At 40.2% G+C, this 144,179-nt stretch overlaps 1 pseudogene; it reads right to left on the bottom strand.

The window, feature by feature from the left end:
• Window positions 1-62,527: 62,527 nt before the first annotated feature.
• Window positions 62,528-117,247, bottom strand: LOC101423864 (importin subunit alpha-4 pseudogene; annotated as a pseudogene).
• Between the last annotated feature and the right edge of the window lie 26,932 nt (window positions 117,248-144,179).

Here is a 144,179-nt window from a genome sequence, read left to right as displayed (position 1 = left end):
ACTCCACTATGGTCAGAACTACTATTTTGTATGATTTCGATCTTTCTGAATTCATAAAGCTTTTCTTTTTGGCCTAGCATATGATCTATCTTGGAGAATGATCCATGAGAGCTTGAGTAAAATGTATATGCTGCTGTGTTTATGATAATGATTTATATATGTCTATTATATCCAGCTCCTCTAATATACTGTACAAATGTTTTTTTCTTTAGTGATTCTCTTTTGAGATGTTCTGTCCAGAGTTCATAGTGGTGTATTAAAATCTCCCACTATAATTGTACATGCATCTGTTCTTTCACTTAGTTTTTCCAGGGTTTACCTCACGTATTTAGAGGCACCCTTGTTAGGGGCATAAATATTTATGATTGTTCCATCTTCTTGACAGATTGTCCCTTTCACTAAAATGTAGTATCCTTCTTTGTCTCTCACAATTGTTTCACATTTAAAGTCTATTTTGTTTGATATTAATATAGCTACTCCTGCCTTTTTTTGGTTATTGTTTGCTTGTAAGATTGTTTTCCAAGCATTCACTTTCAACCTCCATGAGTCTCTGAATCTAAGGTTTGTCTCTTGTAGACAGCATATAGATGGGTCATATTTCCTTATCCAATGTCCCAGTCTGAATCTTTTGATAGGTGAGTTTAATCCGTTGGCATTCAGTGTTATTACACTCAAGGAATTATTTGTGTTAGCCATATTTTGATTGGACTTGTGTTTGTTATATTTTGTTTGCTTTTTTTCCCTTCTCTATTTGTCATTTTTGTTGCTCTTACACTCTCCTTCAACTCTGCCTGTCCTGTTTTTTCCTTTCTTCCTGCAGAACTCACTTTACAATTTCTTGAAGGAGAGGTTTCTTGTTGGTATACTCTTTCAGTTTCTGTTTATCTGTGAATATTTTGAACTCTCCAACATTTTTGAATGTAGTTTACCTGAACAGAGTATTCTTGGTTGGAAATTTTTTTCCTTTAGTACCTTGACTATATCATATCACTGCCTTCTTGTCTCCATGGTTTCAGATGAGAAATCAGCACTTAATCTTATGGAGCTTCCCTTGTATGTGATGTTTTTCTTTTCTCTTGCTGATTTTAGAATTTTCTCTTTATCTTGAGCATTGGATAATTTGACAAATATATGTCTTAGGGTCGGCCTGTTGGGGTTTCTGATGATTGATGTGTGCTGTGTTTCCTGGATATGTACTTCTGTCTCTTTCAGTAGATTTGGGAAGTTTTCAGCCATTACTTCCTGCAACACTCCTTCTGAACCCTTTCCCTTCTCTTCTCCTTCTGGATTGCCTATAATATGTATGTTTGAGCATTTTGCATTATCATGCAGGTCCCTAAGTCCTAGCTGGATTTTTTCTATCTTTTTATTGACCAATTCTACTCTCTGTTTAATTTCCGATGTACTGTCTTCCACATCACTAATTCTCTGCTCTGCCTCTTCTAGTCTGCTGATTTTTGCTGCAAGTGTGTTTTTGATTTCTTGAACTGTGCTGTTCATTTCCATCATATCTGTTATCTTTTTGTGTATGTCTGCAATTTCCCCTCCAAGTGTTGTCTTCATGTTGTTAACCTGTTCCTTTACTTCATTAAATTTGTCGGTGATAAATGTTCTGAGATCTTTCATTACTTGTGCGAAGTTCTGCTCCCCTTCCTGATTTTTAGTTTGTTCATTGGATTCAGCCATGTTTTCCTGATTACTGCTTTGGTTTGTAGATTTTTGTTGCGGTCTGGTCATCATTTTATCTTGACGGGTTTAATCAGTTCCTTAGCTTCTTTGTCTAGTCTTGGGGATTAATTTGCTGTTGTGTTTGCATAAGTGTTATATGTTCTCTTTGTCACTTTGTTCTTCTTATTCTAATTTCTTATTGCTGGTTGAGTTCACTTTAAAGGAAAGTAGGGCCAGGGAAAGGCAATTGTGTAAACAAGGAAAAAGTGTAGAGTAGTATTGGTGATAAATGTTAACAGAGCAACAATATGAGATCTGGAAGGATGGATATTAGATTCATGTAAGTTGTGTAGAGTTATAGCAGTAGGCATAGTACCATAATGAGGTAGTCGACTGAATATGGGAGGAATATGGTATGAATTAAAAAGCTAGTATTTTCGTGAAAGAGGGAAAGAGAAAAGAAAGGTAATAGTTTCAAGAGTGGATAATAGACAGAAAACAAAACAAAGGTATTAGAAATTAAGAGTTAGACACTTTGTGAATCAAAGAAAGGGAGGTCACATATAGGGGCCAAAGTAGATGATGGAGGATATCAAGATGTAGGGGAAAGGCAATAGTGTAGGTAGCCAAAATCAATTCACACAGAGATGAGGCAGTGGAGGATGAGGAAACCCAGCAAATGTGAGGTGTTCCCTGCAGCACCTATTGTATAATTAAGATAAAATAAAATTAGAAGGAAATGAGGGACAAGAAAGAGAGAAAAAACAGAAAAAAAAGAGAAGAAAGGAAGAAAGAAAAAGTGGGTGTGTAAAGGGCGGGGAAAAGGTAGGGAAAAGAAAAAAACATATACACCAACTGCAACAGTAACAACAACAAAATAACCCTAAATAACTGAAAAAAAAAGGACTTTGGGGCATACGCTGGGAGAAAAGACTAGGGATAATGCTATATTAGCAATGAGGACATTAAAAAAATAAAAAATAAAAAATAAGATAAAATGAAAATCAAAACAAAACAAAAAAGAAAAAATGCAAACGTTGAGGGCTAGGACATTCAAGGACCTCAGATGGACCTCAGGGCATGATGGATTCAGGGATGGAATGTCTGAGATATTGAAGACTCAAGAGGTGTGAGTCTCTGGGGTGTAGGCCACCAGGGTTTAGGGGGCTCAGATCTGGCAACCTCAAATCTGGTCAACAGGGAGCCTGGGAGCACTGCAGTGTAACACAGTCTTCAGGGATCCCCACAACTGGGTGCCATCCCTATGGGGGAAGTCAGATCCACAAACTCTATCGTATGTGTCTGAAGCCCACAATTCACTGAGTCCCTGGGGTCTATTCTGTGGATGTATCATCAATTTGACTTCAGGACACCTCCCACCCTGTAAGCATCTGGAACGGCCAGTTGGGGGCACCTCTACACTGCAGCCAATTTAATGACAGATCAGAAGCCAGGCCCGGGGGTGGGGCTCCAGCCGGAAATGCCAACAACAGAGTCCAAAACCAAAATTCCCAAGCTTCACAAAATATTCCCCCAATCGACTTCCAGACGTGTTCCCCCCCGCCACACCCTGTGACAGCCTCCCCATTACATCTCTTTATTGCCAGCAATCTAAGTCTGCTTCAGATCGGCAGCCGGGCTTGGAGGGGCGGGGCTCCAGGCAGAAGCGCTATTGCTTGTGTCTGCAATCAAAAATTCCCCACTTCGCAATAAAACCCCCATTTATCTCTCCAAATTGGTCTACAAAGGCGTCTGGTCCTGTCAACCCCCTAACAGCCTGCCCAGGGCTTACAAATCCCCCAGTACCACAGAGCCTCCAAAAAGCACAGCCGCAGCACAATTTCTGCAGCTCCACCCACCCCAGGAGGGAGTGTCCTGCATGCAGCTCTCACCTCCATGCAATAGATTTTCAATTATATCTTAATGACTAATCCTCTCCATTACCTTCCCACCAAATCGATGTCCAGACACTTCCTGCCCTGCAAAAATCCCAAAACAGCCTGGTCCCAGAGAACCTCCAATGCTGCCAGCTGCTTCTTTGCAGGAGAGACCCTCAGGTAAGCTCACTCAGCCACCATCTTGCCCCGCCCCCCTACATACAATTTTTAGCACAATTTCTCAGCCTTTTCCATACACCATTCTCTGGATGCTCTATAATGCTCCTTTGGCCTCCTGAGCTCCAAAACAGCTATTACAGACAGTTTCTGACTCTTCAATCTATAACAATCTACTGCTAGTAACAGACATACTATGTTGTGGTTTAAAATTGCCCCTCAGCTCTATTCTAAATTCATAGTTCTGTTTATTTTATTGCCCTCAACCTGTCATAACCAGAAGCAAAACACTGGAACTTTAAATTAAAACTCAACTCCACTTGCCTAAAGGTTTGTTTATTCATACTATTTTGCTGAAGGACTCATATGTATATATAAATCAATAAGTTAATCTGTGCAGTTTGATGTATATTTTCTGAATAATTTAGAGAAATGTTGACCCTTTCATCTATTTTATAAAAAATGAACAGTTCTTCCTTTTAACTAATTTATGAATTAATCTTTTGTGGAAAAGCAGGAGCCTGTGGCCACCCCCACCCGAGAGGAAAATTCCACAGCCCCCTAACCACCTATATCTAGCTTCTGTAACAAGCTTGCTTGACTGTAAAACCTTATCTGAAGGCCTCCTCCTGTAGAAAGTGTCATCAGCCCCTGCCAAAAGGCCAATCTGACCCAGACCCTTGTAAATAACAAGAACTCCCCAACCGCTTGTCTCCCCTGATAGAATTTCCAGCGCTTGATTAACTGCAAACACCTGCTTCTGTACATGCTTGCTTGCTGAGCTACTGCCCCCTGACCTGAAACTAAAGGCCTATATAATCAAACTCCCCCCATGACTCGGGGCTGCTCTCCCCTCTGCTTAGGATGAGGCAGTCACCACGCAGCTAATAAAGCTCTCAATTGGAACTTTAGAGTCTGAGTCTGGTCGATATCGTTAGTCTATAACACTTTCTGAATTCACTGGTTTCTGAAACTGGTCTTAAGCAAAGGTCTGATAGCTAAGGTAATTAATAGAGACTGTGTAACCCTGTCTAAGAAGACTCTTCAAAGTGAATTAAACTGTTTTTCACTTCAGAGAAACAAACAATTCCCACCAAACCCTGAAAATGTATGTCACATTGGACCTCCCAGGACAACTCCACATTTTACTAGAGCTTTAAAAAAGTTGTATTGGCCCTTCTCAAAGACTCTCAATAGAAAACATCATCACCACCTATACCTGGAGAACAAGTGGTACATTTTTTACTTCAGTAGCAGAGAATATAACTACCAATTTTATTTATCTGTAAAGAATATTTTTTAAAGATTTTTTTCTCTCTCCTTCCTGCCCCCTGTCCTCCCACCCCCCACCCCAGTCATTTGTTCTCTGTGTCCATTTGCTGCGTGTTCTTGTTTTTGTCGGCTTCTTCTGTCAGTGGCATGGGAATCTGTGTCTCTTTTTGTTGCATCATCTTGCTGTGTCAGCTCTCCATGTGTGTGGTGCCATCCCTGGGCAGGCTGCACTTTCTTTCATGCTGGGTGGCTCTCCTTATGGGGCACACTCCTTGCACATGGGGCTCCCCTACATGGGGGACACCCCTGCGTGGCAGGTCACTCCTTGCACACATCAGCACTGTGCGTGGGCCAGCTCCACACGGGTCAAGGAGGACCGGGGTTTGAACTGTGGACCTCCCATGTGGTAGATGGACACCCTAACCACTGGGCCAAGTCTGCTTCCCTGTAAAGAATATTTTAAGAGACTCTGAAAGAGCAAAGTAACTAAGGATGAGAATATTTAAGAGTATCTAAAATTTAAATAATAAATCTTTCCCACAAAATTTATCTCCTTAAAAGAAAGGTACTAAATAACTTATGTGAATACCCTACTTATATTTTGAAAAATCAGATATTTTTATTTAAGTGAAGGTGGAAATCAATTAAAATATGAAGGATAGAATTAAATAACCAGCTATATAGCCAATTCAAATTACATTAAAACCTAAATATGAACTATGAACAGAAGTGGAATTTTCCTAAAATGAAGTGAATATTCACTAAACTCCATCCCCTCCCCAAATAGGTAAATTACATTAAGGAGAAGAATTCTACATGGACTGAGATACTTTTACACTTCAATATGTATGAAAGCATAAAAATAAAATTAATGTCGCCAAAATAACCAGCTATATAGCCCATTCAAATGACATTAAAACCCAAATATGAAGTATAAAGAGAAGTGACATTTTCCTAAAATGAAATGAATATTCACTAAACCACATCCCCTCCCCAAGTAGGTAAATTACATAAAGGAGAAGAATTCTACATGGACTGAGATACTTTTACACTTCAAAATGTATAAAAACATAAAAATACATTTAATGTTCCCAAAATACTGTCTGAGTTTTTAGGGTTACATAGTTAGAAATATATAATTCTACTCTTACAAACAAGTCAACTAGGAGAAATAAGTTAGCATAATCATTTGAACTGGGTGCCTACATATTGGGCAGGCCTTATTTTTTTTTTTAGCTTTTTTGAATATGTAAAACAAGCCATAAGATGTCCTTTTTTGTCATGGATGATACAGTCAATTTTAGGTCACAAGGTTCAATGGCACAAAGATGGAAACTAGATTCCATGCATTTTTCTTGATCTTGTGTTTCATTCCTCTCAAACTCTGACAGCTTTAATTTTTTAATTTTTAAGAAACTTTAGATTATATAAATGTTTAATAAAAATTGTAGGGGATTCCCATATCTCCCAACTCCTCACCCTAACCCTCCTACACTTTCCCACGTTAACAACATCTTTCATTAGTGTGATAAGTTTGCTACAATTGATGAACACATATTGAAGCATTGTTATTAACAATGTACTGTAGTTTCTATTATAGCTTACACTCTGCCTTGCCCAATTTTATAGGTTATGACCAAATGTAATGGCCTGTACCTGTCATTGTGATGTCATGCAAGACAATTCTAATGCCCCAAATGTCCCCATATTATACCTATTCTTCCCTCTCGCTCACCTCAGAACCTCTAGTGGCCACTCACTACCTTTACATCAATGATAAAAGTTCTTCCATTGCTAGAATAATATTAAGTCTATAATAGAATAATACTAAATCTACTTTAGTCCATTGTTCACTCCCCAGTCTTGAGGATTTCGGGACGGTGATCCCACTCTGCTTCTACTTGAGAGGGGGCTTAAATCCCAATGGGCAGAGGGCTGACATCTTCTTGACTGGTATAAATGTTGCTACTAGAAGTTGATGGCTGAGAATAGCCCTCATTTTCTTGGGATTGGGAGGCTTGTGTGATTTTATTATTTTCCTCTATGTCATTTTTCTGAAACCAGGAACATTAAAGCCCTCTTCTACATGTGTTGAGTTTTCTAGTATGGCTTTCCCACATATTTTCCCTTTATCATTTCCTTTATCTTCAGGAAGCCAATTCTCACATCTGTTGTAATGCATTTCCACAAGGGAGGATACATTTCATTGCATGAAGTACATTTCCCACAGAGAGCTAAGGAAATTTCAGGATCTTCTTCAGATGAGTCTGTATCACTCTCCTCTGCTTGATATACAGTAATTTGATAAACCTGATCATCTTCATATGAGAGTTCTTGTCCTTCTTCTCTAATCTTCTGAATCAAGAGATTCAACTTCAAATTATACACTGAATTGATCTGAAGCTGAATCCTGATTCAACCAACCACCAGAATGTTCACTTATACCAGCATCAAGATCCACATCCGATAGTCTCCATTGATTCACTCCTACAGAATCTTTTACACCATATCTTCCTTATTATATATAGAGCAATATTTTCATCAGAGGAAAGGTAAATGCTAACATATTTGTGGTGCTTTCTCTGTTGTCCACCAGCTAAGTTTTCTGAATTTTCTCTCACTAATTACTCTCATTTTAGATGAAGGTCTAAAAATCAAATTTGAGGATGAAGATTTCTCCTACACCTCTTGCACAGGGTCCCTTTGATGGCTGCCATCTTTTTTTAAAGATTTATTTTATCTCCCCTTCCTCTCCCCCTCCCCAGTTGTTTGTTCTCTGTGGCCATTTGCTGTGTGTTCTTTGTCCACTTCTGTTGTTGTCAGCAGCACGAGAATCTGTGTCTCTTTTTTGTTGCATCGTCTTGTTGTGTCAGCTCTACATGCATGTGGCGCCATTACTGGGCAGGCTGAACTTTCTTTCATGCTGGGTGGCTCTCCTTATGGGGTGCACTCCTTGTGCATGGGGCTCCCCTACACAGGGGGCACCCCTGCATGGGGCAGCACTCCTTGTATGCATCAGCGATGCACATGGGCCAGTTCCACATGGGTCAAGGAGGCCTGGGGTTTAAACCGCAGACCTCCCATGTGGTAGACGGACACCCTATCCACTGGACCAAGTCCGCTTCCTGATGGCTGCCATCTTGAAGGTGACACATGTTTTCACTTAGAGATGCACCTGAATCTGATGGTTCCTGCTGGTTGACTACTACCAAGTTTCTGCAGACATTTTCCTATGTTCTTTCACAGAGGAGCTTGGCACTACAAACAACTCCCCTAGAAGATAATTTGAACAATATACAATATATTGTTGTTTCTCATCACTTGGTCATAATATAGTGACCAAGATAAAATATAATGTCTTTCATTGTGTGTCTTTTTGTGCACCAACAGACTCTAGCAACTTCAGTAATGATTGTTTTGTTCTAACCAGGGTCTCTGGTTCTGAAACAGGAATCTGTGAGGTGCTCATAGCATATCAGTAGATAGATCGTTGTTGGTATTGCACATTTGCCATGCAGGGTTTTTCATGCCTGCAGTGGGATCTTTTGAGGCTCCCCAGTTCTGTTCATGGGGCACATGGAAGCCTTCATGTTAATTTCACACCACTGTTGTATTCCAACACATTAGGTTGGGAGTAGGAGATTCCTTGAGGTAAAAGCATCAGAACCTGAGTCAGAGTTTCTGACCAGAAAATGGCTCAGCTTCTTGCTCCATCCCCCTTCCAGTCACACAGGGCAACACAAGCCCCAAACAAAAGGAACAAATGTTGCTAATAGCCATGCTCCCCCCTTTTCCCATCTGTCCTCTTGAGAGTGAGAGGCCACTGGGGCTGGGAAGCTAAATGTGGAGGCCCCTCCCATCCTCCTCAGACCCCAAATGGATCAGAGCATTCTGCTTTGATGCCTTGAGAGACATCTTGTTGTCTCTGCTAACTAAAAGGGAAGAAGATTAGAGCTCTTCTGTTTTACTTAAGCTCTTAGATGCTCTTATCTTTTTAAACAAAAGAAGCAGCATTTGGAAATGTACACACACATCTTGTCTTATTCTCCTATATGTAGCCAGAAATGAAGCAGTTAGTTAGAGATAATAAAATGCTTCTCAGTTTTACTGCTGTGTGGTTAGACTGGTAAGAGGATGTGCCTATCCCCTTGAAGCTGGCACATGGTCTGTATGAATGACCAGAGCCTGGAGAAGCCCTGGGCTCACACCCAGCTCTTCAGGGTGGCAGTGGCCCTCCACCCTGCCATCCTCCCCAGCCCAAGGCTGTGCTACTTATATTTCACCAGGTCCTTGTCTGGTCAGCACCAATGTGAAACACTCTTCTCCATTCTAAAAGACTCTAAAAAGGAATCTTATGGCTCTTTTAATACTATCACTATGTAGCAAAAGTTTTCTCTTCCTTTCTAGCATGGTATTTTTTGTTTGGGTTTTGTTTTTGTGCTGAAATGACAATTCTCTTTCTTTCTTTCTCAGTCAGCCTTGCATCTGTTCTGTATAATATACCATGGCCAGACTCAGTGCAGGCTCAGCACATCAGTATATTCCCAGCTCATGTCCATAATAAAACAGCTCACTTCCCTAATTGGCTGACCAATATTGTGGGTTTAAATTATGTGACACTGACAATTTTCCCAAATTGAGTACATTCAGTTGTTCATATGACCCTTATGGTATTCACAATATATGTACGTTCACAACATAAGATGATACATTATCAATATGATACCTAAATAATAGACTGCATATGTCATCATTTATAACAATGTCACTTCATCAAGAACTTCCCTCTGAAAGATTTAGCCTAACTACACTATCCCCTTTCCCCTACAACTTGATATCCTCACCATCTGCTATCTCTCCTATATTCCATCTCCCTTTCTTTGATCCGCAAAGTATCTAACTCTTAATTTCTAATACCTTTGTTTAGTTTTCCATCTGGTATTCATCCCTGAAACTATTACCTTTCTTTTCTCTTTCCCTCTCTCACGGAAACAATAGCCTCTTAGTACGTACCACATTCCTCCCATATTCAGTCGTCTACCTCATTATAGGTACTTTCCTACAACTATAACTCTACACAATTTACATGATCTAACCTCCATCCTCCCAGAACTCATATTGTTGCTTTGTTGACATATATCACCAATACTACTTCACACTTTTTCCTCCCTTACACAATTGCCTTTCCCCAGCACTAATACTTTCCTTTAAATGAGCTTAAATAGCAATAAGAAATTGGAATAAGAAGAACAAAGTGACAAAGAGAAGATATAACACTTACGCAAAAACAACAGCTAATTAATCTCCAAGACTAGACAAAGAAGCTAAGGAACTGATTAAACCCGTCAAGAAAAAATGTTGACAAGACAGCAACAAAAATCTACAAACCAAACCAGTAATCAGGAAAACATGGCTGAATCCAATCAGGAAGGGGGGCAAGACTTCGCACAAGCAATGAAAGATCTCAGATCATTTATCACTGACAAATTTGATGAAGTAATGAAAGAGGTTAACAGCATGAAGACAACACTTGAAGGGAAAATTGCAGACATGTGCAAAAAAATAACAGATATGATGGAAATGAACACCACAATTCAAGAAATCAAAAATACACTTGCAGCAAATATCAGCAGACTAGAAGAGGCAGAGCAGAGAATTAGTGATGTGGAAGACAGTGCATTGGAAATCAAACAGATAGTAGAAGTGGTCAATAAAAAGGTAGAAAAAATCCAGATAGGACTTAGGGACCTGAATGATAATGCAAAACGCTCAAACATACATATTATAGGCATTCCAGAAGGAGAAGAGAAGGGAAAGGGGTCAGAAGGACTGTTGAAGGAAATAATGAATGAAAACTTCCCAAATCTACTGAAAGAGACAGATGTACACATCCAAGAAGCACAGCACACTCCACTGGTCATAAACCCCAACAGGCCCACCCCAAGACATATACTTGTCAAATTATCCAATGCTCAAGACAAAGAAAAAATTCTAAAAGCAGCAAGAGAAAAGAAAACCATCACATACAAGGGAAACTCCATAAGATTAAGTGCTGATTTCTCATCTGAAACGATGGAGGCAAGAAGGCAGTGGTATGATATAGTCAAGGTACTAAAGGAAAAAAATTTCCAACCAAGAATACTCTATCCAGCTCAACTAGCATTCAAAAATGATGGAGAGTTCAAAATATTCACAGATAAACAGAAACTGAAAGAGTATATCAACAAGAAACCTCCCCTTCAAGAAATTCTTAAAGGAGTTCTGCAGGAAGAAAGGAAAAAACAGGACCGTCAGAGATGGAGGAGAGTGTAAAAGCAGCAAGAAAGACAAAAATAGAAGGGGAAAATAAAATAATACAAACAAAATATAACAAACACAAATCCAACCAAAATATGGCTAACATAAATAACTCTCTAAACGTAATAACACTGAATGTCAACGGACTAAACTCACCTATCAAAAGATTCAGACTGGGACACTGGATAAGGAAATACGACCCATCTATATGCTGTCTACAAGAGACACATCTTAGACCCAGAGACTCATGGAGGTTGAAAGTGAATGGCTGGAAAACAATCATACAAGCAAACAACAACCAAAAAAAGGCAGGAGTAGCTATATTAATATCAGACAAAATAGACTTTAAATGCGAAACAATTGTGAGAGACAAAGAAGGATACTATATTTTAGTGAAAGGGACAATCTGTCAAGAAGATCGAACAATCATAAATATTTATGCTCCTAACAAGGGCGCCTCTAAATATGTGAGGCAAACGCTGGAAAAACTAAGTGAAAGAATAGATGCATCTACAATTATAGTGGGGGATTTTAATACACCACTATCAACTCTGGACAGAACATCTCAAAAGTGAATCACTAAAGAAACAAAACATTTGAACAGTATATTAGAAGAGCTGGATCTAATAGACATATATAGATCATTACACCCAAACACAGCTGGATATACATTTTTCTCAAGCGCACATGGAACATTCTCCAAGATTGACCATATGCTAGGCCACAAAGAAAGGCTTAATGAATTCAGAAAGATCGAAATCATACAAAACAATATCTCTGACCACAGTGGAGTCAAGCTGGAAATTTGCAAGGGACAGAGACCCAGACTCCACACGACAATTTGGAAATTAAACAGCACACTCTTAGAAAAACAGTGGGTCAAAGAGGAAATCTCAAAAGAAATCAACGACTACCTTGAAACAAATGATAATGATAACACAACATACCAAAATTTATGGGATGCAGCAAAAGCGGTACTGAGAGGGAAATTTATAGCCATAAATTCATATATCAAAAAAGAAGAAAGAGCAAAAATTGGAGAACTAACTGCACTTTTGACGGAATTAGAAAAACAACAACAAAGTAACCCAACAGGAAGAAGAAGGAAGGAAATAACAAAGATAAGAGCAGAACTAAATGAAATAGAAAATAAGAAAGCACTTGAAAAAATAAACAAGACCAAGAGCTGGGTTTTGAGAAGATCAACAAAATTGACAAACCTTTAGCGAGACTAACAAAGAAAAAAAGAGAAAAGATGCAAATACACAAAATAAGAAATGAGAAAGGTGATATCACCACTGACCCCACAGAAATAAAGACTATCATAAGAGGATACTTTGAAAAACTATATTCCAACAAAAATGACAATTTAGAGGAAATGGACAAATTCCTAGAAACACATAAGCAGCCCATACTGAACAAAGAAGAAATTGATGATCTTAACAAACCAATCACAAGCAAAGAGATAGAATCAGTCATTAAAAATCTCCCAACTAAGAAGAGCCCAGGGCCAGATGGCTTCACAGGTGAATTCTACAAAACATTCCGGAAAGAACTAAAACCAATCCTGTTGAAACTATTCCAAAAAATTGAAACAGAAGGAACACTGCCTAATTCCTTCTATGATGCCAACATTACCCTAGTACCAAAGCCAAACAAAGACACCACAAGAAAGGAAAATTACAGACAAATATCTCTAATGAACCTAGACGCAAAAATACTTAACAAAATACTTGCTAATCGTATTCAACAACACATTAAACAAATTATACACCACAACCAAGTGGAATTCATTCCAGGTATGCAAGGATGGTTCAACATAAGAAAATCAATCAATGTAATACACCATATAAACAGATTGAGAGAAAAAAACCACATGATTATATCTATAGATGCAGAAAAGGCATTTGACAAAATACAGCACCCCTTCCTGATAAAAACACTCCAAAAGATCGGAATACAAGGAAACTTTTTGAACATGATAAAGAGTATATATGAAAAACCGAAAGCCAACATTGTTTATAATGGCGAAATCCTGAAATCCTTCCCTCTAAACTCAGGAACAAGACAAGGATGCCCATTGTCTCTGCTCATATTTAACATTGTCTTGGAAGTACTTGCTCGAGCACTGAGACAAGAACCAGATATAAAAGGCATTCAAATTGGAAGGGAAGAAGTAAAAATTTCATTATTTGCAGATGACATGATCCTATATATAGAAAACCCTGAGAGATCTACAACAAAGCTCCTAGAACTCATAAATGAGTTTAGTAAAGTCGCAGGTTATAAGATCAATGCGCAAAAATCAGTAGCATTTCTATACACCAATAATGAGCAAGATCAGGAGGAAATCAAGAAACAAATACCATTCACAATAGTAAATTAAAAAATCAAATACTTAGGAATAAATTTAACTAAAGAGGTAAAAAACTTATACATCGAGAACTATACAAGATTGTTCAAGGAAATCAAAGAAGACCTAAATAAATGGAAGAATATTCCCTGTTCATGGATAGGAAGACTGAATATTATTAAGATGTCTATCCTACCAAAACTGATCTAACACATTCAATGCAATCCCAATAAAAATCAACACAGCCTTCTTTAAGGAACTAGAAAAACTAACTATGAAATTTATTTGGAATAGAAAGAGGCCCCGAATAGCCAAAGACATATTGAAAAAGAAAAATGAAATAGGAGGAATCACACTTCCTGACTTCAAAACATACTACAAAGCTACAGTAGTGAAAACAGCATGGTACTGGCATAAGGAGAGACACACAGACCAATGGAATCGAATTGAAAGTTCAGATATAGAACCTCATGTATATAGCCATATAATATTCGATAAAGCCACCAAACCCTCTCAACTGGGAGAGAATGGCCTATTCAACAAATGGTGCCTGGAGAACTGGATAGCCATATGTAGAAGAATGAAAGAGGATTACCATCTCACACCTTATACAAAGATCAACTCAAGATGGATCAAAGACCTAAATATAAGAGCCAAGACCATAAAGACCTTAGAAAGCAGTGTAGGGAAACATCTACAGGACCTTGTAATAGGAAATGGCTTCATGAATATCACACCAAAAGCACGAGCAGCAAAAGAACAAATAGATAAATGGGACTACCGCAAAATTAAAGCCTTCTGCACCTCAAAGGAGTTTGTCAAGAAAGTAAAAAGGGAACCCACACAATGGGAGAAAATATTTGGCAACCATATATCTGATAAGAGACTTATAACTTGCATATATAAAGAACTCATATATCTTGAAAACAAAAAGATAAACAACCCATTTAAAAAATGGGAAAAAGACTTAAACAGACACTTTTCCAAAGAAGAAATACAAATGGCTAGAAAGCACATGAAAAAATGCTCCAAATCTCTAGCAATCAGGGAAATGCAAATCAAAACTACAATGAGATACCATCTTACTCCCGTAAGATTGGCAGCCATGAAAAAAACAGTAGAATACAAATGCTGGAAAGGATGTGAAGAAAGGGGAACACTCATCCATTGTTGGTAGGAATGCAGAAGGATCCAACCATTCTGGAGGACAGTTTGGCAGTTTCTCAAAAAATTATCCATAGATTTGCCATATGACCCAGCAATACCACTGCTGGGTATATACCCATCAGATCTGAAAACAAGGACACAAACAGATATATGTACACCAATGTTCATAGCAGCATTGTTCACCATCGCCAAAAGTTGGAATCAATCCAAATCTCCATCAACAGATGAGTGGATTAATAAAATGTGGTATATACACACAATGGAATACTACTCAGCTGTACGAACCAATACACTACAATCGCACGTGATAACATGGATGAACCTTGAGAATCTTATGTTGAGTGAAGCAACTCAGGCATTGAAGGACAAATACTATATGACCTCAATGATATGAAATAAGTTAACTGCCTCAGAGAGCTAGAGTCTGGAAAAGTGGCTTACAGGAAATCGGGCGGTGGAGGACGGATGTGAGTTAATGTCTGCAGGGGTGGAATCTGTGATGAGCTGGCGGTAAGTATGAGCACAAAGAAGGGACAAAATGGGGGCAAGGGGTTACCTTCGGGTGGGGTTTTCTGGGTTTGAGCGGGGCTGGGGATGGGAAGAGGGGTAATATTGTCCAAGAAATAGGTGGGAGGGAGGGGCAACATACGAATATGGGAGAGTGTCAGAAGTTCGTTGAGAACTAAATGTTGAGTAAAACGTATCAAAGTATAAGTAGGAGGGTTACCTGGTTTGGATGCTCAGGGGGTATGGTCTGATGCGTGACGGACTCCGGAGGGAATAGCTGAAGGCTCATTTTGCCAAGGTGGGTTCTACCATTGGGTGGGGTGGACCCATATCCTGGGGAAGACTAATGCCGTTGAATAGAGAGAACTGTATCTCTCATGAGAAAGGACGGCTCCCAGGGTATTAGATTGGCAGGATTGTGGGCCCTAAGGGGAGGGGAAAATGGATGTGGAATGGATGGAACAAAGGTAAATAAGGGGGAAAAAGAGGAGTTATGTGAGAGTACACGAGGATGAATATAAAACAGCTAATATTACACCAAAAACATACAGGGAACGACAGACTAATAATGAAAACCATAAGACAAAACATAGGATAACTAAAAATTTAGAAAACTGTACAGCCTAAAATATGGACCACATAGTAAGCACAAATGTCACCTTGTTTGAAAACTATAGTGTTGGAATCTGTACATCAGTTTCAGGAAATATGATATGAATAAGTTAAAAGATTATTGCTGTGCAAGGGAAAAGGTTTTATGGTGGATCTGGGGAAATACTGTATATTGTATATATGAATCTCGGTGATCTAAGACTCTTCTGAAGCTGACATTATGTTGGGATTCACTTTACCGGAAGTTTTGGATCACAGAGTGGTTCAACAATGGCAGCGGAGGAATACTGATATGGGATGTTATTGACAGGATATATATGGTTGACAGGGAGTTATACAAGGCATATGCCCAGGGTATATGGTAATGTCTATATATACTCATAGTGGAAACAAAAACAACAGCTGGGGGGGTACTGGGCTCCTGGCTGGGGGGGTCACTGTTGTGGGCCCTGGGAGAGCAGCGGCAATCCTCCAGGTGCAACGGCAAGAACCAGGAAGGAAGGAGGGCCCAACAGTGGGCTCATGATACTAATGGTTACACTTTTGAGCCTATACACCTGCAATAAGAACAAGGCCTAGAGTAGCATTGTGCCTGGGGGTTTCCTCCTGACAGCCTGCATGTTACTCAAATGTGGCCACTCTCACAGCCAAACTCAGCGTGTAGATGCGATGCATTCCCCCCAGCGTGGGACATGACACCCAGGGATGAGCCTCCCTGGCACCGAGGGATCACTACCACATACCAGCTGAAGAAGCAACTAGAAAATGACCTTGAATTAAAGATTCAATGCGGAACAGCAGAATATACCTGTCTACATATAATGACATGACTTCGGGAAGCTGTTTGACCTAATGTAAGGGGGAAATGGAAAGGAGAAATGAGATTTTAAGGCTGTGAGTCTCTAAAAAAGAGTCTGGAGGTTGTCAGAAGGAATACCCCTATGTACAACTGAACAGAGTCTAAGAGACAGATAAGGTAGATACAACCCCAGGTATTGGATCTTTTGAGGGCTAAAGAGACCCACGGGTTCTATGGTCATGGCAGAAGGGGTTCACTGCCATGACAGATAGCCCTTCTTTGGAGCTGGTGTTTCTGCGTGATGGAATTGGACTCAGAGGGGATCTCTTTTCAAAAGACTTGCGTGCTACTTTACTGGAATTGTAGTCGGTGCTGGGTTTAAGATATATGTAGGGGATTTGAATCTCTGGACTGATAATATGACACCCAGGCCCAGAGCCTCAACAGACTTCAGCTCCTACACTTTGATTTATTGGACTTACTCCACTCAGCTAACATGGAGTTGAAGAAGGTCAACCACCACAACATGGAGCCTAGGGTGTCTACAACTGGAAGCGGGAGGAGTGCATCCAGTACCCATATGGAATCTAAGCCCTCACTTGACATAGATGTGCAATGGACACAGCCAATCCAATGTCCACAGAGAAAATGTGGAATGGGTGTGGGAAAGGTAGCCATGGTGGCTGCTGGGTGTGGGGAACGGGAGGAAGAGATGAGATGTGGAGGCATTTTCGGGACGTGGAGTTGTCCTGGATAGTGCTTCATGGACAATTACGGGACATTATAGATCCCCCCAGGGCCCACTGGATGGAACGTGAGAGAGTCTGGGCTATGATGTGGACCATTGACTATGGGGTGCAGTGATGCTCAGAGATGAACTTATCAGGTGCAATGGATGTGTCATGATGATGGGAGAGAGTGTTGCTGTGGGGGGAGTGGGGGGCGGGGGCGGTGGGGTTGAATGGGACCTCATATTTTTCATAATGTAATTAAAATAAATAAATAAATAAATAAATAAAGAACTTCCCTCTGAAAGTTCTTTTTTTCAGATTTGTGCTAACATGGGGGTCAGAGACTGATTCCACAGGCATCATGTAGACATCAGACAAGGTTGTTTTCAAACACCATTTTTTAAAAGAAAATATTTATTTTGCCCCATAATGATAGCAATGTATGTAATCTCTGTCACAAATCTCAGCCCAAGTCTAAATATTTTTAAGGTACTATGAACTTAAGGCAGCACTGGGCAGTTTAGCACTTGCTGAAATGTGTTCAGTGTTCAATTATATTTGTGCATATTTCTTTACTGTACAATAAGGAAAGCAACATTTAATTTTCTAATTATCCTGAGAAAGTAATGTAAAACAATGTTTTACTGAGAAATAAGTTGTTCTTGTTGTTTTTCAGGGCGTTAGGATTATTTTCTTTGCTCTATTTATTTTTAAAGTTCTTTTGCATCTCCTTTTCATATATTTCCTTCATTTTACCAAAAGCTGTCCTTTATTCTTCAGCCTTGATCTTTTTGTCTTCTAAAAATGCTATATTTGTTTAATGAAACCTCAGGGAAATGATAATGCCTCATACACACTGTATGTATCACTTGTCTTTATTTTATTTGATCATTAAATTTTTGTTTGGGGGAAGAGATATGCATGGCAACTGCATGGCATATTCCATTTAATAGCTCCCCTTTCCACAAGTATGTCTGAAACATTTCTATAATTGTACAGAAGATGCAAGGATTACATAGCTTTGTTTATGTCACAAAATCAAAGATTGGGTTATTTTTCTTTTAATGTTTACAACCTATTTTCTCCATTTAAGGAGTGCTGCTTCAAGAACTATGTAGTATTACAGAGAAAGTTGGAGATTAGTTTGAGGACTGTTTATTGTTATACTCCTTGTCAATCCCACACTGATTGAAAGAAAAATTGTTCCAGATAGCTTATCTTTTCTTAGGATGAGGTCTTAGTTGGTATTTAAGAAAACCAGTCCATTCTTAGCTTTAAGCTTTCAATTTTAAGAATAAATGCATACAGCAGGAATTTAGAAACTTAAATGTGAGCTTAACTTATTGCAGTCATAGTTTCCTCATAAATTCTTTATCAGCTATTTCATGTGCATTGGAAATAACAAGCTAGGCTCCAGTCTTGTGAAGCTGCTGCTGGTTAAAGAAGGATGTGCAGATGCTACCAAGTGTGGCATCTGGATCCTACACTGTCATGAAGCCCGAGTCAGGTGAAAGGAACTGAAATAAAATCATTACCTTTGTAAACATAGGAACCTTTACTTGGCCTTATAATGTGGGAAGGGAAAGCTAATATTAAAAATCAGCCTTGAAGGGTGGGTGCAACACCATTTGCTTTGTTAGGTGGTTTGGTGAACGTTTTTGCATGTGGGTCTTACTCTGTTTACAGAGTAGATGAAGGTCCAGCCAAATTGACTATAAAGGAAGTCAGATATCCCATTAAATTTCTATGAATTAGGAAGGTCCCATTGGAGATTGCATCCACCCTATATTATTCAGAGCAGCAGCAGCTGTTTGCTGAGGGAGAAGGTTCTGTGGTGTCCTCATCACCTGCCACCTTGAGAGGTTGCTGCCTGCTCCTCTTTGGACAAAACCGCCACATCCAGCCCTTCCATTCCTCCCCAGTGTGCTTTGCTTTTAGAGTGGAAATTCACAGAATGAATTCCAGCCCTTCATTTGCATGGTTGTGGCATTGACCGAGCCTCAACTTCAGGGTCACAGTGGTCGGGAGGCACTGTTGGCTGTCCTGAGTGCAGTGGCTGTCACTGAGCACCTGCCATCCAGTCTTCAGTCCATGGTAAGTGTTGCTGCTGGGGAACCAGAGCTGAGTCTAAGCACTTCACCCATCACACTGCATAGGACAGACACAGGATTCGAGTCCACATCTGGGAGCCCAGTGTCTGGAATTTCCCTTCCTGGGTGTTTCTCTGTCAGCTAATTAAAGTATTTAGAGCAAGCATGCCTATTTTAAATAAGCAGCATTTCTAATATTCATTGTGCTGTGCTAGTATACATAGTCTTAACTATAGTCTTTTGAGAAACATGTATCTGCTGTTCACATCTTATTACAGCTACTAAAAAAATAATCAGCTGTGCCAAAAATAGGGTGTTTTTGCTTTTACTTATTTTCTTAGAAGTTTAGGTATTGTTTGTTTAATTTTTTAGTCAACAGTGTATTCAAATCAAGTCTGGAAATATAAAATTACTGCCTTATATTACCTAATATAAAGGCATTCCATGAAGTTTGAAACAAGCTAAAAGGACACTGAAGTTCTTCTTCCTTATAAAGCTTCAATAATTTCCCTGATGAAATTAAAGAGTGTCATTGAAGACAGTTGTTCATCCAACTTTTTCTTTCTGGGGAAATGTGGTCTCTTCCCTTTACACTTTTAGAAAAAGGGTCATAGTTAAGTAGGTTGGTAAAGTTGTGGCTGTGGTTAGGAGACACCAGTGCATGAGCCTGCCTGTCAGCCTGCAATAAACATAGCCTTGTTCCTTCTTGAGTGATTTAAACTACACAGAAGTCCATTAGAAGGCTCTCTGGAGCCACAGGCCTTCTGTCTTCTCTTCTAAAACTGCTGAGCTCATGACCCTGTATAAATAGCACTTGTTTTATTTGTCACTGACATAAGGGAGGTTGAATGGGAGGCTGGGTCATGACAAGACTGGGAATCTTAGGCACAGAATACGCAGAGAGCTTTGTGGTGATCATGGTGTTTGTATGTCAGGGGCAATGTGGACCTCTGTTTAGGCAAGAGGTTCCTGGGAACCTGAGACCTGCACCCTCTCCCGCATCACTTCCACCTGCACACACATCTGTGGCTCAGTGACACCCTGCAAGTGGAGTCTGGGGTTGGTGTGCTTCTCTGCTAGCTACTTCAGGGGTAACTCCTCTCCTGTCCACCTCTCCTCCACACAGAGAACCTGCAGTTTTGGAGGATTTGACCTGACAACCATTCTCTGCACATGCGCAGTACTAACACCTCCCCAGTGGTGAGTGAAGTCAGAAGGAGACCAGTGGTTTATACTGGAGGGATGTGGTTGGCAAGGGCTCGAGTTCAGTGCTTAGAGAATAGAGGTCCTGTGATCAGGTGGTCCTCTATGGCCCTCAGGCTCTTCCTGCTCCATCGGGGTGAGAGCTCCCCCAGCCTGGTTTCCTCCCTGGAGGCAGCCACTTCCCCAGGTGCTTTTATCACTCTCCTCACACAGTGGATCCAGGTGCCTTTGGTCTGTGCAGAGAACTCCAAATGGAGCATGGCTGAATGGAGACTGAGATTTCCCACCAAGCCTCTGGGCTCCCGTGGCATCTCTGCTGCCTTCATGGTCCAGTCCCCACTCACAGGGGATTCTGCTTCTGGACCTCAGCCCCAGAGGCTGCTGGGGTGCCCAGCTTGCTCCCTAAAGGCCACTCTCTCAGGACCCAAGGGTTTAGGTGAGCTTTCTGTGCAACTTTGGAAAAACATGCATTTTGTCATGAAACAAATTTAGATTACCTACTTTATATTTGTTAGCATCATATATGGCAAAAAAAGAGTTTGAGAAATTCCTGGGAGAAAAACTATTTTATTTGGATGTCAAATGTTATTATTTTGTAAACCCATAATTTTATGTAGTGATACTTTTAAAAAATGAAAGCATGATTTTTTTTTCCTTTCTCAGGAGAAAGTTTTTTTTTTTAAAGCAAAACAAAATGAGTGTGGACTACAGTCTGCCTTTTCGGACTAGGAAATTCAAACCTAGAGGAGCCATAACCCTTGGTCACCTGATGCTGGCTTTGCTGACTTGCCTTTTGTTCTCCTGGGAAGGGTTACCTGGATATTAGTCCATGTAAACCACTGTTGGACTGATGAAGTGCAGTCCTCTTGGGATTTTTGTTGTTGTTTTTGTTGTCTGTTTGAGGTACCAAGGTCAGGGTTTGAACCAGAGACCTCATATGTGGGAAGCCGGAGCTCAAACATTGAGCCACATAGGCTTCCCTGAATTGATTTTTTCTTTTGTTTTTGTTGTTGTTTGTTTTTCTTAATTTTTTAGGAGGCATGAGGCAACTGAATCCAGGATCTCCAATGTGAGAAGTGGACACTCAACCACTTGAGCCACATCTGCTCCTAATAATGTTATTTTAACTAAGGGTTTTAGCTTGATGCCTAGAGAAAGTATAGAAAATTGGCTTTTGAGGAAGATAACAAAAGCATAAAAACAAAATTGTAAATATAGATAAAAGCACAAGGATGTCAATTAAACAAGGCAATTTTGGTGTAATGAAATTAAAAAAATTATATTCACACATCTTCACCTTGTCCTGACTTAGTCATTTTGAGCAACTACCTGAGTTAACCCTTCCAGGGGTATAACCACAACTAGCAACACCTGCACCTTCACAGGTATGGATCATAAGAACTAACCTCAGCTTCTATGATCAGATTCTGCCACTTCTTTTCAATTGTCCCCTTGTCACTGCAGCTTTTTCCTGCTGCATAATTTATTTGCAAGGAATCAATTTCCATATGGCTTGGATGATAAGCTGCTCTCAGCTTTTCCACATTGCCTTAGTCACATCTGCTTTTTGTACCATATATTGTGAAACTGCCAGGCCCAGGATCCATTGGATGTTTCCCATCTGGGTCACAGTAAAGACAAGAGCCTGGAATAAACATGTGTTCCAACCTGCCCCTCCATGAATCCTCCCAGGAACCTAGGTCAGGTAAGCTGGGACCTGCCATGCCAAGATTCTCCATTCCCCCTCCAGATTCTTTGATGTTATGAACCTCTCATTTCATGCAATCTTGCTGGGTATCTGTGTTTGTACCTCATCACTGAAAAAACTTCCCCATAACCTACAAAACACTTGGTTGAATGGGTTCTTGTTCCATGATCTTGGCAGTACCTGTCCATATCAGATACACACACAGTGTCAACTGCTTCTGGGTTATTTTGGTTAATTTTAATTTTGGATCACATACCATTTCATATACCCATCTTGGAAGTGACATCAGTTTTATCTGCATGTGTTGTACCCAAGTCTCATTTCCTTCTAATTTGACAGCTATATGTGAAGTTATTAAAACCTGATAAGTTTATTTCAAGTAGGTCAGAGATTGGTTTTTCATTGTTTTCTTTTCCAGAATATAATGTCATCAGTTTGCAGGTGGTGGGATGTTGTCTTTAGGTGGTAGAGGGTCAGTAAATCGTCAGTAACTTAAAAAAAAATATCCCTGAGGATGTTCCACTGATTTCCTACAATACTGAAAAAACCTCAATTCACTATATTGGATCCTGTTTTAGTTAACCAAGGCTGATGAAAACAATATTTCCCCAAATGAGTTGGCTTTTCCAAAGGGGGTTTATTGACTTGCAAGCTTACAGTTGTGAAGCTGAGAAAAGAGTCCAAATCAAGACATCTTCTGGAAATGCTCCCTCCTCAAAGATCAGCTGTGAGTGATCCTTGACTCTTCTGTCATATGGGAAGGTACATGGTGTCATCTGTCAGTCTCTGCTTTCTCCTCTGAACTCTGTTGCTTTCAGTTTCTGGTTTCTCTCTCAGCTTCTGAGCATTTCTCTCTGAGCACCTGTGTCTGTCTCTTTCCATATGGACTCTAGTAAGAGGATTAAGTCCCACCCTGGAGCATGCCTTACAGAAGTAATCTAACCAAACAGTCCCATTTACAATAGGTCCACTCCCACAGGAATGGACTGGCTCTAAGGACATAATTCTCTGGGATCCATCCAGCATCAAACTGTTATAGATCCTCTCTAGTGAACTGTTCCCCATACATGGGCTGCCTATAATTACCTCTTGTGGGATCAGTGGTGTTTGCCTGATAGCATAGACCTCAGGGCCATGAGGACCAAAGGGAATGTTTTGGCCAAGACAGCACCAGTGGATCAATATTTAAACTTTAATTTAAATATCTCATGGATTTATTCTACCTTACCATAGGTGTTGGATGGTATGGGCAATGGGTGATTTGCTGGAGGGGAACCACTTGACACAAACTTTAAATATATATATTTACATTTTTAAAAAGATACTTAGATTACACAAGTGTTTATTGACATGCTTTTTTATAACCTTTTCAGTGAAGTGAGTTTGAAGCTTGCTTGAGAGTTCAAAGGGTATTCCCTGCTTTGGAAAACCATTTTCTTTCCCCCCCCCTACAGTTAAAGCATTCTTATTTTGACAAGAGAATGCCTCAACCCATTCTTAATACCTGTAAGTCATAAGCTATATATAATTATAATCCATTGAAAGAATTGGCTGGTAAAGCCCTTCAGCTGATGTTCAAATAGTCCAGTTGTGGAGGTTAAGTTTATGGAGATATATACATTAATAAATTTTACCTAGATTACAAGCCTGTCGTGTATGAATCTGATTACAGATTTTTTAAAGTACCTTATCAAAGACTGTCCACCAATATATTTCTTTGTCCTTTTTCATTTTTTGCATTCTGTAATGGGTAATTTCATGGAGTGCTCCATGTAGTTCCTTCTAGGGACTCTAGGGCAAACAGGGCACTATCCAGCACTTCCTAGATTCCATTCCCAGAATTTAATTAGTAACCCTACTGACTCTATTTTTCTTTTTCAAATACAGAAACACTTTCCTAACTGTAAGCTAGCTCATTTGGAGAGGGCTTATGAGGGACATTATACAAGGAAAATGTTTTGTTGTCTCCACATATTGTTGAGCTGCTAGGTTGGCATTTTTCTTCTAAGTTTTGTGAGAGTGAGCTTCCATTTTTATCACAGCATTTTTTCTTTGTTTTAGCTTTTCCTTAGGTGATAGAAATACATCTATTATTTCAGATATTTCCCATTTTTTATTTGGTTCCTAATGACTTCAGGAAGTCTATTTGTTTTCTTTTCTTTTCTTTTTTTTTTTAAAGATTTATTTATTTATTTAATTTCCCCCCCTCCCCTGGTTGTCTGTTCTTGGTGTCTATTTGCTGCATCTTGTTTCTTTGTCCACTTCTGTTGTCGTCAGCAGCATGGGAAGTGTGGGCGACGCCATTCCTGGGCAGGCTGCTCTTTCTTTTCACGCTGGGTGGCTTTCCTCATGGGCACACTCCTTGCGCGTGGGGCTCCCCCACGTGGGGGACACCCTTGCGTGGCACAGCACTCCCTGCGTGCATCAGCGCTGTGCATGTCCAGCTCCACATGGGTCAGGGAGGCCCGGGGTTTGAACCGCGGACCTCCCATATGGTAGACGGATGCCCTAACCACTGGGCCAAAGTCCGTTTCCCTATTTGTTTTCTTAAACTTCCAAAATCATGAATTACTCCAAACACATATCTACGGTCAGTATAAATATTGTGATTTTCTTTTAGCTCAATGACTGCCTCTATTTAAAATTTTCACCACAGCTCACTAGGGCATGGTGAGGCCAGGGGCTTGTAGACCAGTAATTGCTTCTACTGTAGTGGTTACTTCATAGACTGTCTCATAATTATCTGTTTCTGTTTTATGGTAAGACACATCTAAAAATATGATCTAAGTCAGGTTTATCAAGGATTTGTATGTTGTTGTTTGTTTTGTTTTTGTGTGTGTGTGTTTTGTTTTGTTTTGCTTTATTTTTGGTAAATCTGGTCCTGGGGATAATAATTGAGAAACAGGAACCTCACAATCTTGAGAATCATCTTTTTCAGGCATGGACAACAGAGTACTGGATTTAAAATATCACAGTAGAGGATTTGGATATTTTAATGAGAGAGCAGTATGATTTCAAAAAAGGTCACTCTGTGAGTTGACATATGCTGGGTTTTTCTTGAGATTAGCAACCAGCAAATCATGGGCTCTATTAACTAAAATGTATGCCCCCTGCCCATGTCAGCCAACACCTCATGTAATGTTGCAACCGCAGCTATTATCCTTTCATGGCTGAGTATGGTATAACTTCTGCATCCAATTACAAACTGGAATATTCTATATCTTTTTCCCTGTTGGAAACTGAGGCACAGTGGTCTCACGAGGAGAGACATGCTGTTTCCATGGCTATGCTTGCAACGTAAGGAATGTGGTAATAAAGAGTTCCCAGTAAACAGGAGGAAGCTGTTAAAGGCTGAAAGAAAAGACGAGCACATACCTTTTGTAGTAAATTGAACACTTAAACTTTGTACCTTGAGATAAGATTTTTTAAATTCCTTAGACTATGAGTAATGCTGTTAGTTAACTGCACGTTGCTGCTTGTTCTCATGTAGACTGGGGTATATATAGAGCACCTTGTAAACAATAAAGTTGTCTGATGAGTCTCTACTCACAGACCCCCTGATCCCAGCTCACTCTCTTTCTTCCTCTTTCTTTCATTCTTCTTTTTCTCTTTCTTTCATTCCCAATACCCTTCAGGCCCAAATCTCCAACAAATGGTGCCCAATGCAGGGCCCAAACAAGTGAGTCTTCCAAAACAATATTGGGACCCACGGAAAGGACTCCTATTAGGGTCATGAATGACGTCCAAAGCAGTGTGACTCAAGTCTTCTTTTAAGTAAGTAACATTTCCACGAAGTCCTCAGGGTAATGGGTATTCAAACAGAAAGTGTGGAAGAATATTTACAAGTGTTAAAAACTTTGTTGAAAGCTAGTGGGGCGCCTGTAAAAAGTTGTGAGTTAATTGAATTGTTTGCTTTAATACAAAAGCATTGTGGTTGGTTTCAGCCTCAGGGACATAATGTTTTAAATTTGAAACAGTGGAGATGTGTAATGAAAGCTTTACAGAGAGCATATCAAAAAAAGGAATCCATTCCTTTTATCTGTGTGAGCTTTGTGCCAGCAAATTACTGCCACCTTGGATCCTTTACAATCAGAGGAAGATGACAAAGAAGAAATTACTATATTTTCAAAACCCATAGACAAACAGAAAGTGAAGGGCCATTTGAAAGAAATAAATTCTGAGCCAAAAAGCAGAGGAGAGTCTCCTGGCTTTATGCCTAATCCTAGTACTAACCCGTTTATAGTTAAGAAAATAACTGTCTACTCTAATGAAATATCCAGTCTCCATATATCATGCAGGTGCTTATCCTAGGTTGTATCCAGTTCAACTTAATGTACCTGTTGAGCCACCAATTATGGCTGCCCCAACATCAGCACCTGGAATCTTTTCAGATATGGCAGACGCTTTATCCTATATTAAAAAGATAGTTGTGGGTAGGAGGCAAGATGGTGTCTGAGTGAGTGCACCTTATAATCTCTCCTGCAAAGAAGCGGCTGAGTAGGGTTGGAGTCCTGCTGGACTGGGCTGTTTTGGGTGTTTGCAGGGCAGGATGTGTCTGTACATTGATTTGGTGGGACAGTGACAGAGAAGATTCTTGTAAGAGGTAGAATTTTAGGTCTCTGTCATGGAGGTCAGGGTCGTGCATGGAACCCTTCCCTCTGGGGCTGGTGGCCCAGCAGCAGCGATTCCCAGAGGCTTTGCTGTGCTGGGAAGTTCCCAAGCCCTGAGTGGGCTGTTTTGGGGGATTGCAGGGTGGGAGGTGTCTGGAAGTTGATTTGGTGATACAGTGACAGAGGAGATTCTTGTGAGAGGTGGAATTTTGGGTTTCTGACTTGAGGGTCAGAGGTTGTGACTGGAGCACCTCCCCCTAGGGCTGGTGGCTGGGCCATGGTGATCCCTGGGATTTTTGTTGTGTGGGGTGTTCCCTAACCCTGAGTGGGCTGTTTCAGGGGCTTGCAGGGCAGGTGTCTGGATGTCGATTTGGTGAGACAATGACAGAAGAGAGTATTGTGAGAGGTGGAATTTTGGGTTTCTGACAGAGGTCAGAGTTTGTGGGTGGGATCCCTCCCCCTAGGGCTAGTGCCCAGCTGCAGGGATCCCTGAAGGCTCTGTTGCACTGCAGTGCTCCCAGGCCCTCTGTTAACTCGATGCATATTTCCCAGGTCTGTGTCCCAGAAACCCTGGTGGTCCATGCTCCAGACACTCACACACCTTGAGTCTGCAATATCACAGACTTCCCATCCCTGAATCCACCCCACCCTGAGGTCCATCTGTGGTCCTTGATTATCCTAGCCCTCAGAATTTACGTTTTTTTTCTTTTTTCTTTTTTTTTGTCTTAGTTGCTAATATTGCATTATCTCGTGGTCTTTTCTCCCATTTTATCCCCCAAGGTCCTTTTTCATTTATTTAGTATTTTTTTCCACCTTTCATTGTTATTGCTTGTTTCCCTCCCACTTCTTTGCCACCTTCTTTTATTCTTCTCTTTTCTTTCTTTTCTCTCTTTTTCTTCTTATTTTATTTTATTTTATTTATCTAATAGGTGCTGCAGGGAGCATATCACACTTGCTGTGTTTCCTCATCCTCCATTTCCTCTTTTCTGTGTGTATTGATTTTGGCCACCTACACTATCCCCTTTCCCCCATATCTTGCTATCATCCATCATCTACTGTCTCTCTTACATTCCACCTCCCTTTCGTTGGCCCCCAAATTGTCTGACTTTTAATTTCTAATACATTTCTTCTATTTTCTGTCTTTTATCCACTCTTGATATTATTGCCTTTCTTTCTCTTTCCCTCTCTCATGAAAACACTGGCTTTTTAATTCATACTATATTCCTCCCCATATTCAGTAGACTGTCTCATTATAGGTACTCTACTTACTGCTATAACTCTACACAACTTACATCAGACTAATATCCATTCTCCCAGATCTCACATTGTTGCTTGTTAACTTTATTACCAATACTACTTTACACATTTTCTTTTCTTACTCAGTTTGCTTTCCATGGCCCTAATATTTTTCTTCAAAGTGAACTTAGCCAGCAAAAAGACAATAGAGTAAGAAGAACAAAGTGACAAAGAGAAGACATAACACACAAGAACAACTAATTAATCCCCAAGACTAGACAAAGAAGCTAAGGAACTGATTAAACCCATCAAGATAAAATGATGACCAGACAGCAACAAAACTCTACAAACCAAACCAGTAATCAGGAAAACATGGCTCAATGAAATGAACAAACTAAAAACCAGGAAGGGGAGCAGAACTTCGCACAAGTAATTAAAGATCTCAGAACATATATTAGAGTCCAACTTAATGAAGTAAAGGAAGAGATTAACAATATGAAGAAAACACTTGGAGAGGAAATTGCAGACATACGCAAAAAGATAACAGATATGATGGGGATAAACACCACAGTTCAAGAAATCAAATATACACTCGCAGCCAATAGCAGCAGATTAGAAGAGGCAGAGGAGAAATTAGCGACCTGGAAGACAATACATCTGAAATCCAACAGATAGTAGAACTGATTGATAAAAAGATAGAAAACATCCAGCTAGGACTTAGGGACCTGAATGACAATGCAAAACACACAAACATATGTATTTAGGCAACCCAGAAGGAGAAGAGAAGGCAAAGGGGACATAATGAGTGTTGGAGGAAATAATGGCTGAAAACTTCCCAAATCTACTGAGAGAGATGGATGTACATGTCCAGGAAGCACAACACACCCCAAACAACATAAATCTCAAAAGACCCACCCCAAGATATATACTTGTCAAATTATCCAATGCTCAAGACAAAGAGAAAATTCTAAAAGCAGCAAGAGAAAAGAAAACCATCACCTACAAGGGAGGTTCCATAAGATTAAGTGCAGATTTCTCATCTGAAACCATGGAGGCAAGAAGGCAGTGGTATGATATAGAAAAGGTACTAAAAGAAAAAAATTTCCAACCAAGAATACTCTATCCAGCTAAACTAGCATTCAAAAATGATGGAGAGTTCAAAATATTCACAAATAAAGAGAAATTGAAAGAGTATGCCAAGAAGAACCCTGCCCTTCAAGAAATACTAAATGGAGTTCAGCAGGAAGAAAGGAAAAAAACAGGAGAAGCAGAGTTGGAGGAGAGTGTAAGGGCAACAAAAAAGACAAAAAGAGAAGGAAAAAACAAACAAAATATGACAAACAGAAGTCCAATCAAAATAGGGCTAACATAAATAATTCTTTGAAGGTAATAACACTGAATGTCAATGGATTAAACTCACCTATCAAAAGATTCAGACTGGGACATTGGATAAGGAAATATGACCCATCTATATGCTGTCTACAAGAGACACATCTTAGACCCAGGGATTCATGGAGGTTGAAAGTGAATGGTTGGAAAACAATCTTACAAGCAAACAATAACCAAAAAGAAAGAGGCAGGAGTAGGTATATTAATATCAGACAAAATAGACTTTAAAAGTAAAACAATTGTGAGAGACAAAGAAGGCTACTACATATTAGTGAAATGGACAATCTCTCAAGAAGAATGAACAATCATAAATATTTATGCTCCCAACAAGGGTGCCTCCAAATATGTGAGGCAAACACTGGGAAAGCTGAGTGAAAGAATAGATGCCTCTATAATTATAGTGGAAGATTGTAATATACCACTATCAACTTTGGACAGAAAATCTCAAAAGAGAATCACTAAAGAAACAAAAACTTTGAACAGTATATTAGAGGAGTTGGATCTAATAGACATATACAGATCATTACACCTGAATACAGCAGGATATACATTTTTGCTGAAGTGCACATGGATCATTCTCCAAGACAGACCATATGATAGGTGACAAAGAAAGGCTCAATGAATTAAAAAAGATCGAAATCATACAAAATAATGTCTCTGACCACAGTGGAGTGAAGCTGGAAAACTGCAAGGGCCAGAGGCCCAGATTTCACACCAAGATATGGAAATTAAACAGCACACTCTTAGAAAAACAGTGGGTCAAAGAGGAAATCTCAAAAGAAATTAATAACTACCTTAAAACTAATGAAAATGATAACTCAACATACCAAAACCTATGTGATGCAGCAAGAGCAGTACTGAGAGGGAAATTTATAGCCATAAATTCATACATCAAAAAAGAAGAAAGAGCAAAAATTGAAGAACGAACTGCACATTTGTAGGAATTAGCAAAAAAAAAAAACACAGAGGAAGAAGAAAGAAAGAAATAACAAAGATAAGAGCTGAACTAAATGAAAAAGAAAATAGGAAAGCACTTGAAAAGATAAACAAAGCCAAGAGCTGACTCTTTGAGAAGATCAATAAAATTGTCAAACCCTTAGTAAGACTAACAAAGAAAAAAAGACAGAAGGTGCAAATACACAAAATAAGACACGAGAAGGGAGATATCACCACTCACCCCACAGAAATAAAGACTATCATAAGAGGATACTTTGAAAAACTATATTCCAACAAAAATGAAAATTCAAGGAAATGGACAGATTCCTAGAAACACATAAGCAGCCTATATTGATGAAAGAAATTGATGATTTCAACAAACCAATCACAAGTAAAGACATGGAATCAGTCATTAAAAACCTCCCAACTAAGAAGTGCCCAGGGTCAGACGGCTTAACAGGTGAATTCTACAAAACATTCCAGAAAGAACTAACACCAATCCTGCTGAAACTATTCCAAAAAATCGAAACAGAAGGAACATTGCCTAACTTCTCCTATGATGCCAACATTGCCCTAGTACCAAAGCCAAACAAAGACACCACAAGAAAGGAAAATTACAGACCAATTTCTCTAAGGAACCTAGATGCAAAAATACTTAACAAAATACTTGCTAATCGTATTCAACAACACATTAAACGAATTATACACCATGACCAAGTAGGATTCATTCCACGTATGCAAGGATGGTTCAACATAAGAAAATCAATTAATGTAATACACCAAATAAACAAATTGAAGGAAAAAAATCACATGATTATATCTATAGATGCAGAAAAAGCATTTGACAAAATACAGCACACTTTCTTGATAAAAACACTCCAAAACATCGGAATACAAGGAAAATTTTTGAACATGATAGAGTACGTATGAAAAAACCACAGCCAACATCATTTACAGTGTTGAAATCATAAAATCCTTCCCTCTAAGATCAGGAATAAGACAAGGATGCCCACTCTCACCCCTTCTATTTAACACTGTCTTAGAAGTACTTATGACTATGCTTGTGAGCCTATATGCCTGAAATAAGAATAAAGCCTAGAGTAGCACTGTGCCTGGGAATTTCCTCCTGACAGCCTTTATGTTACTCAAATGTGGCCAGTCTCGAAGCCTAACTCAGCATCTAAATGCAATGCCTTCCCCCCAGCATGGGACATGACACCCGGGGATGAGGCTCCCTGGCACCGAGGGATCACTATCAAGTACCAACTGATGATGCAACTGGAAAATGACCTTGAATTGAAGGTTCAATGCGGATCTAGCAGAATATCCCTGTCTACATATAATAACATGACTTTAAAATGCTGTTTGACCTAATGTAAGGGGGAAATGGAAAGGAGAAATGAGTTTATATGGCTACGAGTCTCTAAAAAAGAGTCTGGAGGCTGTCAGAAGGATTGCCCTTATGCACAACTGAGCAGAATCTAAGAGACAGATGAAATAGATACAATCCCCAGGTATTGGTTCCTTTGAGGGATAAAGGGACCCACGGGTTCTATGGTCATGGCAGATAGGGTTCATTGCCATGACAGATGGCCCTTCTTTGGAGCTGGTGTTTCTGCATGATGAAACTGGACCCAGAGGGGATCTCTTTTCATAAGACTATCATGCTACTTTACTGGAATTGTAGTTGGTATTGGGGTTTCAGATATATTTAGGGGATTGAATCTTTTTACTGACAATATGATAACCAGGCCCTGAGCCTCAACAGACTCCAGCTCCTACAATTTGATTTATTGGACTCACCTCACTCAGCTAAGATGAAGTTGAAGAAGGACAACCACCACAACATGGAGCCTAGAGTGCCTACAACTGAAAGCAGGAGGATTGCATCCAGTATCCATGTGGAATCTGAGCCTCCTCTTGACATAGAGGTGCAATGGACACAACCAATCCAATGTCCACAGAGAAAAGGTGGCATTGGAGTGGGAAAAGTGGACATGGTGGCTAATGGGTATGGGGAATGGCAGGAAGAGACGAGATGTGGAGGCGTCTTTGGGACTTGGAGCTGCCCTGGATGGTGCTTCAGGGGCAATCACTGGACATTGTAAATCCTCACAGGGCCCACTGGATGGAATGGGGGAGAGTATGGGCCATGATGTGGACCACTGACCATGAGGTGCAGAGGTGCCCAGAGATGTATTTACCAAATGCAATGGATGTGTCATGATGATGGGAATGAGTGTTGCTGGGGGGGGGAATGGTGGGGTGGGGGGGGTGGGGTTGAATGGGTCCTCATATATATTTTTTAATGTAATATTTTTACAGAATCAATAATAAAAAAATAAAATAAAAATTAAAAAATTAAAAATTAAAAAAAAAAGAACACATAGCCAATAGACACAGAGAACAGACAACTGGGGTGTGTGGGGGGGTGAGAAATAAAATAAATAAATAAATCTTTAAAAAAAAAAAAAGATCCAGAGCCATACTACTGAAACCCAAAAAGCAGCAGAGTGGCTCCACCAAAAAGGCAAACATGGATTCCAGACCTTGTGGTAACTAGTCCAGCAGTTCCAACTGCCTGTAACTCACCAGCAGCTCATGAACATCACCCACGAGTGTCCATTGTGCTCACTCCAATGACTGTGGCAATTACGTCACTGGATGAAACATACTGGCCAAGCACAGACTCCAGTAGCATGATGGCAAGTGGATTACATTGGGCCCCTCTCTCTCTCAGAAGGGGCAAGATATGCTTTCCATGCTGCAGACACTGCAACGGGACTCATGTAACCTTGTAGCTGAATTCTTACAACAATGGACTAAGTCTAAATTACAAATTAAAGTGCCAGCTGCTCCAAGCCCAAAAAGGGAAGTAGTAATAATTTGTTGTTGTCTAGCTTCAAACTATATAAACTGAGAAAAATGTGGTCATTGTGATCACCATACTGGTCTGTGCAGCTCTGCTGATTGAAAATCTTAAATCCATTAAAAAATCACTCAAAAACACTGTTAGAAAACCATGGTTAATAATCTAAAGTCTCCTATTTCAGCTAAAACTCTTAAGAGGAGAAGTGCATCAAATCATGTAATTTCCTATCAACCATTAATGCCATTGTTTAATGCTGAATGTATAATCTTATTCCTTTTCCTCAGACTCCTGGAGGTGATAACCTCACAACCAACCCTAAATTTCCTGATTAATTCCTATTCTTACCACAGTTATCTCATTCTCCTCCTATCAGCAGGTCCACATATCTTCCATGCAATAACTCAGTTTATCCAGACAACCTTCCAAGATGTCACGCATGATCATGTACATGATCTTTTCTTGCTGCAAAAATATAGTGCCAGCAGCTGAGCCAGAAGCCAAAACACCTCAGTACCAAAAGAAAAACTAACTAAATTCCACAACACCTTCCTGCTCTTCCTCTCCACCCAACCATATCAAAAAGAGTTGGGAATTTCAGGCCTCCCTTGCCCTAAAAACAGATAACAAAAAACCCCAAACTGCCACCCCTGTCCCTAATTCAACAGGATGTACTAGGTACCTGTGCAATCATAAATGAAACTTATTTTTACATTAACAGAATTGGTCAGATAAAAAAATCTTAAAAGTCTTAAAAAATATTTAGAAATCACGCAGAATACCCAAAATAACAAGTATGGAAATCAGTCATGGCTATCCTCATTCCTGTCTTATTTTTCTTCACCCATAAAATCAATCCTTTTACCCATTATACCATGATTATCAACAGTATTGCTGCTGCTTCTTTTTGGTCCTTGTCTCTTACAGCTTCTTGTCCAATTCATACACCAAATCATACAGTCAATAACCCAGGAACATGTAAACGGCATCTTTTTGCTGTATGAACTACAACATCAACCCCTGTGGGATCTGAAACCACAGCCCTCTGTACAGGGTGGAAAAAAGCTTCTTTTCTCCACCCCTTGACAGCAGGAAGTAGCCAGATGCGGCTGGGGCGGCTTGCACCCCGACGCTGACGGGGGGGTTTGGAGGGGTCAGCTGGCTGCAAAGGTGTCTGAGGCTGCGGCAGACAGCCTCAGAGGGGCTCTCAGGCGTGGAGGACGCGCGGCGAGGGGAGAAAGAATGCCGCGGAGACCAGGTCTGGTACGCAAGTCCGGTTTATTGCGGAAGGGGACATAGCTTTATAGGGTTAGGGACTGCGTGGAGGGATTTGATAGGTGCGGGCGGGTACTGCTTCCTGATAGGTGATTGTAAGTGGTTGCTAGGCAGAGGGCTGGCTGAGAGGTTTGGAATAGGGGAGGGGAAAGGGGGAGTGAGAGCTGGCCGGATGTTGGGCTAGGTGGGAGATAAAAAGGGGGAGGGCAGCACCGGCCAGCCGTTAGCAGCAAAGGCCTAGTCAGGCGTGGTCACCTTATCTAGGCCCAGTGGGCAGAAGCGGTATCACTTCTTGCCGCACCGTTTGCTACTGTGGCAAGCCGGGCGCCCTTCCTCCCACATTTCCCCCTTTGTTTTTATTAAGCTCCTCCGAAAAGCTTGATTTGAGGAGGGAGGGGGACTGTGCCTGTCTTAGGTCGGGATTGCGCCCAGCCGGGCAATGCCCGTGCCACACAGGTGGCCAGTCTTACCCGTCATGGGGAAGCGCGGCAGCAAAAGGCCGTGTCCCTGCCTTAGGTTGACTGGCGGGCCGATCCCGTTGCCCGTCATTGGCTAACCAGTCCAGCGCCTCAATGGAATGTTGGTGGCCTTAGATAAACAGGGTGGGGGAGGGGAAAGGGTAAGGGTAAGGGGTTAGGATGGGCGGTGAGAAGGGGTAGGGGCAGGGGAGCTGGGGCTTGGGTGCGTTGAGAGGCGGCTGGCCATTTGGGGAGGATGGCAATTAATGGAGACTCTTGGTGCGTCTTCGTCGGTGGTGCGGATTCGCTGGTACCGGACCTGGATGGGCTTACTAAGGACAGAGTTAACTTGATTTTTGACAAGCCGGACAATTCGCCTGATGATCCAGAGTCCTAGGGCTAATAGGAGGACAAGGGTGAGGAGCAGGCCTAGAAAGGGGAGAAAGTAAGAAAGGATTCCATTGGGCAGCCCCCAAGAGAAAGACCATCCGGCTTCACGTTCCTGCTTTCTCTTGCGGAGGCCCTCCCTAACTTGTGCGAGGTTATCTCGAATGAGGCCAGAGTGGTTAGCATAGAAGCAGCATTTTTCTCCTAACGCTGCACAGAGCCCCACTCTTTTAGGAGGAGGAGGTCTAGGCCCCTGTGGTTTTGGAGAACGACCTCGGACAGGGAGTTGAGAGATGTTTCAAGGTGGGCCATGGAAGTCTCAAGGTGGGCGATGTCTGCATCGACAGCTTGCCTAAGGGTTGAAAAGGAATTATCTTGGAGGCTGAGAGCTGCAGCTCCAGTGGCTGCGCCGGCAAGACCTAGAAGGGTGGCAATTGTGATGGCGGTGAAGACTTCCTGTTTCTGCTCGTGCTGCGGGGAGCTGAAGTGCTGCCAGGAGTCAAAGAATTGGTTATCAGTATAAAAGAGAACGCGGGGGGCAATGAGTATGAGCACACAGGTGTCGCTGGTGAAGTTAAGGGTTTGAACATTGAGACATGGAGTGAGGCCAGAGGAAGAACATAGCCATTTGGTATTATTAAGGGGAATTAGGAACTTAGCGGCTGCATTAGGGGTGTGAGTTAGGCTGCAGAGGGACTGCATGGAGGGGAGAACCTTGCCGCCGATTCTTATTATACAGAGTCCAGTCTGGGAAACTGATCGGAGGGTGAGTCCTCTTTTTGTTTGGTTCCAATTGCAAGAGGTACCGGTGGAGTCTGGGGAGGCGCGATAGGCGCCGTTGGTAGCTATGGCTTCATAGAAGGGAGCCGTGGCAGAGAAGCAGAGCCAGCAACGTTGTGTAAGTTTGGGCTGGGATAAGTTTAAGGAGATAAATGATGCGTTGAGGAGGGCTACAAGAGGGTTGGGGGATGGCAGGGTTTGGCGGTGGGGAGGATACCTAGTGATGGAAGGATTTAAGGTGGTAGCGGGAGGAGAAGGAGAAACAGAGGGAGGAGGGGGAGGCCGTGTGTGGGGAGGATTGAGAACTTGAATTGGGCCCACAGCGGCGGATTGTGTGCGGATTGAATTTTTCTTTATAATGAAAAAGGCACCGTAATCATAGTTGCTCATGTAAAGTCAGGCTCCCCAGGTGCAGCCCTGTAGCCAGCCTGCATTTTTAGGGTTTTTGACAGTGAGTGTAATGCTGCTCCAGTAGGGTTTAATGCTGCTCCTGTGACTTTTATCCTTAAAAGAAAGGGAGAGGTAGGGGTCCCTATTGGGAGCTCCCGACCATCCGTGGGCCATGGTTTGCACCCCCAGGAGGGGCAGTAATAGTGCGCTGGGTCATAGCAGCCTCTGGCCGTGGAAGGACAAATATAGAAGCCTGAGACTTCATGATTATAGGGGCCGTCAAGGCCTGTAAGTGAGCTGTATCAACACCGGTGAGTCTTGTGTGTAACGTCTACGAGGGAACTGATGACGGGAAGGTTGGCAAGATTACATATGTGCACTGTGAAGGAGGGAGCACCCGCAGTAATGTTATTAGCGAGGAGCTTTTCCTGCTGCCAAAGAGAGAGTGTCCAGTTAAAGGGCCGATGGCTTATACTAGCCTGGTCCGTAGTGGAGGGGAGCAGAGCTAACATGAAAAGCAGGAGAGAGCATAGATTTTTAGGTTTTTTGTTTGAAGCTAAGGCGCGGACAGCAAGCTGTACTAGCTGTCCAAGGAGGAGGGTGTCATGAGCTAGGTCTGCGGCCATATTTAGCCTCTCCATCCGATGGGCGAGTGCTCTCATCATCCGTCGTTGGAACCTGCTGCTGGCCGGTGGCGGGTTTGATGTTTTTCCCGGGGATCCAGAGCGGCTGGGAGGCATTTTCTGGAAAGACACAAGCAAACCCTCTGCCTTGGGTGAGAAGGGGACTGGGTCCCTGCCAATTGTTTGTTTCTGGGTCCTTCCAAAACACCATCGGGGCAACTGTTGGTGCGTAGGAGGGGCCCCAATGCTTATGGAGGGGGGAAAGACCATTTTTATCAAAGGAGAGGAGGTTTATGTGAATGAGGCAGGCAGTGATAATGTCGCCTGGTTGACTATGTGGGCGTAGATTCTTCTCTTATTGAATTTGCACTTTGAGCTGGTGGTGGATGCGTTCTACTATAGCCTGCCTCTGGGGGTTGTATGGAATGCCGAAGTGGTGAGTAATGTTGTAGAGCTGGAGAAATGCAGCGAATGAGGAGCTGCAATACCTAGGCCTATTATTGGTTTTAACATCCCAAGGAACCCCCATGAGTAAGATGGCTTGCCGCAATGCTTTAATGCAATGCTTGGCTGTTTCTCCCAGTAAGGGGACAGCGTAGCAAAGGTGAGAAAAGGTGTCGACTGTGACATGGACATACTTGAGGCGCCCAAATGATGGCACATGGGTGACGTCTATTTGCCATCGGGAGTTTGGCTCGAGGCCGCGGGGGTTGACCCCTTGTGGCTGCAACGGTCCAAGCGGCAAGAAGGGGGCGCATGTTTTACAGGCGCGCACCAAATGCTTGCATGTTTCCTTGGGGAGGCCCGGCAAAAGACGTTGAAGTGAGGCTGCTGAAAAGTGGAACTTAGAATGGAGAAGTTTGGCTTGATTGACCAAGTCTCCAACAGTGGCTATTGTATGGGTGCAGACGGTTTGGTCGGCAGAATTACCCATGGCTAGAGGCCCGGGCAGCCCTGAATGGCTGCGAATATGAGAAATGTACTATGGCTGTGTGCGGAGCTTGAGCTCTCGCTGCAAGGCATGGAGTGCTTGATCAATGGGCGTGTCACGTGGAAAGAAAGCAGCATGGGCAATAACTGAACAAACTTGCAGGGCGTACTGACTATCAGTGAAGATGTTGACGGGCTCATTGCCATGGTGTTGGAAGGCAGTGAGGATGGCTAGTAGCTCGCCCATCTGAACGGATCTGGGATGGGTTTGGCAGTAAACGGTTGGCAAGTCACGGCTGGGAGAGTAGGCAATATAAGTAAACTTGGTCTTAGAGGCGTCCGTGAAGACAGTAGTGGAGTTGGAGAGAGGCTTGGAGCCAGGGAAAGGGTGGTATAGTGGGGAGAGGGGGAGCCTTGTGAGGCCCTGGAGCAACTTGTGTGTGGGGGGGTAATGGCAGTTAAAGGTCCCGTGGAAGATTTCTAGAAGAATTTGAGCACAGGGGTTTTCGGAGAAAAGGGCAGTGGTGTGCTTATCAGTAAGGCATACATATTCAGAATCAGAGACAATATTCAAGGACTCTTAAAACATTTGTAAAACTTTAATGATGGCTCAAAGCTCTGTGCACTGAGCAGATGAATAAGGGAGTTGGCTAAACCTGTTCTTTTTGGAAAGTAACACATGCTGTTTTTTTTTTATGCTGCATTTTCATTACTATTACTATCAGTAAATACTGTACAAGATGGTTGGGCTATGCACATAGCCTTGAAAAGCACTGCAAAAGTTTATTGTTGGGTTCTTTACAGATAAAGGAATGCAGTTGGCTTGATTTGTCCAAGAAGACATTAAAGAAAGTCTTAGGAAGTTTTAAAACAAAGTGATAGCCATGTAACTGGACTTTAACTTTTTGCAACAAACTAGCAGTATTTGGGATTGCTGCATACTAGCGTTGTTACTTTAATCTATGGTAAGGGGTTGTTTTTGTGACATATACTCTTTTATAATAATTAAAACTATAATTAACCATATTGTACTTTTCTTTAATATTATGCTGAAATATTGGTAACTTTATACACTTTTAAACATTCATAGAAACCTTTTATCCATACGACTTTAATTAATAGAGGGTTTAAGGGAAGAAAAAGTTGTTAATTTTATAACACTGTAAAACACCTTTATTTAGCTTATAACATATTAAATGAACTTAATTATTACTTTAATTTTTCTTTCAAGGTAAAAGAACAAATCTCTTATAATTAGTTTGGAACAAAAGGCCACTGTTCAGGATTAGGTCTTGAGAAAGCAGTTTTGAACGTTATGTTCCTTTAAGAGATAAAGCTTTCTTTCTTGGAACACCGAGGAAAGGAAACGATAAGCACAAGAAACATTAGATAGACTTTCTTTGTATACTGACTGAGGATAAGAACTTTTATCAAAACAGATTAATGGTGAGAGGCCTTGAGAAAGAACAAAAATTTTCAACTTTGCATCAGCATACTACCCGACACCAAAGCTTGTAAAATTTTAAAGATAGACCCATTAAATTTTATTTAACTTTAACTGTAAAAATTCTTTGTCCATTAATCTTCTGCAGTTTTAGCATTCACTCAGGTTTCGTCCTATACTCTACTTTTTCCAATAGTCAATTATTTTATTTCAGGACAAAATTATTTTCTGTTTCCTTAATAATAAAAACACATTCCATATAGCCTACATCAAAGTTATCAAGCAAACCTCTTATAACAATACTGTGAACATTAAACAAGCTTGTTGAAATAATGAACTTTTCTTTAAATACTTAGTAGCATGCAATATTAGAAACAGTTTTCTAGAAGCAAGTTGGCAGGGGAGGCTGGTTGCTGCCAATCTTTCCTGTTATAAAATTACCTTTTATTATTATCATCATCAATTCAGTTTTATATATATTTAGAATGACCTTTTGGAATTAGCCATTTAATACTTTAATGTAAACAATGCTTCATTAAACCTCTTATAATTATTTATAACCATATAGACTATTGAAGACAAATTTTATTTTTATAGAACACATTCCCTTACTTAAAGTTATCACAATACCTTTTACAGCTTGCCATCTGCAAATTAAGTTTCAAGAGTTCATGAAAAATTAGCTATTCTACTTTGGGACAAAATATGCCTTTTTGCAAAACTTATTACATTTCAGTTAGCATTTTCACAAACTTTTAACCTTTTTTAATATTCATTTAAGCTTTACATTCTTTATATTATCCTGTGAAGAAAAATAAGTTATTCATTTTAATGTGGGCAAGAACAACCTTTTATGAAGATGTACAGTTAATCTTGTCAATCAAGACTTATGATTTCTATTATTGTAGATATCTTATTAACATTTAAGCTCATGTATTGATATAATAAACTTAAGTATTAATATAAGCGCTTATTTAATTTTTGGCCATTTGGATAGAGCTCTTTTAAAATTTTTTATTAATTTATATTTACCATCCGGAGGTATCAAAATATACACTGACATTGAACGAACAGACAAACACAGAACAATCACAACACAGTAACAGAAACATACAGCTTACAATTAACTCATAATTTTTAGTTTCTTAGTATAGCTGCTTTTAAATCCTCTGTTATATAGCACATTTTAGATTGTACCTTTCAAGATTTTCTCTGGAATCCATGCTGCCTGCAACACGAAAGCCTGTGCTCGGAAACATTCCTATCAGTTATCAGCAATCAGCTAAAATAACTTGAGAAGCAGTTAGGCAGACCATTAGCACACAGTTTTGGATAATTACTGTAAGACTATAGTGAGACTTGAAGTTCAGGAGTAAACTATTGATTTACAACTGAAAATTTCTTTTTAAACCTTGATAAAATTTTTGTACTAATTTTAATATCTTGGTTAAAGAAGTCCAATTAGAATTAGCATGGAAATAAAACAGAACACCAATGTTGCCATGTTTTTCTCTCATACCAGTGGATTAATTATATCAGCCTTCACTAGCCCAGAGATACATTGTCATGTAGATAGTAGGGAGCCCAAAGAGTTGTGAAAAGGGGTGGGCATTTGCTGGAACAGAGTTGATTGCTTTATAATCTTGTGTGGATTTTCCGGCTTGTGGCTGGCCTTGTTGATAGGCGGGGCCAATTTCAGGTAGGTATCAGGGCCCGAGAGATTGGCAGTGAAAGCCAGGGGTTGAAGGGGACCAGTAGATCCCAGCAAGCCTGGAGTTGCCTGCCCGAAACTTTACATTGGTGGCAGGCTAGTAGGCCAGCAAGTGCTCTGACTTGCGGCGCTTGGCGGGAAGATAGACGCCCGCCCATTTTTCTGCCGGGGGCCGATAACGGGGTCCTTACCTTGAGAGCGCGGTGAAGGGGTGGGAGCGAGGTCCCACGGGGGTGAGGCAGTGGTCACGTCGGACAGGACTTGAACTGCCACCACGTTGGGCACCAGTTGCGGCTGGGGCGGCTTGCACCCCGACGCTGACGGGGGGTTTGGAGGGGTCAGCTGGCTGCAAAGGCGTCTGAGGCTGTGGCAGACAGCCTCAGAGGGGCTCTCAGGCATGGAGGACACGTGGCGAGGGGAGAAAGAATGCCGGGGAGACCAGGTCTGGTACGCAAGTCCGGTTTATTGCGGAAGGGGACATAGCTTTATAGGGTTAGGGACTGCGTGGAGGGATTTGATAGGTGCGGGCGGGTACTGCTTCCTGATAGGTGATTGTAAGTGGTTGCTAGGCAGAGGGCTGGCTGAGAGGTTTGGAATAGGGGAGGGGAAAGGGGGAGTGAGAGCTGGCCGGATGTTGGGCTAGGCGGGAGATAAAAAGGGGGAGGGCAGCACCGGCCAGCCGTTAGCAGCAAAGGCCTAGTCAGGCGTGGTCACCTTATCTAGGCCCAGTGGGCAGAAGCGGTATCACTTCTTGCCGCACCGTTTGCTACTGTGGCAAGCCGGGTGCCCTTCCTCCCACAGCCAGAGAGAGCCAAGGCCCAAATCAGCTCACCCTCCCATCTACCTTATACCCCAATACCCAGGCCCCCCCCCACTATATATATATAAAAACAAAGAGTTAGGAATGTTAGAGATTTGCAATAATTAACAAGCTGTACCTCAGTTTCCCCTGATATGCATTGGAAAAAAGGTAAAACCCCTCCCCTATGTGGCACTTTCCCACAGGTTAAACAAAGGAACCACATAGAGACAGGAGTAAAGGGAGATAGAAATCATCACCATCTGCATATCAGGGGGAGATGGAGACAGACACCTTCACTATTTACAAACCCTTTAAAACCTTACAGATCAAAAGAAACATTTGCTCCTGCAGCATTCCAAGAAGCCATAGACTCCCTCAACCCCCTCCCACTACCTCACTCGGACCCTCACTCCCTCTCCCACTAACTTCATTTCCCCGCCTAGGAAAGTTCTGTATAAATTCAAGTCCCCTCCTTCTAGAAGTGGGCTGAAGTCTCTCTTCAGACACCCACCATGCTGGTGTTGGGGCTGAAGTCTGTTCTTCAGACCCACTCCATTGGGAGAGCTTCCCAATAAATAATTTGCTTATGGTCAATCAGTCTCCATGTCCCAGTAAGAGCCTTATTTTCTCCATCAGGACTGAATAACAGTGAACCCAGAGATGGATGAGAATTGTGTTTAATAATACAAATGCAAGAATGTGCTTCTCTTGAACTGAAATGGATATATGTCACTATTGCAGGGTAGTGGGAATTTGCAGAAGCCTAGGAAAAATACAATTGGTGTCACCTATGGACAGTGCTTAACAACAATACTGTAATATTCTTGCATCAGTGTCAAAGATGTACTGTGTTGATACTGGGGGGTGGCGGGTAATGGATAAAGTATTCCAAATGTGTGCTATGGACCATGGAGGTAATAGTCTGATGATATTATCTCACAATCTGTAACAAATGTTCCACCACAGTGTGGTGTGCTGATGAAGGGCTGTTGTATCGGTATTCTACACATGTGCATGATTGCTTTATAAGTTCAGAACTTCTATAATAAAGTTATATATTTTTAATAAGGTATTGAACTCAATATTTGGTTTTCTATGGTTGAGAAGAAAAATAAAGAGCTCTGTGAATCTGGGACAGTAACATCCTAGAGAGAAAGCAAACCTTATGCATTCATTTCTGGCTACCCAGTCAATGCTCCAGCAAATGTTCTCTGTAGGGGCTACAAGGTAATGTGGACCATGTGAAGTTGGAAGGTACAGACGGGCTAAAGGGGCTCACAGGGTCATGCCTGTACGGTACCAGTGAGGACAGAGCAATCCCTGCTGGGGCTTCGGAAGGGATGGCACAATGCCTAAGTCTTGAGGAGAGATCAGGGAGAGGTGGCTTCAGGTCATGGATTGATGGATCTGAAGCCCCTGCTCTACCACTCCCAGAACAAGAATCGTGAAATGTGATGTATGCGAGTGAGTGCACCACAGAGCTAAGAAGGCAGTAAAGAATCATGAAGCCAAGACCCAGACAGAGAAAGAAACCCAGGAATAAGGTCAGCCTGACCCTTGGAGCCCTGTCCCCTAGGCTCACTGGTGAATTCAAGAAGACACAACCAAGTTCAGCAGTTTCCATGAGTGCATGTGCTATGAAGAAGAAGGGTGGAGTGCAGGGTCTGTCACTGAGGTGAGGTCACACCTAATAAAACCCCTGGCTGTTCGGGGGTCTGAAAGCTACATGTGGAGTCATAGCTGGCAGAAAATCCATTGGCTGTTGCAGAGATTAAACCCTTGTGAATGATCTCAATTGACTCGATTAAGAGGCTCTAGGACTGCTAGTGTCCCCTATCAGCTATAAGAAATCAACTCCACTCTTTTCTTGAGTAAGGCAATACCTTCCTAGGCTTCAGCTTCACTGAATTTTTAACTCAATGTCTGGCACTCAGTTAAAAATGACCAGACAATGGACAGGACAAGGCACTGTGATATGACAAAAACCAAAATACAATAGGAGCCTACCTTCTCAGAGGGATCCAGATAGCAAAGTCATCACACAAACTTTAACTGTCTCTATGTTCAAGAAATTACAAATCAAGATTATGAATTCTGTCAGAGAATGAAAAATGAAGTAACTGGAATTAAGAACTCAATGGTAAATCCTCACAGGGCCCACTGGATGGAATGGAGGAGAGTATGGGCCATGATGTGGACCATTGACTATGAGGTGCAGAGGTGCCCAAAGATGTACTTACCAAATCCAATGGATGTGTCATTATGATGGGAACGAGTGTTGCTGGGGGGGGGGGGGGGAGAGGTGGGGTGGGGAGGTGGGGTTGAATGGGACCTCACATATATATTTTTAATGTAATATTATTACAAAATCAATTAAAAAAAATAAAGACAAGATGTCACCTTTCAAAAAAAAAAAAAACTCAATGGAGGGTTTTACCAGCAGAATTGACCACACTGGAGGCAGATACAGAACCCTGGAAGGTTGGTCCTGGGCTTGGTGTCTGATTTCGACCACACATATTCAGAGGTTACTTTAGATATAAAACTATGAGTTGCCAGATTCTTATCTGCCTATTTGTGCACCATCTTTCTCCAGAAAGTACTTGAGAAGAAAGACCTGAGTGGGCAGGATGTTGTTGGGTATAAAGAATGTAAGCAGACATTTTTGCTGTAGAGGAAACAACAGATGCAAAGACACAAAGGCTTCTGGTGACCCAAGGAAGTGGGGCAGGTTGGCTGCAGCTCAGTGCTTCTGAGAGGGAGCTTCAGGAGAAGCACTGGGGTGGCACCTGGGACCAGCTGAGGAGGCACAACCTGTGCCCTGCTGAGGAACCGGGACTGACTGTACAGTACAAGGAGCATCCTCCATAGACTATATCAGGGAATGACACACTTAGGGGGTGGCCAGAAAGTTCCCTCTGGCAGCTGTGGAGAGGATGGATCAATGTTTGGAAGAAGTGAGAAGGACAGGAAATTGGGCACAAAGCACTTAGGAGAGTGGGCCAAGAAAGATGATGAAGTAAGGACACAGCATTGAGAGAGAGAGTAGGGCAGCCACAACACAGCAGATGAAATGGACTGGATGCTGGAGGAGCTGAATCCATTCTCTGAAGGAAAACAAGTGTCCTTTAGGTAATTATTGGTGGCAGAGATTAGTTCCTAAAAATAAATACTGCAATGAGAATCAAGAAGGCCAGACATTAAGCATGAACCAAAAAAAATTTGGGGGTAGAAAAAATGCAATTGCTTGGTGAGCAGAGAAAAGGGACAAAGTGAGTTGTCTGATTTTGGTGTTCAGTGGCATCATGCAGAGGTACCTGAGCAGTGAGTAAATACTAAACTGCTCAGAGATGGCCATATGCCCAGAAGATACAAAGAACGTGAGTAGATACAAACAGCAATGGAAAGAGAAAGTCCAATTGCAAGGAAATTATTTTTTGTGGATTGAGAAGTCAAAATGCACTACAAAGTTGTATATTTTTAAAGTCACCTAACTCCACAAATGCCACATATATTTCCACAGCCTAATGAACTACCCAAGCATACTCTGCAAAGATATCTTTGTATGTTTATAACTCCTACGGCTTGCTTCTGACATTATGTAATGTTTATTCTGTATATTTGCCATCTACTAAATCTGAAACACATGCTCCATTGATAGACAAAAAGATTCTCTACAGGGTTTTGAAGATTTTATGCTACTACAACCATTTCACACCAATCACTCAAAATTGTGGAGAGCCAGGACAGCAAGGGGAAGAAAAATCCCAGTTAGGTAACTTGGTCACAGAGAAAGCAAGGTGAATTAGCTTGGTGGAGCACAGAAAGAGCAAAATGGCAGAGGCAGAGAAGCAGACTTGGCTCAGTGGTTGGACGTCCCTCTACCAAATGGGTAGTTGACAGTTCAAACCCCGGGCCTCCTTGACCCATGTGCAGCAGGCCCATGTGCGGTGCTGATGCACACAAGGAGTACTGTGCCACGCAGAGGTGTCGCCCACATAGGGGAGCCACATGTGCAAGGAGTGCGTCCTATAAGGAGAGCTGCCCAGTGCAAAAGAAAGTGCAGCCTGCCCAGGAATGGTGCCACATACACAGAGAGCTGACACAACAAGATGATGCAACAAAAAGAAACACAGATCCCATGACACTGACAACAAAGAAGCAGACAAAGAAGATGCAGCAAATAAACAGAACAGACAACTGGGGCAGGGAAAGGGGAGAGAAATAAATAAATCTTAAAAAAAAATGGCAGAGGCAGCTGAGCAGCAGAAACTCATGGTACCTGAACATCCTTCCTCAAAACAAATTAGAGATGAGAATCCTGGTAACAGTTAGGATGGAAAGAACAGTATAGATTATGGAATCAAGGGAGAAAGAAAGACAATTTTGTAGTGTAAATATGGCAAATATATGGCATTGTTTTTTCCTCAAAAATGACAGTTATCTACTCTACCACACATTCTTTCATAGAGCAATATTTGAAGCAGTGAACTCAGGAGTATCTTACATTTGTGTGTCCATCTTTTTCTGGTCATACAGTTCCTGGAGCTCTTCTATTTTCATTCTCAGCACTTTGTTTTACTCGTCCAATGCATCTTTCTTAGACTGCAATGAATCACAGTCATCTTCCAGTTCTTTTATAGATTCTGTAAAGGACAGAACATTTGTACACTGTGTATGTGGAAATGGACTTGTGAACTTGGTTGGGGGCCTGAGGAGAGGGGCCTGAATCCAGAAAACCAGAATGCATTCTTTACTTCGAATGTCAGAGCATTTCTACTAAGTGAGAATTTCTTCTCAAAAAGCAACCTAGGGAAACGGACTTTGGCCCAGTGGTTAGGGCATCTGTCTACCATATGGGAGGTCCGCGGTTCAAACCCCGGGCCTCCTTGACCCGTGTGGAGCTGGCCCATGCGCAGTGCTGATGCGCGCAAGGAGTGCCGTGCCACGCAAGGGTGTCCCCCGCGTGGGGGAGCCCCACGCGCAAGGAGTGTGCCTGTGAGGAAAGCCGCCCAGCGTGAAAAGAAAGTGCAGCCTGCCCAGGAATGGCGCCGCCCACACTTCCCGTGCCGCTGACAACAACAGAAGCGGACAAAGAAACAAGACGCAGCAAATAGACACGGAGAACAGACAACCAGGGGAGGGGGGGAATTAAATAAATAAAATAAAATAAATCTTAAAAAAAAAAAAAAAAAAAAAAAAAAAGCAACCTAGCTTCCAGGGCACAATTATTGGGCATTGGGCCACTCAGTTCACATTGTAATGTTGATAATTCAGAATTTGCCTAAAAATTGAAAAAGAGCTACATGGCACTCAATGTACAAAAAAAGTCAAAAGCCAAATCATGGCAAGTTAGAAACAAAACTTTTACCAAGGCTTGATCCTTGCTATTCTGACCTCCCTCAAAGTCTGATGGAACTTGTATGCTTTGAATTACATCAATCAGGATTTTGTTCATTCCGGTGAGTGTTTTATTGTTATCCTACACAAAGCATATTGAGGTGAGTAATGATTACTCATTAGTTTTACTTCTATTTTTAAAATGTAATCCAAGATAGAGGTGACATTTTTACCTTAAATTTATTTGCTTTATCTGAGAGAGTTTTATTTCATTTGTTGACTTCTTCAATGTAATTCTTTATTTCAGTGATCTACACAAAAATGTGATTAGGGATTTAGAGTTAAAAATATAAATTACAGTGGTATTCAAGCCTAGCCCCCAGTGGGTAAGCCCCAACAAAACTAAAGAGCACATATACATATGACACTGGCCTCAGATTTAGGCTATTTACAGAAAATTGTGATCTAAGACACTCTAATGAAAGAAATTATCCAATAATAATGGAATCAGAAGATGCATGGAAAGAATTCAAGATGAAATCTAGAAAAATTAAAAATTCTTTATACCTTCTCTTTATAATCTGATACTTTCTATGATTATTTTGTTTTCCTCCATGCAGTACTTCAAAGTCTCAGATATTTTGTCTTCTCAACATAGACCTGCCCATAAGAAAATTAGGAGAAATGAATAAAATGGAACTACCCTAATTATTAGGAGCAAAGGCACATGATCTGGTATCTAGACAGGACTTAGGATTTCAGACTTGCCTGATTGGCACTGAATTCTCTCATCTGACACTAATACATAATGTCCTGAGGCCATGGATTTCAAGAAACACTATTTCTTGAAGAAACATCAAGCATCAAGAAATACATACGATGCATGTATGGAACTCATTATCCCCATTTTGCATCATGCTTATTTCTACTCATTCTCTTCTGGAATTAATGACTCCTTCACCTTAACCTTCATGACATCTGGCTTAAATGCCTATTAGAGACTTCATTTGCCCAGCAATATTTGGAGTCTTCTCTGAGCCTTACATTTCTTGATACACACCTACAGTGTCTCTTTTTTACATTGTCTGTAAAGCCAGGTTGTCCCAGACATCACTGGCCCCAAACTTCAGATGATCACCAGTGCTCCCTAGGAATTTCTACACTAAGTCAAACTCCTCTTCTCCCAAATCCCACAGTCTGTTGCTCCTCTCAGTCTCCTTTCTCTGTTGATGATATTGCTATCTCCTCCTTCATTCAGGCCAACAAGCCATTAATTCTAAATTTTTCCAAGTTATCAAGACACCAGACATCAGAAATCACTGAATCTTCTTCTAACAGAATTAGAACCCACATAAAGTACCAATATCAAGAAAACACTGCATAGACAACATAAGATAAAATCTTACCTGGATAAAATCTATGTTCTACCTAAAAGAAAGTAAACAAAATTAAATTTAATGTCAAAACGTTTTATTGATAAAAATCTTCTAAATCCTGGTAAGACTTCAAAATCATAGCCAAGAGAAATTTTAATATTGGATTGTTTAGAATAATGAATCCTGTATTATTCAAGGTTCTCTAAGGAAACAGAACTGACAGGAGGAAGCAGACTTGGCCCAGTGGTTAGGGCATTCATCTACCATGTGGGAGATCCACAGTTCAAGCCCCGGGCCTCCTTGACCCGTGCGGAGCTGGCCCATGTACAGTGCTGATGCATGCAGGGAGTGCCCTGCCACATAGGGGTGTTCCCCACATAGGGGAGCCCCACACGCAAGGAGTGCACCCCTTAAGGAGAGCCGCCCAGTGCAAGAAAGTGCAGCCTGCCCAGGAATGATGCCTTGTGGGGAGCCGCCCGGAGCTACGTGCATTTGCAGTCTCCAGCAACATGGCGATTTTCATAAGTACGCCTACTCCACCCCTGTGCTTCTGCCTTCTTTTTCCCCTTTCCCCAGTTTCCCAGGCAAAAAGTGTCACGCCTGCGCAACAAGATGTTGAAGCCATGACCAGCATTGAAGACTCGTAACCTATAGCAAGTGGTGTAACAGCATTTTATTGCCTTATATGGAAGAGCTGCTTCATCAGCCTATCACCCCCTGCTAATACCCTCCCCTTAGTATATATTCTGATGTTCTACCCTCAATAAACAGAGACTTGATCAGAATCCTGTCTTGTCTCCGTTTCTCTCTCCTCTTCTCCCCCAATTCCCACTCCCTCTTTCAGGTGCTGGTTCATTTGACCTGCAGGCCGGGTCAATTGGCGACCGAACACAGGGACCTGAAAATGAGGGATCCAGGGAGGAATGCCAACAGACAGTCTGGCCGGACCAAGTGTAACATCCAGAAATCAAAAAGGAGAATCAGAGAGTAATAAGAGGATGCCGCGAGGGAACCTGCCTCCCAGTTGCGAGGCCTCAGTAAGTGATCGGCGAGTATGGGACAAGCAATAAGTGAGCATGAACTTTTTATTAAGAGCCTCAGAGAGGCATTAAAGGTGAGAGGAATAAAGGTTAAATTTAAGGAGCTAATAGAATTCTTTAGATTTTTGAGAGAAGTCTGTCCGTGGCTTCCTCAGGAAGGGACCATAAATGAAAGGTGGTGGAGTAGAGTTGGGGATGCTCTACAGGTCTAAATCCCCCGGGAAAAAGTCCTGCTAAATACCATGCCCCCGATTCAGACTCAGTGTCTATTAAAATAGATAGCGATGATGAGAGTGCCCCTTCCCCTTGTTTTTAGTTTTTCCAGTGCTTGTCTCCTGTATTTCGAGGCACCCTTGTTATGAGCATAAATGTTTATGATTGTTCTTTCTTCTTGTAAGATTATCCCTTTCACTAATATGTAGTGACCATCTTTGTCTTTCACAAATATTTTGCACTTAAAGTCTATTTTGTGTGATGTTAATATACTACTCCGGCCCTTTTTTGATTATTGTTTGCTTGTAAGATTGTTTTCCAGCCATTCACATTTAACCTTCTTGAATCCCTGAGTCTAAGGTGTGTTTCTTATAGATGGCATATAGATGGGTCATATTTCCTTATCCAATCTTCCAGTCTGAGTCTCTTGACAGGTGAGTTTAATCCATTGAAAGTCAGTGTTGTTACTTTCAAGGAATTACTTATATTAGCCATATTTTCTTTGGATTCTGTTCATCATATTTTGTTTGATTTTCTTTTTTCTGCTTTTGTCTTTTTAGTTGCTCTTACACTCTCCTCCAACTCGGTCTCTTTTGTTTTTTTCTTTCTTACTGCAGGATTCTTGTTGGTATATTCTCCTAGTTTCTGTTTATCTGTGAATATTTTGAACTCTCCATCATTTTTGAATGCTAACTTTGCTGGATAGGGTATTCTTTTTTTGTCTTTATTTTTTAAATGTTACATTAAAAAAATATGAGGTCCCTATATACCCCCCATCCCCCTGACCCCACTCCTCCCTCCATAACAACAACCTCTTCCATCATCATGAGACATTCATTTCACTTGGCAAATACATCTCTGAGCACCACTGCACCTCATGGTCAGTGGACAATTGATAGAGTATTATTGGATGGAAATTTTTTTTAGTACCTTGACTATGTCATGCTGCTGCCTTCTTGTCTCCATGGTTTCAGATGAGAAATCAGCACTTAATCTTATGGAGTCTCCTTTGTATGTGATGGTTCTATTTCTCTTGCGCTTTTAGTATTTTCTTTTTCTCTTGAACATTGGATAATTTGACATGTATATGTCTTGGGGTAGGCCTGTTGGGATTTATGGTTTTTGGGGTATGTTGTGCTTCCTGAACATGTACACCCATCTCCCTCAATAGGGTTGGGAAGTTTTCAGCCATTATTTCCTCCAACATCCCTTCTTTTCCTTTTACCTTCTCTTCTCCTTCTGGGATGTCTATAATGTGTATGTTTGTGCATTTCATGTTTTCATTCATATCCCTAAGTCTCTGATTAATTTGTTCTATCTTTTTATTAATCAGTTGTACTATCTGTTGGATTTCAGATGTATTGCCTTCCACATAACTAATTCTCTCCTTTGCTTTTTTGAGTCTGTTGTTATTTGCTGAAAATGTATTTTTGATTTCTTGAATTGTGCTGTTCATCACCATTATCTTTTTGTGTATGATGACTGCAATTTCTTCTGTATTCTCTCCAAGTGTTTTCTTCATATTCTTAATCTCTTCCTTCACTTCATCAAATTGGTCCCTAATATATGTTTTGAGACTCTTTAATTACTTGTTTGATGTTCTGTTCTTCTTCCTGGTTTTTCATTTGTTCATTGGATTGGGGCATGTTTTCCTGATTATGGTTTGGCTTGTAGTTTTTTGTTGCTGTCTGGTCATCATTTTATCTTGATTGGTTTAATCAGTTTCTTAGTTTCTTGGTCTAGTTTGGAGTTTAACTAGTTGTTTTTGTGTGCATGTTAAGTCTTCTCTTTGTCATTTTGTTCCTCTTATTCTGTTTCCTTGTTGTTGGCTAAGTTCACTTGAAAGAGATTAGGGCCAGAGAAAGCAGTATTGATAGTAAATATTAACAGAGCAACCATGTGAGATCTAGAATAATGGATTTCAGACTCATGTAAGGTATATATAGTTATAACAGTAAGAAAAGTAAAGTATGTATAATGAGACAATAAACTGAATATGGGGAGAAATATAGTGTGAATTAAAAAGCCAGTGTGTTCAGGGGAGAGGGAAAGAGAAAAGAAAGAACAATAATATAAAGAGTGAATAGGAGACAGAAAACTGTACAAAGGTATTAGAAGTAAAAATTCAGAAAAATAGGGGGGGCAAATAAAGAGAGGTGTAATGTAAGAGAAACAATCAATGATGGAGGATAGAAGATGTAGAGGAAAGGGGATAATGTTGTTGGCCAAAATCAATACAAACAGAAGAGTGTAAATGGAAGATGAGGAAATACAGCAAATGTGAAGCACTCCCTGAAGCACCTAATGTAAAAAGAATAAAAAAGAAGAGAAAGAAAGAGAGAGGGAAAAAAAGGTCAAAAGGGAGTGGTGAAGTAAGCAAGGAAAAGAAAACAGAAAGAAAAAAGGGCATTGGGTGGATAAAGAGGAAAGAAAAACAAGATAAGCCAACCAAATACTAGGGAAAGTTTCAAGTAAGGAATCCTCTTTGTAGTTAAATAAAATGCTTAGGGATCTGACATTTCCCCCTTTCTCCCTTCCTCACTTCCTTCTCTCCCAGGCAGCAGGAAAGCTGCCTGAGAGGTCTGGTAGGAGATTCAAGTGGGTCCTTGTTGAACCAGCTCTGCACAGAAAACAATGACTCTCATTTTCCAGAGAGAGAGCACCCTCACCTCACTCAGATGCCATCTTCGACTAGCGGATCTCTTGTACTTTTTAATGTAACTTTTTTGTGATCTATGTAACTTCAAAAGAATAAATAAAAAATAAATGCTCAAAAAAAACTAGAACAATAAAACTCATAGAAGAATATTTAGGCTGTGTGGAGCTGGCCCATGAGCAGTGCTGATGTGCACAAGGAGTGCCATGCCACACAGGGGTGTCCCTCACATAGGAGAGCCCCACACACAAGGAGTGCACCCTGCAAGGAGTGCACCCCATAAGGATAGCCACCCAGCATGAAAGAAAGTCCAGCCTACCTAAGAATGGCACCACCCACACAGAGAGCTGACACAACAAGATGATGCAACAGAAAGAAACACAGATTCCCATGCCGCTGACAACATTAGAAGAGGATGAAGAAGAAGCAGCAAATAGACACAGAGAACAGATAATGGGGGGAGGAGAGAGAAATAAATAAATAAAATAAATCTTTAAAAAAAAAGAATATGTAGGAAAACATTTTCAAGAAATTGTGGTAAGTGGTGGGTCCTTGGAACTTATCGCCAAAGCATAAACAATGAAAGAAAAATCAATAATCAAGACTACCTCAAAATTAAATACTTTTCTGTTTCAAATAATTTGAAGATGATCAAAAGGCAGCCTACTTAATGGGAAGAAATCTTGAGTAACCACATATGCAACAAGTGTTTTATTTCCACAGTATTTATTTTAGAGATAGTATAATGGCAGAAAGACAAGAAACCTGATTTTAAAATTGGCAGAAATTTTGAATAAACATTTTTCCAAAGAAGAAATACAAATGGCCAAAAATCACATGAAAAGATACTCAACAACAGTGGCTTTTAGGAAAATGCATATCAAAACTACAGTGAGATACTGTTTCATGCCTTACAGAATGGCAATTATTTAAAAAAAACACAACAGAAAACTGCAGGTACTGGAGAAGTTGTGGAAAAGTAGGAACACTCCTTCACTGTTGGAGGGAATGTAGAATGTGTAGCTTCTGTGGAGGATGGTTTGGTGGGTCTTCAGGAAACTAAATAATGAACTGTCCTATAATTTAACAATTTTTTTAATTTTTATTTTTTATTTATTTACTTTTAATGAAAATTATATATTTTTAAAAATTACATTAAAAAAATATGAGGTCCCAATCAACCCCACCGCCCCCACCCCCCACTCCCCCCACAGCAATACTCTCTCCCATCATCGTGACACATCCATTGCACCCAGTAAGTACATCTCTGAACATCACTGCACCCTGTAGTCAATGGTCCACATCATAGCCCACACTCTCCCACGTTGCATCCAGTGGGCCCTGGGGGGACCTACAATGTCCCGTAATTGTCCGTGAAGCACCACACAGGACAACTCCACGTCCCGAAAATGCCTCCACATCTCATCTCTTCCTTCCATTCCCCAAACCCAGCAGCCACCATGGCTACCCTTCCCACACCCATTCCACATTTTCTCTGTGGACATTGGATTGGTTGTGTCTATTGCACATCTATGTCAACTGGGGGCTTAGATTCCACATGGATACTGGATGCACTCCTCCTGCTTTCAGTTATAGACACTCTAGGCTCCATGGTGTAGTGGTTGACCTTCTTCAACTCCATGTTAGCTGAGTGGGGTAAGTCCAATAAATCAAAGTGTAGGAGCTGAAGTCTGTTGAGGCTCTGGGCCTGGGTGTCTTATTATCAGTCCAGAGATACAAATCCCCTAAATATACTTAAACCCCAGCACCAACTACAATTCCAATAAAGTAGCATGCAAGTCTTTTGAGAAGAGATCCCCTCTGAGTCCAATTCCATCATGCAGAAACACCAGCTCCAAAGAAGGGCCATCTGACATGGCAGTGAACCCCATCTGCCATGACCATAGAACCCGTGGGTCTCTTTATCCCTCAAAAGAACCAATACCTGGGGTTGTATCTACTTTATCTGTCTCTTAAACTCTGCTCAGTTGTGCATAAGGGCATTCCTTCTGACAACCTCCAGACTCTTTTTTAGAGACTCATAGCCTTATAATCTCATTTCTCCTTTCCATTTCCCCCTTACATTAGGTCAAACAGCATTTTCAATTCATGTTATTATAGGTAGACAGGGATATTCTGCTGATCCGTATTGAACCTTTAATTCAAGGTCATTTTCTAGTTGCATCTTCAGCTGGTATGTGGTAGTGATCCCTCGGTGCCAGGGAGGCTCATCCCCGGGTGTCATGTCCCACGCTGGGGGGAATGCACTGCATCTACAGGCTGAGTTTGGCTTTGAGAGTGGCCACATTTGAGTAACATGAAGGCTGTCAGGAGGAAACTCCCAGGCACAGTGCTACTCTAGGCCTTGTTCTTATTGCAGGTGTATAGGCTCAAAAGCATAGCCATTAGTATCAGGAGCCCACTGTTGGCCCTCCTTCCTTCCTCGTTCTTGCCATTGCACCTGGGGGACTGCTGCTGCTCCCCCAGTGTCCACGACAGTGATCCCCCGGTCAGGGGCCCAGTAGCCCCCCAGCTGTTGTTTTTAATTGTTTCCACTATGAGTATATCTAGACATTACTATATACCCTGGGCATATGCCCTGTATAACTCCCTGTCAGCCATATATATCCTGTCAATAACATCCTATATCAGTATTCCTCCACTGCCATTGTTGAACCACTCTGTGATCCAAAACTTCCTGTAAAGTGAATGCCAACATAATATCAGCTTCATAAGAGTCTTAGATCACCAAAATTCATATATACAATATACAGTACTTCCCCAGATCCACCATAAAAACTTTTCCCTTCCACAGCGATAACTTTTAGCTTATTCATATCATATTTCCTGAAACTGATGTACAGATTCTGAGACACTAGCTTTCAAACAAGGTGACATCTGTGCTTACTATGTGGTCCATACTTTAGATTGTATAGTTTTCTAAATATTTTGGTTACCCTATGTTTTGCCTTATGGTTTACATTATTAGTCTGTTGTCTTCTATATGTTTTTGGTGTAATATTACATGTTTTATATTCATCCTCGTGTACTCTCACAGAACTCCTCCCTTGCCCCCATATTTACCTTGGTTTCATCCATTCCACATCCATTTTCCCCTCCCCTTAGGGCCCACAACGCCAGCCAATCTCCATTTCCCAAGAAGCCATGTCCAGAGATACTTGCAGCAGTATTCAGGACCTGACTTTCTCAACTGCCCTAATGCCCTGGGAGCCATCCTTTCTCACTAGAGATATAGTTCTCTCTATTTGATGGCATTAGTCCTCCCCAGGATGTGGGTCCACCCCAACTCTCACTTCTTGGGTCTCTTCCCAATGGTACAACCCACCCTGGCAAAATGAGCCTTCAGCTATTCGCCCAAAGTCCGTCCCACATCAGACCATACCCCCTGAGCATCCTAAACAGGTAACCCTCCTACTTATACTTTGATACGATTTTCTCAACATTTTGTTCTCAACGAACACCTGACACTCTCCCATGTTCGTATGTTGCCCCTCCCTCCCCCCAATTTTTGGACAATATTACCCCCTTCCCATTCCCAGCCCCCCTCAAACCCACAAAGCCCCACCCGAAGGCAACCCCTTGCCCCCATTTTGTCCCTTCTTTGTGCTCATACTTACCGCCAGCTCATCACAGATTCCATCCCTGCAGACGTTAACTCACATCCTTCCTCCACCCCCTGATTTCCTGTAAGCCTCTTTTCCAGAGTCTAGCTCTCTGAGGCAGTTTGCTTATTTCATATCATTGAGGTCATGTAGTATTTGTTCTTCAATGCCTGGGTTGCTTCACTCAACATAGGATTCTCAAGGTTCATCCATGTTATCACGTGTGATTGTAGTGTATTTGTTCTTACAGCCGAGTAGTATTCCATTGTGTGTATATACCACATTTTATTGATCCACTCCTCTGTTGACGGGCATTTGGATTGATTCCAACTTTTGGCGATAGTGAACAATGCTGCTATGAATATTGTTGTACATATATCGGTTTGTGTCCTTGTTTTCGGTTCTGCTGGGTATATACCCAGCAGTGGTATTGCTGGGTCATATGGCAAATCTATGGTTAGTTTTTTGAGAAACCGCCAAACTGTCCTCCAGAATGGTTGGATCCTTCTTCATTCCCACCAGCAGTGGATGAGTGTTTCCTTTTCTTCACATCCTCTCCAGCATTTGTATTCTTCTGTTTTTTTTCATAGCTGCCAATCTTATGGGAGTAAGATGGTATCTCATTGTATTTTGATTTGCATTTCCCTGACAGCTAGAGATTTGGAGCATTTTTTTCATGTGCTTTTTAGCCATTTGTCTTTCTTCTTTGGAGAAGTGTCTGTTTAAATCTTTTTCCCATTTTTTAAATGGGTTGTTTATCTTTTTGTTTTCAAGATATAGGAGTTCTTTATATATGCACGTTATAAGTCTCTTATCAGATATATGGTTGCCAAATATTTTCTCCCATTCTGTGGATTCCCTTTTTACTTTCTTGACAAACTCCTTTGAGGTGCAGAAGGCTTTAATTTTGAGGAAGTCCCATTTATCTATTTGTTCTTTTGCTGCTCGTGCTTTTGGTGTGATATTCATGAAGCCATTTCCTATTACTAGGTCCTGTAGATGTTTCCCTACACTGCTTTCCAAGATCTTTATGGTCTTGGCTCTTATATTTAGGTCTTTGATCCATCTTGAGTTGATCTTTGCATAAGGTGTGAGATGGTAATCCTCTTTCATTCTTCTACATATGGCTATCCAGTTCTCCAGGCACCATTTGTTGAATAGGCCATTCTCTCCCAGTTGAGAGGGTTTGATGGCTTTATTGAATATTATATGGCTATATACATGAGGTTCTATTTCTGAACTTTCAATTCGATTCCATTGGTCTGTGTGTCTTTCCTTATGCCAATACCATGCTGTTTTCACTACTGTAGCTTTGTAGTATGTTTTGAAGTCAGGAAGTGTGATTCCTCCTATTTCGTTTTTCTTTTTCAATATGTCTTTGGTATTCGGGGCCTCTTTCCTTTCCAAATAAATTTCATAGTTAGTTTTTCTAGTTCCTTAAAGAAGGCTGTGTTGATTTTTATTGGGATTGCATTGAATGTGTAGATCAGTTTTGGTAGGATAGACATCTTAATAATATTCAGTCTTCCTATGCATGAACAAGGAATATTCTTCCATTTATTTAGGTCTTCTTTGATTTCCTTGAACAGTCTTGTATAGTTCTCCATGTATAAGTTTTTTACCTCTTTAGTTAAATTTATTCCTAAGTATTTGATTTTTTTATTTACTATTGTGAATGGTATTTGTTTCTTGATTTGCTCCTGATCTTGCTCATATTGGTGTACAGAAATGCTACTGATTTTTGCGCATTGATCTTATAACCTGCGACTTTGCTGAACTCATTTATGAGTTCTAGAAGCTTTGTTGTAGATCTCTCAGGGTTTTCTATGTATAGGATCATGTCATCTGCAAATAATGAAACTTTGACTTCTTCCCTTCCAATTTGAATGCCTTTTATATCTGGTTCTTGCCTCAGTTCTCGAGCAAGTACTTCCAAGACAATGTTATAATTTAACAATTTGATAGTAGGAATATTCAGAATGACAGAAAGCAAGAATGCTAACAGATATTTGCACACCATGTTCATAGTGATAGTCCTCACATTTACTAAAAGATGGAAACAACCTAAGTGCCCATCAACCAATGAATGGATAACATAAATATTGTATGCATATATGATGGAATACTATTCAACTGTAAGGAGAAAGAATGAGGGAAGCATTTGCCAACATGGATGAAACTTGTAGCTATTATATTGACTGAAATAAAACAGACACAAAATGAATATTGTATATTTTCACTGATATGAACTAAATACAATTCTGGAATTAAAGTATAGAGTATAGATTAGTAGGAGACAGAATGCTGATTAAGAATGTATATAGAATATTTAATAAGATCAATTATAAATATGTTTGAATGGATAGATTTGCTGGTAGGATATTATAATGAATATAACCAACAATGCTTATTTAAAAATGGGATTGTGCCTGAAAGGGGTATTCTTTGGAGGTTAACTGAAAGACAGCTACAGGATTATCTAGGGGTTGTATAACATAGTAATTTTGGTGGTAGGTGAGGGTTGTGGTTAATATTATAAATATAACAATGTTCTTCTACTACCAGTTGTTAGGAATATAGTGATAAATGGGGAAAAAATACAATATTACTTGTTGCAATGGCTAAGAATGTACTGTGGATGCCAAAGGTAGAAACATAATATGGGGTTTAGTAGGGCTATTTTTTTATTAGCAGGTTTTTAAATTTTGGTTACAAATCCTAAGCCCATATTAAAAATTAAGAACACATTTAGATGCCTCTTTGAAAGAATATTTTAGACTTTTTTTAACTGAGTTTGAAAAAGAAATTCAATGCAATTTTTTAAACATTATTTTAAAAACTTTAAAAGTTCAGCAATATTGTTTCCTTTATCAACAAAATGATGCAAATATGATTCAAAATTGATAAGGTCACAACAAACTGAGTCAAGCAAATGAATACATTGTTCTGCACCACTTAATGCTGATGTTCACTTAAAAATATCTGTATGCATTTAGAATGCAAGTGTTGTGGAATTTAAGAGAAGTTCAATTATTTGAGTATAGAGAGGCCAGGACTCAGGAATGATTTTGAGAAGGAAAAATGGTTTATTGACGGCCGGCCGGACTCAGGAGCTTTCAGTTTGAATCCCGAGCCCTGAACAAGATTTTCAAACGTCTTTTATACAGAGAGGAAAGGCCAAATGGTCCCTTTGTTTCAGTTCTCAATAGGCTTCAATTAGCATATATCTTCCACATCTTAGGTAAGCTTTTAGCATGGACTCCAGACATTCTAGATAAGCCTTTAGCGTATTTGTTTTTTGCATTTCCCCTAAATACTTAAAGTTTATAGCCCTTGCATTGTTAAACATTTCCTGGGACTGGAGCCGCTGCCAGTCCCTAAGGGCAGGACTGCAGCCTCTTACCGTTCCACACCCACAAGTCAAACAACTTAGTTATCTCTGAAGAGACAAAGAGCCTTCCACCCATAGCCCACATCACAAGAAGAAAGATGAATGTCACAAGAGGCCCAATTTAATCTCAATGTGTGCAAAATTTTAAAGGTTCCTGTCAGTAGGTATGGTGAGCCCAAGAATCTAAACTGGAAGGGGTATAATTCACAATACCAAGAAGATTTGAACTTCAAGGATTTCGCTGAAGTTTGTGACCTTAATTAGTTTTGATTTTGTTTTCCCTATTTTAGTGAACACCACACACTTTCAAAAACTTTGACTATAGTGTCAGAATAGGACGCAGTTACCATATGAAACTAAAACTCAAAATTTGGATAAAGAATAAAGGCACAATGAATTTTGTTGGAAACTGAGGCACAGTGGCCTCTCAAGGAGAGATGTGCTGTCTCCATGCTAGTGCTGTCTCCATGACTGTGCTTGCAACCTAAGGAATGCAGTGATTGGGAGTTCCGGGTGAATGGGCTGAAGCTGTTAAAGGCTGAAAGAAAAGATGAGCTCATACCTTTTGTAATGAATAGAACACTTAGACTTTGTACCTTGAGATAAGATTTTTTTCTAAAATTCCTTAGACTATAGGTAATGCTGATAGTTAATACATGTTGCTCCTTAATGTCATGTACGCTATGTTTGTGCTAGGTCTGTGCTTATTGGCACGTAGGCTATAGTGGTCCTGCTTGTTGACACATACACTGTGGTATATAAAGAGCCCCTTGTAATCAATAAAGTCGTCTGATGATCTTGAGGCTTCAATGCTCTCAGAACCCCTGATCCCAATCTCTCTTTGTCTTTCATTCCCGATACCCTTCGGGTCCTTCGACTCCAACAGAATTTCAACTCAATTTTATGTGCACAAGATTTGAAGTATCTGAGCCACCTTAAAGTGAATTTGATTTTATAATTTATAAAAATCTATAATTAGAGACCAAACAACTATATCAAAACAGGTTTTCTAGTAAGTAAAATCTTACAGTTTAAATATACATTTGTATCCAGATAGGACATGAGATGAAACTCATTCTTTAAGTGGCTCCACCTTGGCAGATACATATAGTTTTAATGAATGCACATTTGCTACCCCAGCTGATTCACAAAGTTCTGATGGCATTTGCCTCATCTTCACCACAGGAAATACTCCCCCATCTGATAACTAAATTATTTCAGATTTTCTATCCCTCCAATGCATTGGGAAAGTACACCCAGGAAACAACAGCAACAAAAACTTGTGTGTGTGTGTGACAGCATAAATTATTCAGCTTAAAAACATTCAAATTCATATTCTTTCATTGATAACTGAATCAGACAATCTACCAAAAGCAATTAGTTTACGCACTATTATCAGATTTTACAGAATTATTTAAAGGTCACTGCAAATCCAGTTTCATTAAACAGCTGCAGATTATTCCACTACAGAGATCATTCTTGGTAATATTTTAAAATATGAATATGCTTTTACATTAGGATTTAAATGAACTCTTCCAATACTCAAAGAGTGAAGTTTCATGGCACTTCTAAAGAGTTGCTGGATTGTGGCCAATCACATTGGCAAAAGAACTGATTACTAAATAAAAAAACAACTTAAGACTAAATTATAGTAAACATGAAACTTCTACAGTTTAAACACAATATAAATCACCCATATCCAATTATCCATTTAAAGTGAAAAATATTAACTCCTGAAAGCTGAAAGCAAGATTTTTTTTTATATCAATGGGTGTTTTAGACCTTTGTGGGGTTTTCCCCTTTATATACAAAGACTCTTGCTTTCAACTTAAAGAGAAATTCAAGCTCATAACAGGTTGCAGCTCAGGTAAAATACCATGCCCAGCATTTGATTACTTCAACAGCAGGAACACACAGCTTAGAGTGAATGGTCAAATAGAGCTTTCTGCACTCAGAAAATTAGGTATAAAGGCAAAATCATTACCATCCATATCTAAAGTTCTTCCTCCAAATTTTAAACTTACATGTTTAATAAACAACCAAGTTTCTTTAGATAATTTACTTTTTTGTGTCAGTCCCACCAATGAGAGTTATTTGGTTTTTTCTTTAAAATCTATTCTTCCACATAGAGAGTATGAAAATATGTTTGTGGAGGAGCGTGATGGCAGTTCAAATGAGACCACACCTCTCTGAAGTCTTCCAATGTGTGGGTGTGCCACACCAGTGTCCTGACTATCTGTGTACCATTTTCCAAAGGAACATCAGTGAGCATGGGCATGCCACCACCATGAAACACTCTAATTATTGAGTGAAGCTGTCAGCACAAGGCAGTAGGGAGAGGAAGAAAATGGGTAGTTGAGACTTTTAAAAGAAATCATGTAGATGCATTTAGAGTCCATGTGAGAGTGACTTTTGGCAACTGCAAAGTAACTGAGACATGGCTTGCTTTAGAAGCATCAAACAAAGAGGCATGTGTGTTTTGGAGTATTTTGTTGTTGCAGTTGTTCTGTCATTTTATAGCCATCTGGTTAGTGTTTCATATAGAATGTGGGAAAGGTGCTGCACTCGATTGAACTTAAAAATTGAATTATTTTGTTTGAAGGTTGGTTGTTGGATCAAAACTTTAAGTATATCCTTGTGTTGCTTCAGGAATGAGGCTAGAACCTGGATCAATAACATCACCAGAGAAATATTGATCTCTAACTTCAAGTGCCCGCTTATATATGTCATCATTTTCATGCTGCTGTAAAACCTCAATTTTTTCAAAACCTCCACATTCTTCTGTTATTTCAGCTATTATGCTTGCTTCAACACCAGCCATTATCAAAATGTTTTTCAAATCATCTGCACAATTTAAGAATCTTTCACTGAGAGTAAATTGCAGAATGGTGGTATTACATTCTGTTGTACAAATTACTCAACTTGAACTTTTTTGCCATTTATTGTTAAGTTGCTATTTGTCCTAGGAGGTTTTTCTGTGTTCCAAGTTCCAACTTAGCAAGCTGATGCATTAGTATATGGTTTAATCCAGCATCTATTACAGCTTGAACTTGTTGCTGGTTGCATGCTGTTATGTTGGAAAGGAACCAAACTCTTTCTTGTTTTATCTTATTTCAGGAGCAACAGGAGATTTGGGAAGTGGGAGAGGATGTCACAGTTGAGAAGTGACTGGGTCTGCTCATTGATGACAGTAACTGTTACCAGCTACACTGAATGTTGCTGTTTGAGCTTTCACTTGCTGGTGGCTCAGAAGGGGCACACAAATTGGCCCAGCCCCTGAATCCATAATCATCTTCATCTGCTCATTACCTCTATTGGTCAGGTAGGACAGAACCCACACAGTATCTACAAGAATATGTCTGTATAGTATATGAGGTCACATAATGCTGGCAAAATCTTCTGAACTGTCTACATAGGCAGTGGGGGATCCGTATTCTTGCAGATATTGACAATCATCCATGTGACATTCCAAAGAAAGGTCGTAGGAATGGAAGGACTGATAAATGACAGAAGGGGTTTGATGACTCTTAGTGATATGACATAATCACTACATTGGGGACCATCTCCTATGATGTCTCACAAAGCCTGTACTGCTTGTTCACAAACATTCTTATGTTATACACAGAGCAGTCTTAGAAAAAGAGGTACTGCATTAGATTGTACAACAGCTTAAGTCTGTGCAGAAATTCCTGATGCTCTATTAGTTAGTGCTCAATAACTTCAAAATGTAATGAAGAATTATCCTCCCTTTCCAGACATTTGACTAGAATTGGCAAAATCCCAGATTTTATTAGGTCATTATTTGGTGGATTTCCATCACTGTAATATCTTCCTTGTGGTCTGGCCAGTACTCAAATGGACCACTGAACTATCACTTATGGCATTCTACAATACAAATTCTAGCGTTAACAATTTTATTTTTTTGCTTTAAAATCAGCATGTACATCTGAATCTTCTAAACTTTCTTCTTTTTCAATAAGTGTTCATCTCTCTGATTATTTTCAGTTCAGCTGTCACTTCATTTCTTGTCTTCATATTTTTTGCACATCATGGACCTTGTTCTTGAAGCCCTAGATGCCGTGGTTCTCCAAGCCAGGGTTCTCTTCCAGGACTGTGTGTGGCTCCAGTAGCAGTTACTCCTGTGGCAGCGATGGTGCAGTGGCAAATCTTGGCTCTGGAGGGTGGGGGGAATGGGATTTAATTTTATGAGATATGAATATGATTAAGTATTTTTTTCTTATTTTCTTCATTAATCAGGAGATCTTGGTCATGTCATTTATCCAATCTGTGCTCATTCATTTATCTTTTTGAACATTGGAGAAACAATTGAGTTTGTTTTCAGTATTAATTATGATAAATATACCTGGACAGAATTTTTTAGAGTAATTCATCTATAATTTGTTAAGCTGCCTTTTGTCCGTTGTTTTATTTTTGAAGTTGAAATAAAGTTTTAAAAAAATCAATGGTGGAGGTGTGATTTCATCAACATAGTAAAAGAAGTCATTCCCTGTAAAACCCTCCCCAGATATACTGGAGGATGGTAGAGACTGGAGAGGTTCTCCATAAACACTGATTTGAAGAAAGAGAAAAAGATCAGGTAGGAAACATCCATGAGGATATACCAGTCCTCTTTTCTTCCCACTCAATGGGTCCAGTGCAAACTTGGGAGTTCTTCAGAGACAGCAGAGGTCCAGGTTCCTCTCATGAGGGAAACGGGTTTTAGAGGAACTCACAGCTTTGAGTTAGAACCCACAATTATCCCGGCACAGAGACCCAGGATGGAAAACACGCTGATGAGGAGTTCTGAAAACAACAGGACCCCAATTTGTGGGCACTGGGGGGTAAAACTGCAGCAGAATGACTGTGACCAGGTGGTGCAATCAGTCAATCCATTTACTGTCAGTGGAACTTCCTAAAAGCAGAATGGAATTCTCTGGGTGAAGGGAGGGAGGGCACCGATTTGGAATTGCATGGTCTGACTCCCAGAAACAGGATACTTAGCAGAGAAGGAAACTTTGGCAGAAAAACCTTCAAAGAAAACGGGGAAAGGACTTAACTGAGCTGCTGTGAATCTGGAGAGCCCCAAAATGAAAGGTGTATGGAAAATGGGGCACTGAGTGAGGAAGAAAATTTTAAAAAATCATAGGGTCTCAGGACAAAATTCTGCACAAAAACAAATAGATAGGTGAAGATTCCTGGAGAAGGTATAGAGGAAGGAACCTGGCAAATTATGCCAGGTGTTAGGTTTCAGAATCTGGGAAAAGGAACACAAGTGATAGGAACTAAGTTAAGCTTCAGTTTGCTGATGTAGGGCTTAGCACAAAGGACTCCTTTTGGGCCTACTTAATTTATTTAACAGTTTCCTCCAGTTTGACCTGGCTCTTAGTCATTGAGAGTTAGGATAAAAATGTGAGGTGCTGAGCCCATTCTCTGTTACTGCCTGAGGTACTGATGTAGTACTAGCAGGTTGTTTTCATGTTGGGCTCATAGGTGGTCATCATGTTGTCAGTTTTTCCATGATCATTATTTTACATCATCCCAAGCATAAAAAAATCATTTGTGCATTTGAATATGTGTGTTTAAACAAGTTGTGGAGCAATTGAGATACGATGAAAAAACTGAAGGAAAGGAAATTCTCCCACAGTAAATTTCTTATTATCTCCATTTTCCCCTCACCGTTATCTGAAACTACTAATTTGTTTTCATTTATTTAAATATCAAGCATTTTCCCTCAGAATGTTTGGTTGTTAAAAGGCCTATTATTGCTATAAATTACCTCATTATTTACACATCCAGGATCACTGAATCAAAGTACAGTCGAACTATGTATTCATAGTTCTTGAAAGGAGTCTTGGTTTCATATCTACTTTCATTAATTGCCCAAAACTCTTGTAAATTTCCCTGGTTTTTTTTTTTTTTTTGGTGGCTGGATTTAAAAATAAGTTATTAGTTTTAAAATATCAAATTGGGGGAGGAGACAAGATGGTTGCTGAGTAAACTTGCCTTTGTGGTCTGTCCCGGGAAGAGACGGCTGGGCGCAGCGGCAGGTTCTCCAAGGCAAGGCTTTTTTGGGATTTTTGCAGGACAGAAGTGTCAGGACATCGATTGGGTGGAAAGGTAACGGAGAGGATTGGTCTAGTAGATATAATTTGGGTTCTATTGCCCGCAGGTGAGACCCGCACACGGGCTCCTCCCTGTTGGGGGTGGGGGGAACCGCGGTCCTGTCCTGGGGTTCCGCTTTTGGATGGCTCTGAAGGGCTAAGGAGTTCGGGAGCTCTGGGCGAGCTGTTGACAGGTTGATGTGACAGATCGCCTTTGTGGATCAATTTCGGAAGATAGACGGTGTTTTGTTGTGAAGCGGGAGAAACTTTTGAGTGAGAATATAAACAATAGCCCTTCCGCCTGAAGCCCTGCCCCCAAAAGCCCGGCCACCGTTCTCCAACCCAAATAGGCTGTAGGCAATAAAGAGAAGTAATTGGAAAATTGTTCTAGGCTGCGGCAAGGAGGGGGGGACACGTCTGGAAGCCGATTAGGGAATATTCTGCAAAGCTTGAGAATTCTGGTATTGGAATCTGTTTTCCGCGTCACTGGCCGGGCTTCGGATCTGTACTAGTAAAGTGGCTGCGGTGTAGAGGCGCCCTCTAGTGGCAGTGGTTTGGAATCACAGGACGGGAGCTGTCCAAAAGCTGAAGTGAAGGATAACGTACTAATGAGCCCAGCAAAATGAATTGCAGGGTTCAGTCACAATATAGAGTTTGCGGATCTGACTTCCCCCATAGGGTTGGCACCCAGCTGTGGGGATCCCTGAGGGCTGTGTTACACTGCGGGGCTCCCAGGCTTCCTGTTGACCAGATTGGAGGCTGCCAGGTCTGAATTCCCTAAATTATGGTGGCCCACACTACAGAGATTCACACCTCTTGAGTCCTCAATATCTCAGACTTTCCATCCCTGAATCCATCACGCACTGAGGTCCATCTGAGGTCCTTAAATGCCCTAGCCTTCAACGTTGGCATTTTTTCTTTATTGTTTCATTTTGTTTTGTTTTTATTTTTCATTTTGACTTATTCTTTACTTTTTTCAATTTCCTGATTGCTAACACTGCATTATTCCCTAGTCTTCTCTCACAGTGTATCCCCCAAAGTCTTTTTTTACTTAGTTATTTAAGGGTTTTTTTTTGTGTGGTAGGTGCTGTGTAGTGGGTGTTTTAATTCTGGTTCGTGTATATCTGTTTTGTTTTTTTTTCTTTCCCCTACCTGTTCCCCACCCCTTGCCCACCCTCTTTTCCTTTCTTCCTCTCTCCCTTCCTCCCCCCTTTTTTTCCCCCTTTTTTTCTGTTGTCTCTCTCCCTCTTGTCCCTCATATTCTACTTAGTTTATTTTAACTCAATTATACAATAGGTGCGGCAGGAAACACCTCACATTCGCTGGGTTTTCTCCTCCTTCACTGCCTCATTTCTGTGTGAACTGATTTAGGCTACCTACACTATCCTCTTTCCCCTACATCTTGATATCCGCCACCATCTACTGGCTCTCCTATATTCCACCTCCAGCTCCCTTTCTTCGATCCACGAAGGGTCTAAGTCTTAATTTCTAATACCTATGTTTTGTTTTCTGTCTGTTATCCACTCTTGAAACTATTACCTTTCTTTTCTCTTTCCCTCTCTCACAAAATCAATAGCTTTTTAGCTCATACCATATTCCTCCCATATTCAATCATCTGCCTCATAATAGGTACTCTACCTACTGCTATAACTCTACACAATTTACATGAATCTAACCTCCATCCTCCCAGATCTCATATTCTTGCTTTGTTAACATATATCACCAATACTACTTTACACTTTTCCCTTGCTTACACAATTGCCTTTCCCGAACACTAATACTTTCCTTTAAAGTGAACTTAACCAACAACAAGTAACTAGAATAAGAAGAAAAAAGTGACAAAGAGAAGATATAACACCTATGCAAAAATAACAGCTAATTAACCTCCAAGAGCAGACAAAGAAGCTAAGGAACTGATTAAATCCATCAAAATAAAGACATGACCAGAAAGCAACAAAAATCTACAAAACAAACCAGTAATCAGGAAAACATGGCTGAATCCAATCAACAAACCAATAATCACGAAGGGGAGCAAAACTTGGCACAAGCAAAGAAAGATCTCAGAACATTTATCACCGACAAATTTGACGAAGTAATGAAAGAGGTTAACAACATGAAGACATCACTTGGAGGGGAAATTGCAGACATACGCAAAAACATAACAGATATGATGGGAATGAACACCACAGTTCAAGAAATCAAAAATACACTTGCAGCAAATATCAGCAGACTAGAAGACACAGAACAGAGAATTAGTGATGTGGAAGACAGTACATCAGAAATCAAACAGATAGTAGAAGGGGTCAATAAGAAGATAGAAAAAATCCAATTAGGATTTAGGGACCTGAATGACAATGCAAAACGCTCAAACATACGTATTATAGGCATTCCAGTAGGTGAAGAGAAGGGAAAGGGGTCAGAAGCAGTGTTGCAGGAAATAATGGCTGAAAACTTCCCAAATCTACTGAAAGAGACAGATGTACATATCCAAGAAGCACAGCGCACTCCACTAGTCATAAACACGAACAGGACCACCCCAAGACATATACTTGTCAAATTATCCAATGCTCAAGACAAAGAGAAAATCCTAAAAGCAGCAAGAGAAAAGAAAACCATCACATACAAGGGAAGCTCAATTAGATTAAGTGCTGATTTCTCATCTGAAACCATGGAGGCAAGAAGGCAGTGGTATGATATAGTCAAGGTAATAAAGGAAAAAAATTTCCAACCAAGAATACACTATCCAGTTAAACTAGCATTCAAACATGATGGAGAGTTCAAAATATTCACAGACAAACAGAAACTGAAAGAGTATACCAAGAAGAAACCCCCCTTCAAGAAATTCTAAAGGGAGTTCTGCAGGAAGAAAGGAAAAACAGGAAAGGCAGAGTTGGAGGAGAGTATAAGACCAACAACAACAACAAAAAAGACAAAAATAAATATATACAAACAAAATATGACAAACACAAATCCAATCAAAATATGGCTAACACAAATAATTCCTTGATAGTAATAACACTGAATGTCAACGGATTAAACTCACCTATCAAAAGATTCAGACTGAGTCATTGGATAAGGAAATATGACACATCTGTATGCTGTCTACAAGAGACACATCGTAGACCCAGAGACGCATGGAGATTGAAAGTGAATGGCTGGAAAACAATCATACAAGCTAACAATAACCAAAAAAAGGCAGGAGTAGCTATATTAATATCAGACAACATAGACTTTAAATGTGAAACAATTGTGAGAGACAAAGAAGGATACTACATTTTAGTGAAAGGGAAAATCTGTCAAGAAGATCGAACAATCATAAATATCTATGCCCCTAACAAGGGTGCCTCTAAATACGTCAGGGAAATGCTGGAAAAACTAAGTGAAAGAATAGATACATCTACAATTATAGTGGGGGATTTTAATACACCACTATCACTCTGGACAGAACATCTCAAAAGAGAATCACCAAAGAAACAAAACATCTTAATAGTATATTAGAGGAGCTGGATCTAATAGACATATATAGATCGCTACACCCAAACACAGCAGGATATACATTTTTCTCAAGCGCACATGGATCATTCTCCAAGATAGATCATATGCTAGGCCACAAAGAAAGGCTGAACGAATTCGGAAAGATTGAAATCATACAAAACATTATCTCTGACCACAGTGGAGTCAAGCTGGAGATTTGCAAGGGACAGAAGCCCAGATTTCACACCACGATTTGGAAATTAAACAGCACACTCTTAGAAAAACAGTGGGTCAAAGAGGAAATCTCAAAAGAAATCAATGACTACCTTGAAACAAATGATAATGATAACACAACATACCAAAATTTATGGGATGCAGCAAAAGCAGTACTGAGAGGGAAGTTTATAGCCATAAATTCATATATCAAAAAAGAAGAAAGAGCAAAAATTGAAGAACTAACTGCACATTTGAAGGAATTAGAAAAACAACAACAAAGTAACCCAACAGGAAGAAGAAGGAAGGAAATAACAAAGATAAGAGCAGAACTAAATGAAATAGAAAATAAGAAAGCACTTGAACAGATAAACAAGGCCAAGAGGTGGTTTTTTGAGAAGATTAACAAAATTGACAAACCTTTAGCAACACTAACAAAGAAAAAAAGAGAAAAGATGCAAATACACAAAATAAGAAATGAGAAAGGCGATATCACCACTGACCCCACAGAAATAAAGACTATCATAAGAGGATATTTTGAAAAACTATATTCCAACAAAAATGACAATCTAGAGGAAATGGACAAATTCCTAGAAACACATAAGCAGCCCATATTGACAAAAGAAGAAATTGATGATCTTAACAAACCAATCACAAGCAGAGAGATAGAATCAGTTATTAAAAATCTCCCAACTAAGAAGAGCCCAGGGCCAGATGGTTTCACAGGTGAATTCTACAAAACATTCCGGAAAGAACTGACACCAATCCTGCTGAAACTATTCCAAAAAATCGAAACAGAAAGAACATTACCCAACTCCTTCTATGATGCCAACATTACCCTAGTACCAAAGCCAAACAAAGACATCACAAGAAAGGAAAATTACAGACCAATTTCTCTAATGAACCTAGACGCAAAAATACTTAACAAAATACTTGCTAATCGTATTCAACAACACATTAAATGTATTATACACCACGACCAAGTGGGATTCATCCCAGGTATGCAAGGATGGTTCAACATAAGAAAATCAATCAACGTAATACACCATATAAACAGAGTGAAGGAAAAAAATCACATGATTATATCTATTGATGCAGAAAAAGCATTTGACAAAATACAGCACCCTTTCTTGATAAAAACACTCCAAAAGATTGGAATACAAGGAAATTTTTTGAACATGATAAAGGGTATATATGAAAAACCTAAAGCCAATATTGTTTACAATGGAGAAATCCTAGACTCCTTCCCTCTAAACTCAGGAACAAGACAAGGATGCCCACTGTCTCCGCTCCTATTTAACATTGTCTTAGAAGTACTTGCTCAAGCACTGAGGCAAGAACCAGAAATAAAAGGCATTCAAATTGGAAAGGAAGAAGTCAAAATTTCATTATTTGCACATGACATGATCCTATACATAGAAAACCCTGAGAGATCTACAACGAAGATTCTAGAACTCATAAATGAGTTTAGTAAAGTCGCAGGTTATAAGATCAATGCGCAAAAATCAGTAGCATTTCTGTACACCAATAATGAGCAAGATCAGGAGGAAATCAAGAAACAAATACCATTCACAATAGTAAATAAAAAAATCAAATACTTAGGAATAAATTTAACTAAAGAGGTAAAGAACTTATACACTGAGAACTATACAAGATTGTTCAAGGAAATCAAAGAAGACCTGAATAAATGGAAGACTATTCCTTGTTCATGGATAGGAAGACTGAACATTATTAAGATGTCTATCCTACCAAAACTGATCTACACATTCAATGCAATCCCAATAAAAATCAACGCAGCCTTCTTTAAGGAACTAAAAAAACTAACTATGAAATTTATTTGGAAAGGAAAGAGACCCCAAATAGCCAAAGACATACTGAAAAAGAAAAACGAAATTGGAGGAATCACACTACCTGACTTCAAAACATATTACAAAGCTATGGTGGTGAAAACAGCATGGTATTGGCATAAGGAGAGACACACAGACCAATGGAATCGAATTGAAAGCTCTGATATAGAACCTCACATATACAGCCACATAATATTCGATAAAGCCACCAAACCCTCTCAACTGGGAGAGAGTGGCCTATTCAACAAATGGTGTCTGGAGAACTGGATAGCCATATGTAGAAGGATGAAAGAGGATTACCATCTCACAACTTATACAAAGATCAACTCAAGATGGATCAAAGACCTAAATATAAGAGCCAAGACCATAGAAACCTTAGAAAGCAGTGTAGGGAAACATCTACAGGACCTTGTGATAGGAAATGGATTTATGAATATCTCACCAAAAGCACGAGCAGCAAAAGAACTAATAGATAAATGGGACTTCCTCAAAATTAAAGCCTTCTGCACCTCAAAGGAGTTTGTCAAGAAAGTAAAAAGGGAGCCCACACAGTGGGAGAAAATATTTGGCAATCATATATCTCATAAGAAACTTATAACTTGCATATATAAAGAACTCCTATATCTTGAAAATAAAAAGATAAACAACCCATTTAAAAAATGGGAAAAAGACTTAAACAGACACTTCTCCGAAGAAGAAATACAAATGGCAAAAAAGCACATGAAAAAATGTCCCAAACCTCTAGCTATCAGGGAAATGCAAATCAAAACTACAATGAGATACCATCTTACACCCATAAGATTGGCAGCTATGAAAAAAACAGAAGAATACAAGTGATGGAGAGGATGTGAAGGAAGGGGAACACTCATCCACTGCTGGTGGGAATGCAGAAGGATCCAACCATTCTGGAGGACAGTTTGGCGGTTTCTCAAAAAACTAGCCATAGATTTGCCATATGACCCAGCAATACCACTGCTGGGTATATACCCAGCAGAACTGAAAACAAGGACACAAACCGATATATGCACACCAATGTTCATAGCAGCATTGTTCACTATCGCCAAAAGTTGGAATCAACCCAAATGCCCATCAACAGATGAGTGGATCAATAAAATGTGGTATATACACACAATGGAATACTACTCGGCTGTAAGAACAAACACACTACGAACACATGTGATAACATGGATGAATCTTGAGAACCTTATGTTGACTGAAGCAACCCAGACATTGAAGGACAAATACTACATGACCTCAATGATATGAAATAAACAAGCTGCCCTAGATAGCAAGAGACTGAACGATAGGCTTACAGGAAATTGGAGGGTGGAGGAAGTATATGAGCCGATGTCTGCAGGGGTGGAATTTAAGACGGGATGGTGGTAAGTATGAACACAAAGAAGAGATAAAAGGGGGGCAAGGGGTTGCCTTTGGTTGGGGCTTTGCGGGTTTGAGGGTGGCTAGGGAGGGATGGATGGGTAACATTGCCCAAAAGTGGGGGGAGGGAGGGGTAGCATATGAACACAGGAGAGGGTCAGGTGTTGGTGGAGAGTAAAATGCCAAGAAAATCATATCAAAATATAATAAAGAGGGTTACCTGTTTAGAATGCTCGGAGGGGAGGGTCTGATGCAGGACGGGCTCCTGGGGAATGTCTAAATGCTCATTCTGCCAGAGTGGGTGACACCATGGGGAAGAAACCCAAGTAGTGAGAGTGGGGGTGGACCCACATCCTCGGGAGGACTAATGCCATCAAATAGAGGGAACTGTATCCCTCGAGAGAAAGGGTGGCTCCCAGGGCATTGGGGCAGTTGAGCAAGTTAGGCCCTGAACACTATTCCATCTATCTCTGGAAGTGGCTCCTCAGGAAACGGAGGTTGGCTGTCACTGTGGGCACCAAGGTGGAAGGGAAAATGGACGTTAAATGTGTGGAACCAAGGTAAATGGGGGGTAAGAGAGGAGTTTCTTGAGAGTACACAAGGATGGATATAAAACATGTAATATTACACCATAACATATAGGAGATGACAGACTGATAATGTAAACCATAATGTAAAACATAGGATAAATAAGAACGTAAAGAACTGTGTATCCTAAAGTATGCACCATAATGTAAGCACAGATGTCACCTTGTTAGAAAGCTAATGTCTCAGACTCTGTACATCACGTTAAGTAAATATGATGTGAATAGGGTGTAAGAGTATCGCTGTGGAAGGAAAAAGGTTTTGTGGTGGATGTATGGGAGTGCTGTATATTATATATATGCATTGCTGTGGTCTAGGACTCCTGTGAAGAGAAGCTGAATAATTAGGGAAAAAAAAAAAAAAAGAAAAAGATAGGATGTAGAATTTTTTCAAGTCAACATTCTTTATCTAAGTTCTTTATCTAACTTTATCCAAGTTCTTTATCTAACCTTTAAACCCATCGCTATATGCCATTCCCTAGTAAGGGACCATGACATTATATTGGGCTTCAAATTTTGGGGAGTTCTGGATCACAGAGTGTTTCAACAATGGCAAAGGAAGGATACTGGTATGGGATACCAATGACAGGTGATATATGGCTGACAGGGAGCTGTACAGAACATATGTCCAGGGTGCATGGTAATGTTTGGATATACTCATAGTGGCAACAATTAAACACCACAGCAGGGGGGGTACTGGGTTCCTGGCCAGTGGTGCTCTGTCGTGGTCCCTAGGGAAGCAGCGACAGTCTCCCAGGTACAGCGGCGGGGACCGGGAGGGAGTGAGGGTTCAACAGTGAGCCCCTGATGCTAATGACTATGCTTGTGAGCTGATAAGCCTAAAATAAGAACAAGGCCTAGAGCAACATTGTGCCTGGGGATTTCCTCTTGTCAGCCTTCATGTTACTCAAATGTGGCCAGTCTCGAAGCCAAACTCAGCATGTAAATGCAATGCCTTCCCCCCAGCGTGGGACATGACACCCAGGGATGAGCCTCCCTGGCACCGAGGGACCACTATCAACTACCAACTGATGATGCAACTGGAAAATGACCTTATATGGAAGGTTCAATGCGGATCAGCAGAATATCCCTGTCTACATAAAATAACATGACTTTAAAATGCTGTTTGACCTAAAGTAAGGGGGAAATGGAAAGGAGAAATGAGTTTATATGGCTACGAGTTTCTAAAAAAGAGTCTGGAGGCTGGCAGAAAGATTGCCCTCATGCACAACTGAGCAGAGTCAGAGAGACAGATAAAGCAGATACAACCCCCAGATATTGGTTCCTTTGAGGGCTAAAGAGACCCATGGGAGTTATGGTCATGGCAGAATGGGTTAACTACCAGGTCAGATGGCCCCTCTTTGGAAATGGTGTTTATGTGTGATGAATCTGGACTCAGATGGGATCTTCCTTCATAAGACTTTCATGCTAATGTGCTGGAGGTGCAGTTAATGTTGGGGTTTAAGATATATTTAGGGGATTTGAATCTCTGGACTGACAATGTGATAGCCAGGTCCTGAGCCTCAACAGACTCCAGCACCTACAATCTGATTTATTGGACTTACCACACTCAGCTAAGATGGAGTTGAAGAAGGACAACCACCACACCATGGAGCCTAGAGTGATTACAACTGAAAGTGGGAGGATTGCATCCAACATCCATGTGGAATCTGAGCCTCCTCTTGTCATAGAGGTGCAATGGACACAACCAATCCAATATCCACATAGAAGAGGTGGCATTGGATTGGGAAAAGTGGACATGGTGGATGATGGGTATGGGGAAAGGCAGGAAGAGATGAGAGGTGGAGGAGTCTTTGGGACATGGAGCTGCCCTGGATGGTGCTTCAGAGGCAATCACCGGACATTGTAAATCCTCACAGGGCCCACTGGATGGAATGGAGGAGAGTATGGGCCATGATGTGGACCATTGACAATGAGGTGCAGAGGTGCCCAAAGATGTACTTACCAAATCCAATGGATGTGTCATGTTTATGGGAACGAGTGTTGCTGGGGGGGGGGGGGGAGAGGTGGGGTGAGGGGGTGGGGTTGAATGGGACCTCACATATATATTTTTAATGTAATATTATTACAAAGTCAATAAAAAAAAGAAAAAAATAAAATAAAAATAAAATATCAGATTGCTTTTTTATTTATTTTTTTTAAATTACATTATGAAAAATATGAGGTCCCATTCAACCCCACCGCCCCCGCCCCCCATTCCCCCCACAGCAACACTCTCTCCCATCATCATGACACTTCCATTGCACCTGGTAAGTTCATCTCTGAGCATCACTGCCCCCCATAGTCAATGGTCCACATCATAACCCAGACTCTCTCACGTTCCATCCAGTGGGTCCTGGGGGGATCTATAATGTCCCTTAATTGTCCGTGAAGCATCAGATTGCTTTTTAAACCACAAACAAACAAAGAAATCATTTATTGTGTCACAAGTGGCTGGTGACACACAATTAGAACACTTGAGAGAAAACAGTGCATCAGGGAAACTATAATGAGTATTATGAGAGATAAAATGCCCAAATGCATTTTACTAATGCATTTACAAATGCATGATACTAAGGTTAGGTCCCCACGGTTTGAGCCACCTGAAATCAAAGTGATAAAATCAGAGACATGAGGAAGACTTCTTCTCTTTAAACCATGTGGTTTGTCAAATTACTGCATGTGATTGTGTCTCAGTGACACCAGAAGTGTGTACCCAAGTATGACTGATGGTGTTTGCAATGGCAAAAATGCCTCTTCACTCAGCTAATAAGTAACCAAGGTTGGCGATGCTATTGTCTAAAATAAGTTTAGCTAATAAACCTAATGACTTGCTGTGCAGCTATAACTCTAGCAGTAGTTTCAGTAATTTCTCTTACTGTGATTGATATCTAATCCTATTTCCATTTGTGTTAATCCCAAGCTAAGGTAGCAACAATCTGCCAAAAGAGGCAAAATGAGAATTATTAATTCCTTGGGAAATTAATCCAAAAACCTGTTTTGCCTGAGACTGTAGATTGAAAGGAGTAGACGAGCAAGAAGTTGCAGATTGATTATAAACTCTTCAGGGTGTGTGAGAAGACTAAGTACACATTGTCCAGGCATTTAACAGCTATTAAGGCAATTTACAGTCAAGGCAAATATCTTATAAAATTAACACAATAAAAATATTGCCTGGAAGGACAATGTAACTACAACCTAGTTGATGATGTTTATAGATCTATTACTAGGAATACTATCTTTGTCCTTGGTTTCCAAGAATCTGTGGTATGGACAGTATAAATGAAGAGCTGATGGATATTTATTTATGTTGTGAATCTTCTGCAGATCCAGTACCTTAAACCTGAAAGTGGACATGCAATATTTTTTAATTCATTTTTTAAAAATTTTACATTAAAAAAATATGAGGTCTTCATTCACCCTCACCGCCCCCACTCCACCACTCCCCCCACAGCAACACTCTCCCCCATTATCATGACACATCCATTGCATTTGGTGAGTACATCTCTGGGCATCACTGCACCTCATGGTCAATGGTCCACATCATAACCCATACTCTCCCATGTTCCGTCCAGTGGGCCATGGAAGGATCTACAATGTCCAGTCATTAAGGTACCTTGTAGTTTGTGGAGGCATTCAGACTATTATAGTAAGTTTTCCAAACTATTCTATAATATCTGTATAATTCTCTAGACCAGTTGTATCTGTAGTGCAGTTGATATTAAGAAAAAGTAGGTTCTTTCCTCCCAATTCCCTTTATTTTTATAAAAGATTTATTTAATAATTCCCCCCATTGTCTGTTCTCTGTGTCCATTCACTGTGTGTTCTTGTGTGTCTACTTGTGTTCTTATTAGGTAGCTCCAGGAACTGATCCTGGGACCTTCCAGAATGGGAGAAAGGTGGTAATTCTCTTGTGCCACCTCAGGTCCCTGTTATGCTACATCTCTTATTGTCTCTCCTCTGTGTCTCTTGTTGCATTATCTTGCTATGCCAGCTATCAGCATTAGCTGGCACTCCTGAATAAGGCAGCACTCCTGTGTGAGCTGGCACTCTGTGCAAGCCAGCTTGCCATGCAGGCCAGCTTGCCTTCACCATGAGGCCCTGTGCATCAAACCCTGGACCTCCTGTATGGTAGATGGGTGCCCAGCTGCTTGAGCCACGTCCATTTCCCTGAAGCAGCATTTTTGTAATTAAGAACAGGATAAGTTTTGGAGCCAAACTTGGTTGAGTTTCTGTTCCCCTTAATTTATTTGACTTGCTCTGTGTCCCTCAATTTCATTGGGTGTGCTGTACCTTTATTTGCTAAATCTGGCAATCCTAGATGTGCCATTTCCACAGTGGGCAACCTCCAAACTGGGTGGCTGCCCCAGTGCACTGTAAAGAACAATTCCTGAGACACTGGGGTTCCAAGTGAGAAAGTTTATTCATAATCTCGCAAAGAGGTCAATGGACCAAGGACCCAAAAATCTACCTCCCTGATTTTGAGGGATTTTTTGATTTATGGATTCTAAGAGGAGAGGGTGGAATGATTACCATCACAATAGTAAATGTACATAAGTGTGAGACTAGTTTTCTAAAAAAACATAAACAAAGTTATGGTTAGTCTGGAATAAGCATCACAACTTTAAGTATACACAAGTGTGAGTCTAGTTTGAAATCACAATAAACAAGAGTGAGGTTGATCTAGTCAGTTTCAATAATTTTACCTATTAGTTTTTTGCTATTCTATAATACATTGAAAAAATAAGAAAAACAAGCATTTATATATTTTTTTAGAAATCCTTAACTTTTATTAATTCTTAATTCTTGGTTACAGGGTTACAGGCTAAAGAAATTTTAAAGCAGAGTAAAGAGGACCTTGGGACTAGTATTCACATTTGATATGAAACAGGTGATACCATTTGATCCAAAGAGGCTAAGGCATTTGGGATAAGAAAGAAATTTATTATGGGTAGGACAATGAGGTCCCCTACAATGTGCATAGATCAGGGTTTATGATGACAATTCCAAAAGACTGTGAGGCTACCGCTGCTTGAAATGTCCTTGGAGAAGCAGACAAAGGCAATGTCTTTCCAGCCAGTACAAGGACAAAGCATAGGGAAATATAAAAGTTTTTTATGTATTTTAAGTGTTAGTAAGGTTGAGACTTTGTTAGGAGTTGATCTGTCACCTTGAGAATAAGTAGCCTACTTTTTGACATTGTCCACTTCCCTTTCTGGCTAGTTTGATTTTTAACTTTCCGGAGTCAGTAAAAGCCCAGGAGTCTGATGGAACCTTTTTCAGTCAAATGATGTGGACCCATGGCTCAACACCTTGTAATTAAGTTGCATTGCCAGAAGTTAGGAATACTTAGCAGGGTTCCTTTTAATGAAGAGATAGGGTTTTTTGTCTGTATCATTTCCATTATACCCATTATCCTGGTATCAGATTATGATAATAGCATGTGTACAGTCTATCAAAGGGATGCTAATGCAAAGTATTAGAAATACATTCATTTTTTGGGGAGGAGATATTTATTTTTAATATACTTTTTTATTTTTATAAGATACTTAGATTAAATAAAGTTACATAAAAATATGAGATTCCCATATGCCCTACTCCCTACCCCTCCCACATTTTCCCACATTAACATCTTTCATTAGTGTGATACATTTGTTAGAACTGATGAACACATTTTGCAGCATTGTCATTAAGCATGGAATATAGTTTATATTGTACTTACACTCTTTTTCACACAGTTTTGTAAGTTATGACAAGATGTATAATGATCTGTATCTGTCACTGCAATGTCATTCAGGGCAATATCTAAGTCCTGAAATGCTTCATATTATATCTGTTTTTCCTTCTTCCTCCCCTCAGAACCTCCAGTATCCACTGCCTCTACATCAGTGACAAAAGTTATTCCATTGCTAGAATCAAAATAAGTTTATAGTAGAATAATGTGTCTACTTTAGTCCATCCTCCATTCTTCAATCCTGAGGATTCTGGGATGGTGATGCCCACTCCACCTCTAATTGAGAATGGGCCTAGGTTCCATGGGGCAGATGGGAGGGATTCTCTTGCTTGTAGTTGCAGACTCTCTCTGTTCCTTGGGATAGTCATTTTCCATCATCATCTCTTTGTTATTTGTCCTGGGTGAATTTGATAATTGGAGAGTAGGTGGTGCAACTCTGTTGGGATTCAGGGCCCAACTGGCAAACAGCCCCAAGTTTTGAGTCTGTTGGACACACATCTGTCAACTCTATTACTAACTATAGGTTCAAATAGAATGGGCAAAAAAGCCATGTATAGGGAAACTACAACTGAGTCCAAATTTGTCACACTGGGGAGCATGAATTCCATTGGCTTTTTAAAAAAGATTTATTTATTTATTTATTTCTCTCCCCTCCACCCCCCACCCCAGTTGTCTGTTCTCTGTGTCTATTTGCTGCATGTTCTTCTTTGTCTGCTTCTGTTGTTGTCAGTGGCACTGGAATCTGTGTTTCTTTTTGTTGCATCATCTTGTTGTGTCAGTTCTCTGTGTGTGTGGCACCATTTCTGGGCAGGCTGAACTTTCTTTCAGCTGGGTGGCTCTCCTTACAGGGCGCACTCCTTGTGCACAGGGACACTCCTGCATGGCTCGGCACTCTTTGCTTGCATCAGCACTGCATGTGGGCCAGCTCCACATGGGTCAAGGAGGCCCAGTGTTTGAACCGCAGACCTCCCATGTGGTCGACAGATGCCCTATCCACTGGGCCAAGTCTGCTTCCCTCCATCAGCTTTTATAAAATGTATTTATCTGTGGTAAAAGCTTACAGTTACAATGCCCTAAATCGGGGTTTCTATTTTTTTTTGTTCCATGATTCCCTTTGCCAGTCAGGTGAAAAAACACAGACCACATATGAAGCCCATAATATATTGTGAATAATTTAATAAATATATCATTCCAACACTAACATGTCCCCACATGAATAATGTTTATTTGAATTTCAACTCAAGCTCATGGACCCTTGGTTAAGAACCCATGCTCTAAAGAGTCTAACTCAAGTTTTCTTTCTCACCAAAGTCAGTTGCCATGTATTTAAAAAATTTTTTATTTAACTGCCTTTTTATAGGATATATAGATCACAAAAAATGTTACACTAAAAAATATGAGGTTCCCATATACCCCACATCCCACCCACCCTACTCCTCCCACATCTACAATGTCTTTCATCATTGTGGCACATTAATTGTGTTTGGTGAATACATTTTGGAGCACTGCTGCAGCACACGAATTATAGTTTACATTGTAGTGTACACTCGCCCTCAGTACATTCAGTGGGTTATGGCAGGATATATTATATCCAACATCTGTCCCTGCAATACTATTTAGGGCAACTTCAAGTCCCCAAAATGGGATGTTACATCTCTTTTTCCCTCTCCCTGCCCTCAGCAACTACTATGCCCACTGTCTCCACATCAATGCTTACAATTTCTTCAACTGCTAGAGTCACAATAGTTCTACAGTACAATACTTGTAAGTCTGCTCTAATCCATATTTTATTTCTTCATCCTGTTTCCATGTATTGAAGCAAGATGTTTGAAGACCTGTATAATATTTCAGACTTTCCTTCTTGGCTTCCTTTCTCTCACCTGTAGGTGGGCATAGGACTTTTCTCCCAGGGCTTACTCTCTCTCCTGGTATAGGGCTCATTTCTTTCTGGGACTTCTACATTAGTGTTGGTTCTCTTCCCAAGGTCAGATGCAAACAATCAGGTGAATGGCTCATCTCCCTCCCCTCCAGACCCCAGGATAAAAAAAATGACAGAGCTCTCTCTCTTCCTGTGTCTTCTTGATTGAGTGTCCATTTATATCAGTCTACCAAGGGGACAGGGACTCTACCTGAGTTATGCCTCCCTGACACAGCCCAATCAGAACCCCTAAATGGATTTTGTCAAGTAAACTACTTCAGAGACCCCTCATTGAATTTAATAGAATCAAAGGGTATCATATCCAGAGGAATAGATTAGTTTAATAATGTAATCTTTCTCTTTTTGGGATTTCCAAAAATAATCTCAAACAGTCACAAGGTGTCTGTCATGTGAGACCAGAAATATGTCCTTTACTTTATGAAGGTACTCTTTGGCATAATTCGTTAAAGATTTGCAAATTTGGTTATGTCTTGGTATGAAAATAAGTGATTTGTTCTCAATTTTATTCCCACAGATACATCTGCTAGGAAGAATTACATATGGAGAAAATTTGTGTTTCCTAAAGGGAATGCTATGAATAAATATGAGGTGAAATTTGAGCCAGGAAAGACTAGGTTCTTCAGTTAATTTAGGCAGTAATAAGTTTATAATTATAGCTCTTTCAGTGGTGACTGTTTTCACATGAAAATATGCAAGAGCATTTAAAAAATATTCTGCTTAGTCATTTTACTTGGAAGTAAAATTGCAAAGGGAGATAATTTTGCACACAAGCATAAGTAAGGAACCTTCTTTGCCTCTGTAGCATGCAGAAATCACTATCGATGTTAACAGAATGTCCTCCAGATAGAAAGTAGGCTTGGGTAAGAGCATAAAGGTCATCCTTTTTGACAGAAGGAAATTGTGGAGGATATCTTATTCAATCTGTATGTGGAAACTGCATAGACTGTTTGGAATGTACCATTGAAATTTCTAGTATAAGAAGTATTAACAAGTAGAATGACATCTGGATTTATCATAAGAGCATGTATGGAGTTGTTAATTTTGAAGTTACCAGTTTATAGCTATGGAGTTAAGGTATCAGAGTAGCAGGGTTAAGAATATTGTAGAATTTTAGATGAAGGTTAAGAGATGAAGTAGAAAGATATAAGAAGTCAGCTTTCTCGAGGAAAAATGTTAGGTCTGCTCAGTTACGTTTGCTGAGGCTTTAACTAATTTTGCAGTTTCTGCTGAAGGTTTAACATAATTTGGATAAGCACAGAAAACTGCTTCAAGATGGGGAATCTGGAATTAATAGTCCTAAAACTTGGTTATATAACCATTGACTCTCGTTATTTCCTGTTAGTAAAGAGGGCCTGATGTGACTATGGTAGTTTACATTACCATAAATATAAGAATATTCAGTAAGAGATTTTAAATTCTGGAGGGACCATGCAAGGAGATAAAGATGAATGTTTTATGAATCATAGATAACTTGCTTCAGTAAGGAATCCCTTGTATGTAGAAAAGAGTATAATAAAATATTAACAATAATCTAAAAAAGTCATTATTATTATATATCAGTTAATTTAGTCCTACATATTAGTCCTTGTTTCATTAGCCTGTTATCAATTTCATGGACCTATCAGCTTCTTCACTAGAATGCTGGAAATCTTGACTCAATACAGTTGTATACTCTCCAAATTATTTACGCAATGCCATTAGTAGCTGGTGCCTCAGAGAACTTGGCATAGTCATTTCCATAGTTAAAAATAAATCACACTGGTCTGTAGCTAATTGCAAGTGCTTTCAGGGAAGCAACAGAATAAAAACTGTAGATGACAGAAAACTTAAAATGTTCATTATTAACTTACTGTTGTTTTATGAAAGTGAACAATCAGATGTAAATTAATGTAACATTATTTTAAAAGAACTGTACTTATGACTGGTAATACTAACATTATTTTAAAAGAAAAATTGTACTTATGACTGGTAATACTATAGGCCAAAATGAGACTTATCAGTATTTGGACATCTCAGGGACAGTGAGGGTATTGGCAAGTCTCTAATAGCTTTATATAATTTCTGAAATGTTTATATTAACCAGATTTCATCCTATAAATTCAACCACCAGAAAGTTACAAAATCCTTTTAATTTGATAATAAAGCCTATGCAACAGATAATATATGAAATAAAAGTAGAGTTAGCATATCTCTTTTTATAAGGTGAAAGAAAAAAATCCTTTGTGCTTTTCCAAGGGCCCTCTGGAAAACCCCAGCAAGAGTTTGAGATCAAGATGATATCACCTTGGGGTAGCCATGGTGGCTGCTGGGTTTGGGGAATGGGAGGAAGAGATGAGATGTGGAGGCGTTTTCGGGACATGGAGTTGTCCTGGGTGGTGCTTCACGGACAATTACGGGACATTGTAGATCCCCCCAGGGCCCACTGGATGGAACGTGGGAGAGTGTGGGCTATGATGTGGACCATTGACTATGGGGTGCAGTGATGTTCAGATATGTACTTACCAGGTGCAATGGATGTGTCACGATGATGGGAGAGAGTGTTGCTGTGGGGGGAGTGAGGGGTGGGGGCGGTGGGGTTGATTGGGACCTCATTTTTTTTAATGTAATTTTTAAAAATAAATAAATAATTTTAATAATAAAAAAAGATGATATCACCTTGGTTTGAATTTTTGAAGGAAAATATCAATGGTGTCAGGTTTTAACAGTTAAATAGAATCATGGGAGTCTGTCAAGCAATATTTAGTTCCCTACTTAATCAAAGTGACAAAATATTTTAAAAGGAAATAGAAGAGGCATCATAATCATAAAAATAAAGTTAATTGTTTCAAACGTGAGAAGGTTTTTTTCTCTAAAACAATAAAGAATGATAAGATCAAATAAAGCACAGGAGATATTTCTGATAAGATACAGAATCTTTTCCTACTAAGCAGGGTACTCCTAATTTTTAGGAAAAAACACATTTTCTTGATTCTTACTAAGAGCAGACCAATAATCCAAGAATACATGTCATTTTAACAGAAAGAAAGCCAAATAAGTGTTTTGTATGAACATATTGTCTAAGAAAACTCATAACAAATCTTATAAGCCTATCATATTTTAATCAACCTTGACCTTGACAGATGCAATCCCTTTTTTCTGAAAACCTACAATTTTCTATATCTATTCAGGATTATCCTACTTATTCCTCTTTCTCATTCTGCAACCATCTGTCATTTTAATTTAAGACAAAGCTATTTCCCTTTCCCTTAATCATCACATCCTGCATACCATATGTATTATCAAAAAGATCTTGTAGACTGACTTCAACTAAACATCATTCAAAACTTAAGTTTTGATCCTCTTAAGGATCTAGTAGGTATAATGTTTTATTATTTCATTAGAAAACTGTGTAACTTTAGGAAGAACAAATTCAAGTAGAATAAAATTGTGTGCTTACAACCAATCCAATGTCCACATAGAAGAGGTGGCATTGGATTGGGAAAAGTGGACATAATGGACAAAGGGTATGGGGAAAGGCAGGAAGAGATGAGAGGTGGAGGAGTCTTCGGGACATGGAGCTGCCCTGGATGGTGCTTCAGAGGTAATCACCGGACATTGTAAATCCTCACAGGGCCCACTTGATGGAATAGAGGAGAGTATGGGCCATGATGTGAACCAATGTATATGAGGTGCAGAGGTGCCCAAAGATGTACTTACCAAATCCAATGGATGTGTCATGATGATGGGAACGAGCGTTGTTGGGGGGGGGGGAGAGGGGGGGTGGGGGGGGTGGGGTTGAATGGGACCTCACATATATATTTTTAATGTAATATTATTACAAAGTCAATAAAAAATAAAAAAATTAAAAAAAAAATTGTGTGCTTATATTGCACTTAGTATTGATAATTCCAAAGACAGATATTTTTATGTAGTTAATAATATTAAATCAGTCCTATTTGCATAGGGTTTTCCTAAATTAAGTAAATTTTAATTTTCCTCAAAAATTTGTATTTGTATTTACTCTATGAATACTCTGTTAGCACTAGAAATATTAGAAGTTTATTTTCCTTAACTTCTGGAACTATATGAGTATTAATTTATAATATTATTTATCTTTAACTCAACTTGAATAGAGCTTTTTAAAGAAATTTCATAAGTTTGTCTGATAATACCATTCAGAGGTAGGAAAATACACATCAAACATACAAAGAGAAACATATAGAGACTTTATAGCTTCAATTAAAAATTATTTAGCCATTGGTCAGACATAAAAACATAGATATAAAGAAAACATTGATATCCCATGAAGTTACAATTTATCACTTGCCTTTTGCAAAGAATCCTTTAGTGAAACTGTTTTTGAGTCTTGTGATAGCTTAGTAAACTCTGAATATAAATTAAAGTAGGCATTCCATTAAGCTGTTTAGCTTGGGAGCCCTTTTTCTGAAATGATGAGTAGTTTTGGCTAATTGGATATTCCCCAGAATGGACATTGGAATTCTATGATGACTTTGGTGAGAAATTGCCATTTCCTTAGGTTGGTACAGCTTCCAGCCCCATGTATTTTGAATGTGTAATACATCAGAGTGCCAGAGTGAATAGAATCAAAGTTTTAAGAGATAGATGAGGATCCCATCTTTATCATTTCACTTCTTGTCTCCTGTACAGGACAAAAATACCAGCAGTACCAGAAATTAAACCTGTATTTATCAAAAGGCTAGGGACACAGGCTCAGATTTTCAACTTTCTCATGAATATGATTAACTTACTAATCTTTGAACTGAGAGTTAGCAAGATCAAAGAACTCAAACACAAAATTGGTGGAGCTCAGACATGAGAGAATCTCGTCCATGAACCTTGGAGATGGTAGGGAGTAAAGAATACACAGCAGGTTCAGCAGGTACTTTTGTCTGTCTTTTTTCTTTTCAATAGGGACATCAGCAATTTCCTTTGCATCCTGTCCTCATAGCCAAAACTTTCAAAAAACAAAATGTCCAAAGGAAATTAATTTTTTTATCTCAAAGCATTTTATTTATTTATTTTTTTATTGATTTTGTAATAATATTACATTAAAAATATATATGTGAGGTCCCATTCAACCCCACCCCCCCACCCCACCTCTCCCCCCCCCCCCAGCAACACTCGTTCCCATCATCATGACACATCCATTGGATTTGGTAAGTACATCTTTGGGCACCTCTGCACCTCATAGTCAATGGTCCACATCATGGCCCATACTCTCCTCCATTCCATCCAGTGGGCCCTGTGAGGATTTACAATGTCCGGTGATTGCCTCTGAAGCACCATCCAGGGCAGCTCCATGTCCCAAAGACTCCTCCACCTCTCATCTCTTCCTGCCTTTCCCCATACCCATCATCCACCATGTCCACTTTTCCCAATCCAATGCCACCTCTTCTATGTGGACATTGGATTGGTTGTGTCCATTGCACCTCTATGACAAGAGGAGGCTCAGATTCCACATGGATGTTGGATGCAATCCTCCCACTTTCAGTTGTAATCACTCTAGGCTCCATGGTGTGGTGGTTGTCCTTCTTCAACTCCATCTTAGCTGAGTGTGATAAGTCCAATAAATCATATTGTAGGTGCTGGAGTCTGTTGAGGCTCAGGACCTGGCTATCACATTGTCAGTCCAGAGATTCAAATCCCCTAAATATATCTTAAACCCCAACATTAACTGCACCTCCATCACCTTAGCATGAAAGTCTTATGAAGGAAGATCCCATCTGAGTCCAGATTCATCACACATAAACACCAGTTCCAAAAAGGGGCCATCTGACCTGGTAGTTAACCCCATCGGCCATGACCATAACTCCCATGGGTCTCTTTAGCCCTCGAAGGAACCGATATCTGGGGGTTGTATCTGCTTTATCTGTCTCTCTGACTCTGCTCAGTTGTGCATGAGGGCAATCCTTCTGCCAGCCTCCAGACTCTTTTTTAGAAACTCGTAGCCATATAAACTCATTTCTCTTTTCCATTTCCCCCTCAAAGCATTTTAAAATGAATCATGAATCAGACAACATACATGCAATAAAATGGAAGGGAGCTTGGAAGAACAAGAGTAAGAAAGCTTTTATAGGCAGAAGAAGGGAGTCAAAGAAAATAGTCATATTGATGGACACAGGATAGTTTTCTTACTTGGCTTAGCATGACTTAAAGGTGAGCTACAGAAGAAAATGGGAGCTCTTGAGAAGACTGATTTTTCTCAGGATTCAGGTTCTGGGATAAGAGCACTTACAGAAACAGGCACTTAGGTAAGCAGTGGTTTGCTAACCTGGGGCTTAGCATGAGGGTTGTATCACTTCTTGTTTTGACAATAAAAATCCTCAGTATTTTCTCAAAAAGTATTGAATATTTTCCAAAATTATTCAACAAACTATATGTTAAACTACCACACCCTGAAAAGATCTACCTTCATAGAACTCATGAACCCACGAAACAAATGTTTCTTACAATAAGATGGAGGAAAACCTCAAAACATTGAAATTCCTAACCAATGTTTCCTAATGTAAAGGAAATAAAACCAGAAAGTAAAGACTAACATGGAAAATATAATTTATGCATTGAAAATTAAGGGAGAAAACTCAAGTAACCTTAGCATAAATTTTAAAAATACATTATGAAAAACAATAATAGTTGAATACTTTACCTTAAATTACCACACTCACAAATCTAAACCACTATTCCTGAGATAATTATTGGTCTTGTTTTGTGTAAAATAATTATGTAAATTAAAATAAGTAATTAACTGATATAAGCACTTACTTAAAAATGTTAAAATAAGTTAAACATTGTAGGGGTGTGGGCATAGAAGGAAATTAATAAAGAAGCAAAATATAAATCATTTAAATGGGAAAAAAAGGGAAGTGGATGTGGCTCAAGCAATTGGGCTCCTGTCTACCAAATAGGAAGTCAGGGTTTGATGCCCAGGGCCTCCTGATGAAGGCAAGCTGGCCCATGTGGTGCACTGGTCCATGCAGAATGCTGACCTACATGGAGTACTGGCCTGTGACCCATTCAGGAGAGCTGCCCCACACATGAGTGCTGTCCCTTGCAGAAGTGCTGGCCCATGCAGTGAGCTGATACAGCAAATGATGCAACAAAAAGAGACAAAGAAAAGACATAATAAGAGATGCAGCAAATCAGGGACCTGAGGTGGCACAAGAGAATGATCACCTCTCTCCCACTCCAGAAGGTCCCAGGATCAGTTACCAGAGCTGCCAATGAGAATATAAGCAGACACAGAAGAACACACAGTGAATGGACACAGAAAGCAGACAATGGGAGGGAGTGGAGAGAAATAAATAAATATTTTTAAAAATAAATGAAAAAAATAGAACTAATATTCAGATGATGGTGACTAATATTTCTTCCTGCAATGAAAACAGTGTTTTATACTTACAGAAGTCATTACAGAAGGCACTAGCCATTAGCTATTCAAATGCCCATATAGCTATTGGGCATTTGAAATTTGGTTAGGGCTACTACAGAATTGAATTTTCAGTGTTATTTAAATTTAATTAATTTAAATTTAATTGTCACATATGTCTATTGCAGTATGGAACAAAAAAGACCTAGAGTCTTAGACAGTGCAATTAAAAGTAATGAAATAGAATCAGACAAAAATGAATAAAGGGGGGGTGGGGCAAGATGATGGTTGAGTGAGTGCACCTGATAATCTCTCCTGCAAAGAAGCAGCTGGGCAGTGTTGGAAATTCTTTGGGACCAGGCTGTTTCGGGATTTTGCAGGGCAGGAGGTGTCTGGACATCGATTTGGTGGGAAGGTAACAGAGAAAATTTGTGTATAAGAGAAAATTGAGGCTCTATTACATGGAGGTGGGGGCTGCACGGGGGATGCTCCCTCCTAGGGTGGGCGGAGCCTGTGACACCGGCACCACGGTGGTGATTCCTGGAGGCTCTGTGGTACTGGGGAATTCATAAGCCCTGAGCGGGCTACTAGGGGGCTAACAGGGCAGAAGGCCTTCACAGATCGATTTGGGGAGACAGACAGGAGTTTTATTGCGAGGCAGGGAATTTTTGATTGCGGACACAAATAATAGTGCCTCTGGCTAGATCCCCGCCCCCAAGACCAGCTGCCAATCTGCAGCAGCCTTAAATCGCTCGCAATAAAGAGATGTCACCAGGAGGCTGTTTCAGAGGTTGGCAGGATGGGAGATGTCTGGAAGCTGATTAGGGGAATATTTTGTGAAGCATGGGAATTTCAGTTTCGGACACTGATATCCGCGCTTCCAGCTAGAGCCCCGCCCCCTGGGCCTGGCTACTGATCTGCGGCGTCATTAAATTGGCTGCACTGTAGAGGTGCCCCCGGGTGGCTGTTTCAGGGGTTTACAGGGCAGGAGGTGCCCTGAAGTCGAACTGGTGATACAGCCACAGAAGAGACCCTAGTGAGAGGGTGAATTGTGGGTTTCTGACACATAGGTCAGAGTTTGTAGATGTGACCTCCCCCATAGGGCTGGCACCCAGCTGTGGGGATCCCTGAAGGCTGTGCTGCACTGCAGTGCTCCCAGGCTCCCTATTAACCAGATTTAAGGTTACCAGGTCTGTGTCCCCTAAACCCTGGTGGCCCACACCCCAGAGACTCAAACCTCTTGAGTCTGCAATATCACAGACTTTCCATCCCTGAATTGTCTAACTCTTAATTTCTAATACCTTTGTTTTCTGTCTTTTATCCACTCTTGAAACTATTGCCTTTCTTTTCTCTTTCCCTCTTTCACAAAAACACATCTTTTAAATTCATACCATATTCCTCCCATAATCGGTCGACTACTTCATTATAGGCAGTCTAACTACTGCTATAACTCTACACAACTTACATGAATCTAATATCCATCTTCCCAGATCTCATATTGTTGCTCTGTTAACATTTATTACCAATACTACTTTACACATTTTCCTTTCTTACACAGTTGCCTTTCCCTGGCCCTAATATTTTCTTACAAAGTGAACTCAGCCAGCAATAAGAAATTAGAATAAGAAGAACAAATTGACAAAGAGAAGATATAACACTTATGCAAAAACAACAGCTAATTAATCCCCAAGAATAGACAAAGAAGCTAAGGAACTGATAAAACCCGTCAAGATAAAATGATGACCAGACAGCAACAAAAATCTACAAAACAAACCAGTAATTGGGAAAATATGGTTGAATCCAATGAACAAACTAAAAACCAGGAAGGGGAGCAGAACTTTGCACAAGTAATTAAAGATCTCAGAAAATATATCACTGACAAATTTAATGAACTAAAGGAAGAGATTAACAACATGAAGACATCACTTGGAGGGGAAATTGCAGACATACGCAAAAAGATAACAAATATGATGGGAATGAACACCAGAGTTCAAGAAATCAAAAATACACTCACAGCAAATAACAGCAGATTAGAAGAGGCAGAGCAGAGAATTAGCGATGTGGAAGACAGTACATCGGAAATCAAACAGATAGTAAAATTGATCCATAAAAAGATAGAAAAAATCCAGCTAGGACTTAGGGACCTGAATGACAATGCAAAACGCACAAACATATGTATTATATGCATCCCAGAAGGAGAAGAGAAGGGAAAGGGGTCAGAAGGAGCATTGTAGAAAATAATGGCTGAAATTTTCCCAAATCTACTAAAAGAGACAGATGTACATATCCAAGAAGCACAATGCACCCCAAACATCATAAACCCCAACAGGCCCACCGCAAGACATATAGTTGTCAAATTATCCAATGCTCAAGACAAAGAGAAAATTCTAAAAGCAACAAGAGAAAAGAAAACCATCACATACAAGGGAAGCTCCATAAGATTAAGTGCTGATTTCCCATCTGAAACCATGAAGGCAAGAAGGCAGTGGTATGATATAGTCAAGGTATTAAAAGAAACAAAATTCCAACCAAGAATACTCTATCAGCTAAACTATCATTCAAAAATGATGGAGAGTTCAAAATATTCACAGATAAACAGAAATTGAAAGAGTATGCCAACAAGAAATCTCCCCTTCAAAAAATTCTAAAGGGAGTTCTGCAGGAAGAAAGGAAAAAACAGGACAGGCAGAGTTGGAGGAGACTGTAAGAACAAAAAAGACAAAAAGAGAAGAAAAAAATGAAACAAACAAAATATGACAAACACAAGTGCAATCAAAATATGGCTAACACAGGAGGGGCTCTTTCCCAGTCCCTAGGGGAGCAGTGGAAGCCCCCCAGGTGCAAGGGCAAGGACAAGGAAGGTATGAGGGTCCAACAGTGAGCCCCTTATACTAATGACTATATTTCTGAGCCTATATAACTGAAATAAGAACAAGGCCTAGAGCAGTGTTGTGCCTAAGAGTTCCCTCCTGACAACCTCCGTGTTACTCAAATGTGGCCAGTCTTGAAGGCGAACTCAGCTTGTAAATGCAATGCCCTCCCCTCAGCGTGGGACATGACACCCAGGGATGAGCCTCCCTGGCACCAAGGGATCACTACCAAGTACCAGCTGATGACGTAACTTGAAAATGACCTTGAATTATAGGTTCACGGCAGACCAGCATAATATTCCAATCTACATATAATAACAGGAGTTAAAAATGCTGTTTGACCTAAAGTAAGGGGGAGATGGAAAGGACAAATGAGTTTATATGGCTATGAGTCTCTAAAAAAGAGTCTGGAGGTTGTCAGAAGGATTGCCCTTATGCACACGAGAGCAGAGTCTCAGAGACAGATAAAGTAGATACAACCCAGGTTCGTTTGAGGGCTAAAGAGATCCATAGGCAGATGGAGTTCACTGCCATGTCAGTAGGCCCATCTTTGGTGCTGGTGTTTCTGTGTGATGGAGCTGGACTCAGATGTGATCTCTTTTCACTAGCCTTTCATGCTACTTTACTGGAATTGTAGTTGGTGCTGGGGTTTAAGATATATCTAGGGGATTTGAATCTCTGGACTGACAATATGATAGCCAGACCCTGAGCCTCAACAGACTTCAGTTCCTAAACTCTGATTTTTTTTACTTACCCCACCAAGCTAACATGGAGTTGAAGAATGTCAACCACCACACCATGGAGCCTAGAGTGCCTACAACTGAAAGTGGGAGGATTGCATCCAGTATCCATGTGGAATCTAAGCCCCCTCTTGACATAGATATGGAATGGACACAACCAAGCCAAGGTCCACAGTAAGGAGTAATACAGTAAGAATTAGAGTGGACTTAATGATATTCTATTCATGAACTATTGTGGCTAATAATTGAGATAATGTGGCCTTGGTGTGGAAAAAGTGGCCATGGTGACTGCTGGGTCCAGGGAATGGGAGGAAGAAATGAGATGTGGAGGCATTTTCAGAACTTGGAGTTGTCCAGGGTGGTGCTGCAGGGACAATTGCCAGATTGTATGTCCTCCCATGGCCCACTGGATGGAATGTGGGAGAGTGTGGGCTATGGTGTGGACCACAGGTCATGGGGTGCAGCGATGCCCAGAGATCTGCTCACCAGATGCAATGGATGTGTCACGATGATGGGGGAGAGTGTTACTGTGGGGGGAGTGGTGGCATGGGGGCTGTGGGGGTGAATGGGGACCTCATATTTTTTGAATATAATATTTTTTTAAAAAATCAATGAATTGAGTAGACTTTGAAAAAAAAATATGGCTAACATAAATAATTCCTTGAAAATAATAACACTGAATATCAATGTATTAGACTTACCTATCAAAAGATTCAGACTGGGACATTGGATAAGGAAATATGACCCATCTATATGCTGTCTACAAGAGACACATCTTAGACCCAGAGATTCATGGAGGCTGAAAATGAATGGTGGTAAAACAATCTTACAAGCAAACAATAACCAAAAAAAGCAGGAGTAGCTATATTAATATCAGACAAAATAGACTTCAAATGCAAAACAGTTGTGAGAGCCAAAGAAGGATACTACATGTTAGTGAAAGGGACAATCTCTCAAGAAGAACGAACAATCATAAATATTTATGCTCCTAACAAGGGCGCCTCTAAATATGTGAGGCAAACGCTGGAAAAAATAAGTGAAAGAATAGATACATCTACAATTATAGTGCAGGATTTTAATACACCACTGTCAACTCTGGACAGAACATCTCAAAAGAGAATCACTAAAGAAATGAAATATTTGAACACTATATTAAAGGAGATGGATCTAATAGACATATACAGATCATTAAACCCAAACAAAGGATATACATTTTTCTCAAGTGCACATGAATCATTCTCCAAGATAGACCATATGCTAGGCCACAAAGAAAGGCTTAATGAATTAAAAAAGATCAAAATCATACAAAATAATATCTCTGACCACAGTGGAGTGAAGCTGGAAATCTGCAACGGCCAGAGGCACAGATTTCACACCAAGATCTGGAAATTAAACAGCACACTCTTAGAAAAACAGTGGGTCAAAGAGGAAATCTCAAAAGAAATCATGACTACCTTGAAACAAATGATAATGATAACACAACATACCAAAATTTATGGGATGCAGCAAAAGCAGTATTGAGAGGGAAATTTATATCCATAAATTCATACATCAAAAAAGAAGAAAGAGCAAAAATTGAAGAACTAACTGCATATTTGGAGGAATTAGAAAAACAACAACAAAGTAATCCCACAGGAAGAAGAAAGAAAGAAAGAACAAACATAAGAGCAGAACTAAATGAAATAGAACATAAGAAAGCACTTGAAAAGATAAACAAGACCAAGAGCTGCTTTTTTGAGAAGATCTATAAAATTGAGAAACCTTTAGCGAGACTAGCAAAGAAGAGAGAAGATGCAAATACACAAAATAAGAAATGATACAGGAGATATCACCGCTGATCCCACAGAAATAAAGATTATCATAAGAGGATACTTTGAAAAACTATATTCCAACAAAAAAGACAATTCAGACGAAATGGACAAACTCCTAGAAACACATAAGCAGCCCATATTGATGAAAGAAGAAATTGATTATCTCAACAAACCAATCACAAGCAAAGAGATAGAATCAGTCATTAAAAATCTCCCAACTAAGAAGAACCCTGGGCCAGACGGCATCACAGGTGAATTCTACAAAACATTCCGGAAAGAACTAACATCAATCCTGCTGAAACTCTTCCAAAAAATCGAAACAGAAGGAACATTGCCTAACTGCTTCTATGATGCCAACATTACCCTAGTACCAAAGCCAAACAAAGACACCACAAGAAAGGAACATTACAGACCAATTTCTCTAATGAACCTAGGCACAAAAATACTTAATAAAATACTTGCTAATCATATTCAACAACACATTAAATGAATTATACACCATGACCAAGTGGGATTCATTCCAGTTATGCAAGGATGGTTCAACATAAGAAAATCAATCAATGTAATACACCATATAAACAGATTGAAGGAAAAAATCACATGATTATATCTATAGATGCAGAAAAAGCATTTGACAAAATACAGCACCCCCTCTTGATAAAAACACTCCAAAAGATAAGAATACAAGGAAATTTTTTGAACATGATAAAGAGTATATATGAAAAACCTACAGCCAACGTTGATTACAATGGAGAAATCCTAAAATCCTTCCCTCTAAAGTCAGGAACAGGACAAGGTTGACCACTGTCTCCCCTTCTATTTAACATTGTCTTAGAAGTATTTGTTTGGCACTGAGGCAAGAACCAGATATAAAAGGCATTCAAATTGGAAAGGAAGAAATCAAAATTTCATTATTTGCACATGGCATGATCCTATACATAAAAACCCTGAGAGGTCTACAACAAAGCTCTAGAACTCATAAATGAGTTTAGTAAAGTTGCACGTTATAAGATCAATGCACAAAAATCAGTAGCATTTCTGTACACAATAATGAGCAAGATCAGGAGGAAATCAAGAAACAAATACCATTCACAATAGTAAATAAAAAAATCAAATACTTATGAATAAATTTAACTAAAGAGGTAAAAAACTTATACACAGAGAACTATACAAGACTTTTCAAGGAAATCAAAGAAGACCTAAATAAATGGAAGAATATTCCTTGTTCATGCATAGGAAGACTGAATATTATTAAGATATCTATCCTACCAAAACTGATCTACACATTCAATGCAATCCCAATAAAAATCAACACAGCCTTCCTTAAGGAACTAGAGAAACTAACTATGAAATTTATTTGGAAAGGAAAGAGGCCCCGAATACCAAAGACATATTGAAAAAGAAAAACGAAATAGGAGGAATCACACTTTCTGACTTCAAAACATACTACAAAGCTACAGTAGTGAAAACAGCATGGTATTGGCATAAGGAGAGACACACAGACCAATGGAATCAAATTGAAAGTTCAGATATAGAACCTCATGTATATAGCCATATAATATTCGATAAAGCCATCAAACCCTCTCAACTGGGAGAGAATGGCCTATTCAACAAATGGTGCCTGGAGAACTGGATAGCCATATGTAGAAGAATGAAAGAGGATTACCATCTCACACCTTATACAAAGATCAACTCAAGATGGATCAAAGACCTAAATATAAGAGCCAAGACCATAAAGATCTTGGAAAGCAGTGTAGGGAAACATCTACAGGACCTAGTAATAGGAAATGGCTTCATGAATATCACACCAAAAGCACGAGCAGCAAAAGAACAAATAGATAAATGGGACTACCTCAAAATTAAAGCCTTCTGCACCTCAAAGGAGTTTGTCAAGAAAGTAAAAAGGGAACCCACAGAATGGGAGAGAATATTTGGCAACCATATATCTGATAAGAGACTTATAACTTGCATATATAAAGAACTCATATATCTTGAAAAAAAAAAGATAAACAACCCTTTTTAAAAATGGGAAAAAGATTTAAACAGACACTTCTCCAAAAAAGAAATACAAATGGCTAAAAAGCACATGAAAAAAATGCTCCAAATCTCTAGCTATCAGGGAAATGCAAATCAAAACTACAATGAGATACCATCTTACTCCCATAAGATTGGCAGCTATGAAAAAAACAGAAGACTACAAATGCTGGAGAGGATGTGAAGAAAGGGGAACACTCATCCACTGCTGGTGGGAATGCAGAAGGATCCAACCATTCTGGAGGACAGTTTGGCGGTTTCTCAAAAAACTAACCATGGATTTGCCATATGACCCAGCAATACCACTTCTGGGTATATACCCATCAGAATTGAAAACAAGGACACAAACCGATATATGTACACCAATGTTCATAGCAGCATTGTTCACTATCGCCAAAAGTTGGAATCAATCCAAATGCCCATCAACAGACGAGTGGATCAATAAAATGTGGTATATACACACAATGGAATACTACTCGGCTGTAAGAACAAATACACTACAATCACACGTGATAGCATTGATGAACCTTGAGAATCTTATGTTGAGTGAAGCAACCCAGGCATTGAAGGACAAGCAACCCAGACATTGAAGGACATGGCCTCAATGATATTAAATAAGCAAACTGCCTCAGAGAGCTAGAGTCTGGAAAAGAGGTTTACAGATAATCGGGGGGTGGAGGAAGGATGTGAGTTAACGTCTGCAGGGGTGGAATCTGTGATAACCTGGTGGTAAGTATGAGCACAAAGAAGGGACAAAATGGGGGCAAAGGGTTGCCTTCGGGTGGGGCTTTGTGGGTTTGAGGGGGGCTGGGGATGGGAAGAGGGGTAATATTGTCCAAAAATTGGGAGGAGGGAGGAGCAACATACGAACATGGGAGAGTGTCAGGTGTCCGTTGAGAACAAAATGTTGAGAAAATCGTATCAAAGTATAAGTAGGACGGTCACCTATTTAGGATGCTCAGGGGGTATGGTCTGATGTGGGACGGACTCCAGGGGAATAGCTGAAGGCTCATTTTGCCAAGGTGGGTTGTACCATTGGGAAGAGACCTAAGAAGTGAGAGTTGGGGTGGACCCACATCCTGGGGAGGACTAATGCCATCAAATAAAGAGAACTGTATCTCTCATGAGAAAGGATGGCTCCCAGGGCATTAGGGCAGTTGAGAAAGTCAGGTCCCGAATACTGCTGCAAGTATCTCTGGACATGGCTTCTTGGGAAATGGAGATTGGCTGGCGTTGTGGGCCCCAAGGGGAGGGGAAAATGGATGTGGAATGGATGGAACCAAGGTATATATGGGGGCAAGAGAGGAGTTCTGTGAGAGTACACGAGGATGAATATAAAACATGTAATATTACACCAGAAACATATAGGAGACGACAGACTAATAATGTAAACCATAAGGCAAAACATAGGATAGCCAAAAAATTTAGAAAACTGTACAATCTAAAGTATGGACCACATAGTAAGCACAGATGTCACCTTGTTTGAAAGCTATTGTCTTGGAATCTGTACATCAGTTTCAGGAAATATGATATGAATAAGCTAAAAGATTATCGCTGTGGAAGGGAAAAGGTTTTATGGTGGATCTGGGGAAGTACCGTATATTGTATATATGAATTTCGGTGATCTAGGACTCTTGTGAAGCTGACATTATGTTGGGATTCACTTTACAGGAAGTTTTGGATCACAGAGTGGTTCAACAATGGCAGCGGAAGAATACTGATAAAGGATGTTATTGACAGGATATATATGGCTGACAAGGAGTTATACAGGGCATATGCCCAGGGTATATAGTAATGTCTAGATATACTCATAGTGGAAACAATTAAAAACAACAGCTGGGGGGGGTACTGGGCCCCTGGCTGGGGGGTCACTGTCATGGACACTGGGGGAGCAGCAGCAGTCCCCCAGGTGCAACGGCAAGAACCAGGAAGAAAGGAGGACCCAACAGTGGGTTCCTGATACTAATGGCTATGCTCTTGAGCCTATACACCTGCAATAAGAACAAGGCCTAGAGTAGCACTGAGCCTGGGAGTTTCCTCCTGACAGCCTTCATGTTACTCAAATGTGGCCACTCTCACAGTCAAACTCAGCACATAGATGCAGTGCATTCCCCCCAACGTGGGACATGACACCCGGGGATGAGCCTCCCTGGCACCGAGGGATCACTACCACATATCAGCTGAAGATGCAACTAGAAAATGACCTTGAATTAAAGGTTCAATACGGATCAGCAGAATATCCCTGTCTACCTATAATAACATGAATTGAAAATGCTGTTTGACCTAATGTAAGGGGGAAATGGAAAGGAGAAATGAGATTATAAGGCTATGAGACTCTAAAAAAGAGTCTGGAGGTTGTCAGAAGGAATGCCCTTATGCACAACTGAGCAGAGTCTAAGAGACAGATAAAGTAGATACAACCCCAGGTATTGGTTCTTTTGAGGGATAAAGAGACCCACAGGTTCTATGCTCATGGCAGATGGAGTTCACTGCCATGGCAGATGGCCCTTCTTTGGAGCTGGTGTTTCTGCATGATGGAATTAGACTCGGAGGGGATCTCTTCTCACAAGACTTGCATGCTACTTTACTGGAATTGTAGTTGGTGCTGAGGTTTAAGATATATTTAGGGGATTTGAATCTCTGGACTGATAATAAGACACCCAGGCCCAGAGCCTCAACAGACTTCAGCTCCTACACTTTGATTTATTAGACTGACCCCACTCAGCTAACATGGAGTTGAAGAAGGTCAACCACCACACCATGGAGCCTAGAGTGTCTACAACTGAAAGCAGGAGGAGTGCATCCAGTATCCATGTGGAATCTAAGCCTCCACTTGACATAGATGTGCAATGGACACAACCAATCCAATGTCCACAGAGAAAATGTGGAATGGGTGTGGGAAGGGTAGCCATGGTGACTGCTGGGTTTGGGGAATGGAAGGAAGAGATGAGATGTGGAGGCGTTTTCGGGTCATGGAGTTGTCCTGTGTGGTGCTTCATGGACAATTACGGGACATTGTAGGTCCCCCCAGGGCCCACTGGATGGAACGTGGGAGAGTGTGGGCTATGATGTGGACCATTGACTACGGGGTGCAGTGATGTTCAGAGATGTACTTACCGGGTGCAATGGATGTGTCACGATGATGGGAGAGAGTGTTGCTATGGGGGGAGTGGGGGGAGTGGGGGGTGGGGGTGATGGGGTTGATTGGGACCTCATATTTTTTAATGTAATTTTTAAAAATAAATAAATAATTTTAATTTAAAAAAACATACTACAAAGCTACAGTAGTGAAAACAGCATGGTACTGGCATAAGGAGAGACACACAGATCAATGGAATCGAATTGAAAGTTCAGATATAGAACCTCATGTATATAGCCATATAATATTCGATAAAGCCACCAAACCCTCTCAACTGGGAGAGAATGGCCTATTCAACAAATGGTGCCTGGAGAACTGGATAGCGATATGTAGAAGAATGAAAGAGGATTACCATCTCACACCTTATACAACTCAAGATGGATCAAAGACCTAAATATAAGAGCCAAAACCATAAAGACCTTGGAAAGCAATGTAGGGAAACATCTACAAGACCTTGTAATAGGAAATGGCTTCATGAATATCACACCAAAACCATGAGCAGCAAAAGAACAAATAGATAAATGGGACTTCCTCAAAATTAAAAATTAAAGCCTTCTGCACCTCAAAGGAGTTTGTCAAGAGAGTCAAAAGGGAACCTACACAATGGGAGAAAATATTTGGCAACCATATATCCAAAAAGAGACTTATAACTTACATATATAAAGAACTCCTATATCTTGAAAATAAAAAGATAAACAACCCATTTAAAAAAATGGGAAAAGATTTAAACAGACACTTCTCCAAAGAAGAAATACAAATGGCTAAAAAGCACATGAAAAAAAAAATGCTCCAAATCTCTAGCTGTCAGGGAAATGCAAATCAAAATACAATGAGATACCATCTTACTCCCATAAGATTGGCAGCTATGAAAAAAACAGAAGAATACAAATGCTGGAGAGGATGTGAAAAAATGAGAACACTCATCCATTGCTGGTGGGAATGCAAAAGGATCCAACCATTCTGGAGGACAGTTTGGCGGTTTCTCAAAAAACTAACCATAGATTTGCCATATGACCCAGCAATACCACTGCTGGGTATATACCCAGCAGAACTGAAAACAAGGACACAAACCGATATATGCACACCAATGTTCATAGCAGCATTGTTCACTATCGCCAAAAGTTAGAATCAACCCAAATGCCCATCAACAGATGAGTGGATCAATAAAATGTGGTATATACATACAATGGAATACTACTCGGCTGTAAGAACAAATACACTACAAACACGTGATAACATGGATGAATCTTGAGAACCTTATGTTGATTGAAGCAACCCAGGCATTGAAGGACAAATACTACATGACCTCAATGATATGAAATAAGCAAGCTGCCTCAGAGAGCTAGAGACTTGAAGATAGGCTTACAGGAAATTGGGGGGTAGAGGAAGGATGTAAGCTGACATCTACATGGGTGAAATCTATGATATGCTGGAGGTAAGTATGAGCACAAGGAAGAATAAAATGGGGGCATAGGGTTACCTTTGGGTGGGGCTTTGCGGGATTGAGGGGGGTTAGGGATGGGCGGATGGGTAATATTGCCCAAGAAATTGGGGGGAGGGTGGGGCAACACATGAACATAGGAGATTGTCAGGTGTTGATTGAGAGTATAATGCTGAGAAAACCTTTTCAAAACATAATTAGGAAAGTTACCTGTTTAAGATATTCAAAGGGGATAATCTGATGCAGGACAGACTCCTAGGGAATATCTAAATGCTCATTTTGCCAGAGTGGGTTATACCATTGGGTAGAGACCCATATAATGAGAGTGAAGGTAGACCCACATCCTGGGGAGGACTAATGCCATCAAATAGAGAGAACTGTATCTCTCAAGAGAAAGGGTGGCTCTCAGGGCATTAGGGCAGTTGAGCAAGTCGTCTTCAACACTGTTGCAAGTATCTCTGACCATGGCTCCTCAAGAAATGAAGATTGACAGTCACTTTGGGCCCCAAGGGGAGGGGGAAATAGATATTGAATAGATGGAACCAAAGTAAATGTGAGGGCAAAAGAAGTGTTTCACAAGAGTACACAAGGATGTTATATTACACCAAAAACATATACGAGATGACCGATTAATAATGTAAACCATAATGTAAAACATAGGATAAATAAAAAATTTAGAAAACTGTATACCCTAAAGTATAAACCACAATGTAAACACAAATGTTACCTTGTTTGAAAGCTATTGTCTCAATATCTGTACATCAGTTTCAGTAAATATGATATGAATAAGTTAAAAGATTATCGCTGTGGAAGGGAAAAATTTTTATTATGGATATTGTGGGAGTACTGTATATTGTATATATGAATTACTGTGATCTAAGGTTCCTGTGAAGAGAAGCTCAATAATTAGGAAAAAAAAATTTTTCGATGTAGAATTTTTCCAAATCAATATGTATTCTATATCTAACCTTTAAACTCATCGCTATATTCCATTTTACTAGTAAGGGAACCTGACATTATATTGGGCTTCACTTTTCAGAAAGTTTTGGATCACAGAGTCATTCAACAATGGGAGCAGAGGAATACTGGTATGGGATGTTATTGACAGGGGACATATTGTTGACAGGGAGTTATACAGGGCATGTGTCCAGGGTGCATGGAAATGTTTGGATATACTCATAGTGGAAACAATTAAAAACAACAGCTGGGGGGCTACTGGGTTCCTGGCCGGGGAGGGGGCGGGCTCTGTCATGGTCCCTAGGGGAGCAACGGCAGTCCCCCAGGGGCAACAGGAAGAAATGAGGGTCCAACAGTGAGCCCCTGATACTAATAACTATGCTTGTGAGCCTACCCACCTGAAATAAGAACAAGGCCTAGAGCAGCACTGTTCCTAAGAGTTCCCTCCTGACAGCCTCCGTGTTACTCAAATGTGGCCAGTCTCAAAACCAAACTCAGCATGTAAATGCAATGCCTTCCACCCAGTGTGGGACATGACACCCGGTGATGAGCCTCCCTGGCACCGAGGGATCACTACCAAGTACCAGCTGATGATGTAACTAGAAAATGACCTTGAATTAAAGGTTCAATGCAGACCAGCAGAATATCCCTGTCTACATATAATAACAGGAGTTAAAAATGCTGTTTGGCCTAAAGTAAGGGGGAAATGGAAAGGATAAATGAGTTTATATGGCTATGAGTCTCTAAAAAAGAGTCTGGAGGTTGTCAGAAGGATTGCCCTTATGCACACCTGAGCAGAGTCTCAGAGACAGATAAAGTAGATATAACTCCAGGTATTATTCCTTTTGAGGGCTAAAGAGACCCACAGGTTCAATTGTCATGGCAGATGGGGTTCACTGCCATGTCAGTTGGCCCTTATTTGGAGCTGGTGTTTCTGAGTAATGGAGCTGGACTCAGATGTGATCTCTTTTCACAAGCCTTTCATGCTACTTTACTGGAATTGTAGTTGGTGCTGGGGTTTAAGATATATCTAGGGGATTTAAATCTCTGGACTGACAATATGATAGCCAGACCCTGAGCCTCAATAGACTTCAGCTCCTACACTGTGATATATTTGACTTACCCCACCAAGCTAACATGGAGTTGAAGAATGTCAACCACCACACCATGGAGCCTAGGGTGCCTACGAATGAAAGCGGGAGGATTGCATCCAGTATCCATGTGGAATCTAAGCCCCCTCTTGACAATAGATGTGGAATGGACACAACCAATCCAAGGTCCACAGGAAGGAGGAATACAGTAAGGATTAGAGTGGACTTAATGATATTCTATTCATGAACGCTTGTGGTTAATAATTGAGATAATGTGGCATTGGTGTGGAAAAAGTGGCCATGGTGGCTGCTGGGTGCGGGGAATGGGAGGAAGAGATGAGATGTGGAGGCATTTTCGGGACTTGAAGTTGTCCTAGGTGGTGCTCCAGGAACAATTGCCAAACATTGTATGTCCTCCCATGGCCCACTGGATGGAACGTGGGAGAATGTGGGCTATGGTGTGGACCACAGGCCATGGGGTGCAGCAATACCCAGAGATGTACTCACCAGATGCAATGGATGTGTCACGATGATGGGGGAGAGTGTTACTGTGGGGAGAGTGATGGGGTGGGGACGGTGGGGGTGAATGGGGACCTCATATTTTTTGAATGTAATATTTTTTAAAAAATGAATAAATTGAGTAGAATTTGGAAAAAAAAAAAGAATAAACGACAGAAAAGATCAGCTTGAGTACCTTGTGCAGCAGACTGTAATATCACCATTCTGCAATTTACTCTCAGTGAAAGATACTTAAGTGGTTTAGGTGGTTCTAGATAGTCTGAAAAAAAAATTCTGATAATGGCTGCTAATGCAGCAAGTTCAATAGCTGAAATAAAAGAAGAATGTGGAAGTTTTGAAAAAATTGAAATTTCACCACAGGATGAAAATGAAGATGTACATAAATTAGCACTTGAAATTATAGATCAGTATTTCTCTGGGGATGATATTGATCAAGATCCTATCCTCATTCCTGAAGCAACACAAAGAGGTACTTAAATTTTTTACCCAACAACCAACCTTCAAACAAAATAATTTAATTTTTATGTTTAATCCCACATTCCCTACAAAGCACCACCAGATGGCTACCAAATGACAGAACAAATGCAACAAAATGCTCCAAACACACAAGCCTCTTTGTTTTGATACTTCTAATGTAAAACATGTCTCGGTCACTTCGCAGTTGCCAAAAGTCACTCCCATATGGACTATAAACACATGTGCATGATTTCCTAAACTGTTTTAGAATTTCCCTTAACAGTCTTAACTATCCATTTTCCTGTGTCACTACTGTTATATGCTGACAACTGTAGTCAACAGCTGGAATATTCCATGGTGGCGTTGTGTCCATGCTCACTGATGCTCCTTTGGAAACTGGTGCATGGTGAGTCAACACACTGTGGTGAGGCACACCCACATATCAGAAGATATCAGGGAGGTATGGTCTAGACTGAGCTGCTATCATTGTCATCCACAAACATATTTTCATACTCTCCATGTGGAAGAATAGATTTTAAAGAACAAACCAAATAACTTTCATTTATGGGACTGACACCCAAAAAAGTAACTTTCAAAAAGAAACTAGTTATTTATTAAATAGATAAATTTAAAATTTAGAGGAAGAATTTAGATATGAATCTTAATGATTTTGCAATCACTCCTAATTTTTGATAGCACCAAGTCCTGTTTGAGCACTCACTCTAGCCTGTGTGTTCCTGCTGCTGAAGTAATCAAATGCTGGGCATGGTATTTTACCTGAGCTGCAACGTGTTAAGAACTTAAATTTCTGTTTAAGTTGAAAGCAAGATTACATGAAGGGGAGGAGACAAGATGGTCACTGAGTGAGCTTGCCTTTGTGGTCTGTCCCGGGAGGAGACAGCTGGGCGCGGTGGCAGGTTCTCCAAGGCGAGGCTTTTTCGGGATTTTTGCAGGGCAGAAGTGCCAGGACATCGATTGGGTGGAAAGGTAACGGAGAGGATTGGTCTAGTAGATATAATTTGGGTTCTATTGCCTGCAGGTGAGACCCGCACACGGGCTCCTCCCTGTTGGTGGTGGGGGGAACCGCGGTCCTGTCCTGGGGTTCCACTTTTGGATGGCTCTGAAGGACTAAGGAGTTTGCGAGCTCTGGGCAAACTGTTGACAGAATGATGTGACAGATCAGCTTTGTGGATTGATTTGGGAAGATAGACGGTGTTTTGTTGTGAAGCGGGAGAAACTTTTGAGTGAGAATATAAACAATAGCGCTTCCGCCTGAAGCCCCACCCCCAAAAGCCCCGCAACCGTTCTCCAACCCAAATAGGCTGTAGGCAATAAAGAGAAGTAATTGGAAAATTGTTCTAGGCTGCGGCAAGGGGGGGGGACACGTCTGGAAGCTGATTAGGGAATATTCTGCGAAGCTTGAGAATTCCGGTTTTCAAATCTGTTTTCGGCATCACAGGCCAGGCTTCGGATCTGTACTAGTAAAGTAGCTGCGGTGTAGAGGCGCCCTCTAGTGGTAGTGGTTTGGAATCACAGGACGGGAGCTGTCCAAAAGCTGAAGTGAAAGATAACGTACTAATGAGTCCAGCAAAGTAAGTGAATTGCAGGGTTCAGTCACAATATAGAGTTTGTGGATCTGACTTCGCCCATAGGGTTGGCACCCAGCTGTGGGGATCCCTGAGGGCTGTGTTACACTGCGGGGCTCCCAGGCTTCCTGTTGACCAGATTGGAGGCTGCCAGGTCTGAATTCCCTAAATTCTGGTGACCCACACTACAGAGACCCACACCTCTTGAGTCCTCAATATCTCAGACTTTCCATCCCTGAATCCATCACGCACTGAGGTCCATCTGAGGTCCTTAAATGCCCTAGCCTTCAACGTTGGTGTTTTTTCTTTATCATTTCATTTTGTTTTGTTTTTACTTTCATTGTGACTTATTCTTTACTTTTTTCAATTTCCTGATTGCTAACACCACATTATCCCCTAGTCTTCTCTCACAACGTATTCCCCAAAGTCTTTTTTTACTCAGTTATTTAAGGTTTTTTTTTGTGTGTGGTAGGTGCTGTGTAGTGGGTGTTTGAATTCTGGTTCATGTATATCTGTTTTGTTTTTTTTTTCTTTCCCCTACCAGTTCCCCACCCCTTGCCCACCCTCTTTTCCTTTCTTCCTCTCGTCCCTTCCTCCCCCCCCCCTTTTTTTTCTCCCTTTTTTCTGTTGTCTCTCTCCCTCTTGTCCCTCATATTCTACTTAGTTTATTTTAACTCAATTATACAATAGGTGCGGCAGGAAACACCTCACATTCGCTGGGTTTTCTCATCCTTCACTGCCTCATTTCTGTGTGAACTGATTTAGGCTACCTACACTATCCTCTTTCCCCTACATCTTGATATCTGTCACCATCCACTGGCTCTCCTATATTCCACCTCCCACCTCCCTTTCTTCGATCCACGAAGGGTCTAAGTCTTAATTTCTAATACCTATGTTTTGTTTTCTGTCTGTTATCCACTCTTGAAACTATTACCTTTCTTTTCTCTTTCCCTCTCTCACGAAATCAATAGCTTTTTAGCTCATACCATATTCCTCCCATATTCAATCATCTACCTCATAATAGGTACTATACCTACTGCTATAACTCTACACAATTTACATGAATCTAACCTCCATCCTCCCAGATCTCATATTCTTGCTTTGTTAACATATATCACCAATACTACTTTACACTTTTCCCTTCCTTACACAATTGCCTTTCCCCAACACTAATACTTTCCTTTAAAGTGAACTTAAACAACAACAAGAAATTAGAATAAGAAGAAAAAAGGGACAAAGAGAAGATATAACACCTATGCAAAAATAACAGCTAATTAACCTCCAAGAGCAGACAAAGAAGCTAAGGAACTGATTAAATCCGTCAAGATAAAGAGATGACCAGAAAGCAACAAAAATCTACAAACCAAACCAGTAATCAGGAAAACATGGCTGAATCCAATCAACAAACCAATAATCACGAAGGGGAGAAAACTTGGCACAAGCACTGAAAGATCACAGAACATTTATCACCGACAAATTTGACGAAGTAATGAAAGAGGTTAACAACATGAAGACATCACTTGGAGGGGAAATTGCAGACATACGCAAAAACATAACAGATATGATGGGAATGAACACCACAGTTCAAGAAATCAAAAATACACTTGCAGCAAATATCAGCAGACTAGAAGAGACAGAGCAGAGAATTAGTGATGTGGAAGACAGTACATCAGAAATCAAACAGATAGTAGAAGGGGTCAATAAGAAGATAGAAAAAATCCAATTAGGACTTAGGGACCTGAATGACAATGCAAAACGCTCAAACATACGTATTATAGGCATTCCAGAAGGTGAAGAGAAGGGAAAGGGGTCAGAAAGAGTGTTGCAGGAAATAATGGCTGAAAACTTCCCAAATCTACTGAAAGAGACAGATGTACATATCCAAGAAGCACAGCGCACTCCACTAGTCATAAACACCAACAGGCCCACCCCAAGACATATACTTGTCAAATTATCCAATGCTCAAGACAAAGAGAAAATCCTAAAAGCAGCAAGAGAAAAGAAAACCATCACATACAAGGGAAGCTCAATTAGATTAAGTGCTGATTTCTCATCTGAAACCATGGAGGCAAGAAGGCAGTGGTATGATATAGTCAAGGTACTAAAGGAAAAAAATTTCCAACCAAGAATACTCTATCCTGCTAAACTAGCATTCAAACATGATGGAGAGTTCAAAATATTCGCAGACAAACAGAAACTGAAAGAGTATACCAACAAGAAACCTCCCCTTCAAGAAATTCTAAAGGGAGTTCTGCAGGAAGAAAGGAAAAAACAGGAAAGGCAGAGTTGGAGGAGAGTATAAGACCAACAACAACAACAAAAAAGACAAAAATAAATATATACAAACAAAATATGACAAACACAAATCCAATCAAAATATGGCTAACACAAATAATTCCTTGATAGTAATAACACTGAATGTCAACGGATTAAACTCACCTATCAAAAGATTCAGACTGAGTCATTGGATAAGGAAATATGACACATCTGTATGCTGTCTACAAGAGACACATCTTAGACCCAGAGACGCATGGAGATTGAAAGTGAATGGCTGGAAAACAATCATACAAGCTAACAATAACCAAAAAAAGGCAGGATTAGCTATATTAGTATCAGACAAAACAGACTTTAAATGTGAAACAATTGTGAGAGACAAAGAAGGATACTACATTTTAGTGAAAGGGAAAATCTGTCAAGAAGATCGAACAATCATAAATATTTATGCCCCTAACAAGGGTGCCTCTAAATACGTCAGGCAAACGCTGGAAAAACTAAGTGAAAGAATAGATACATCTACAATTATAGTGGGGGATTTTAATACACCACTATCAACTCTGGACAGAACACCTCAAAAAAGAATCACCAAAGAAACAAAACATCTGAATAGTATATTAGAGGAGCTGGATCTAATACACAAATAGAGATCGCTACACCCAAACACAGCAGGATATACATTTTTCTCAAGCGCACATGGATCATTCTCCAAGATAGATCATATGCTAGGCCACAAAGAAAGGCTGAACGAATTCAGAAAGATTGAAATCATACAAAACATTATCTCTGACCACAGTGGAGTCAAGCTGGAGATTCGCAAGGGACAGAAGCCCAGATTTCACACCACGATTTGGAAATTAAACAGCACACTCTTAGAAAAACAGTGGGTCAAAGAGGAAATCTCAAAAGAAATCAATGACTTCCTTGAAACAAATGATAATGATAACACAACATACCGAAATTTATGGGAAGCAGCAAAAGCAGTACTGAGAGGGAAGTTTATAGCCATAAATTCATATATCAAAAAAGAAGAAAGAGCAAAAATTGAAGAACTAACTGCACATTTGAAGGAATTAGGAAAACAACAACAAAGTAACCCAACAGGAAGAAGAAGGAAGGAAATAACAAAGATAAGAGCAGAACTAAATGAAGTAGAAAATAAGAAAGCACTTGAACAGATAAACAAGGCCAAGAGGTGGTTTTTTGAGAAGATTAACAAAATTGACAAACCTTTAGCGACACTAACAAAGAAAAAAAGAGAGAAGATGCAAATACACAAAATAAGAAATGAGAAAGGCAATATCACCACTGACCCCACAGAAATAAAGACTATCATAAGAGGATATTTTGAAAAACTATATTCCAAAAAAATGACAATCTAGAGGAAATGGACAAATTCCTAGAAACACATAAGCAGCCCATATTGACAAAAGAAGAAATTGATGATCTTAACAAACCAATCACAAGCAGAGAGATAGAATCAGTTATTAAAAATCTCCCAACTAAGAAGAGCCCAGGGCCAGATGGCTTCACAGGTGAATTCTACAAAACATTCTGGAAAGAACTGACACCAATCCTGCTGAAACTATTCCAAAACATCGAAACAGAAAGAACATTACCCAATCCTTCTATGATGCCAACATTACCCTAGTACCAAAGCCAAACAAAGACATCACAAGAAAGGAAAATTACAGACCAATTTCTCTAATGAACCTAGACGCAAAAATACTTAACAAAATACTTGCTAATCGTATTCAACAACACATTAAACATATTATACACCACGACCAAGTGGGATTCATCCCAGGTATGCAAGGATGGTTCAACATAAGAAAATCAATCAATGTAATACACCATATAAACAGATTGAAGGAAAAAAATCACATGATTATATCTATTGATGCAGAAAAAGCATTTGACAAAATACAGCACCCTTTCTTGATAAAAACACTCCAAAAGATTGGAATACAAGGAAATTTTTTGAACATGATAAAGAGTATATATGAAAAACCTAAAGCCAATATTGTTTACAATGGAGAAATCCTAGACTCCTTCCCTCTAAACTCAGGAACAAGACAAGGATGCCCACTGTCTCCGCTCCTATTTAACATTGTCTTAGAAGTACTTGCTCGAGCACTGAGGCAAGAACCAGAAATAAAAGGCATTCAAATTGGAAAGGAAGAAGTCAAAATTTCATTATTTGCAGATGACATGATCCTATACATAGAAAACCCTGAGAGATCTACAACGAAGATTCTAGAACTCATAAATGAGTTTAGTAAAGTTGCAGGTTATAAGATCAATGTGCAAAAATCAGTAGCATTTCTGTACACCAATAATGAGCAAGATCAGGAGGAAATCAAGACACAAATACCATTCACAATAGTAAATAAAAAAATCAAATACTTAGGAATAAATTTAACTAAAGAGGTAAAGAACTTATACACTGAGAACTATACAAGATTGTTCAAGGAAATCAAAGAAGACCTGAATAAATGGAATTAAGATGTCTATCCTACCAAAACTGATCTACACATTCAATGCAATCCCAATAAAAATCAACACAGCCTTCTTTAAGGAACTAGAAAAACTAACTATGAAATTTATTTGGAAAGGAAAGAGACCCCAAATAGCCAAAGACATACTGAAAAAGAAAAACGAAATTGGAGGAATCACACTACCTGAGTTCAAAACATACTACAAAGCTACGGTGGTGAAAACAGCATGGTATTGGCATAAGGAGAGACACACAGACCAATGGAATCGAATTGAAAGCTCTGATATAGAACCTCACATATACAGCCACATAATATTCGATAAAGCCACCAAACCCTCTCAACTGGGAGAGAGTGGCCTATTCAACAAATGGTGTCTGGAGAACTGGATAGCCATATGTAGAAGAGTGAAAGAGGATTACCATTTCACACCTTATACAAAGATCAACTCAAGATGGGTCAAAGACCTAAATATAAGAGCCAAGACCATAAAAACCTTAGAAAGCAGTGTAGGGAAACATCTACAGGACCTTGTGATAGGAAATGGATTTATGAATATCTCACCAAAAGCACGAGCAGCAAAAGAACTAATAGATAAATGGGACTTCCTCAAAATTAAAGCCTTCTGCACCTCAAAGGAGTTTGTCAAGAAAGTAAAAAGGGAGCCCACACAGTGGGAGAAAATATTTGGCAATCATATATCTCATAAGAAACTTATAACTTGCATATATAAAGAACTCATATATCTTGAAAATAAAAAGATAAACAACCCATTTAAAAAATGGGAAAAAGACTTAAACAGACACTTCTCCAAAGAAGAAATACAAATGGCAAAAAAGCACATGAAAAAATGTTCCAAATCTCTAGCTATCAGGGAAATGCAAATCAAAACTACAATGAGATACCATCTTACACCCATAAGATTGGCAGCTATGAAAAAAACAGAAGAATACAAGTGCTGGAGAGGATGTGAAGGAAGGGGAACACTCATCCACTGCTGGTGGGAATGCAGAAGGATCCAACCATTCTGGAGGACAGTATGGCGATTTCTCAAAAAACTAGCCATAAATTTGCCATATGACCCAGCAATACCACTGCTGGGTATATGCCCAGCAGAACTGAAAACAAGGACACAAACCGATATATGTTCACCAATGTTCATAGCAGCATTGTTCACTATCACCAAAAGTTGGAATCAACCCAAATGCCCATCAACAGATGAGTGGATCAATAAAATGTGGTATATACACACAATGGAATACTACTTGGCTGTAAGAACAAACACGCTACAAACACATGTGATAACATGGATGAATCTTGAGAACCTTATGTTGAGTGAAGCAACCCAGACATTGAAGGAGAAATACTACATGACCTCAATGATATGAAATAAACAATCTGCCCTAGATAGCAAGAGACTGAACGATAGGCTTGCAGGAAATCGGAGGGTGGAGGAAGGATATGAGCCGATGTCTGCAGGGGTGGAATTTAAGACGAGATGGTGGTAAGTATGAACACAAAGAAGAGATAAAAGGGGGGCAAGGGGTTGCCTTTGCTTGGGGCTTTGCGGGTTTGAGGGTGGCTGGGGAGGGACGGGTGGGTAACGTTGCCCAAAAGTGGGGGGAGGGAGGGGTAGCATACGAACCAGGAGAGGGTCAGGTGTTGGTGGAGAGTAAAATGCCGAGAAAATCATATCAAAATATAATAAAGAGAGTTACCTGTTTAGAATGCTCGGAGGGGAGGGTCTGATGCAGGACGGGCTCCTGGGGAATGTCTAAATGCTCATTCTGCCAGAGTGGGTGACACCATGGGGTAGAAACCCAAGTAGTGAGAGTGGGGGTGGACCCACATCCTGGGCAGGACTAATGCCATCCAATAGAGGGAACTGTATCCCTCGAGAGAAAGGGTGGCTCCCAGGGCATTGGGGCAGTTGAGCAAGTTAGGCCCTGAACACTATTCCATCTATCTCTGGAAGTGGCTCCTCAGGAAACGGAGGTTGGCTATCACTGAGGGCACCAAGGTGGAAGGGAAAATGGACGTTAAATGTGTGGAACCAAAGTAAATGGGGGGTAAGAGAGGAGTTTCTTGAGAGTACACAAGGATGGATATAAAACATGTAATATTACACCATAACATATAGGAGATGACAGACTGATAATGTAAACTATAATGTAAAACATAGGATAACTAAGAATGTAAAAAACTGTGTATCCTAAAGTATGCACCATAATTTAAGCACAGATGTCACCTTGTTAGAAAGCTAGTGTCTCAGACTCTATACATCACGTTAAGTAAATATGATGTGAATAGGGTGTAAGAGTAGCACTGTGGAAGGGAAAAGGTTTTGTGGTGGATGTATGGGAGTGCTGTACATTATATATATATGCATTGCTGTGGTCTAGGGCTCCTGTGAAGAGAAGCTCAATAATTAGGGGAAAAAAAAAAAGAAAAAGATGTAGAATTTTTTCCAAGTAAACACGTGTTCTTTATCTAACCTTTAAACCCATCGCTATATGCCATTTCCTAGTAAGGGACCCTGACATTATATTGGGCTTCAAATTTCGGGGAGTTCTGGATCACAGAGTGTTTCAACAATGGCAATGGCGGGATACTGGTATGGGATGCCATTGACAGGTGATAGATGGCTGACAGGGAGCTGTACAGAACATATGTCCAGGGTGCATGGTAATGTTTGGATATACTCATAGTGGTAAAAATTAAAAACCACAGCAGGGTGTTACTGGGTTCCTGGCCAGTGGTGCTCTGTCGTGGTCCCTAGGGGAGCAGCAACAGTCTCCCAGGTGCAGCGGCGGGGACCGGGAGGGAGTGAGGGTTCAACAGTGAGCCCCTGATGCTAATGACTATGCTTGTGAGCTGATAAGCCTAAAATAAGAACAAGGCCTAGAGCAACATTGTGCCTGGGAATTTCCTCCTGTCAGCCTTCATGTTACTCAAATGTGGCCAGTCTCGAAGCCAAACTCAGCATGTAAATGCAATGCCTTCCCCCCAGTGTGGGACATGACACCCGGGGATGAGCCTCCCTGGCACCGAGGGACCACTATCAACTACCAACTGATGATGCAACTGGAAAATGGCCTTATACGGAAGGTTCAATGCGGATCAGCAGAATATCCCTGTCTACATAAAATAACATGACTTTAAAATGCTGTTTGACCTAAAGTAAGGGAGAAATGGAAAGGAGAAATGAGTTTATATGGCTACGAGTTTCTAAAAAAGAGTCTGGAGGCTGGCAGAAGGATTGCCCTTATGCACAACTGAGCAGAGTCTGAGAGACAGATAAAGCAGATACAACCCCCAGATATTGGTTCCTTTGAGGGCTAAAGAGACCCATGGGAGTTATGGTCATGGCAGATGGGGTTAACTACCAGGTCAGATGGCCCCTCTTTGGAAATGGTGTTTATGTGTGATGAATCTGGACTCAGATGGGATCTCCCTTCATAAGACTTTCATGCTAATGTGCTGGAGGTGCAGTTAATGTTGGGGTTTAAGATATATTTAGGGGATTTGAATCTCTGGACTGACAATGTGATAGCCAGGTCCTGAGCCTCAACAGACTCCAGCACCTACAATCTGTTTTATTGGACTTACCACACTCAGCTAAGATGGAGTTGAAGAAGGACAACCACCACACCGTGGAGCCTAGAGTGATTACAACTGAAAGTGGGAGGATTGCATCCAGCATCCATGTGGAATCTGCACCTCCTCTTGACATAGAGGTGCAATGGACACAACCAATCCAATGTCCACATAGAAGAGGTGGCATTGGATTGGGAAAAGTGGACATGGTGGCTGATGGGTATGGGGAAAGGCAGGAAGAGATGTTGGGGGGGAGAAGTGGGGTGGGGGGGTGGGGTTGAATGTGACCTCACATATATATTTTTAATGTAATATTATTACAAAGTCAATAAAATAAAAAAAGTAAAATAAAAAAATAAAAATTAAAAAAAAAAGATTACATGAATATAAAAAACAAACCCACAAAGGTCTAAAACACTCACTGATGATATAGAAAAGTTTAGCTTTCTGCTTTCATGAGTTAATATTTTTCAGTTGAAATCAATAATTGGATACACTGGATAGATATTGGGTTCAAACAGTGGAGATTTCAGGTTTACTGTAATTTAGAGTTAAACTATTTTTACTTAGTAACCAGTGCTTTTGACAATGTGGTTGGCACAATCCAGCAACTCTTTAGAAGTGTCATGAAACTCCATTCTTCGAGCATTAGAAAAGTTCATTCAATTCCTACTCTAAAAGCATATTCTCATTTTTAAATATTCCAACAATGATTTGTGTGAAGGAATTATCTGCCGGTGTTTAATATAAACTGGATTCGCAATGATCTTTAAATAATTCTGCACAATCTGATGTATTACTATGTAAAGTAATTTCTTTTGGTAGATTTTCTGACCCAGTTATTAATGAAAAAATGTGGACTTAAATGTTTTTAAAATGAAAAATTTATACTGTCAAACACACAAAGAAATGGCTTTGTTGCTGTTTTTTACTGGGTGTACTTTCCCAATATATTGATAGGAAGGGATAGAAAATATAAACTAATTTAGTTAGCAGATTGGGGTGTATTTCCTGTGGTGAAGATGAGACAGATGCCACCAGAGCTTTGTGAATCAGCAAGGGTTTTCCCTGCTAAAACATAGTAGGTGTGCATTCATTAAAAGTATTTGTATCTGCCAAGATGGAGCCACTTTAAAGAGTGAGTGTCATCTTTTGTCTAAAGTGGATATAAATGTATGTTTAAACTGCAAGATTTTATTTGCTAGAGGATCTGTTTTGATATAGTGGTTTAGCCTCTGATTATAGGTTTTAGAAATTTTAAACTCAATTTCTCTTTAAGGTGGCTCAGGTTTTTCAATTCTACTGCCCATAAAATTCAGTTGACGTCCATTGTGCCTTTTTTCTATACCCAAAATTTGAGTTAAACTTCATATGATAACTGCATCCTATTCAGACAAAATAAAAGTGTGTGGTGTTCACTAAAATTAGGAAAAAGTCAAGACTAATCAAGGTCACAAACTTGTTGAAACCCTTAAAGTCTGAATCTTCTCAAAATTGTGAATTGTACCCCTTCCAGTTTAGTTTCTTGGACTCTCCATACTTACTGACAGTTACCTTTAAAATTTTGTACACTTTGAGATTAAAACTGGGCCTCTATTGTGATATGCATCTTTCCTCTTGTGTTCTAAGTGCAAATGGACATTTTTAAAGTGAACATCAGCAAATGGTGCAGATCTAAGTATGCATTTGCTTGGTTCAGTTTGTTTTGAACTCACCAGTTTTGAATTAGAATTGCACCATTTTGTAGATAAAGGAAACTATATTGCTGCATTTTTAAATCTTAAAAGTGTTTAAAAGTTACATTGTATTTATTTTTTAAGCTCAGTTTAAAAAGACTAAGATGTTCTTTCAAGAGACATCTAATTGTTTTTCTAATTTTGTATATGGGCTTAGGTTTTATAACTGTATTAATCAGCCAAAGGAGTGCTGATGCAAAATACCAGAAATCAGTTGGTTTATATTAAGGTTTTTATTTGGAATAGAAGCTTACAGTTACCAGGCCATAAAGTGTAAGTTACTTCCCTCACCAAGTCTCTTGCCACATGTTGGAGCAAGATGGCTGCTTATGCCTTCCAGGGCTCAGGATTCTTGGGTTCCTCTCTTCCCAGGGCTTGCATCTCTCCAGTCTCATGGTTCCTCTCTTACCAGGAATTTCTTTTCTCTGGGCTCAAGGCTGCTCTCTTCTTGGGGCTTGCTTTTCTTTTCTCACAACCAGGCTTTCTGTGTTCTTACTTCCTGGTGCTCCAGCTCAAGATTCCAGCATCAAAACTCCAACATCACCCTTTTGGTTGCTGGTCAAAGTCTCATCTAGGAGGAATGCTCTAACTGGGACAATTTTTCCAATTGGGACTCTGATCAGGTGCTGAAAATGGACTTTCTGACCTTGTGAGAGATTAGATGCTGTGTTTTCCCCTGATTTTGTCATTGGTTTAATATACTTTCATTCTTTCCTATTCTCTAATTGATTATTTTCTACTGTAATTGCTCAATAGTTATAATGGTTAGATATAACCTGAAACTCATTTGATTGAATAAAGCTGCCTTTGCATAGCAAAAACAAAACAAAACAACAACAACAAAAAAAAACTCCAACATCAAAACTTCAACACTATCCCTTGGCTTGTCTTTTATCTGTGAGTCCCCATCCACTGAAGGGTGAGGAATCCACACCTTACTGTTGTGGTCAAATCACAGCCATAATCATAATTCAATCACACCCAGGTACAGGTCAGTTTTCAAATACAATCTACTATCTATTTTTGGAATTCATGACCCATCTCAAACTGCTACACTCCAGCCTCTGAGTTCCAAAGATGTTACAATATTCACAAAAAAATTTAAATCAGTAGCAATGCTAAGTATCAATCACTGTCAGTTTTAAGAAATACAGTTTGTCTTGCGGCAAAGTCCCATCAGTCATAGACCTCTGAAACTTACAAAAAAAATTGTCTGCTTTCAGTACATAGATGGACAGATAAAGGAGAAATATTTTCATTACAATAAGGAGAAATTGGGAAGAAAACATGAGTTATGGGTCCAGAACATTTCAGTAAACTTGCAGGGCATTGTCCATTAGATTTCAAAGTCTGAGAGTCTTAAGAATGTGGTTTCTTCTCCTTGGTGCCTCATGAGGACCCACTCCTTCCACAGGCTTCCCAATGGCCATTTTCTTGGATCCACCCTCATCAAACATCTGGGTGTCAAACAAGCTCTAAACCTCACCCTCTGAGAGCATTGGGGTGATTTCCACACCTTACTCAATATTTGGGTTAGAGACATAATCTCCCTAGTATAGTGGGCTGAAGGCAACAGCCTCCCTAATCACTGGCATACAGGTTCAACCTTCTCAGAGCAATGAGTTGACCATCTGGCCTTCCCTAATCCATGGGGGGCATTTCCACTCCTCTCAGACCAGTGGGGTGCTGGGCCTTAATCTCACTAATTTGAGGAATGTGTTCCACCCTCTCTGTACCCTGCAGTGGCAAAACTCTCGCAGAACATTGGGTGGGAACATACCCCCTTTTCAATGCCTGGGACATACTCACCTTCTCTGAACACATGGGTGGGGTTCCTTTCTTGGCCCAAGGAGATGTCTTAATTCCAGATCTCAGCTTGCATGATTTTTCTCTTAAAGCATTTTCTCCTTCAATCTCTCTTTCCATGTCCCTTTTAGTCCAAACTGACAGTGGTTTTGTTCACACAGCTCTCGCAAAAAGTTTATTGTTTAGCATGCAAGAAGCAGGGGTCTAAGCCATCAGACAGCAAGACTTGACAAGGCTTTCCAAGATATGAAGAAAATTGCACCTTCAATCCTGATTTACAAGTTCCAAGTTTAGTTAAGTCCTTAAATGGGGCACTATCTTCCAGGACCTTGATTTCCAGAGGCTTGGAATTTCCAGAATCAGTTTCTGTTTTCTTTGTGTCCAAAAGTTTAGTCCTCAGGATATATGTCCCAACTAGGATTTTGCTATAAGCTTCAAGGAGAAGTCAAGTCTCATTCTCTGGGTTTACTTTGGAAAGTTCTTCAGCTAAAGACCCAGGCTCACCATTTTCAAGTTCTTCCTTCCATAAACCATCAGGAGTTAATCTAGTGAAGTTCTCTGCAACTTTAAAACATGGATTGCCTTTCCTCCAGTTTCCAGTAAGATCTTCAGCATCCACTTCCAAGGCCTCACAAAACATCTCCTTAGAGTCCATATTACAATCAACAGTCTCTGTAAAGCCATTTGAGGCTTTTCTATCAAGGATCTCAAAATTCTTCCAAAAAATACGCCTTACCCATTGATAAAACCATTCCAGCATTCTGGTAATTGCAAAAGCACTTCCCCACTCTCTGGCACCAAATTCTTTATTGTTCAGCCAAAGGGATGCTGATGCAAAATACCAAAAAACAGTTGGTTTTTATAAAGTGTATGTATTTGGAGTATAAACATTTACCAGGCCATAAAGCAAAAGTTACTCCCCTCACCAAAGTCGTTTGCCACATTTCAGAGCAAGATGACAGCTGGTGCCTTCCAGAGTTGAGGATTAATGGATTCCTCACTTCCTGGGGCTTGCTTCTCTTTTCTCACAACCAGAATCCCCTATGTGCTTACTTCCCAGGGCTCCAGCATCAAAACCCCACCATCAAAATTCCAACTCTGTCCTTTGGCAAGTCTTTTATCTGTGAGTCCCCATATACTGAGGGGTGGGGGCTCAATACACTGCTGATGTGACTCAATCAAAGCTCTAATGGTAATTCAATCATGTCCATTTACAGACCAATATAGAAACATAATCCAATATCTATTTTTGGAATTCATGACTCTTATCAAACTGCTACAGTAAACAATTTTTTAAAAATCTGGCATCAAGAAACCCCACTAAATCCTACATTGTTTTCTTTACCTTTAGCATTGATATAGTATATTCTTTGTCATTGCTACAAGTAACACTAGCTGTATTTTTCCCACTTATCAACATATTTTTAACAACTTGTAGTAGTAAAATTTTTAATTTAAATTATTAACCACAATCTTCATTTACCACCAAATTTAGTTATACAATACATAGATTATCTTATAGCTGTCTTCAGTTAACATTAACCTCCATATCATGCCCCTTATAGGCACAATTGTATTTATAAATTAGCAGTGTTTGTTATACTCATTATAAATCCTATGGTCAAATCTATCCATTACAATATATTTATAATTGATCTTATTAAATATTCTATATACATTAAGTATCATCTACTCCTTTTATTTTTCAAGTTTCGTAAACTGCTTTATTTTTTTTTAGAGTGAAAGCAACAGTATTCTTTATTTTTTTATTATATATATATTTTTATTGACTTTGTAATAATATTACATTAAAATATATATATATATATGAGGTCCCATTCAACCCCACCACCACCCCCAACTCTCCCCCCCCCCCCCAGCAACACTCATTCCCATCATCATGACACATCCATTGCATTTAGCAAGTACATCTTTGGGCACCTCTGCACCTCATGGTCAATGGTCCACATCATGGCCCATACTCTCCCCCATTCCATCCAGTGGGCCCTGTGAGGATTTACAATGTCCGGTGATTGCCCCTGAAGCACCATCCAGGGCAGCTCCATGTCCCAAAGACGCCTCCACCTCTCATCTCTTCCTGCCTTTCCCCATACCCATCAGCCATCATATCCACTTTTCCCAATCCAATGCCACCTTTTCTATGTGGACATTGGATTGGTTGTGTCCATTGCACCTCTATGTCAAGAGGAGGCGCAGATTCCACATGGATGCTGGATGCAATCCTCCCACTTTCAGTTATAATCACTCTAGGCTCCATGGTGTGGTGGTTGTCCTTCTTCAACTCCATCTTAGCTGAGTGTGGTAAGCCCAATAAATCAGATTGTAGGTGCTGGAGTCTGTTGAGGCACAGGACCTGGCTATCACATTGTCAGTCCAGAGATTCAAATCCCCTAAATATATCTTAAACCCCAACACTAACTGCACCTCCAGCACATTAGCATGAAAGTCTTATGAAGAGAGATCCCAGCTGAGTCCAGATTCATCACACATAAACACCAGTTCCAAAGAGGGGCCATCTGACCTGGTAGTTAACCCCATCTGCCATGACCATAACTCCCACGGGTCTCTTTAACCCTCAGAGGAACCAATACCTGGGGGTTGTATCAGCTTTATCTGTCTCTCAGACTCTGCTCAGTTGTGCATAAGGGCAATCCTTCTGACAGCCTCCAGACTCTTTTTTAGGGACTCATAGCCATATAAACTCATTTCTCCTTTCCATTTCCCCCTTACATTAGGTCAAACAGCATTTTAAAGTCATGTTATTTTATGTAGACAGGTCATTATCCAGTTGCATCATCAGCTGGTAGTTGATAGTGGTCCCTCGGTCCCAGGGAGGCTCATCCCCGGGTGTCATGTCCCACGCTGGGGGGAAGGCATTTCATTTACATGCTGAGTTTGGCTTCGAGACTGGCCACATTTGAGTAACACGAAGGCTGACAGGAGGAAATTCCCAGGCACAATGCTGCTCTAGGCCTTGTTCTTATTTTAGGCTTATTAGCTCACAAGCATAATCATTAGTGTCAGGGGCTCACTGTTGAACCATCACTCCCTCCCAGTCCCCACCGCTGCACCTGGGAGACTGTTGCTGCTCCCCTAGGGACCACGACAGAGCACCAATGGCCAGGAACCCAGTACCCCCCCTGCTGTGATTTTTAATTGTTGCCACTATGAGTATATCCAAACATTACCATGCACCCTAGACATATGTTCTGTACTGCTCCCTGTCAGCCATATATCCCCTGTCAATGGTATCCTATACCAGTATTCCTCTATTGCCATTGTTGAACCACTCTGTGATCCAGACCTCCCTGAATTTTGAAGCCCAATATAATGTCAGGATCCCTTACTAGGAAATGGCATATAGCGATGGGTTTAAAGGTTAGATAAAGAATTCGTGTTGACTTGGAAAAAATTCTACATCCTATCTTTTTCTTTTCTTTTTTTCCCTAATTATTGAGCTCCTCTTCACAATAGCCCTAGACCACAGCAATGCATATATATAGCATACAGCACTCCCATACATCCACCACAAAACCTTTTCCCTTCCACAGCAATACTCTTACACCCTATTCACATCATATTTACTTAACGTGACGTACAGAGTCTGAGACAATAGCTTTCAGACAAGGTGACATCTGTGCTTACATTATGGTGCATACTTTAGGATACACAGTTCTTTACATTCTTAGTTATCCTATGTTTTACATTATGGTTTACATTATCAGTCTGCCATCTCCTATATGTTATGGTGTAATATTACATGTTTTATATCCATCCTTGTGTACTCTCATGAAACTCCTCTCTTACCCCCCATTTACCTTGGTTCCACACATTTAATGTCCATTTTCCCTTCCACCTTGGTGCCCGCAATGACAGCCAACCTCCATTTCCCGAGGAGCCACTTCCAGAGATAGATGGAATAGTGTTCAGGGACTAACTTGCTCAACTACCCCAATGCCCTGGGAGCCACCCCTTCTCTCGAGGGATACAGTTCCCTCTATTTGATGGCATTAGTCCTCCCCAGGATGTGGGTTCACCCCCACTCTCACTACTTGGGTTTCTACCCCATGGTGTCACCCACTCTGGCAGAATGAGTATTTAGACATTCCCCAGGAGCCCGTCCTGCATCAGACCCTCCCCTCCGAGCATTCTAAACAGGTAACTCTCTTTATTATATTTTGATATGATTTTCTCGGCATTTTACTCTCCACCAACACCTGACCCTCTCCTGTGTTCGTATGCTACCCCTCCCTCCCCCCACTTTTGGGCAATGTTACCCATCCATCCCTCCCTAGCCACCCTCAAACCCGCAAAGCCCCAACCAAAGGCAACCCCTTACCCGACTTTTATCTCTTCTTTGTGTTCATGCTTACCACCATCTCGTCTTAAATTCCACCCCTGCATACATCGGCTCACATCCTTCCTCCACCCTCCGATTTCCTATAAGCCTATCGTTCAGTCTCTTGCTATCTAGGGCAGCCTGGTTATTTCATATCATGGAGGTCATGTAGTATTTGTCCTTCAATGTCTGGGTTGCTTCCCTCAACATAAGGTTCTCAAGATTCATCCATGTTATCACATGTGTTTGTAGTGTGTTTGTTCTTACAGCGAGTAGTATTCCATTGTGTGTATATACCACATTTTATTGATCCACTCATCTGTTGATGGGCATTTGGGTTTATTCCAACTTTTGGCGATAGTGAACAATGCTGCTATGAACATTGGTGAACATATATCGGTTTGTGTCCTTGTTTTCAGTTCTGCTGGGTATATACCCAGCAGTGGTATTGCTGGGTCATATGGCAAATCTATGGCTAGTTTTTTGAGAAACCGCCATACTGTCCTCCAGAATGGTTGGATCCTTCTGCATTCCCACCAGCAGTAGATGAGTGTTCCCCTTTCTTCACATCCTCTCCAGCACTTGTATTCTTCTGTTTTTTTTCATAGCTGCCAAACTTATGAGTGTAAGATGGTATCTCATTGTGGTTTTGATTTGCATTTCCCTGATAGCTAGAGATTTGGAACATTTTTTCATGTGCTTTTTTGCCATTTATATTTCTTCTTTGGAGAAGTGTCTGTTTAAGTCTTTTTCCCAATTTTTTAAATGGGTTGTTTATCTTTTTATTTTCAAGATATAGGAGTTCTTTATATATGCATGTTATAAGTTTCTTATCAGATATATGGCTGCCAAATATTTTCTCCCACTGTGTGGGCTCCCTTTTTACTTTCTTTTTTTTTTTTTTTTGGCTTTTTTTTTATTGACTTTGTAATAATATTACATTAAAAATATATATGTGAGGTCCCATTCAACCCCACCCCCCACCCCCCTCTCCCCCCCCCCCCAACAACACTCGTTCCCATCATCATGACACATCCATTGGATTTGGTAAGTACATCTTTGGGCACCTCTGCACCTCATATACATTGGTTCACATCATGGCCCATACTCTCCTCTATTCCATCATGTAGGCCCTGTGAGGATTTACAATGTCCGGTGATTACCTCTGAAGCACCATCCAGGGCAGCTCCATGTCCCGAAGACGCCTCCACCTCTCATCTCTTCCTGCCTTTCCCCATACCCTTTGTCCATTATGTCCACTTTTCCCAATCCAATGCCACCTCTTCTATGTGGACACTGGATTGGTTGTGTCCATTGCACCTTTATGTCAAGAGGAGGCTCAGATTCCACCTGGATGCTGGATGCAATCCTCCCATTTTCAGTTGTAATCACTCTAGGCTCCATGGTGTGGTGGTTGTCCTTTTTCACCTCCATCTTAGCTGAGTGTGGTAAGTCCAATAAATCAGATTGTAGGTGCTGGAGTCTGTTGAGGCTCAGGATCTGGCTATCACATTGTCAGTCCAGAGATTCAAATCCCCTAAATATATCTTAAACCCCAACATTAACTGCACCTCCAGCACATTAGCATGAAAGTCTTATGAAGGGAGATCCCATCTGAGTCCAGATTCATCACACATAAACACCATTTCCAAAGAGGGGCCATCTGCCCTGGTAGTTAACCCCATCGGCCATGACCATAACTCCCATGGGTCTCTTTAGCCCTCAAAGGAACCAATATCTGGGGGTTGTATCTGCTTTATCTGTCTCTCTGACTCTGCTCAGTTGTGCATGAGGGCAAACCTTCTGCCAGCCTCCAGACTCTTTTTTAGAAACTCGTAGCCATATACACTCATTTCTCCTTTCCATTTCCCCCTTACTTTAGGTCAAACAGCATTTTAAAGTCATGGTATTTTATGTAGACATGGATATTCTGCTGATCCGCATTGAACCTTCCGTATAAGGTCATTTTCCAGTTGCATCATCAGTTGGTAGTTGATAGTGGTCCCTCGTTGCCAGGGAGGCTCATCCCCGGGTGTCATGTCCCACGCTGGGGGGAAGGCATTGCATTTACATGCTGAGTTTGGCTTCGAGACTGGCCACATTTGAGTAACATGAAGGCTGACAGAAGGAAATTCCCAGGCACAAAGTTGCTCTAGGCCTTGTTATTATTTTAGGTTTATCAGCTCACAAGCATAGTCATTAGTATCAGGGGCTCACTGTTGAACCCTCACTCCCTCCCGGTCCCCACCACTGTACCTGGGAGACTGTCGCTGCTCCCCTAGGGACCACGACAGAGCACCACTGGCCAGGAACCCAGTACCCCCCCTACTGTGGTTTTTAATTGTTGCCACTATGAGTATATCCAAACATTACCATGCACCCTGGACATATGTTCTGTACAGCTCCCTGTCAGTCATATATCACCTGTCATTGGTATCCCATACCAGTATCCCTCCATTGCCATTGTTGAAACACTCTGTGATCCAGAACTCCCCGAAATTTGAAGCCCAATATAATGTCATGGTCCCTTACTAGGGAATGGCATATAGCGATGAGTTTAAAGGATAGATTAAGAACTTGGATAAAGTTAGATAAAGAACTTAGATAAAGAATGTTGACTTGAAAAAATTCCACATCCTATTTTTTTCTTTTTTTTTTTTTCTTTTTTTTTTTTTCCCCCCCCCCTAATTATTCAGCTTTTCTTCACAGGAGTCCTAGACCACAGCAATGTATATATATAATATACAGCACTCCCACACATCCACCAGAAAACCTTTTCCCTTCCACAGTGATACTCTTACGCCCTATTCATATCATATTTACTTAAAGTGATGTACAGAGTCTGAGACATTAGCTTTCTAACAAGGTGACATCTGTGTTTACATTATGGTGCATACTTTAGGATACACAGTTCTTTACATTTTTAGTTATCCTATGTTTTACATTATGGTTTACATTATCAGTCTGTCATCTCCTATATGTTATGGTGTAATATTACATGTTTTATATCCATCCTTGTGTACTCTCAAGAAACTCCTCTCTTACCCCCCATTTACTTTGGTTCCACACATTTAACGTCCATTTTCCCTTCCACCTTGGTGCCCTCAGTGATAGCCAACCTCCGTTTCCTGAGGAGCCACTTCCAGAGATAGATGGAATAGTGTTCAGGGCCTAACTTGCTCAACTGCCCCAATGCCCTGGGAGCCACCCTTTCTCTCGAGGGATACAGTTCCCTCTATTGGATGGCATTAGTCCTGCCCAGGATGTGGGTCCACCCCCACTCTCACTACTTGGGTTTCTACCCCATGGTGTCACCCACTCTGGCAGAATGAGCATTTAGACATTCCCCAGGAGCCCGTCCTGCATCAGACCCTCCCCTCCGAGCATTCTAAACAGGTAACTCTCTTTATTATATTTTGATATGATTTTCTCGGCATTTTACTCTCCACCAACACCTGACCCTCTCCTGGTTCGTATGCTACCCCTCCCTCCCCCCACTTTTGGGCAACGTTACCCACCCGTCCCTCCCCAGCCACCCTCAAACCCGCAAAGCCCCAAGCAAAGGCAACCCCTTGCCCCCCTTTTATCTCTTCTTTGTGTTCATACTTACCACCATCTCGTCTTAAATTCCACCCCTGCAGACATCGGCTCATATCCTTCCTCCACCCTCCGATTTCCTGCAAGCCTATCGTTCAGTCTCTTGCTATCTAGGGCAGATTGTTTATTTCATATCATTGAGGTCATGTAGTATTTCTCCTTCAATGTCTGGGTTGCTTCACTCAACATAAGGTTCTCAAGATTCATCCATGTTATCACATGTGTTTGTAGTGTGTTTGTTCTTACAGCCGAGTAGTATTCCATTGTGTGTATATACCACATTTTATTGATCCACTCATCTGTTGATGGGCATTTGGGTTGATTCCAACTTTTGGCAATAGTGAACAATGCTGCTATGAACATTGGTGTACATATATTGGTTTGTGTTCTTGTTTTCAGTTCTGCTGGGTATATTCCCAGCAGTGGTATTGCTGGGTCATATGGCAAATCTATGGCTAGTTTTTTGAGAAACCGCCATACTGTTCTCCAGAATGGTTGGATCCTTCTGCATTCCCACCAGCAGTGGATGAGTGTTCCCCTTCCTTCACATCCTCTCCAGCACTTGTATTCTTCTGTTTTTTTCATAGCTGCCAATCTTATGGGTGTAAGATGGTATCTCATTGTGGTTTTGATTTGCATTTCCCTGATAGCTAGAGATTTGGAACATTTTTTCATGTGCTTTCTTGTCATTTGTATTTCTTCTTCGGAGAAGTGTCTGTTTAAGTCTTTTTCCCATTTTTTAAATGGATTGTTTATCTTTTTATTTTCAAGATGTAGGAGTTCTTTATATATGCAAGTTATAAGTTTCTTATCAGATATATGATTGCCAAATATTTTCTCCCACTGTGTGGGCTCCCTTTTTACTTTCTTGACAAACTCCTTTGAGGTGCAGAAGGCTTTAATTTTGAGGAAGTCCCATTTATCTATTAGTTCTTTTGCTGCTCGTGCTTTTGGTGAGATATTCATAAATCCATTACCTATTACAAGGTCCTGTAGATGTTTCCCTACACTGCTTTCTAAGGTTTTTATGGTCTTGGCTCTTATATTTAGGTCTTTGATCCATCTTGAGTTGATCTTTGTATAAGGTGTGAGATGGTAATCCTCTTTCATTCTTCTACATATGGCTATCCAGTTCTCCAGACACCATTTGTTGAATAGGCCACTCTCTCCCAGTTGAGAGGGTTTGGTGGCTTTATCAAATATTATGTGGTTGTATATGTGAGGTTCTATATCAGAGCTTTCAATTCGATTCCATTGGTCTATATGTCTCTCCTTATGCCAATACCATGCTGTTTTCACCACCGTAGCTTTATAGTATGTTTTGAAGTCAGGTAGTGTGATTCCTCCAATTTCGTTTTTCTTTTTCAGTATGTCTTTGGCTATTCGGGGTCTCTTTCCTTTCCAAATAAATTTCATAGTTAGTTTTTCTAGTTCCTTAAAGAAGGCTGCATTGATTTTTATTGGGATTGCATTGAATGTGTAGATCAATTTTGGTAGGATAGACATCTTAATAGTGTTCAGTCTTCCTATCCATGAACAAGGAATAGTCTTCCATTTATTTAGGTCTTCTTTGATTTCCTTGAACAATCTTGTATAGTTCTCAGTGTATAAGTTTATTACCTCTTTAGTTAAATTTATTCCTAAGTATTTGATTTTTTTATTTACTATTGTGAATGGTATTTGTGTCTTGATTTCCTCCTGATCTTGCTCATTATTGGTGTACAGAAATGCTACTGATTTTTGCACATTGATCTTATAACCTGCAACTTTACTAAACTCATTTATGAGTTCTAGAATCTTCGTTGTAGATCTCTCAGGGTTTTCTATGTATAGGATCATGTCATCTGCAAATAATGAAATTTTGACTTCTTCCTTTCCAATTTGAATGCCTTTTATTTCTGGTTCTTGCCTCAGTGCTCGAGCAAGTACTTCTAAGACAATGTTAAATAGGAGCGGAGACAGTGGGCATCCTTGTCTTGTTCCTGAGTTTAGAGGGAAGGAGTCTAGGATTTCTCCATTGTAAACAATATTGGCTTTAGGTTTTTCATATATACTCTTTATCATGTTCAAAAAATTTCCTTGTATTCCAATCATTTGGAGTGTTTTTATCAAGAAAGGGTGCTGTATTTTGTCAAATGCTTTTTCTGCATCAATAGATATAATCATGTGATTTTTTCCCTTCAATCTGTTTATATGGTGTATTACGTTGATTGATTTTCTTATGTTGAACCATCCTTGCATACCTGGGATGAATCCCACTTGGTCGTGGTGTATAATTCGTTTAATGTGTTGTTGAATACGATTAGCAAGTATTTTGTTAAGTATTTTTGCGTCTAGGTTCATTAGAGAAATTGGTCTGTAATTTTCCTTTCTTGTGATGTCTTTGTTTGGCTTTGGTACTAGGGTAATGTTGGCATCATAGAAGGAGTTGGGTAATGTTCTTTCTGTTTCGATGGTTTGGAATAGTTTCAGCAGGATTGGTGTCAGTTCTTTCCGGAATGTTTTATAGAATTCACCTGTGAAGCCATCTGGCCCTGGGCTCTTCTTAGTTGGGAGATTTTTAATAACTGATTCTATCTCTTTGCTTGTGATTGGTTTGTTAAGATCATCAATTTCTTCTTTTGTCAATATGGGCTGTTTATGTGTTTCTAGGAATTTGTCCATTTCCTCTAGATTGTCATTTTTGTTGGAATATAGTTTTTCAAAATATCCTCTTATGATAGTCTTTATTTCTGTGGGGTCAGTGGTGATATCGCCTTTCTCATTTCTTATTTTGTGTATTTGCATCTTCTCTCTTTTTTTCTTTGTTAGTGTTGCTAAAGGTTTGTCAATTTTGTTAATCTTCTCAAAAAACCAGCTCTTGGTCTTGTTTATCTGTTCAAGTGCTTTCTTATTTTCTATTTCATTTAGTTCTGCTCTTATCTTTGTTATTTCCTTCCTTCTTCTTCCTGTTGGGTTACTTTGTTGTTGTTTTTCTAATTCCTTCAAATGTGCAGTTAGTTCTTCAATTTTTGCTCTTTCTTCTTTTTTGATATATGAATTTATGGCTATAAACTTCCCTCTCAGTACTGCTTTTGCTGCATCCCATAAATTTTGGTATGTTGTGTTATCATTATCATTTGTTTCAAGGTAGTCATTGATTTCTTTTGAGATTTCCTCTTTGACCCACTGTTTTTCTAAGAGTGTGTTGTTTAATTTCCAAATCGTGGTGTGAAATCTGGGCTTCTTTCCCTTGCAAATCTCCAGCTTGACTCCACTGTGGTCAGAGATAATGTTTTGTATGATTTCAATCTTTCTGAATTCGTTCAGCCTTTCTTTGTGGCCTAGCATATGATCTATCTTGGAGAATGATCCATGTGCGCTTGAGAAAAATGTATATCCTGCTGTGTTTGGGTGTAGCGATCTATATATGTCTATTAGATCGAGCTCCTCTAATATACTATTCAGATGTTTTGTTTCTTTGGTGATTCTCTTTTGAGATGTTCTGTCCAGAGTTGATAGTGGTGTATTAAAATCCCCCACTATAATTGTAGATGTATCTATTCTTTCACTTAGTTTTTCCAGCGTTTGCCTGACGTATTTAGAGGCACCCTTGTTAGGGGCATAGATATTTATGATTGTTCGATCTTCTTGACAGATTTTCCCTTTGACTAAAATGTAGTATCCTTCTTTGTCTCTCACAATTGTTTCACATTTAAAGTCTATTTTGTCTGATATTAATATAGCTACTCCTGCCTTTTTTTGGTTATTGTTAGCTTGTATGATTGTTTTCCAGCCTTTCACTTTCAATCTCCATGCGTCTCTGGGTCTAAGATGTGTCTCTTGTAGACAGCATATGGATGGGTCATATTTCCTTATCCAGTGTCCCAGTCTGAATCTTTTGATAGGTGAGTTTAATCCATTGACATTCAGTGTTATTACTATCAAGGAATTATTTGTGTTAGCCATATTTTGATTGGATTTGTGTTTGTCATATTTTGTTTGTATATTTTTTTTTGTCTTTTTTGTTGTTTTTGTTGGTCTTATACTCTCCTCCAACTTTGCCTTTCCTGTTTTTTCCTTTCTTCCTGCAGAACTCCCTTTAGAATTTCTTGAAGGGGAGGTTTCTTGTTGGTATACTCTTTCAGTTTCTGTTTGTCTGTGAATATTTTGAACTCTCCATCATGTTTGAATGCTAGTTTAGCTGGATAGAGTATTCTTGGTTGGAAATTTTTTTCCTTTAGTACCTTGACTATATCATACCACTGTCTTCTTGCCTCCATGGTTTCAGAAGAGAAATCAGCACTTAATCTAATTGAGCTTCCCTTGTATGTGATGGTTTTCTTTTCTCTTGCTGCTTTTAGGATTTTCTCATTGTCTTGAGCATTGGATAATTTGACAAGTATATGTCTTGGGGTGGGCCTGTTGGGGTTTATGACTTGTGGAGTGTGCTGTGCTTCTTGGATATGTACATCTGTCTCTTTCAGTAGATTTGGGAAGTTTTCAGCCATTATTTCCTGCAACACTCTTTCTGACCCCTTTCCCTTCTCTTCACCTTCTGGAATGCCTATAATACGTATGTTTGAGCGTTTTGCATTGTCATTCAGGTCCCTAAATCCTAATTGGATTTTTTCTATCTTCTTATTTACCCCTTCTACTATCTGTTTGATTTCTGATGTACTGTCTTCCACATCACTAATTCTCTGCTCTGTCTCTTCTAGTCTGCTGATATTTGCTGCAAGTGTATTTTTGATTTCTTGCACTGTAGTGTTCATTCCCATCATATCTGTTATGTTTTTGCGTATGTCTGCAATTTCCCCTCCAAGTGATGTCTTCATGTTGTTAACCTCTTTCATTACTGCATCAAATTTGTCGGTGATAAATGTTCTGAGATCTTTCATTGCTTGTGCCAAGTTTTGCTCCCCTTCGTGATTATTGGTTTGTTGATTGGATTCAGCCATGTTTTCCTGATTATTGGTTTGGTTCGTAGATTTTTGTTGCTTTCTGGTCATCTCTTTATTTTGACGAATTTAATCAGTTCCTTAGCTTCTTTGTCTGCTCTTGGAGGTTAATTAGTTGTTATTTTTGCACAGGTGTTATATTTTCTCTTTGTCACTTTTTTCTTCTTATTCTTGTTACTTGTTGTTGGTTAAGTTCACTTTAGAGGAAAGTATTAGTGTTGGGGAAAGGCAATTGTGTAAGCAAGGGAAAAGTGTAAAGTTGTATTGGTGATGTATGTTAATAAAGCAGGAATATGAGATCTGGAAGGATGGAGGTTAGATTCATGTAGATTGTATAGATTTATAGCTGTAGGTAGAGTACCTTTTATGAAGTTGATGACTGAATTTGGGAGGAATATGGTATGAACTACACAGCTATTGTTTTCATGAGAGAGGGAAAAAGAAAAGAAAGGTAATAGTTTCAAGAGTGAATAATAGACAGAAAACAGAACAAAGGTATTAGAAATTAAGAGTTAGACACTTTGTGGATCAAAGAACGGGAGGTGGGGGGTGGAATATAGGAGAGACAGTAGATGATAGTGGATATCAAGATGCAGGGGAAGGGGGATAGTGTAGGTAGCCTAAATCAGTTCACACAGAAATGAGGCAGTGGAGGATGGGAAAACCCAGCAAATGTGAGGTGTTCCCTGTAGCACCTATTGTATACTTGAATTAAAGTAAAAATAGGTGGAAGATGAGGGACAAGAGGGAAAGAGAAAACCGAAAAAAAAAAAAACAAACTAATTATAATAAAGAAAAAAGAAAGGCAAGAAGAAAGGAAGAAAGAAAAAGAGGATGGGCAAACGGTGGGGAACGGATAGGGAGAAGAGAGATACAGGTACACACGTGTCACAATTGCAACACTATCTAAAACAACAACTTCCCCCCGCTTTGCCCTAAAACCCCCCCGTCTGTCTGCCCAAATGGGTCTGCAAGCACCTCCCTTCCCACAAACCCCCAATAGGCCGCCCAGGGCCCACGAACTCCCCAGTACTGCAGATGCTCAAAAAAAAAAAAAAAAAAAAATTAAGTAAAATTAAAAAAAAAAAAAAAAAAAACAAGCAAACAAACAAACAAACAAACAAAAAAAAAACAGAAACCCCTCCGCAGGCCCGACTCCGCCCGCTGCGGAGGCTTGGACCGGCTCTGCCCGTCTCCTCACGCCGCCTTGGCCTGGCCTGGCTCCGCCCAGCTCCGCTCGCTACAGCGGCCCAGCCGGCTCCGGCGTCCACCTCCCGCCACCGCGGCCTGGACCGGCCCTGCCTGGCTCCGTACCCGCCGCGGCCTGACCCGGGCCCGCCCGCCTCCAAACGCTACCGCGGCCCGCAGCCGGGGCCTGACCAGGGCCCGCCCGGCTCCAAACGCTACCGCGGCCCGCAGCCGGTGCCTGCACCGGCCCCGCCCGGCTCCAAGCGCTACCGCGGCCCGCAGCCGGGGCCTGCACCGGCCCCGCCCGGCTCCAAGCGCTACCGCGGCCCGCAGCCGGGGCCTGCACCGGCCCCGCCCGGCTCCAAACGCTACCGCGGCCCGGCTCGGCCTGGCTCGGCCCCGCCCGGCCCCGCTCACCACCGGCGCAGCGCGGCCGGCTCCGGCGTCCGCCGCTGCGGCCCGGCCTGGCTCAGCCCCACCGAGCGGGGCTAGATGCCTCGTCTCCGCCTACCCAAGAAGGGAATCCTCTACAGATAGCTGGGATCTCCGTGTATATTTCACAGACGAATCCTCTCTGTTACCTTCCCTCCGAATCGATGTCCAGACACCTCCGGACCAGCAAAAATCCCGAAACAATCCGGTCCCAAAGAGTCTCCAACGCCGCCCAGCCGATTCCCTGCAGAAGACTCTAACAGGGATGTTCACTCAGCTGCCATCTTGCCCCCTCCCCCCTTTTTACTTTCTTGACAAACTACTTTGAGGTGCAGAAGGCTTTAATTTTGAGGAAGTCCCATTTATCTATTAGTTCTTTTGCTGCTCATGCTTTTGGTGAGATATTCATAAATCCATTTCCTACTACAAGTTCCTGTAGATGTTTCCCTACACTGCTTTCTAAGGTTTTTATGGTCTTGGCTCTTATATTTAGGTCTTTGATCTACCTTGAGTTGATCTTTGTATAAGGTGTGAAATGGTAATCCTCTTTCATTCTTCTACATATGACTATCCAGTTCTCCAGACACCATTTGTTGAATAGGCCACTCTCTCCCAGTTGAGAGCGTTTGGTGGCTTTATCGAATATTATGTGGCTGTATATATGAGGTTCTATATCAGAGCTTTCAATTCAATTCCATTGGTCTGTGTGTCTCTCCTTATGCCAATACCATGCTGTTTTCACTGCTGAAGCTTTGTAGTATGTTTTGAGTCAGGTAGTGTAATTCCTCCAATTTCGTTTTTCTTTTTCAGTATGTCTTTGGCTATTCAGGGTCTCATTCCTTTCCAAATAAATTTCATAGTTAGTTTCTCGAGTTCCTTAAGGAAGGCTGTGTTGATTTTTATTGGGATTGCATTGAATGTGTAGATCAGTTTTGGTAGGATAGACATCTTAATAATCTTCAGTCTTCCTATCCATGAACAAGGAATATTCTTCCATTTATTTAGGTCTTCTTTGATTTCCTTGAACAATCTTGTATAGTACTCGGTGTATAAGTTCTTTACCTCTTTAGTTAAATTTATTCCTAAGTATTTGTTTTTTTTATTTACTATTGTGAATGGTATTTGTTTCTTGATTTCCTCCTGATCTTGCTCATTATTGGTGTACAGAAATGCTACTGATTTTTGCTCATTGATCTTATAACCTGCAAATTTACTAAACTCATTTATGAGTTCTAGAAGCTTTGTTGTAGATCTCTCAGGGTTTTCTACATATAGGATCATGTCATCTGCAAATAATGACATTTTGACTTCTTCCTTTCCAATTTGAATGCCTTTTATTTCTGGTTCTTGCCTCAGTGCTCGAGCAAGTACTTCTAAGACAATGTTAAATAGGAGCAGAGACAGTGGGCATCCTTGTCTTGCTCCTGAGTTTAGAGGGAAGGCGTCTAGAATTTCTCCATTGTACACAATATTGGCTTTAGGTTTTTCATATGTACTCTTTATCATGTTCAAAAAATTTCCTTGTATTCCAATCTTTTGGAGTGTTTTTTTCAAGAAAGGGTGCTGTATTTTGTCAAATGCTTTTTCTGCATCAATAGATATAATCATGTGATTTTTTTCCTTCAATCTGTTTATATGGTGTATTAAGTTGATTGATTTTCTTATGTTGAACCATCCTTGCATACCTGGGATGAATCCCACTTGGTCATGGTGTATAATTCATTTGATGTGTTGTTGAATACGATTAGCAAGTATTTTGTTAAGTATTTTTGCATCTAGGTTCATTAGAGAAATTGGTCTGTAATTTTCCTTTCTTGTGATGTCTTTGTTTGGCTTTGGTACTAGGGTAATATTGGCATCATAGAAGGAGTTGGGTAATGTTCTTTCTGTTTCAATTTTTTTGAATAGTTTCAGCAGGATTGGTGTCAGTTCTTTCTGGAATGTTTTGTAGAATTCACCTGTGAAGCCATCTGGCCCTGGGCTCTGCTTAGTTGGGAGATTTTTAATAACTGATTCTATCACTCTGCTTGTGATTGGTTTCTTAAGATCATCAATTTCTTCTTTTGTCAATATGGGCTGCTATGTGTTTCTAGGAATTTGTCCATTTCCTCTAGATTGTCATTTTTGTTGGAATATAGTTTTTCAAAATATCCTCTTATGATAGTCTTTATTCCTGTGGGGTCAGTGGTGATATTGCCTTTCTCATTTCTTATTTTGTGTATTTGCATATTCTCTCTTTTTTTCTTTGTTAGTCTCGCTAAAGGTTTGTCAATTTTGTTGATCTTCTCAAAAAACCAGCTCTTGGTCTTGTTTATCTTTTCAAGTGCTTTCTTATTTTCTATTTCATTTAGTTCTGCTCTTATCTTTGTTATTTCCTTCCTTCTTCTTCCTGTTGGGTTACTTTGTTGTTGTTTTTCTAATTCCTTCAAATGTGCAGTTAGTTCTTCAATTTTTGCTCTTTCTTCTTTTTTGATATATGAATTTATGGCTATAAATTTTCCTCTCAGTCCTGCTTTTGCTGCATCCCATAAATTTTGGTATGTTGTGTTATCATTATCATTTGATTCAAGGTAGTCATTGATTTCTTTTGAGATGTCCTCTTTGACCCACTGTTTTTCTAAGAGTGTGCTGTTTAATTTCCAAATCGTGGTGTGAAATCTGGGCTTCTGTCCCTTGCAAATCTCCAGCTTGACTCCACTGCGGTGAGAGATATTGTTTTGTATGATTTCAATCTTTCTGAATTCATTAAGCCTTTGTTTGTGGCCTAGCATATGATCTATCTTGGAGAATGATCATGTGCGCTTGAGAAAAATGTATATCCTGCTGTGTTTGGGTGTAGCGATCTATATATGTCTATTAGATCCAGCTCCTCTAATATACTGTTCAGATGTTTTGTTTCTTTGGTGATTCTCTTTTGAGATGTTCTGTCCAGAGTTGATAGTGGTGTATTAAAATCCCCCACTATAATTGTAGATGTATCTATTGTTTCACTTAGTTTTTCCAGCGTTTGCCTCACATATTTAGAGGCACCCTTGTTAGGAGCATAAATATTTATGATTTTCGATTTTCTTGACAAATTTTCCCTTTCACTAAAATGTAGTATCCTTCTTTGTCTCTCACAATTGTTTCACATTTAAAGTCTATTTTGTCTGATATTAATATAGCTACTCCTGCCTTCTTTTGGTTATTGTTAGCTTGTATGATTGTTTTCCAGGCATTCACTTTCAATCTCCATGAGTCTCTGGATCTAAGATGTGTCTCTTGTAGACAGCATACGGATGGGTCATATTTCCTTATCCAACATCCCAGTCTGAATCTTTTGATAGGTGAGTTTAACCCGTTGACATTCAGTGTTATTACTTTCAAGGAATTATTTGTGTTAGCCATATTTTGATTTTATTTGTGTTTGTCATATTTTGTTTGTTTGTTTGTTTTGTCTTTTTTGTTGCTGTTGTTGGTCTTATACTCTCCTCCAACTCTGCCTTTCCTGTTTTTTCCTTTCTTCCTGCAGAACTCCCTTTATAACTTCTTGAAGGGGAGGTTCCTTGTTGGTATACTCTTTCAGTTTCTGTTTGTCTGCGAATATTTTGAACTCTCCATCATGTTTGAATGCTAGTTTAGCTGGATAGAGTGTTCTTGGTTGGAAATTTTTTTCCTTTAGTACCTTGACTATATCATACCACTGCCTTCTTGCCTCCATGGTTTCAGATGAGAAATCAGCACTTAATCTAATTGAGCTTCCCTTGTTTGTGATGGTTTTCTTTTCTCTTGCTGCTTTTAGGATTTTCTCTTTGTCTTGAGTATTGGATAATTTGACAAGTATATGTCTTGGGATGGGCCTGTTCAGGTTTATGACTAGTGGAGTGCGCTGTGCTTCTTGGATATGTACATCTGTCTCTTTCAGTAGATTTGGGAAGTTTTCAGCCATTATTTCCTGCAACACTCCTTCTGACCCCTTTCCCTTCTCTTCACCTTCTGGAATGCCTATAACATGTATGTTTGAGCATTTTGCATTGTCATTCAGGTCCCTAAGTCCTAACTGGATTTTTTCTATGTTCTTATTGACCCCTTCTACTATCTGTTTGATTTCTAATGTACTGTCTTCCACATCACTAATTCTCTGCTCTGTCTCTTCTAGTCTGCTGATATTTGCTGCAAGTGTATTTTTGATTTCTTGAACTGTGGTGTTCATTCCCATCATATCTGTTATGTTTTTGCGTTATGTCTGCAATTTCCCCTCCAAGTGATGTCTTCATGTTGTTAACCTCTTTCATTACTTCGTCAAATTTGTCGGTGATAAATGTTTTGAGATCTTTCATTGCTTGTGCCAAGTTTTGCTCCCCTTCATGATTATTGGTTTGTTGATTGGATTCAGCCATGTTTTCCTGATTACTGGTTTGGTTTGTAGATTTTTTTTGCTTTCTGGTCATCTCTTTATCTTGACGGATTTAATCAGTTCCTTAGCTTCTTTGTCTACTCTTGGAGGTTAATTAGCTGTTTTTTTTGCATAGGTGTTATATCTTCTCTTTGTCACTTTTTTCTTCTTATTCTAATTTCTTGTTGTTGGTTAAGTTCACTTTAAAGGAAAGTATTAGTGTTGGGGAAAGGCAATTGTGTAAGCAAGGGAAAAGTGTAAAATAGTATTGGTGATATATGTTAACAAAGCAAGAATATGAGATCTGGGAGGATAGAGGTTAGATTCATGTAAATTGTGTAGAGTTATAGCAGTAGGTATAGTACCTATTATGAGGCAGATGATTGAATATGGGAGGAATATGATATGAGCTAAAAAGCTATTGTTTTCATGAGAGAGGGAAAGAGAAAAGAAAGGTAATAGTTTCAATAGTGGATAACAAACAGAAAACAAAACATAGGTATTAGAAATTAAGACTTAGACCCTTCGTGGATCGAAGAAAGGGAGCTGGGAGGTGGAATATAGGAGAGCCAGTGGATGGTGACAGATATCAAGATGTAGGGGAAAGAAGATAGTGTAGGTAGCCTAAATCAGTTCACACAGAAATGAGGCAGTGGAGGATGAGAAAACCCAGCGAATGTGAGTGTTTCCTGCCGCACCTATTGTATAATTGAGTTAAAATAAACTAAGTAGAATATGAGGGACAAGAGGGAAAGACAACAGAAAAAAAGAAAAAAATGGGGGGGGAAGGGACGAGAGGAAGAAAGGAAAAGGGGGTGGGCAGAGGGTGGGGAACAGGTAGGGGAAAGGAAAACAAAACAGATATACATGAACCAGAATTCAAACACCCACTACACAGCACCTACCACAAAAAAAAACCTTAAATAACTGAGTAAAAAAAGACTTTGGGGGATACGCTGTGAGAGAATACTAGGGGCTAATGCGGTGTTAGCAATCAGGAAATTGAAAAAAGTAAAGAATAAGTCAAAATGAAAATAAAAACAAAACAAAATGAAGCGATAAAGAAAAAACACCAACGTTGAAGGCTAGGGCATTTAAGGACCTCAGATGGTCCTCAGTGCATGATGGATTCAGGGATGGAAAGTCTGAGATATTGAGGACTCAAGAGGTGTGAGTCTCTGTGGTGTGGGCCACCAGAGTTTAGGGAATTCAGACCTGGCAACCTCCAATCTGGTCAACAGGAAGCCTGGGAGCCCCACAGTGTAACACAGCCCTCAGGGATCCCCACAGCTGGGTGCCAGCCCTATGGGGGAAGTCAGATCTGCAAACTCTATATTATGACTGAACCCTGCAATTCCCTTACTTAGCTGGGCTCATTGGTATGAGTATATCTCACTTCAGCTTTCGGACAGCTCCCGTCCTGTGATTCCAAACCACTGCCACTAGAGGGCGCCTCTACTCCGCAGCCACTTTACTAGTACAGATCCGAAGCCGGCCTGTGACCCCAAAAACAGATTCCAAAACCAGAATTCCCAAGCTTTGCAAAATATTCCCTAATCAGCTTCCAGACGTGTCCCCCTCCCTTGCTGCAGCCTAAAACAACTTTCCGACTACGTCTCTTTATTGCCTACAGCCTATTTGGGTTGGAGATCGGCTGCCGGTCTTTTGGGGGCGTGGCTTCAGGTGGAAGCGCTATTGTTTGTGTTCGCAATCACAAGTTTCTCCCGCTTCACAACAAAACACCGTCTATCTTCCCAAATCGATCCGCAAAGGCGACCTGTCGCATCAACCTGCCAACAGCTCACCCAGAACTTGTGAACTCCTTAGCAGCTCAGAGCCATCTAAACACGGTGCCGGTGGGCTGGACCGCGGTTCCCCCCACCCCCAATAGGGAGGAGCCCGTGTGCAGGTCTCACCTACGGGCAATAGAACCCAAATTATATCTACTAGACCAATCCTCTCCGTTACTTTTCCACCCAATTGATGTCCAGGCACTTCTGCCCTGCAAAAATCCCGAAGAAGCCCTGCCTTGGAGAACCTGCAGCCGCACCCAGCCATCTCTTCCCAGGACAGACCACAAAGGCAAGTTCCCTCAGCAACCATCTTGCCTCCTCCTCCTCATCTACTCCTTCTTAATCAGCATTCTGTCTCCTACTAACCTATACTCTAAAGTTTAATTCTTAAATTTACTAATTGCATTTAGTTCATATCCATGAAAACATACAATATTCATCTTTTTGTGTCTTATTTCAATAAACATAATATCTTATTTCAATAAACATAATATCTACAAGTGTCATCCAAGTTGTCATGTACTTCTCTTCTTCTTTCTCCTTACAGTTAAGAAATATTCCATCATATGTATATATAACAGTTTATCCATTCATTGTTTGATGGGCACTTAGGTTGTTTCCATCACTTAGCAAATGTGAATAATGTCACTATGCACATGGGTGTGCAAATATCCATTAGAATCCCTGCTTTCAGTTCTTCTGAATATATTCCTATTAGCAAAATTTCTAATTATTGGACAGCATTATATTTAGTTTCCTGAATATGATCAAACCATCCTACACAGAAGCTACACAATTTTACATTCCCTCATACAGTGAAGGAATGTTCCCATTTCTTCACAATCTCACCAGTACATGTAGTTTTCTGCATTAAAAAAAAATTGCCATTCTGTAAGGCATGAAACAGTATCTCATTATAGTGTTGATTTGTATTTTCCTGGTAGCTAATGATGTTGAGTATCTTTTCATGTGATTTTTGACCATTTGTATTTCCTGTTTGAAAAAAATCTCTATTCAAGTGATTTGTCAGGTTTCAAGTTAGGTTTCTTGTCTTTCTGTCATTATATGTTCAATTTATATAATATGGAATTAAAACCCTTGTTGGATATGTGGTTACTGAAGATTTCCTCCCATTGAGTAGGCTATCTTTTCACTTTCTTAACAAAATTATTTGTAAAAGAAAAGTGTTTAATTTTTAGGAAGTCCTAATTATCTATTTTTCTTTCATTGCTCAGGCTTTGGGTGTAAGGTCCAAGAAACCACCAATTACCGCAAGATCTTGAAGATGTTTCCCTACACTTTCTACTAGGAGTTTTATAGTTCTAGTTTTTAATATTTTGGTCCTTGATGAATTTTTAGTAAATTTTTGAATAAGATGTTAGATAGGAGTCCTCTTTATGTCTTTTGGATATGGATATCCAATTTCCCCAGCACCATTTTTTGAATAGATTTTTCTGACCTCGCTGGATTGGTTTGTCTGCCTTGTCAAAAATTACTTGATGATAGGGAGAACCAGCAAGATGGAGGCAGAGTAAGGAGCTCCTAGAGTCAGCTCCTGCTACAGAGTAGTTAGCAAACACCCAGAGCTCTCTCGAGCTAGCTGAAACACCTGTTTGGGAGCTCCAAGAGACCATAAGAGCATCCTGCAACATCCTTGAAGGATTAGAAGGAGGAGACTGCTCATCTGCAGATAAGACCCATAAGTAGAGCACTCCACACCACGGAGGCCAGTGCCCATCATCCACTGGATGCACAAGTCACCTCAGGAGCTGTTCCGTGGCTGGAATTGAAAACTCCACTTTCCCGAAATGGGGGAGGAAGAGACTGTTGGGCACCAATTTGAGATACTGATGAGTAAATTCAGTGGGCTACAGTATAATCCTGAGAACAGCTAAAGTTTTGAGCCTGCCCAAGTCAGAAAGAGGCTGGAAGCTACCATCTTAACTCCGTGCCTGGCACAAGGAGAAGCAGGGTGGACTGAAAATCCCAGTGCTGGTGGAGACCAGTTTCTTTCCATCCAGATCATATTGCAGCTTTAGCCTAGGCCCCAGAGCCACCTCCAGCAGGGAAGAAGCCAAGGGGATGTCTGCCAGCCTCTCCAGGAAATTACTGGCCAAGTAATGGGGGATTATCCTACTCTGGTGGCACAAGCCACTCCAGGAGCTATTCTATGGCTAGAATTGGAAGCTCCATTTCCCAGAAATGGAAGGCAGAGATGGTTGGCTGCCAATTTTGAATACTAATTGGTAGAATTGGCTGGCTAAGATATAATCCTGGGAAAAGCTTGGGTGTGAACCAGCCCAAGTCAGAAAGAGGCCAGTAGCCACCATTTTGACTCCACCCACAGCCTGAGGGGAAGCTGGGCTGGCTGAAACTCTTAGTGTCCACAGGAACCAGATTCTTTCACACAGATCAGTCTACAGCCCTAGCCTAGGCTTCAGTCCCACCTCTGGCAGGGAGGAGGCTGAGGAGACCTGCACCAGCCTATACAGGTAACTTCAGGTAACTTTGACATAAACTGAAAATCAGAGGTCTACCAGAGCAACTGCAATCATCTTGGAACTGGACTGCATAGATTGCTGCCCACACCTGCAGCTCCATCCCTGCCCCAGGCAGGGGAGAAAGGGATGTGAAGCTTCATCAGTCTGTCTGGCCAACTACAGTCTAGGCCTGCACTTGGATTATTCCACACAGTTGTGATTCTGTCCCTACCCCTGGCAAAAGAGAAAGTTGGAAGAAGCTTCATTGGTCCCTGGCACAATGAAGGCAGCTTGAGCTTCCACAGCTTACAATACCAACTGCATGCTAGGCTCCTACTGCATAACCAGCAAGGAAGAAAGAACAGGAAGCCCTAAACAAAAGAGAAAAACTGCACCCAGAAAAAATACTCTAGTAAGTCAGATGCAAAGACACCAACAAAAAATTACAATCCACACTAAGAAACAGGAAGCTATGACCCAGTTCAAAGAACAAAATAAGCCTCCAGATGACATAAAGGAGTTGAGACAACTAATCACAGACGTTCAAACAAATCTCCTTAATAAATTCAATGAGATAGCTAAAGAGATTACATATATTAAGAATACATTCTATGAGCACAAAGAAGAATTTGAAAGCATGCATAGAAAAATAGCAGATCTTATGGGAATGAAAGGTGCAATAAATGAAACTTTTCAAAAACATCGGAATCATATAATAGCAGATTTGAGGAGGCAGAAGGAAGGATTGATGAGCTTGAAGAAATGGCCTCAGAAAATGAACATACAAAAGAACAGATAAAGAAAAGAATGGAAAAAATTGAACAAAGTTTCAGGGAATAAACGACAGCAAAAGGCATGCAAAGATATGTGTAATCGGTGTCCCAGAAGGAGAAGAGAAAAAAAAAGAGGCAGAAAGAATATTTGAAGAGATAATGGTAGAAAATTTCCCAACCCTATTGAAGAACATAGATATCCCTGTCCAAAAAGCACAATGTACTCTCATCTGAAAAAATCCAAATAGACAAACTCCAAGACACATACTCATCAGAATGTCAAATGCCAAAGACAAAGAGAAAATTCTGAGATCAGCAAGAAAAAAGCAATGCATAACATATAAGGGATATCAATAAGATTAAGTGCTGGTTTCTCACCTGAAACCATGGAGGCAAGAAGACAGTGGTCTGATATTTTTAAGATGCTACAAGAGAAAAGCTTCCATCCAAGAATCTTATAGCCAGCAAGACTGTCTTTCAAAAATGAAGGTTAAATTAGAATATTCACAGGTAAATAGAAACTGAGAGAATTTCCAAGCAAAAGACCAGATTTTCAGGAAATACTAAAGGGTGTTCTAGAGCCTGAAAAGAAATGACAGGAGAGAGGGGCCTGGAAGAGAGTCTAGAAATGAAGATTATATCAGTAAAAGTAACTAAAAGTGTCAAAAGAATGGTGAAGGCAGAATGTGACAGATGGAACTCAAATGAGAATGAATTTAACCAATGATGTGGAAAACTTGTATTTGGAAAACTGCAACTCAATGTTAAATTTAAAAAGCCCCGGATAGCTGAAGGAACATTCCATGCTCATGGATTGGAAGACTAAATATCATTATGATGTCAATTCTACTCAGATTGATGTACAGATTTAATGTAATCCTGATAAAAATTCCACTAGCATTAAAGAAAAAATTGAAAACATGATCTTTAAATTTGTTTAGAGGGGTGGGGAGTCCTGTATAGCCAGAAATATCATAAAAAGGAAAAATAAATGCACATGTCCAGACTTTAAATCATAATACCTACCTGTAGTGGTATAAACAGCATGGTAGTGGCCTAAAGATAGACACAATAGACCAATGGAACCAAATTTATCGTTCAGAAACAGACCCGCATAGATATGGTCAAACTCACACAGTTTGGGCAGAACAATCCATTCAACAAATGGTGCTGAAAGAATTTGATAGCCGTAGCTGAAAGAAGGAAAGAGGACCCCTATCTCACACCTTACCCCAAAATTAACTGAAAATGAATTTTAAAAAAACACTAAATATAAAAGCAAAGAACCATGGAACTTCTAGAAGAAATTATTGGAGAATATCTTCAGGACTTGGTGGTGGGTGGTGGATTCTTGATGGGAATGGGAGGAGGACTGAGTCGATTGCTGATCTTTAATGTATGTAGAAGTTTTGATTGGCTTTGCTGTAAAAGTTGGAGGTGTATAGACAGGATGGTAACACACAGCGAGTAACAGCTAGTTTATGAATGGGGATGTGGCTGAAAATGGTAGTCTAACTATATAGGTGTCAATTGACAGAATGCTGGAGAATGGTCTGGGAACTGGATAGCACTGTAAGCCAAGAAATGGATGAGAACTGTGGTTGATGGTACAGATGCAAGAGTGTTCTTTGTTGGCTGGAGCAGATGTATATCACTACTGCAGGGTGTTGGGAGTGTGGAGAAGCATGGGAAGGGTACAACTAGAGTGACCTATGGATGGAGTTAGTAGTAGTGATGTAATATTCTTGCATCTATGCAAAAGATGTACTGTGTTGATACTGAGGCAGTATGGAAAATGTAAGCTAAATGTACACTATGGATATGGTAACAATCAGATGATATTATTTTATCTGTAGCAAATGACACACCATATTGTGGTGTGCTGATGGAGGGGTACTGTTTGGGAATTCTGCACATATGCAATATGTGATTGTTTTATAAATTTACAACTTCTGTCATTAAAATATATTTAAAAAATAATAATAGGGTGGGTTGGGGAAAAATACAAAATGTACGATAAGGACTATGATTAGTAAAATTTTGACAGTGTTCTTTCATGGTTTGTAACAAATGTCTCATAACAATGAAAGGTGTTGGTGGAAGGTTGATGTTTGGGACCCCTGCATGATGTGATGCATGTTTGCTTAGTAAGTTCACAATTTTACTATACATTAAATTGTTCATGTATGTTCATATATAAATGATATAAAGATAATAATAATAGGATTGGTTGGGGAAATACTTGTCTTAGTAGTAATATTTTGACAATGCTCTTTAATCATTTGTTAAAAAGATTTAACAACAATGCAAGTTATGCTGGTAGGGTGAGTTATGAGAGTCCAGTATGATGTTATATATGTTTGTTTTGCAAGTTCACAACTATTATACACTTATTGTTTATGTATGTTTTTGTGTGAGTGATATACTTCAATAATTTTTAAAAAATTGCTTGATGATAGATGTGAGGACCTATATCTGAACACTTTATTTAGTACCATTGGTCACTTTGTCTTTTTGCCAGTACTTGGTGTTCTTTTCCCACTGTAGGTAAATAATATGCCTTAAAGATGGATAGTGGGAATCGGACTTGGCCCAGTGGTTAGGGTGTCCATCTACCACATGGGAGGCCCGTGGTTCAAACCCCGGGCCTCCTTGACCCGTGTGGAGCTGGCCCATGCACAGTGCTGATGCACACAAGGAGTGCCGTGCCACGCAGGGGTGTCCCCCGCATAGGGGAGCCCCACACGCAAGGAGTGCACCCTGTAGGGGGAGCTGCCCAACGTGAAAGAAAGTGCAGCCTGCTCAGGAATGGCGCCGCCCACACTTCCTGTGCCACTGATGACAACAGAAGCGGACAAAGAAACAAGACGCAGCAAATGGACACAGACAACAGACAACTGGGGGAGGGGGGATTTAAATAAATAAATAAATCTTTAAAAAAATAAAAATAAAAAAAATAAAGATGGATAGTGAGAGTTCTTCAACTTCATTCTTTAATTTTAAGATATATTCCACTATTTGGAGACCCATGTTCTTCCAGATAAATTTGTTGATTGACTTTTCCAATTCTACAAAGAAGGCTGTTGGAATTTTATTGGGATTGCATTAAATCTA

The sequence above is a fragment of the Dasypus novemcinctus genome, chromosome 19 (assembly GCF_030445035.2).
Source record: "Dasypus novemcinctus isolate mDasNov1 chromosome 19, mDasNov1.1.hap2, whole genome shotgun sequence".
NCBI classification, from domain to species: domain Eukaryota; kingdom Metazoa; phylum Chordata; class Mammalia; order Cingulata; family Dasypodidae; genus Dasypus; species Dasypus novemcinctus.
The sequence above is the reverse complement of the archived record's forward strand: the minus strand, read 5'-3'. Positions and strand labels throughout refer to the sequence as shown.